The sequence below is a fragment of the Mustelus asterias genome, chromosome 5 (assembly GCF_964213995.1).
Source record: "Mustelus asterias chromosome 5, sMusAst1.hap1.1, whole genome shotgun sequence".
NCBI lineage: Eukaryota > Metazoa > Chordata > Chondrichthyes > Carcharhiniformes > Triakidae > Mustelus > Mustelus asterias.
In genome coordinates, this window is record NC_135805.1 from 15,691,788 (window position 1) to 15,835,966 (window position 144,179).

Consider the following 144,179-nt stretch of genomic DNA (forward strand, 5'->3'; position numbering starts at 1 on the left):
GGAAATGTCCAGCCCTGCAGGCAGGGCACACCCAGTAGTGATGACAGGGTAGCACAGTGGTAAATAGTTGAGAGGGAGTTGCCCTTATTGATTCCAGACTCCATGAAGACACGTGGCATCAGGTCGTACATGGACAAGGAAATCTAATGCAGCCTACCACATACCTCCACCACCATCACCCCACTACCCCACTCTGTGCACGAATCGGTACTCTTCCATGTTGAACGCCACTTAAAGTTTTTAAAGTTTAAGTTTATTTATTAGTGTCACAAGTAGGCTTACATTAACACTGCAATGAAATTACTGTGAAAATTCCCCAGTCACCACACTCCGGCACCTGTTCGGGTACACTGAGGGAGAATTTAGCACGGCCAATGCACCTACCCAGCACGTCTTTCAGACTGTGGGAGGAAACTGGAGCACCCGGAGGAAACCCACACAGACAGGGGGAGAACATGCAGACTCCGCACAGACAATGACCCAAACCGGGAATTGAACCCGGATCCCTGGCGCTGTGAGGCAGCAGTGCTGACCACTGTGCCATCGTGCCACCACTTGGAGGAAGTATTGAGGGTGGTAAGGGTGAAAAATGTCCTCTGGGTGGGGGACCTCAATGTCAACATCAAGGGTGAATTGGTCAAGTCCTAATGGGCTAGACTGGGTCTGCGGCAGACGGTGAGGGAATCAACAAGAGGGAAAAACCTACTCAACCTCATCCTCACCGACCTACCAAATTCAAAATGCAAAATCTATGATCTAGGCTGACTTCATGAAACACCTTGGCGTTTCTGGCCTGGATCATTACACTGACATCAAAGCAGCATTTGAGTAGTGTGGCATCAAAGAGTGCTGAAAAATTAGGGACTGGGGGAAATCCCTCCGTTGGCTGGAATCATACCAAGCATAAAGGAGATGGCTGTGAGTGAATGTCAGTCATCTCAGTTGCATGACATCACTGCAGGAGTCCCTCAGGGTCCAACATTCTTCAATTGCTTCATTAATGACCTTCCCTCCATCACAAGGTCAGAAGTGGGGATGTTCGCTGATGACTATACAATGTTCAGCACCATTTACAACTCCTCAGATACTGAAGCCAACTATGTCCAAATGCAGCAAGACTTGGACAATACCCAGGCTTGGGCTGACAAATGGCAAGTAACATTCGCACCACACAAGTTCCAGGCAATGACCATCTCCAGCTAGAGAGGATCCAACCATCACCTTTGATATTCAATGGCATTACCATCGCTGAAACCCCCACTATCAACATCCTGGCAACAAGAGCAGATCAGAGGCTAGGATTTCTGTGATTAGTAATTTATCTCCTGACTTCCCAAAGCCTGTCCACTATCTAGAAGGCACAAGTCAGGAGTGTGATGGAATACTCTCTACTTTCCTGAGTGAGTGCAGCTCCAACAACACTCAAGAACCTTGACCTAGGACAAAACAGCCCACTTGATTGGCATCTCATCCACAAACATTCACTACCTCCACCACTGACGCACAGTAACAGCCGTGTGTACCATCTACAAGATGCACAGCAGGAAATCACCAAGGCTCCTGAGTCAGCACCTTCCAAACCCACAACTGCTGCCATCTAGATGGACAAGATCAGCAGATGCAGATACCACCAACTGGACGTTGTCTTCCAAGTCACTCATCATCCTGACTTGGAAATATATTGCTGTTTCTTCATTGGGGCAAAATCCTGGAACTTCCACCCTAACAGCTCCTGCATGCAACACAGAGACAGCAATGGTTCAAGAAGGCAGCTCACCACCACCTTCTCAAGGGTAGTTAGGGGTCGGAAATAAGTGCTAACCTAGCCAGTGACGGCCACATTCTAAGAATTAATGAATAAAAGAAGCTCCGACAATGGCCTATAAGAGAAGTGCAGAACAAAATGCTGACTCCCCAAACTCTGATCTCAGGGCTGAGGGGAAGTAACTGAAATTGCTGATACACTCTCTATGCTCACGCACACACTTCAGAGCTACAAGGAAGTGTAACTTCTCTGAAACTAGTAACGATAGCAGAACAATAAACTGGCCCAGTAAAACACTGTATAGTAACAGAACCTGACATTCAACTCTATTAGGCACGGTGGCACAGTCGTTAGCACTGCTGCCTCACAGCGCCAGGGACCCGGGTTCGATTCCCAGCTTGGGTCACTGTCTGTGTGGAGTTTGCACATTCTCCCTGTGTGGGTTTCCCCCAGATGCTCCGGTTTCCTCCCACTGTCCGAAAGACATGCTGGTTAATTGCATTGACCCGAACAGGCGCTGGAGTGTGGTGGCTACGGGATTTTCACAGTAACTTCATTGCAGTGTTAATGTAAGCCTTACTTGTGACACTAATAAGTAAACTTATAAAATAAATTCCCCTGGTACCCTATTATTGGATCTCATATGCTTCATACATCTGCTATATCATATACCTTTCACATCCCTCTCATCATATTCGTTTGATAGGGTAATGACCTCAACGAGACCCATGAGATTGGCCTCTTGGAGTATGAGCTCCTTGATTGAGATAATGAATGCCTGTCCAATTAGAGAGTCTCACCTGTATATATATTGAGGAGTGTCAGATTTCCTGACACTCTGGAACCTGACTTTGTACCTGAAATCCTCTTAGCAGTGGAAATAAGTTTGTAAATAATGTGAATCTGGTGAAGGGACACCGGCCTCTGAGGAGTTATTTCAGGTAGATTTCAAGACGTGAATCTCATGTCTGTGGTTGGGAAAGATTCTGAAGGAGAGAATCTATCTCCATTTGGAGAGACAAGGCTGATCAGCGATAGTCAGCATGGTTTTGTCAGAGGGAGGTCATGCCTAACAAATTTGATTGAATCTTTTGAGCATGTAACCAAGTGTGTGGATGAGGGTAGTGCAGTTGATGTAGTTTACATGGATTTCAGCAAAGCCCTTGACAAAATCCCACATGGCACACTTATGAAGAAGGCTGATGCACATGGGATACAGGGTGACCTGACAAGGTGGATTCATAATTGGCTTAGCAGTAGGAAACAGAGGGTGGTGACAGACGGCTGCTTTAGTGACTGGAGGCTAGTGACCAGTGACGTACCACAGGGATCCGTGCTGGGCCCCTTATTGTTCGTCATTTATATAAATGACATAGATTTCTACGTAGGATCAGAAGGTTTGCCAATGACACACAGATTGGCCGGGTGGTTAACAGTGAGGTTGTGTGTCTTGGGTTACAGGAAGATAGAGACGAGATGGTCAAATGGGCGGATAAGTGGCAGATGGAATTTAACCCTGACAAGTGTGAGGTAATACACTTTGGAAGGAGTAATTTGACAAGGAAGTATACGATGACAGGTCTGACACTGGGAAGTTCCGAAGAACAAAGGGACCTTGGTGTGTTTATCCATAGATCGCTGAAGGTGGAAAGGCAGGTAAATAGGGTGGTGAAAAAGGCATGTGGCACATTCACCTTTATCAATCGGGGTTGATTACAAAAGCAGAGAGATCATGATGGAGTTGTATAGAACTTTGGTGAGGCCACAGCTGGAGTACCGTGTGCAGTTCTGGTCGCCACATTATAGGAAGGATGTGATCGCACTGGAAGGGGTGCAGAGGAGATTCACCAGGATGCTGCCTGGGATGGAACATTTAAGTTATGAAGGGAGGTTGGATAGGCTTGGATTGTTTTCTCTGGAGCAGAAAAGACTGAGGGGGACCTGATTGAGGTGTTAAAGATTATGAGGGGCATGGACAGGGTGGATATGGAGCAGCTGTTCCCCTTAGTTGAAGGGTCAGTTTCAAGGGGACACAAGTTAAAAGTGAGGGGTGGGGGGTTTAGGGGGGATTTGAGAAAAAACGTTTTTACCCAGAGGGTGGTGACGGTCTGGAATGCGCTGCCTGGGAGGGTGGTGGAGGTGGGATGCCTCACATCTTTTGAGAAGTATCTGATGAGTACTTGGCGCATCATAACATTCAAGGCTATGAGCCAAATGCTGGGAAGTGGGATTAGGTGGGCAGGTCAGGGCATTTCATGCATCGGTGCAGACTCGATGGGCCGAAGGGCCTCTTCTGCACTGTAGTATTCTGTGATTTTGGGATTCTGAGCATCTTAAAGGAAGAGAAAGAAAAAACGATAGAGAGAATTAGGAGGGAATTCCCAAACTTAAGACCTAAGCAGTTGAACGGCACCAATTGTTAGCAATTATTGTGGGACTGAACCCTGTAGTTTCTACCTTACCATAGCAGAAGCGAAGGGAATAATAGGCTGTACAAGACTATGGGTAGATTGATAGCTATAAATATACCTTATCAATGACAAGTCAAGCTCGTGATCGATTCAATGGCCCAATGAACAGAGGGTTGGGCAGAGTTCAGATGGTTTGGCCTCTCAAGCTATAAATAGTGGAACCAAAAAAAAGAGGGTGACAAAATGCCTGGAGGAATTGTGATCTTGATGGACAGGTAATTATTAGCTTCATTGGTCAAAACGACAATCCCGTATTTCTTAACACGGGATTGAAAGAACACCTTGCTACGTCAATGTGGCATTAAAGATATCAAGGGAAGGCATTGTTTTGACAACCAGAATTGTTTTAAGTAATCCTCTCTTTTTCTTTTAATCCAGAGTTTGGGTTGCAGGCTTCATTCAGCTTTAATAGATGTGGGAGAATAGGGATGTAGTATTTGTTGTGTAATTGTGCAGTGGCTATTTTACTCCAGTGTGTTTTGACTGGATTGGACTCATATCCCCCACCGAGAGGTCTAGCCCTCCAACAGTCGTCAACTATGCGAAATATCCATCGCACCTTGTAATTCAGTCTGGCAGGGTGACTCATCACTTTGTGACACCAGGTTTATTTCCAGAAAAGGGAGGCTTTTTTTACTCTCTCTCTGTTTTGGGTTTTTTTTTTAATTTGAAAAGTAAAGTGACATTCTTGTCTCATGGATTAAGAGTTGCTGGCATGGAAAGGTTCTCTGAGTTCACGCCATCTGGATTCCTTCCAAATTCAAGCTTTTACCGTTCCCAAGACTTTGCTTCCATTCACTGCGGAGTCACGTGCAATAAACAGCCAAGGCTCTCCATAACACATGCAGTGAAAAGAGCTACACCAGCAAGCTTAAGCTCTGGATTGCGTCAGAGTGCTTGGGACTGATTGAATGACTGCTTGCCGCACTCATTACTATCACATGTATAAAAATGTCGAGTCCTGTTCCGAGGCTGCCGTGCCCCAGACACCAGAAGCCACGTACCGTTCAGGGAGGCAAAACGACCATGTGAAGAGAGGGAAGGAAACATTATAATTTCACGGTGCTCTTTTCTGAGCCTCAGTTTTGCTCGCCTTTATAGCTGGCCTCTTGTGAATCCAGACCCTCTTTATTCATTAGACCATTTCTAATCTGCATGTCGACTCAATTTTCCAGCTTTCGCACTTTTAGATACTTTTACCTGAGGAAAATCTAACGATCGCAGTCCTGAAGGCTGCAGTTGGCTCAATGCCATCTCAAAGAGGGAGAGTTACCAAATACCCACTGCCTTTTGTGTTAAAGCTCTTGCTTTCACTGACCGAGTGCTAATTTTAAGATTATTTCCTCTTGTTCTTAATTCATAGAGTCATAGAATCCCTACAGTACAGAAGGAGGCCATTCAGCCCATCAAGTCTGCACCCACTCTCCAACAGAGCATCCTACCCAGACCCTATCCCTGTAACCCCACGTATTTACCCCACTATTTCCCCCCCCCCCCAACCTACACACCTTGAGTCAATAATGGGAAATTTAACATAGCCAATCCACCTACCCTTCACATCTTTGGACACTAATGGGCAATCTTAGCATAGCCAATCCACCTAACCTGCACATCGGAGTGTGGGAGGAAACCAGAGCAGCCGGAGGAAACCCACGCAGACATGGGGAGAATGTGCAAACTATACACAGACAGGCACCCAAGGCTGGGATCAACCCTGGGTCCCTGGCACTGTGAGGCAGCAGAGCTAACAACTGTGTCTCCGTGCCACTGCTTGGATAGTGGGATTCTTGATATTTTCACTGTACCTACATTAAAGAATGGAGTCATAGGGCCCGATTTTACGATCGTGTTGCGCCCATTTTCAGGCGTGAAAGCTTGGTAAAGTTGGGCGTGAGGTGACGAGCGCGATCCGCGCCCGCCTCTGCGCTGGTTCCCCCTTTACCAAGGCCCAAAAATGGCCGCAATCATGCATGCATTGAAATTGACTTAATGGGCTGCACGCCCAACTTTACGGGCACTTCCCCCTTTACCACCACGTTCACCCATCCGGAATCAGCGCGAAACATATATGCTCCATACAAGTCTGATTCGGGTGTTCCATTAGCGAGGAGGTAAGTGCCTCGCGTCCGGCTCTCTGCTTGAGATCGGTGGGGGGAGGGGAGGGGGAGGAGGGGGGTCTGCTGCCACTCTGCCTGAGATCAGTGAGGGGAAAAGGGGCCCGCTGCCACTCTGCCTGACATCAGTGAGGGGAAAGGGGGTCTGCTCCCGCTCTGCCTGAGATCAGTGAGGGGGAAGGGGGAGTTCGCTGCCACTCTGCCTGAGGTCAGTGAGGGGGAAGGGGAGGGGTTCGCTGCCACTTTGCTTGGGATCTGTGGGGTGAAGGGGGGGAGAGGCCCACAATCTGTCTGGGTGGGGGTGGGGGGGGGGGGGTGGAGGGATAAGGGGGTCAGTAATGTTGTGGGGGTGGGGCAATGTCTGTGGGGGCTAGGGGGAGGCATTATCCAGCCTGGGAGGGATGTGGCAGGGGAGCGTTATTCTATCATTTTGTTTTCTGCGCATGTGCAGTTGGAGGCTCCGATTGGAGCTGAAGGATTTTGGGTGCGTTAAGCCCCACCCACAGGCTTCTGCAGCGTGATTCGGAATCGCTGCTATTTTTTCAGGCAGAGTGCGTATGGGGGCGCCTGAGAACGGGTCTAAAAGTCGGATCTGAAACACTCCCAGTTTCAAGTCCGCCCAGCACTTAGAACCAAAATGGGAAAGTAGGGTCCATAGAATTACAGTGCTCAATGAGATCCCTCTGCCTATTGCGTTTGTGTCAACTTTCTGCAAGAGCAAGTCAGCTAGTCCAGTTCCTCCCTCCATGACCCCCACCCCCAGCACCCTTTGTCTAAAGCCCTGAAAATGATCTCTTTGGGTGTTTATCCAATTCCTTTTTGAAAGCGCGATTCAATGTGCACCCACAGCATCCAGACAGTGCATTCCAGATCCGAATGATTGGTGTGTAAAAACATTCTCTTCTCATGTCATCTTTTGGTCCATTTTCAATGACCTTAAATTGGTAACCTTGTATTTTTGACACAGAGGGCAGAATTTTCCCATCCCGCTCGCTACGGGAATCATAGCGGGTGGGGCATGGGCCTTAGAATCAAAGAATCCCGACAGTATAGAAGGAGGCCATTCAGCCCATCGAGTCTGCACTGACCACAATCCCACCCAGGCCCTATCCCCATAACCCCACATATTTACCCTGCTAGTCCCCCGGACACTAAAAGTCAATTTAGCATGGCCAATCAACCTAACCCGCACATCTTCAGAGAGGAAACCGGAGCACCCGGACGAAACCCACACAATCACGGGGAGGACGTGCAAACTCCACGCAAACAGTCACCCGAGGCCAGAATTGAACCCGGGTCCCTAGTGCTGTGAGATAGCAGTGCTAACCACTGTGCCACAGTGCCATCCTTGGGTGGGATTTTCCGACCTTGGGCGAGTGTGAAAATCCCAGAAAATCCCGGAAAATACCTCCCGGAGGCTTTGAAGGGACTTAGATTTAGACAGGCTCAGTGAGTGGGCAAAAAATGGGAGATTAAATAAAATGGAAAAAAGGTGAAGTTATCCCTTTTGATAGAAAAAACCCAGAAATGCAATGGTGAGAGGTTGAGAAGCGTTGAAGTCCTGTGTATAATTGCTCATGAGTCACTGGAAGTTAACATATAGGTGCAGCAAGCAGTTTAGAAGGCAAACGGTGTGTTGGCCTTTATTGCAAGAGATTTGACTGCAGGAGTGAAGCAGTCTTGTATAGAACCTTGGACTGGAGTATTGTCTGCAGTTTTGGTTTCCTTATCAAAGGAAGGATATACTTGCCAGAGAAGGAGTGTGACAAAGGCTGGGGAGGCAATGGCCTAGTGGTTTTATCATTAGACTATTAATCCAGAAACTCAGCTAATGTTCGGTGGACCTGGGTTCGAATCCCGCCAGGACAGATGGTGGAATTTGAATTCAATAAAAAAATATCTGGAATTACTGATAACCACTGTCGATTGTCGGAAAATAAAGTTGTGAACCTGTGGAATTTTCTACCACAGAAAGCTGTTGGGGCCAGTTGGTTAGATATGTTCAAGAGGGAACTGAATGTGGCCTTTGTGGCTAAAGGGATCAAGTGGTATGGAGAGAAAGTGGGAGTGCGATACTGAAAGGGCATGATCAGCCATGATCATGTTGGTGCAGGCTCGAAGGGCCGAATGGCCTACTCCTACACCTATTTTCTATATTACTGATGACCATTGTCGATTATGGGAAAAACGTATTTGGTTCGTTAATGTCCTTTAGGAAAGGAAATCTGCTGTCCTTACCTGGTCTGGCCTACATGTGACTCCAGAGCCACAGCAATGTGGTTGACTCTCAATTGCCCTCAGAAACTAGGGTTGGGCAATAAATTCTGGCCAGCCAGCGACACCCATATCCCACAAATGAATCGAAAAAACATTTGCCGGGGTGATTCCTGGGATAGTGGGATTGAGTTATGAGGAGAGATTGAAGTGATCAGGCCTGTATTCTCTGGAGTTTAGAAGATTGAGAGGTGATCCCATTGAAGTGTAAAATATCCTTACCTGCCTCGGCAGGTTAAAAGTTTCCCTTGGCTGGGGAGGGTTGATGGAGGTAGGGTGCGGGGTCAGGGTGTGGGGTGGGGGTGGTCTAGAACCAGGGAACATAATCACAGAATCAGAGGCAGGTCATAGAGTCATAGAGGTTTACAGCATGGAAATAGGTCCTTTGGCCCAACTTGTCCCAATTGCCCGTGCTTGGCCCATATCCCTCTATCCACATCTTACCCATGTAACTGTCTAAATGCTTCTTAAAAGGCAAAATTGTACCCGCCTCTACTACTAACTCTGACAGCTTGTTCCAGACTCTCACCACCTTCTGTGTGAAAATATTGCCCCTCTGGACCCTTTTGTATCTCTCCCCTCTCATCTTAAACTTATGCCCTCTAGTTTTAGACTCCCCTACCTTTGAGAAAAGATATTGACTATCTAGCTGATCTATGCCCCTCATTATTTTATAGACCTCTACAAGTTCACCCTTAAGCCTCCTACGCTTCAGGGAAAAAAGTCCCAGTCTATCCAGCCTCTCGCTAGGACTGAGATGAGGTGGAATTTCTTCACTCAGAGGGTGGTGAATCTTTGGAATCCCCTACCCCAGAGAGCTGTGAAGGCTAAATTATTGAGCATATTCAGGAAAGAGATGAATAGATTTCTAGATATTAAAGATATAAAGGGATATGGGGTAGTGCAGGAAAGTGGCATCGAGATTGAAGACCAGCCGTGATCTAATTGAATGGCAGAACAGTCTTGAGGGGCCGAATGACTTTCTCCTGTTCTTATTTCCTATGTTCCTAAGAAATGGCACCAAAATCTGACCATCAATCTGTCAAGGTCATGTGGACAATGATAGCGATGGAGAATTGGTGATGGGGACACCAATTGCCTCGGGGAGGCAAAGGCCCAGTGGTATTATCGCTAGACTATTAGTCCAGAAACTCAGCTAATGTTCTGGGGACCCGGGTTCGAATCCCATCACTGCAGATGGTGGAATTTGAATTCAATAAAAAATATCTGGAATTAAGAATCCACTGATGACCATGAAACCATTGTCAATTATCGCAAAAATCCATCTGGTTCACTAATGTCCTTTAGGAAATCTGCCGTCCTTACCTGGTTTTGCCTACATGTGACTCCAGAGCCACAGCAATGTGGTTGACTCTCAACTGCCCTCCAAGGGCAACTAGGGATGGACAATAAATGCTGGCCAGCCAGCGACACCCATGTCCCAGGACTGAATAAAAAAAAGGACTGTGAACTTGGGAGTCCTGAATCAAGTTTCTACACACAGGTAACAGATTCATGTAGGTTGTTAAACACCTACAGCTCAGCCCTAATCAATATGTCACCGTCATCTGCGTTCATGATCTGACACTTGACTTTGATGAAGATGTTAAGGAAGTTTTCCCTGACCTGGATTTGGGGCGGCACGGAGGCACAGTGGTTAGTACCAGGGACCCAGGTTCAATTCCCAGCCTCAGGTCACCGTCTGTGTGGAGTTTGCACATTCTCCCCGTGTCTGCGTGGGCTTCCTCCGGGTGCTCCGGTTTCCTCCCACAGTCCAAAGATGTGTGGGTTAGGTTGATTGGCCATGCGAAATTGCCCCTTAGTGTCAGTGTAAATAAGTGGGTTTATGGGGATAGGGCCTGGGTGGGATTGTGGTCGGTACAGACTTGATGGACCAAATGGCCTCTTTCTGCACTGTAGGGATTAAATGGATTCTATAAGTCCTCACATGCAAATGGCATGTTGGCCTTCATAGCGAGAATATTTGAATATAAGTGTAGGGATGTTTTATTCCAATTGTATAGGGCATTGGTGAGGCCACACCTGGAGTATTGTGTGCAGTTTTGGTGTACTTATCTGAGGAAGGATGTCCTTGCTATAGAGGGAGTGCAGCGAAGGTTTACCAGGCTGATTCCTGGGATGGCAGGTCTGTCATATGAGGAGACACTAAATCGGTTAGGATTATATTCACTGGAGTTTAGAAGAGTGAGAGGGGATCTCATAGAAACTAGTAAAATTCTAACAGGGTTAGACAGGGTAGATTCAGAAAGAATGTTCCCAATGGTGGGGGAATCCAGAACTAGGGGTCATAGCTTGAGGATAAGAGTAAACCCTTTAGAACTGAGGTGAGGAGAAATTTCTTCACCCAGAGGGTGACCCTAACCCTAACCCTAACCCTAACCACAGAATGTAGTTGAGGCCAAAATGTTGCCTGATTTCCCGAAGAAATTGGATACAGCTCTTGGGGCTAAAGGGATCAAGGGATATGGGGGAAGGGGTGATCAGGATTTGATGATCAGCCATGATCAAAATGAATAGCAGAGCAGGCTCAAAGGGTTGAATGGCCTTCTCCTGCTTCTAGTTTCTATGTTTCTTACTGTCATTCCAAAAGAAAAAAAAAGGCTTTAATGCCAGGGTTGACTGTGACTCCGGTGTTTGGAATAGAACCGTTGGGAAGTGTGGGGTGGGAAAAGCCAATGGAAATAGTGTCCACCTACTAACAAAGTGTGCTCAGCATGGTCACTCAACACCAAAACCCCCTTCCTCCGTACAAACAAATGCAAAACCACATGGAGACGTGTGCAGACAAGAACAATAAAATAATGCTGTTCCCCTGCCAGATCCCTCCTGGTCCGAATAATGTCTCCCCCTGGCCCCCACAGACATTGGACACCCTCCCTCAGCATTACTGATCCTCTTATCCCCCCCCGCTGCCCAGACCAATCGCGACCCCCCTACACCCCCCACTGATTTCAGGCAGAGTTGCAATGGCCCCCTCATCCCCCCACCAATCACAGGCAGAGTGGCAGTGGCCCCTCTATTCCCCACCCACAGGCCCCCCAGCAACACAGCCCCCCCCCCCCAACCACCCCCCCCTCCCATTCTCCCCCCAGTAACACACTCCCAGAACTCAGGCAGTAGTGGGCATAGACACTGCTGCTTGAACAGCCCTGAGGCTGCAGCACTGCCATTTCAAAGGGCTTCCAGCACATTCCCCCCACCTGGAAGAGCGCTGTGTGCACTAGGACCCAGCAGCATCCCCTGAGATCAGTGCTGAGACCCGGGTCTGTGCTGCAAATCGGACATCAGACACCCTGCTGAGCAACAACCCCCCTAGCCCCCCTCCCACACACTCGTAGACCCCTCCCGACCCAAAACGCAACATAAAACGACCCTCTGTCAGCAGCACAGAGCTATCCGAAAGTAGGCACTCCTTACTAACCCTCACTGATAGAGTGCCAGAATCAGACTTCTATCGAGTTTGAGCATCGTCCTCACCGGGACTGGTTCAATGACAACACACTGAAATATATGATGTCTTAGAACAAAAATGAACAGCCTCATTGGCTGGAGGAATAGTCCAAGGTTGCAAGTTAAGAAGGCAGAATTCCAACAGCTCACGGCTAACACCCAGAGACAAATCCAAAAGATAAAGCACAAAGTTCAGCAGAGCTAACAATATGTTGACCACCATGGCAGGCAGAAATCACCATGACCATCAATGGATTGAGGTCAAATGGACAAAATCCACAGAACAGTGACAATTCCACCCATTGTAGTGAATAGCACTTCCGCTCTATGTTATGACAGGACTGGGAGGAGTGTACAGTTCACCTCGCTGCAATACTCTGCAGGTTATATCATTAGCTAAAAAATAGCCAACTATTTAGCTTTGCTGCTGTAAATTTGATTTGATTTGATTTGATTTATTATTGTCACATGCACATACAGTGAAAAGTATTGTTTTTTGCGCACTATACAGACAAAGCATATCGTTCATAGAGAAGGAAAGGATAGAGTGCAGAATGTAGTATTATAATCATAGCTAGGGTGTAGAGAAATATCAGCTTAATGCAAGGTAGGTCCATTCAAAAGTCTGATGGCAGCAGGGAAGAAGCTGTTCTTGAGTCGGTTGGTACGTGACCTCAGACTTTTGTATCTTTTTCCCGCCGGAAGAAGGTGGAAGAGAGAATGTCCGGGGTGCGTGGGGGTCCTTAATTATGCTGGCTGCAGGAAGTGTAGACAGAGTCAATGGATGGGAGGTTGGTTTGCGTGGTGGATTGGGCTACGTTCACAACCTTTTGTAGTTTCTTGCGGTCTTGGGCAGAGCAGGATCCATACCAAACTGTGATACAACCAGAAAGAATGCTTTCTATGGTGCATCTGTAAAAGTTGGTGAGAGTTGTAGCAGACATGCCAAATTTCCTTAGCCTCTTGAGAAAGTAGAGGCGTTGGTGGACTTTCTATAGTGTCGGCATGGAGGGACCAGGACAGGTTGTTGGTGATCTGGACACCTAAAAACTTGAAGCTCTTGACCATTTCTACTTTGTCCCCGTTGATGCAGACAGGGGCAGGTTGTTCTCTACGCTTCCTGAAGTCGATGAAAATACAAATAAAGGAGACTTCAATCAGACTTCTTTCAATATACTCAGAATGAATGTTTAACCTTAAAATAAAACTTTTAATTAATAATTTGCAGTAACTGATACACAGCCAACTGTATTTTGGAAGTATATATAATCTTCTTAAAAATGTAATCGCACATGCCCACACACACACACACATGCATGTACACACACACACACATGCATGTACACACACACACACGTACACAAAGTCTCTGCAGTGGCAGGCGTTTGAGAATAGGCTTTATAAACGAAAGGATAAAGTTTGCAGGGTTTTGATGCTGACAATCTGGAGCTCCTTCATGTGAAATCGGGCCACTGGTCTCAGTAGATGTCTGGAGGTTCTCCCCAATGGATTTCGGCATGGAGGAGAATATAGAGAATATAGAGCTGGATTAATTCTACTTCTCTCAGCTTTGCAAGTTTCCAAATGTCGTCATGTTCTACTCAGATGAGGATTCTCTGGCTGCAGGTTCATAACCACACATGGAAATTCCGGCAAAGCAAGGAGCGAGAGATTTGGGGCAGCCTTATTTCTTGGCTTATTCCCCAAAATCTCAAAAACAATGGATTCAAAATTTATAACTCCTCTGTCAGGTGATTTCCAGTGAATCACTAGTTTTTGCCTTTAAACCAGTTTTTGTCTCAACAATTAAAATAATTGCAGTTCAGACAAACGAGCGAACTGCTCCAGTTTCCATGCTGATCAGGTTTTAAGTTTAAGTTTATTTCAAGTTTATTTATTAGTGTCACAAGTAGGCTTACATTGACACTGCAATGAAGTTACTGTGAAAATCCCTTAGTTGCCACACTCCAGCGCCTGTTCGGGTACACCGAGGGAGAATTTAGCATGTCCAAAGCACTTGGCCTGCACGTCTATCGGAGGAGACCGGAGCACCCAAAGGAAACTGGTCATCAGGTCGCTGAAATCATGTGATTTTGTAGTAAAGGCATGCTTGTTGATAATACAAGGTGAACTTATAAGAACAAAGAACAAAGAACAGTACAGCACAGGAAACAGGCCCTTCGGCCCTCCAAGCCTGTGCCGCTCCTTGGTCCAACTAGACCAATCGTTTGTATCCCTCCATTCCCAGGCTGCTCATGTGACTATCCAGGTAAGTCTTAAACGATGTCAGCGTGCCTGCCTCCACCACCCTACTTGGCAGCGCATTCCAGGCCCCCACCACCCTCCGTGTAAAAAACATCCCTCTGATGTCTGAGTTATACTTCGCCCCTCTCAGCTTGAGCCCGTGACCCCTCGTGATCGTCACCTCCAACCTGGGAAAAAGCTTCCCACTGTTCACCCTATCTATACCCTTCATAATCTTGTATACCTCTATTAGATCTCCCCTCATTCTCCGTCTTTCCAAGGAGAACAACCCCAGTCTACCCAATCTCTCCTCATAGCTAAGACCCTCCATACCAGGCAACATCCTGGTAAACCTTCTCTGCACTCTCTCCAATGCCTCCACGTCCTTCTGGTAGTGCGGCGACCAGAACTGGACGCAGTACTCCAAATGTGGCCTAACCAGCGTTCTATACAGCTGCATCATCAGACTCCAGCTTTTATACTCTATACCCCGTCCTATAAAGGCAAGCATGCCATATGCCTTCTTCACCTGTGTTGCCACCTTCAAGGATTTGTGGACTTGTACACCTAGGTCCCTCTGTGTTTCTATACTCCTGATGACTCTGCCATTTATTGTATAACTCCTCCCTACATTATTTCTTCCAAAATGCATCACTTCGCATTTATCCGGATTAAATTCCATCTGCCACCTCTCCGCCCAATTTTCCAGCCTATCTATATCCTGCTGTATTGCCCGACAATGCTCTTCGCTATCCGCAATTCCAGCCATCTTCGTGTCATCCGCAAACTTGCTGATTACACCAGTTACACCTTCTTCCAAATCATTTATATATATCACAAATAGCAGAGGTCCTAGTACAGAGCCCTGCGGAACACCACTAGTCACAGACCTCCAGCCCGAAAAAGACCCTTCGACCACTACCCTCTGTCTCCTATTGCCAAGCCAGTTCTCCACCCATCTAGCCACTTCTCCTTGTATCCCATGAGCCTTAACCTTCTTAACCAACCTGCCATGTGGGACTTTGTCAAATGCCTTACTGAAATCCATATAGACGACATCCACGGCCCTTCCTTCATCAACCGTTTTTGTCACTCCTTTTATGACCTCCTTTTAAAAAACCCAAGCGTCCAAATAATGCAATGTCCTTCAAGTTTTCAAAGCAAAACACAATTCATGAAGAAATGTTTTCCCAACTTAAGTTATTGTGCAGAAAACACTCCTTAATATGATATTGAACATCACACCCATTATATATTATAGAGAATAAACACCCAGTATATATCAGAGTGAATATCACACACCGTTTATATTGCAGAGAATAACACAGCCTCTATACATGATAAAGCATAAAGCACGCTACATGTATTATTGTGAATAACACACCTTCTATATATTATAGTGCATAACACAATAGTGAATAATACACCCTGTATACATTATACTTCATATCAACCCTGCTTGCATTATAGAGAATATCACACCTTTTATGTGTACTATAGTGTGTACCAGACGTTCTATAAATTATAGGGTGGCGCAATGGCACAGTGGTTAACACTGCTTTCTCACAGCGACAGGGACCTGGTTTCAATTCTTGCCTTGGGTGACTGCTCGGAAGTTTGCACGTTCTCCCCATGTCTGCGTGGATTTCCTTTGGTTGCTCTGGTTTCCTCCCACACTCTAAAGGTGTGCAGGTTGGGTAGATTGGCCATGCTAAAATTGTCCCTTAATGTCCCAAGATGTGGAGGTTAGGGAGATTAGTGGGGTAAATGCATGGGTTTATAAGGTGGGCCTAGGTAAGATGCTCTGTCGGAGAGTTGATGGGCCAAATGGCCTCTTTCTCCACTGTAGGGATTCTATGGCTCTATTATTCCATCGTGAATATCTCACCCTACATAGATTATAGTGAATAATTTCACCCTGTATATATTATTGTGAATATCACATGCCTGATATATGTTGAAGATGTTAACACATGCTATTTATATCATATCCTCTGTATATTATTGGGAATAACACGTGCTATATATACTACATAGAATATTATACCCCGCATATATTATAGTGAAAGTTATAGCCTGTGTATAATGTACTGAATGACCCACAATACATTCACTGTAATGAATGTTATATCTTGTATATGTTATTGTGAATAACACATTCTATCCATGTTTTCATGATTTGATTTGATTTGATTTATTATTGTCACATGTATTGTAATACAGTGAAAAGTATTGTTTCTTGCGCGGTATGCAGACAAAGCATACCGTTCATAGAGAAGGAAAAGGAGAGGGCACAGAATGTAGTGTTACAGTCAAAACTAGGATGTAGAGAAAGATCAGCTTAATATATGGTTTCTTGCACACTGTACAGAAAAAGCATGGAGAAGTACAGGAGAGAGTGCAGAATGTAGTGTTACAATCATAGCTAGGGTGTAGAGAAAGATCAACTTAATGCGAGGTAGGTCCATTCAGAAGTTTGACAGCAGCAGGGAAGAAGCTTTTCTTGAGTCGGTTGGTATGTGACCTCAGACTTTTGTATCTTTTTCCAGATGGAAGAGAGAATGTCTGGGGTACATGGGGTCCTTATTTATGCTGGCTGCTTTGCCATCGTAGCGGGAAGTGTAGACAGAGTCAATGGGTGGGAGGCTGGTTTGAGTGATGGACTGGGCTTCATTCACGACCCTTTGTAGTTTCTTGTGGTTTTGGGCAGAGCAGGAGCCATACCAAGCTGTGATGCAACCAGAAAGAATACTTTCTATGGTGCGTCTGTAAAGGTTGGTGAGAGTTGTAGCTGAATGGTTGTTGTGAAGTTGAGTTCATAAAGATATAAAGAATGTAAATGCTAAAGGGGAAACAACAGTGAGTGTCCCCTTTAAAAAACGGTTTTGTGTCAGTCCCTTTAAAAGCTGGTTTTGGTTAATGCTGAGATGTTTAAAATGCAGAGTACACACAGACTCTAAGTTGCAACATTTATTTCGAGGCCCAGACAACAGGGTTGCCTTGGTAACAGGCTCTGCAGGTTTTTGTATTTTGTCAGCCTATGAGTTTAAAGAAAGCACTCAGCTGAAGGGAACCTATCAGATTTGAATTTGCTGTTGCTGTCAGCATCAAACCAATCCTGATGTAGAAGATGCAAAGGTCATCAGGAATATAAAAGAGGAACTCAACTGCCTTCAGTTCAGTTCCATCAGGGGTTGAGCTAGAAGTTCAACAAGAAGCAGTGTCCAATCACCTGAAGCAGCCTGTTCCAAGGGAGGATGTCCTGGCAGTTTTGAATAAACTGAAGGTCGATAAGTCCCCTGGGCCTGATGAAATGTATCCTAGGATTCTTTGGGAGGCAAGGGATGAGATTGCAGAGCCTTTGGCTTTGATCTTTGGGTCCTCGCTGTCCACGGGGATGGTGCCAGAGGACTGGAGAATGGCGAATGTTTTTCCTCTGTTTAAGAAAGGGAATAGAAATGACCCTGGTAATTATAGACCGGTTAGTCTTACTTCGGTGGTTGGTAAATTGATGGAAAAGGTCCTTAGAGATGGGATTTACGACCATTTAGAAAGATGTGGATTAATCCGGGATAGTCAGCACGGATTCGTGAAGGGCAAGTCGTGCCTCACAAATTTGATTGAATTTTTTGAGGAGGTAACTAAGTGTGTTGATGAAGGTAGGGCAGTTGATGTCATATACATGGATTTTAGCAAGGCGTTTGATAAGGTCCCCCATGGTCGGCTTATGATGAAAGTGAGGAGGTGTGGGATGGAGGGAAAGTTGGCCGATTGGATAGGTAACTGGCTGTCTGATCGAAGACAGAGGGTGGTGGTGGATGGAAAATTTTCAGATTGGAGGCAGGTTGCTAGCGGAGTGCCGCAGGGATCAGTGCTTGGTCCTCTGTTCTTTGTGATTTTTATTAATGACTTAGAGGAGGGGGCTGAAGGGTGGATCAGTAAATTTGCTGATGACACCAAGATTGGTGGAGTAGTGGATGAGGTGGAGGGCTGTTGTAGGCTGCAAAGAGACATAGATAGGATGCAAAGCTGGGCTGAAAAATGGCAAATGGAGTTTAACCCTGAGAAATGTGAGGTGATTCATTTTGGTAGGACTAATTTAAATGTGGATTACAGGGTCAAAGGTAGGGTTCTGAAGACTGTGGAGGAACAGAGAGATCTTGGGGTCCATATCCACAGATCTCTAAAGGTTGCCACTCAAGTGGATAGAGCTGTGAAGAAGGCCTATAGTGTGTTAGCTTTTATTAACAGGGGGTTGGAGTTTAAGAGCCGTGGGGTTATGCTGCAACTGTACAGGACCTTGGTGAGACCACATTTGGAATATTGTGTGCAGTTCTGGTCACCTCACTATAGGAAGGATGTGGAAGCGCCGGAAAGAGTGCAGAGGAGATTTACCAGGATGCTGCCTGGTTTGGAGGGTAGGTCTTATGAGGAAAGGTTGAGGGAGCTAGGGCTGTTCTCTCTGGAGTGGAGGAGGCTGAGGGGAGACTTAATAGAGGTTTATAAAATGATGAAGGGGATAGATAGAGTGAACGTTCAAAGACTATTTCCTCGGGTGGATGGAGCTATTACAAGGGGGCATAACTATAGGGTTCGTGGTGGGAGATACAGGAAGGATATCAGAGGTAGGTTCTTTACGCAGAGAGTGGTTGGGGTGTGGAATGGACTGCCTGCAGTGATAGTGGAGTCAGACACTTTAGGAACATTTAAGCGGTTATTGGATCGGCACATGGAGCACACCAGGATGATAGGGAGTGGGATAGCTTGATCTTGGTTTCAGATAAAGCTCGGCACAACATCGTGGGCCGAAGGGCCTGTTCTGTGCTGTACTGTTCTATGTTCTATATTCACTTCAAGTGAGTGTCAGGTCTTTCTATTAATGAACCTCTAAAGGTTAATGTAGAACAGTTACCACCTTCCCAAACACTTTTACCAGATTATGGAGTGAGGTAAAGGGGATTAACTTCTTCATCGTAATATAGTGCCATGTTTCACTAATCCAGAGTTTGACCTTCAGTGTTTAACTGATGGGAACTGACATCCTGAAGTTTGGACTTTTGAATGAGGCAATAAATTTGCTTGAGATTGCTGATTGTTGGTGGACTAAATAGCCAGTGACAGCCGTGAGAGGAGTATGGCATTCTCCTGGTATCCTGAAAAACATTCAACCCTCAGCCTTACCAGAGGATGACAATCTTTTCACTTCTCACATTTTTCTCTGGAGGCTAAGGAAATTTGGCATGTCAGCTACGACTCTCACCAATATTTACAAATACATCATAGAAAGCATCCTTTCCGGATATATCACAGCTTGGCATGGCTCCTGCTCTGCCCAAGACTGCGAGGAACTACAAAGTGTTGTGAACGTAGCCCAGTCTATCACTCAAACCAGCCTCCCATCCATTGACTCTGTCTACACTTCCCGCTGCCTCAGGCTCCACGCCGATGCTATAGTTAAGAAAACCCATCAACGCCTCTACTTTCTCAGGAGGCTAAGGAAATTTGGCATGTCCGCTACGACTCTCGCCAGCTTCTACAGATGCACCATAGAAAGCTTTCTTTCTGGTTGTATCACAGCTTGATATGGCTCCTGCTCTAAGCAAGGCCACAAGAAACTAAAATAAAAAGTTTATTTATTAGTCCCAAGTATGGCTTACATTAACACTGCAATGAAGTTACTATGAAATTTCCCTAGTCACCACATTCCGGCATCTGTTTGGGCCAATGCACCTAACCAGCACGTCTTTCAGACTGTGGGAGGAAACTGGAGCACCCGGAGGAAACCCACGCAGACACGGGGAGAACGTGCAAACTTCACACAGGCAGTGATCCAAGCTGGGAATCGAACCCGGGTCTCTGGCGCTGTGAGGCAGCGGTGTGAACCACTGTGCCACTGTGCCGCCCTACAAATGTGAATATGTGAATGAAGCCCAGGCCATCACACAAACCAGCCTCTCACCCATTAACTCTGTCTACACTTCCCGCTGCCTCCAGCATAATCAAGGACCCCATGTACCCCGCCAGACTTTCTTCCACCTTCTTCTATAGGGAAAAAGATACAAAAGTCTGAGATCGCGTACCAATCGACTCAAGAACAGCTTCTTCCCTATTGCCACCAGACTTTTGAATGCACTTACCTTATATTAAGTTGATCTTTCTCTACACCCCAGCTATGACTGTAACACTACATTCTGCACCCTCTCCTTTCCTTCTCCCCTGTGTACTCTATGAACGGTATGCTTTGTCTGTATAGCGTGCAAGAAACAATACTTTTCACTGTATGTTAATACATGCGACAATAATAAATCAAATCAAATCAAATCTAATTGTATTTTGGTGGAGTCTTGTGTGTAAATTGCCTGCTAGGTTTGTCTACATTAGTGTGCTTTAAAACCCCTCCAGTGTCTGCCAAACTCTTTCAGTTGTCCTCTGGATGTGAAAGGCATCTCCTGTCTTACTCAATGAACCTGGATTTGTATGCAACAACAGAATGTAGGTTTTAATGGCAAGAGACTTTCTTTAAAAGAAGGCTTGAACATCTGTTCCTTCTTGAGATGCGATCCTACTTTGTGTTGACCTTTAGTTGGCTCCAAAATTGATCCCATCATTGACACTCTTTCGTTCAATGGACTCCTGATTTCTGTGGATAACTTCCCCCCCCACTTCGCTCCATTCCCTAACTCTCCTCTCACCCATGCCTGGACATGACCAGTAGCTGAGGATTAATCGGCCAAAGTTAGCACTTGTCAGGTTTATGCTTGCTGTTTATACAGTAGCTGCCACGACCGGGGGCTTAACATTTGATGGATGCATCCATCATGTGACCTTTAACCCTCCCTCCTGACAGGCCAGTCGAAGCCCTGGTGTAAACATGGACGGAGCCAAAACCTGGGGGGGCTGAACTCTTGAGGTTTGTTTACACAGATGGGAAACCGATGGCTCGTGCAGTGGGTGGAGGGGATGGGGGGTGGGGTGGGGGGCGGTGGGGGGGGGGGGTGGCACGGAGGGGGCTGGGGGAAGAGAAAAGGGCTTGCATGAGCAAGTTAAGTGAGCCGCACGTGGCTTTGAACAGTGTCTTGTTGAGCTTATCTTCTGAACCCTGCAGTTTGTGATCGTAATTATTTATCAGGCGTAAAGCGTGTGTGCAATTCGGAGTCACGAGCAGCCTTGTGCTGTCCTTGGGATTGTGCAGAGGTGATTAACGAAAATGACTCCAGGTGTCGGGAATTTGAGCCGAAGGAAGGAGTCAGGCTGAAGCTTGTTCTCTCTGGGAGTAGAAGGAAGAGGTTTCACAATCACAGGTTATAATATGGTGGATGTTGATGGAGGCAAATTGGGTGCAAATTGCCAGCAGATGCGAGCTAAAACTACAGGAAGTTCCGAGTCAGAGCTGAGCTGTTTAGCACCCACTTAAAAACTGGGACAACACATCATAGAAATCATAGAATCTTACAGTGCAGAAGGAGGTCATTGGGCTCATCGAGTCTGCACCGACAATAATCCCAGGCCCTATCCTCGTAACCCCACATATTTACCCTGCTAATCCCTCTAAGCGATGGGCAATTTATCATGGCCATTGCACCTAACCCAATCTTTGGATTGTGGGAGGAAACCGGAGCACCCGGAGGAAACCCACGCAGACACGGGGAGAAAGTGCAAACTCCACATAGACAGCGACCCAAGTCGGGAATCGAACCCGGGTCCCTGGAGCTGTGAGGCAGCAGTGTTAACCACTGTGCCACCCCTTTGGGAAGTAAAATTATTGACACTGCGCACATGGAATAAAGTTTATTTATCAGTCACAAGTAGGCTTACATGAGGTTACTGTGAACATCCCCTAGTCGCCACACTCCGGCGCCTGTTCGGGTACACTGAGGGAGAATTTAGCACAGCCAATGCACCTAACCAGCACATCTTTCGGACTGTGGGAGGAAACCGGAGCACCCGGAGGAAACCCATGCAGACATGGGGAGAACGTGCAGACTCTGCACTGACGGTGACCAAGGCCGGGAATTGAACCTGGGTCCCAGGCGCTGTGAGGCAGCAGTGCTAACCACTGTGCCACCGTGCTGAAATTGGGATTAAACAGACAGCACTGGAGGACAAATTACACCCAATCCAAGGCAGGTAAACATTCTGATGGTATTAGTATACTTGGGGGAATAAAGTATTACATAATAAAGTCTCAGAATCTTTGGCAATTTTTTCCACAAGAACTTTTTTTCCCGTTAATTCAAGGGATTAGGGCTGCGTTGATCAGGCCCGCAGCCCATCCCTAATTGCTCTTGAGAAGGTGGTGGCGAGCTGCCTTCTTGAACTGCTGCAGCTCATGAGGTGTAGGTACACCTACGGTGCTGGTAGGGAGGGAATTCCTTGAGAATAAGAGTTACAGTAAGCAAAGGTACAGTTTTCTTTTCAAGATATGCATGACTACATAAAATAAGGGAGTCCAGAACTCGGGGTCGCAGTCTAAGGATACGGGCTAAACCATTTAGGATGGAGAGGAAGAGGACATGGGGGGGTGGAAAGCTGGAACAGGTTATTGAGTTGGATGGTTGTGATTGAATGACGGAGCAGGCTCGAAGGGCCGAATGGCCTCCTCCTGCTCTTTTTTCTATGTTAATTTTTCCACACAGGAGTACCAGTAGACCACTTGGTTCTTTGTGTCTGCTCTGCCTATTCAGTAAGATGAAGACAGATTGTCTACCTTAGCTCCGCCATCTTACTCTATTGGGTTATCCCTTAATTCCTTTAGCATCCACAATCTATCAATCTTTGTCCTGAACACACTCAGTAATTGAATGCCAATTGCCTCTGTGGGAAAGGTTCACAACATTTCAAGTGAAGAGATTTGTTCTCATTCTCACCTCAGTCCCAAATGGCTGACCCCCTATTTTGATATTGACTGCAGATTCCCGAGCCAGGAAGCATTTCCCAGCATCTACTGTTGTGAAGTTGAGTTTGTAAAGGTGTAAAGAATGTTTATCAAGAATTGTAAAAACTGCCAGAGGGAAAGAAAACAGTGCTTGCTCCCTTTAAAAAAACTGGTTTCGTGTTCAGTGCTTGAATGTTTAAAATACATACAGGGTACACAGATTGCAACAATTGTAACAAGGACCAAGCATCAGGGTTGCCTTGGGAACAGGCTTTGCAGGCTTTTGCATTTTGATAGCCTATCGGTTTAAAGAAGACACTCAGCTATCAGGAACCTATCAAATTTGCATTTGCTGTTGTTGACAGCCTCAGACCAATCCTGGTGTAGGAAAATGGATAGTTCATCGGAGATATAAAAATAGGAACCCAACTGCCTGCCTTCAGTTCAGTTTAATTCAGTTCAGTTAGTTCACTGGAGTGGAACTGAAAAGCTGCCACCTCCCAGCACATAGAGAGGGCAAGAGCGGCTCTCTAACAGCTTAAAATATCTCTTAAGAGAACTCTCCATCTATCCAGCAGAAGGTTACCAAATCATAAAGTGTTTATAGACAGCGGCATCAACAAAAGAACTTCAAAGGTTTATTCCAAAGCCACAAAACTTGTTTGTATATTTTTTCAGAGTGACTAAGTTAGTATTATTAGTTTTTTGGTAATAAATGATCCTTGTTTTTATTTGAACAGCGTTCCAGTCGAACCTTACTTCAATTGATATATGACTTGTTTAATTAAAGTTCCTGGTTGGTTAAATAAATAACTCGTTAATTATTTACTTAAAGCGAATGTCAGGTCTTTATATTAATGAACCTTTAAACGTTAATGTAGAACAGTTAACACCTTCCCAAACCCTTAAACAGATTATGAAGCGAGGTAAAGGGATTAACCTCTGTGTTGTAACACTACCCTGTCAAACCCTTTAACAACTTGATGTATAACTTCAGTGAGATCACTTCTCGTTCTTCTAAACTGTAGGCAATGTGGATTTAGGCCCAGATTATCGCTCTGAGAGCACAGAGAGGGATATTCCCATGGACAATGTGTGGGAGAACGAGGCAAGGAAACTGGGATTTTTATTCTGGGGAGGATGGGTTTTGAGCTGGATTAGAAGTCAGACCTGCTATCCCAGGGACGAGTGTGGAGGCTGCTGCCAGGAGAGGCTGGCTGGCTGGAAGGCCTGACTCTGTGCATTGGCTTGGGTGGCCATTAGTTGGCCACCACATCCATTCCTGTGACGCACTGCCTTCCGACAATAATTGAAAATCAAAAAGACTCATGATTCAGTTGGAATGATCCATCGTGCAAACCAGCCTCCCATCCATTGACTCCGTCTACACTTCCCGCTGCCTCGGAAAAGCAGCCAGCAGAATCAAGGACCCCACGCACCCCGGATATTCTCTCTTCCATCTTCTTCTGTCGGGAAAAAGATACAAAAGTCTGAGGTCACGTACCAACCGACTCAAGAACAGCTTCTTCCCTGCTGCCATCTGATGTTTGAATGGACCTACCTCGCATTAAGTTGATCTTTCTCGACATCCTAGCTATGACTGTAACACTACATTCTGCACTCTCTCACTTCCTCCTCTATGAACGGTATGCTTTGTCTGTATAGCGTGCAAGAAACAATACTTTTCACTGTATCCCAATACATGTGACAATAATAAATCAATCAACCAATCAATTAACTGCCTGTGCCCCATTTTCAATATTTTTATATCTAATAAAGAGAAATGTTCATAGAAAATGACCAAAAAAAAGCAACCTCAGCGGGTGGTGACGATCTGGAATGCGCTGCCTGGGAGGGTGGTGGAGGCGGGATGCCTCCCATCCTTTAAAAAGTACCTGGATGAGCACTTGGCACATCATAACATTCAAGGCTATGGGCCAAGTGCTGGCAAGTGGGATTAGGTGGGTAGGTCAGGGCCTTTCATGCGTCGGTGCAGATTCGATGGGCCGAAGGGCCTCTTCTGCACTGTGGGATTCTGTGATTCTGTGAACCTCATTTTAATGTTATGATGATGTTTCTCCACTGTGCACAGCAGTGTGCTGGAGGCTGATCATCAATCCCTGGGGACTCCAGGCCGATCCTGGAGAGTTGGCAACCCTATCCATGAATGAATGAAAAGATCGTGATGTGAACATAGGTTTGAGATGCAGATATCAAGTGTGATTTGTCCTCCTGCTCCAATGGAGATGTTAAATATTCTATTTCAAATGGGTCATCACTTTCTTTAAATGGTGGACAATGAATTTCAAAGGACAAAGAACAAAGAAAATTACAGCACAGAAACAGGCCCTTCGGCCCTCCAAGCTGGCACCGACCATGCTGCCCGATTGAACTAAAACCCCCTACCCTTCCGGGGACCACATCCCTCCATTCCCATCCTATTCATGTATTTGTCCAGATGCCCCTTAACACTCACTGTTGTATCCGCTTCCACTACTTCCCCCGGCAGCGAGTTCCAGGCACCCACCATCCTCTGTGTAAAAAACTTGCCTCGTACATCTCCTTTAAATCTTGCCCCTCGCACCTTAAATCTGTGCCCCCTAGTAATTGACTCTTCCACCCTGGGAAAAAGCATCTGACTATCCACTCTGTCTATGCCCCTCATAGTCTTGTAGACTTCTATCAGGTCGCCCCTCAACCTCCGTCGTCCTAGTGAGAACCAAGTTTCTCCAACCTCTCCTCCGAGCTGATGCCCTCCATACCAGGCAACATCTTGGTAAATCTTTTCTGTATCCTCTCCAAAGCCTCACATTTTGTGTAGGTTTAGTGCCTATCGCACAGTATAATCTCTAGTCTGTAGCCCCGAGTGGGTGAATGTTCAAAGAAGGTAAGTTGCTCTAATTCTGCAAATTCATTTAGAGAAGCCAAATGAGACACAGGTAACAGGGTGAAATGTTGGCCAATGTACCCATTCGGAAATCATGTCTTTCAGGAATAGCTTGCTGGTTAAAGTGAGTGGAACCCATGCCCAGAGCTGACCGGTGCTACCCAATATCCATTGCCACAATAGTACAGAACAGGAAACAGGCCCTTCGGCCCTCCAGTGTGCGCTGTGATGGCTCCATGCCTGTAAGAAATGCATCTTAATCATGTTTCTCCACAGGATTTTGTCGGCGCTGTTTAGTCTGCAGCTGGTGTCCTCCAATTGTTAGTGAAGCAATTTAATGGACATCATGCTGATTTAATCTGAACTAATGCAGGGTCCTGAGGCTTTTAATGGTCTTTTAGGGTTTGCTGAGTGGACCTTGGTTTGGGGAGGATTGACAGGTCAGGTCATATAAAGAACAAAGAACAAAGAACAGTACAGCACAGGAACAGGCTCTTTGGCCCACCAAACCTGCGCCGATCACATTGTCCTACCTGGACCAACTGCCAGTATCCCTCTATTCCCCATCTGTTCATGTGTCTATCCAGGTAAGTCTTCAATATGGCTAACATATCTGCCTCAACCATCTCACTTAGCAGTGCATTCCAGGCCCCCACCACCCTCTGTGTAAAAACCTTCCCTCGCACATCTCTACTGAACCTTTCCCCTCTTACGTTGAACTTGTGCCCCCTTGTAATTGTCATTTTCGCCATGGGAAAAAGCTTCCAACTCTTCACCTTATCTTTGCCTCTCATAATTTTATAAACTTCTATCGGGTCGCCCCTCAGCCTCCGTCTTTCGAGGGAGAACTGTCCCAGTTTCCCCAACCTCTCCTCATGCCCCCCATACCAGGCAACATCATGGTAAACCTTTTCTGTTCCCTCTCCAAAGACTCCATGTCCTTATGTCAGGTGACAACTATTTTTTTACAGAGCATTTCAAGTTTTTAGTTTTGTTTCTTAGTTGCTGCTAGAAGCTGGTGGAAGAAGGCAGTGTCTCTCTCTGTCTCAGTCTCTCAAGAGGCTTCCAGAAAGTTCCAAGAGTGGGGAGGCTCAGGGATTAAAGAAACATTCAAAGGACAAATTCACATTTAAAAGCTGCAAAATCCAGCATCACGCGAGTATACTTGTTTTTGTGCCAAGACTGAAGAAAGGTGGATGTCTATGGGATGGTGTTTAACTTGGAACAACATAGATAGCTAGCTGTTAGGAGTTATACTGTGCTGTGTTTGATTTTTATAATTGGTAAAAATTATGCTAATTCTGTTATATTCTAACTGTGTTCTTAAATAAACTTTGTTTGATAAAAGTTCCCCAGTGGGTCACTTGAATCATACCTGGAGTGAAACATCCTCATGCTCACCAAAGCAAAAATCAAATGTAAAACTTAGGGTCCAGGCTAACTTCACAAAACACCATGGAGTTTCTGTCCTGGATCTTAACAGCACCAGTCGTGTAACAGGAGGACTGTCTGGTGCAACGATAATAATCTCTCCCTCAATGTCAACAAAACAAAGGAGATTGTCATTGACTTCAGGAAGCGTAGAGGAGAACACGCCCCTGTCTGCATCAATGGGAATGAAGTAGAAATGGTCGAAAGCTTCAAGTTCTTAGGTGTCCAAATCACCAACAACTTGTCCTGGTCCCCCCATGCTGACACTATAGTTAAGAAAGCCCACCAACCCTCTACTTTCTCAGGAGACTAAGGAAATTTGGCATGTCAGCTACGACTCTCACTACCTTTACAGATGCATCGTAGAAAGCATTCTTTCTGGTTGTATCACAGCTTGGTATGGCTCCTGCTCTGTCCAAGACCACAAGAAAATACAAAGGGTCATGAATGTAGCCCAATGCATCACGCAAACCAGCCTCCCATCCATTGACTCTGTCTACACTTCCCGCTGCCTCGACAAAGCAGCCGGCATAATCAAGGAGCCCACACAACCTGGACATTCTCTCTTCCTCCTTCTTCCACTGGGAAAAAGATACAAAAGTCTGAGGTCACGTACCAACCGACTTAAGAACAGCTTCTTTCCTGCTGCCATCAGACTTTTGAATGGACTAAGTTGATCTTTCTCTACACCCTAGCTATGACTGGAACACTACATTCTGGACTCTCTCCTTTCCTTCTCTATGAGCAGTATGCTTTGTCTGTATAGCGCGCAGAAATAATCTATTTCACTGTATGCTAATAGATGTGACAATAATAAATCAAATCAAATCAAAATCAGATCTTTTGAGTTGAGATATACATGTCTTTCTTGCATGCCCAAGCGTGACATGCTCTCACCTTTCCAAAGTTGGACAAGGAAAATACTTCTGAACATGGGAATTGTTGGATGAGAAAGTGCCATTTCGTTTGCCTCTTCCCTCCCTGCCAGTCACATATGAAATGACAGAGTTGTTGACCCATCAGTCTCAATTAGTTCACAGCAGAGTGAGGAAAACTTCACTCTGTGAGATCGGACCAAATGCGAATTGTATTTAAGTTTATTTATTAGTGTCACAAGCCGGCTTACCTTAACAATGCAATGAAGTTACTGTGAAAATCCCCCAGTCACCACACTCTGGCGCCTGTTAGGGTACACTGAGGGAGAATTTAGCATGGCCAACGCGCCTAACCAGCACGTCTTTTGTACTGCTCTTGTGGGGCATTCTGGGACGAGGGGTCACAGTCTTTGGATAAGGGGTAGCAAATTTAAAACAGAGTTGAGGAGAAACTACTTCTCCCAAAGGATTGTGAATCTGTGGAATTCGCCACCCCAAAGTGCGGTGGATGCTGGGACAGTGAGTAAATTTAAGGAGGAGTGAGACAGATTTTTAATTGGTAATGGGTTGAAGGGTTATGGGGGGAAGGCAGGAAAATGGGAATGAGGAGCATATCAGCCATGATCGAATGGCGGAGCAGACTCGATGGGCCGAATGGCCTTATTCTGCTCCTATATCTTATGAACTGAGAGAGGGAACCAGAGTACATGGAGGAAACCCACGCAGACATGGGAGAACGTGCAGACTCCACACAGACAGTGACCCAGGCCGGGAATCGAACCCAGGTTCCTGGCGCTGTGAGGCAGTCGTGCGAACCACTGTGCCACCGTATGATGAGGATTGCAGGGACCCCCGATCTGGGGAGCCAAGCCTTTGAAGCCACCTAATCCATTCAGTCCCATTCCATTGTAGCGCAGTAGATAACAGCCGTGCCTCAGAGCCGGAAACTCCAGGTTTGAGTCCCGCTCCAGGACCTGACGGTCAAGGAAGATGGGCTCAGAACACGGCCAAACAGGGTGATTATTAACCTGAAAATACTTCCAACACATGCCAATGGCAGGGGATAAGAAGCTTTCCTGGTGAGCCACGTAATGGAAAGAAAGTTGGAAGCTTTACCAACTCTATCCACAGCTCCAGGCTACAACATGCATGTAAAAGTGTACGTTGCCATAGCAAATCAGACTCCCTGAGTGAACTAAACATACCAGTGCACTTCATTTCCCATACGTAAATAATGAACTTACCACAGCGTTCAACGCGAGTGGGCTGTCTTGGTCCCGTCTCCAAAGCGACCATGCTTTCAGTATGACAGTTAGCTGCTAGGAATCTGAAACTTCGGTCTTCTGTCTTTTCCATAGTCGGCTGACAGTGTCGTCAGTTTTTAGTCAAACCTTCTGCACGATGCAGGAACCAAACTTGGCAATGACTCGTGCCAAGCTCAAATGATCAGAGCTGTTAACAGCAGCAGCGCAGGCAAAAAAACCACTGGAATGTTTTCATTGTTGTCTGAAACACGTTGATTCTGACATGCTGTCTGAATCTAAAACAGTCTCTGCCCGCGCTGCGATCTTAAGCATTTAACCATTTGAGATCCATGTTCCATTCATTAGGGATGATTTGGATAACTGGGCGGGGAATGGGTGGGCTGGGTTGGCATGCGCGTGTGCCTGCTGCCTGTCTGTTCTTTTTTTTATTCATTCATGGGACATGGACGTCGCTGGCTAGGCCAACATTTATTGCCCATCCCTCATCATCCTTGAGAAAGTGGTGGTGAGCTGCCTTCTTGAATTGCCGCAATCCATGGCTTTGTGGGACCTGAGTTACTTTGAATGCAGAGTCTCAACTACAACCTTAGTCAGTCATAAAGTCATAGATGTTTACAGCATAGGAACAGGCCCTTTGGCCCAAATTGTCCATGCTGCCCAGTTTTTTAACCACTAAGCTAGTTTCAATTGCCCACTCTATATCCATCCTACCCATGTAACTGAATAAATGCGTTTTAAAAGACAATACTGTACCCGCCTCTACTACTACCTTTGGCAGCTTGTTCCAGAGACTCATCACCCTCTGTGAAAAACTTGCCTCTCTGGACACTTTTGTATCTCTCCCCTCTCACCTTAAACCTATGCCCTTTAGTTTTAGACTCCCCTACCTTTGGGAAAAGATGTTGACTATTTAGCTGATCTGTGCCCCTCATTATTTTATAGATCTCCATAAGATCACCCCTCAGCCTTCTGAAAAAAGTCCCAGTCTATCCAGCCTCTCCTTATAACTCAAACCAGTTATAAACCAGTCGCGGGCACCATGTGAGATGGACCGGTTCCCACAGAAGCTGACAGTCCTGGGCTGGAGGAAAGTGGGGTGGGGGTGGGGGTGGGGATCCCTCATGGGCCCAGCCAAAATCAAAATGGAGGGTTTCCTAGACTGGGGAGGCGATGGCCCAGTGATATTATTGCTAGTCTATTAATCCAGAAAGTCAGCTAATGTGCTGGGGACCTGGGTTCAAAATCCGCCACGGCAGATGGTGGAATTTGAATTCAATTAAAAATAAAAGTCTGGAATTAAGAATCTAATGATGACAATTGTTGGAAAAACCTATCTGGTTCACTAATGTCCTTCAGGGAAGGAAATCTGCCGTCCTTACCTGATCTGGTCTACCTTCTTTCCGGTTGTATCACAGCTTGGTATGACTCCTGCTCTGCCCAAGATCACAAGGAACTACAAAAGGTCGTGAATGTAGCCCAATCCATCATGCAAACCAGCCTCCCATCCATTGTCTCTGTCTACATTTCCCACTGCCTCGGAAAAGCAGCCAGCATAATTAAGGGCCCCACGCACCCCGGACATTTTCTCTTCCACCTTCTTCCGTCGGGAAAAAGATACAAAAGTCTGAGGGCACGTATCATCCGACTCAAGAACAGCTTCTTCCCTGCTGCTGTCAGACTTTTGAATGGACCCTACCTCACACTAAGTTGATCTTTCTCTGCACCCGAGCTATGACTGTAACATTACGTTCTGCACCCGCTCCTTTCCTTCTCCATGAATGGTATGCTCTGTCTGTATAGCGCGCAAGAAACAATACTTTTCACTGTATCCCAATACATGTGACAATAATAAATCAAATCAAATCAAAATCAAAAGAGCCACAGCAATGTGATTGACTCTCAACTGCCCTCGGGCAACTGGGAATGGGCAATAAATGCTGACCAGCCAGTGACGCCCATGTCCCACAAAGGAATAAAATAAACAATTTAAGAACAGGTTGTCTGAGGACCATCGGTTAGGCCAGTTGCTGTCTGCAGCAGCGTGGGCAATGTGGCAGCAACTGCAGCAATAAGGTCACTACATCTGCCGCAGGATCCAAAAAACAGGCAAACACTCCAGTCAACAACAGCGGCAGCAAGCCCTCTGGTCACCATGCTCAGGACCCAATCCAAGATGGCAGCATCGTGAATGTCAAGCGATGCAGCACCATTTTCAGGCTTCTACCTCACGTTTCTATCTAGGCCCAGTGGTGTACACTTTTCTGAGAGCTGCCACATTAATCCACACCCTTCTTTAATTTTATCATCACCCTCTCCTCCATCCACCCCACCCCACCTCCCCCGCAGCCCCCCCTCCCCGCAGCCCCCCTTCCCCGCAGCCCCCCTCCCCCGCAGCCCCCCCTCCCCCGCAGCCCCCCCTCCCCCGCAGCCCCCCCTCCCCCGCAGCCCCCCTCCCCCGCAGCCCCCCCTCACCCGCAGCCCCCCTCTCCCGCAGCCCCCCCTCTCCCGCAGCCCCCCCTCTCCCGCAGCCCCCCCTCTCCCGCAGCCCCCCTCTCCCGCAGCCCCCCCTCTCCCGCAGCCCCCCTCTCCCGCAGCCCCCCCTCTCCCGCAGCCCCTCCTCTCCCGCAGCCCCCCTCTCCCGCAGCCCCCCCTCTCCCGCAGCCCCCCCTCCCCCGCAGGCCCCCTCCCCCGCAGGCCCCCTCCCCCGCAGGCCCCCTCCCCCGCAGGCCCCCTCCCCCGCAGGCCCCCTCCCCCACAGCCCCCCTCCCCCGCAGCCCCCCTCCCCCGCAGTCCCCCTCCCCCGCAGCCCCCTCACCCGCAGCCCTCCCTCACCCGCAACCCCTCTCCCCCGCAGCCCCCCTCCCCGCAGCCCCCCCTCCCCCGCAGCCCCCCCTCCCCCGCAGCCCCCCTCTCCTTCCAGTTTATCCAATTTGAAGAAAGCATGACAGAATTGCAATTAACATTTTTTTAATAAAAAAAACACTTAACATATTTTAGTTTAAAAATAAATATGTGATGCTACAGAATAATTAACTACACAAAATAATATCGTTAATATTTAAAACAGTATTTTTGAACAATTATGAACAGAGAGACAGTAGCACCAATAAATATACTTTAAGTGACAAAAAAATATACTAAAAATGTGACTATAAACATTGCGCAAAGAATCACTGGTGTGGATTTTTCTCTCGTCCGTTCCTTCTTTTCATATATAACACCGGCTGAATAAAAAGATCGATCCAACCGTTTTACTCTTTAATTCTATACAAAGTACACAGCAGTTCATAAAAATTGGTTTTTCTTTTGTCCGTCAAGCCTCAGCTTTTCAGTGAGAGGGCGGGAGGGGAGGGGGCAGGGGGTTCTTGGAAAGGAGTGGCAGCTACGGGAGAGGCGACCCCACCTGGTGCAGGCGTTCCTGCCTCGTGCTGTGAAACTTCACCCGGTGGAAGTGCCAAATGAGAGAAGGACAATCAGAATGGGGCTGGCACCGCCTTTCCCCCACCCCACTCCCCGCCCCCCCCCCCCCAACCTGTTTTGGATCCCTACCTTGGCTTTGCTAATCGATTTAAATGGTTCCGAAGTGTTGGTGACGGGGATATCTCTGGCCCGTTCAATCTTTGTCCCAGGTGTTCCGTCACCTGCTGGGGACGCACGGTGGCACAGTGGTTAGCACTGCTGCCTCACAGCGCCAGGGACTGGGGTTCGATTCCCGGCTTGGGTCACTGTCTGTGTGGAGTTTGCACGTTCTCCTTGTGTCTGCATGGGTTTCCTCCGGGTGCTCCAGTTTCCTCCCACAGTCCAAAGACGTGCGGGTTAGGTGGATTGGCCATGCTAAAATTGACGCAGAGTGTCAGGGGGACTAGCTGGGGTAAATGCGTGGGGTTAAGGAGATAGGGCCTTGATGGGATTGTGGTCGGTGCAGACTCGATGGGCCAAATGGCCTCCTTCTGCACTGCAGGGATTCAATGTATCCCCCCGACCATTCTGAGTGAGCCAACTTATTACTTGTATTCATGTACGTGCATGTTGCGTGTGCGCGTGGAGGAATGTGTTTCAATTCACATGATTGGTGGTGGTTTGGCGGAGGAGTTGTGTGTGGGAGACGATGTAGAGAGTGGCTCCTCCCAGCGGCCACCACCGTCCATCTTGCCAAGGCAGTGGGCGTCCTTCCCGTCATATTTCCTTGTCTTCAGCAACGAGCATGGTCGGGGGCGGGGGATAAGAGGGGGAGGGGTAGAGGGCGAGAGAGCTGCGTAGGTGCGTTAAAAAAGGTGGGTTGAGAGCTGGGAGTGAGGGGTGGTGTGCTGTGGGCCGGAGAGCGGTGAATGAGTCGCAACAGGGAGCGGCCACGTGAATTGTCATGACAACCGTACAACATCAACGTACACTTAACACTGCTTCACGAGATTCACTTCTGCTGCGTTGAAGACTTTTGACACAAATTTACACATTATGTTCTTACCGATTTTCGCACACTGTCCACCCCTCTTCCCCCCCCCCCCCGCACACACACACAAACAAAAAATCCCAGAGGGATATGGATTCGGGATTTATGGAGCTCCAGTGACATTATCCTCAATACATGGGTGCTGCTATCTGGTGCTGGGTCTGGCGCCAGTCTTAGTGTCCGATTGTGTTTGGGTTGCCTTCACCCACAGCGGGAGGCCCCGTTGTTACGGATGGGCCAAAATGGTGCGTCAAAGGCACATCATAAGCCCCCATCCGAATGACCACACTCTCCCCCCCAACCCTCTCCTTATTTAATGGGATCCACGCCCTTCACAAACGGTGAGAGGCCATACCGAGGGATTTTCGGTCCCCGCTCGCTTGCATTGGGCTGAAGGTTGCTTGCTATGACCTAACGGGATTCGCCCAGTTTGGAACGCCGGTGAACTCCAACGTCAAGCGACCGCAAGTTTATTGTCCCGGGTTCAGCTACGATTCACCGCCTGGTTTGACAAGCTAGGACTGGACTTGTTCTAACTTTCAGGCAGGATACTGCCTCACAGCGTGCTACTGCAACACACACAACACCCCCCCCCCCCCCAACCCCCCTCGCAACATCCTTACTGATCTCACATATCTATCATCTTGCAATGATAATGTCAATTGTCAATTGACATAGCGTGTTGAAGATCACACCCAGAGGTCACATCCTTTGGATAAGACATCAATAGGTCACAGCTGAACAAAACAAACCATTTGCTGCAGTTTAGGTGGGATGGTGAAGGGTGTTTATAATCCAGAATAAATCCAGGCAAGCGGCAACCGATTCAGGCTGGCTCCCCATACAGACAGTGTCTGGCCTCGAAAAGCGGCCTAAGTGGCCAGGCCAGCAACAAAACACACACGTACAAGTCTCCTCTCCCACAGAATCTGCCAGCCCTGCTATCTCCATTGTTGGATCATAGACCTCCACAGACATTTTTTATTTTTTGTTGCATCTCTTGCCTGCTCGCAGGCACCTGGCGCTCTCCTTCTCAAGAATATCCCCGCTCCGTCCGACGTTTCAGTGTTAGTGACCCAGATTTCTGTGACCCCCCCCCCCGCCTCGGCGACTGAGTTCGGGCAGCGGGAGGAGTCAGGATGGGGGAAAAGAATCCTCCAGCCAGCAAAGAGAAGTTTGACGAGTACATCGGTGGCACGGGTTGTCAGCAGGGTCCTGTCTCCGTGAATCTCAGCCCTTCCACATTCGGTGGCGTGGGAGCTAACAGACCGCCCGTGGCGCCAAGGGATCGACGCCATTCCAACGGTATTGTCTTCTTAAAGAAAAAGCAGAATCCTGAGGCGCATGTTAGGATTTCATGCGCACCCTTCCCTGAAGCCCAACCCTTCCAACTGGAACATCTTTGTCCTTGTTTATCATTCCCGGGAAAATCTTGGGTCCTACGACATGAAGCTCTAATGTGTCCGTATATTAATATATAACATAGATTTCCATTCTTCAAAGAAGTCTCTCGCCAGCCTTGTGTTTTTCTATATATATATAGCTTTATATTATATATATATATATATATCTTTTAAAAAATGACCCAGAAATCCCGGATTCATCATTTTGCCATCAGTTGTCCAAGCAATTTTCTCAGCTTTGTTTAGCAGCATGTCTTCTGAATAATACTAGGCCTTTTAATAATAATATCGGCACAAATCACAGAAGGCCTTCTTCCCAGGAATGACTCTTTTTGTTTATGTTTTCCTCCAGACATCTTATTGAATTCAAAGTGCTGTGCTCATTCGATCCTTCATGTCTATGTCTTCTTCTTTTGTCGAAAAAAAAACAAGACGCATTTTTTTAAAAAAAAAACAACAATTAGAAACCGACAGAAAATATATCTTGTTTCGATATTTCCACTCATCTCCTGGGTTTTTCACACCTGCGAGAGAGGAAAAAAAAGACAGGGGAGGGGTCAGTTGGATTTTGACAATAGCGAACCGCTCCCCAGTACATTGACCATTTTACTCTGTGTTACGGGAAGAAATAGGCAGGAGTTACTATAGGGTAACAAGATTAGCCATTGCCAATCACATATAAACAAGCAAAGAAAATTACAGCACAGGAACAGGCCCTTCGGCCCTCCAAGTCTGTACCGACCATGCTGCCCATCTTAACTAAAGTTACCCTATAGTAACTCCTGCCTATTTCTTCCCGTAACACACAATATTTATTTTTGATTGCGTACTCTGACAAGACTTGCCTCACGTCTACCCCATTCCTCTCCAACCAGGCTCATTCCCTTGGCTTGCGGCCTACTTCTGTAAGCGAGCCTGACCGACAAGGCCGTGTTCACCCATTGCCACCAGAAAGCAAGCCCAATGGCGCTCAAATGGGCCACTTTCGTTAGAGCGACTGGAACATCTGGTTTAACGTTCAGCCGGCTTTCTTTTAGGGTCTGGAACAAGCTGCCAGAGGTAGTAGTAGAGGTGGGTACAATTTTGTCTTTTAAAAAGCATTTAGACAGTTACATGGGTAAGATGGATATAGAGGGATATGGGCCAAATGCGGGCAATTGGGATTAACTTAGGGAGTTTTTTAAAAAAGGGTGGCATGGACAAGTTGGGCCGAAGGGCCTGTTTCAATGCTGTAAACCTCTATGACTCTGTGAGGGTAGGGCGGGGTGGCAGCGTGGCAGAGTGGTTAGCACTGCTGCCTCACAGCGCCAGGGACCCGGGTTCGATTCCCGGATTGGGTCACGGTCCTTGTGGAGTCTGCACGTTCTCCCCGTGTCTGCGTGGGTTTCCTCCGGGTGCTCCGGTTTCCTCCCACAGTCCAAAGATGTGCTGGTTGAGTGCACTGGCCACGCTAACTTCTCCCTCAGTGTACCCGAACAGGTGCCGGGGTGTGGTGACTAGGGGATTTTCACAGTAACTTCATTGCTGTGTTAATGTAAGCCTACTTACACTAATATAAATAAACTTGGTAGGTGACAAGAGGCTGAAGCTGGGAGAGATAGCGGCCGGAATTCACTGGCCGTCCATGCCAGCGAGATTCTCTGGTCCCGCCAGCCGTGCGCCCCTGCCCGCGGGTTCCCCATTGACAGCGACGGGACAGAGAATCCCAAACAACGTGCCACCTCACGCCAGTGGGAAACACCTGGATGCCTGGAACCCGCTGCCGGGGGAGGTAGTGGAAGCAGGTACGATAGTGACTTTTAAGGGACGTCTGGACAAATACATGAACAGGATGGGGATGGAGGGATATGGCCCCGGAAGGGTAGGGGGTTTTAGTTAAGATGGGCAGCATGGTCGGTACAGACTTGGAGGGCCGAAGGGCCTGTTCCTGTGCTGTAATTTTCTTTGCTTGTTTATATGTGATTGGCAATGGCTAATCTTGTTACCCTATAGTAACTCCTGCCTATTTCTTCCCGTAACACACAATATTTATTTTTGATTGCGATCTCGCAGTCTGTCAGTGCGCAGCCAAAATGGCCACCTTTTTTTCCCCCACAGACAAACCTTCACTTAAAGGGACACCATTCTCATGAAGAAACATTTGCCAAGAACTTTGTTCATGTTACTTGCAAGCAGCAATTATGTACAATAGATTCAATGATGCATTCTGTTGTGATGTGCCTTGCTGAGTTTGCACAGCTGGAATGAACTGGTTTGACATGACCTTTCCCAGAGAACGATGTCCCTTTAAATACCGTCTCATTAGTCAATCGCATCTCACTCGAATACCAGTGTTGCTATTGGCTGAAAGCAGTTTGACGCAGTCGCACTGAGGGGGGAGGGGATTTGTCTGGTATAGGATGGGAAGGTGTGACTGACTGCCAGACAGCTGCGGGCATGGTGTACACCATCTAACATGGCAAGGTTCAGATGTGAACAACCGCCCCGACCTTCCTGTCCCGTCACATCGCTCCATTGTCCCCCCGACCTTGCCCTCACATAAAGACCCACAAGAGATACTGGATGGGATTTTCCAGCCGTGTTCGTCCCAAGACCGGAAAATCCCGCCCGAGGTCAATGGACCTTTGCATGGTCCGCGTCCCGTCCGCGACAATTCCCGTGGCGGGCGGGACAGGAAATTTCTGCCCATTTTCTTAAACGCAGGATAGAGAAGGAAGGCAAAGACTAAAAACAAAATCTGGGCGGCACTAAAATTATTGGAATACATTTCAACTTAGGTTATCTCCTTTCATGAACAATTGTTGGTTAGACTGTCGCCATGGAAATGAGGGGATGCTCTGTGCCCTTCCGTGAGGGAAAATGTCTACAGCTCCAGACAGGTGAGGAGATCACCATGGAATTATCGAATGATATAGCACAGTGAGAGGCCATTTAACCCATCGCACATGTACTATCCCTTTGAAAAAGCTTTCCAATTCGTTCCACTCTTCCTGCTCTCCCTCCCTGTAACTTTTCCCCACCATTTTGAAGTATTTATCCAAATCCCTTTTGAAAGTTATGACTGAATCTGCTGCCCTTTCAGACGGTGCACTCCGGATGAGGGCGACTCTCTGCGCAGAAAATAGAAGCAATTTGAGAAGATACGGCATCTGCTCAGATCCATGGGACAACAGCAATCATTTGTCGTGTAGTTCTGGTGGTGGATAACAGGTTAACACACTTATCTAGAATGAGGGGAACCATTTTAGTTCAACACAAGTGGCAAGGGGCATTGTGGGAACAGGATCTCCTGTAGGTGACACGTTTGCTGTTTATGAGCAAACCCAATGAGGTAAAGAAAAGGTTTCAGCGATTGTACAGGTCTGCAGTGCGATATTTTTCTATTGCTTTCACTGGATGTCAAATGGATATGGACAGCACGTTGGCACAGTGGTTAGCAATGTTGCCTCACAGCGCCAGGGACCCGGGTTCGATTCAATTCCTGGCCTTGGGTGACTGTGTGGAGTCTGCACATTCTCCCCATGTTTGCGTGGATTTCCTCCGGTTTCCTCCCACAGTCCGAAAGGTGTGCTGATTAGGTGCATTGGCCACGCTAAATTCTCTCTCAATGTACCTGAACAGATGTCAGAGTGTGGCGACTAGGGGATTTTCACAGTAACTGCAATGTAAGCCTACTTTGACACGAATAAAATCAAGAAATAAGAAAAGAGAACAGCTTAGGAAGCGGAAATGAGTTTTTGAGAACGAGCTCCCCTTGTCTCTCTCACCTCAGTTCAGTCCCTCATCCCAATATCCACGGGTCTCAACTCCAGCATTGAAGAGGAACAAAAGTGACCACCCAAAGTTTTGTAGCAATGTCAGCACGTCCAAGAATCCCCAGCTACCCTGACATGTTTATGTAGAGGATCAGAAGGACCTTGGGGTCCGGGTCCATAGGACTCTAAAATCGGCCCCGCAGGTGGAGGAGGTGGTTAAGAAGGTGTGCTGGCCTTTATCAATCGAGGATTGAGTTTAGGAGTCCAGCGATAATGATACAGCTATATAAGACCCTCGTCAGACCCCACTTGGAGTACTGTGCTCAGTTCTGGACGCCTCATTACAGGAAGGATGTGGAAATGATTGAAAGGGTGCAGAGGCGATTTACAAGGATGTTGCCTGGATTGAGTGGCATGCCTTATGAGGATAGGCTGAGGGAGCTCGGTCTTTTCTCCTCGGAGAGACGTAGGATGAGAGGAGACCTAATAGAGGTATATAAGATGTTGAGAGGCATAGATCGGGTGGACTCTCAGAGGCTTTTTCCCAGGGTGGAAATGGTTGCTACGAGAGGACACAGGTTTAAGGTGCTGGGGGGTAGGTACAGGGGAAATGTTAGGGGGAAATTTTTCACACAGAGGGTGGTGGGCGAGTGAAATCGGCTGCCGTCAGTGGTGGTGGAGGCAAACTCAATAGGGTCTTTTAAGAGACTCTTGGATGAGTACATGGGACTTAATAGGATGGAGGGTTATAGGTAGGCCTAGAAGGTAGGGATATGTTCGGCACAACTTGTGGGGCCGAAGGGCCTGTTTGTGCTGTAGTTTTTCTATGTTTCTATGTTTATTCTCCTCAAACCTTCCTCAGGATGTGCAGGTTAGGTTGATTGGCCATGCTAAATTGCCCTGTAGTGTCAGGGGGGACTAGCAGGGTAAATATGTGGGGTGAGGGGGATAGGGCTTGGGTAGATTGTGGTTGGTGCAGACTCGATGGGCCGAATGGCCTCATCTGCACTGTTGGGATTCTAAGAAGATCAAAGGACTGCAATGGAAACATGGACATGTTAGGAAGGGGGAGAATTATCAAGAAAAACACAGCAGTAATTGGCTATCTAACTGGAGCTGCCCACGTGATACAGTTGGCAAGGATCATCATCTTGATTCCACATCCTCATTTTAAGCCTTTCTTTCTCCTTTCCACCTCTTCCTGTTTCCCTTGTCTCCCCCCCCCCCCCGCCCCCCGCCTTCCTTCTCCCAGTTCTCCGTTCCCTTTTGCTCAAAATTCCTCCTCTGCTCCGTATTTTGCTCTGCCCCTTGTTATTCCCACCGGAGCGGCAGGCTCCTGACATGAGGTCCGCCAGCCTGTCACAAGGTAATGTTAATGATTGAAAGACAAATAAAAAATAATTTCCACTTCCATTAAAACCGCTAATGAAGTCCTTCCAGTTCATTCCATGTGATTACTTCCAAACATTCTGCCCTTTTGTGTAAACTCTTGTCGCAAATACCTGCTACGGCTATCAAAGAGCTAATAAAACAGCTTGAAAGAATGTTCACACATTCCAGCAATGCCCGAGGCCAGTTTAATCACCCGAGGTCCAAAGGTCCCCCCGTATATTCCACTTGACAAAGTGGGACTTGCTCATTCACTTCATCGAGCCATTAACTGTGATCACCTGCACAAAAGGGAGCAGACCAAGCGCCAGTTGTTTGTGACCTCTATGACCTCTCAACCACAATTGCCTTTCAATGCATGTGGTGAACCCCTCAGGTTCGGGTGTTTTCTCTTATTCATTCGTGGGCGTTTCTGGCTTGACCAGTATTTATTGCCCATCCCTAGTTGCCCCTGTGGTGGTTGGCGTGGCGGTTGGTTTGGGGTGTTGGGAAGGGGGACCGCCATTTTGGAATGACCTTAGATTGGCTCCCCTCACTGGGGTAAAGCTTCCCTCTTCGGCTGGTCTTTCTATAGGATGTGAGCAGGGGTGCCTTGCTGCAATTACACAGGGCCTTGGTGAGGCCACACCTGGAGCATTGTGTGCAGTTTTGATCTCCTTAGCTGAGGAAGGATGTTCTTGCTCTGGAGGGAGTGCAGAGAAGGTTTTCCAGGCTGATTCCTGGAATGGCGGGACTGATTTATGAGGAGCGGTTGAATTGGTTAGGATTATATTCGCTGGAATTCAGAAGAATCGGAGAGATCACATAGAAACCTATAAAATTCTGACAGGACTTGGCAGGGTAGGTACAGGAAGGATGTTCCTGATGATGGGGGTGCCCAGAACCAGGGGTCACGGTCTGAGGATACAGGGTAGACTGTTTAAGACAGAGATGAGGAGAAATTTCTTCACCCAGAGAGTGGTAAGCTTGTGGAAGTCGCTCCCACGGAAAGTAGTTGAGATCAAAACATTGTACGTTTTCAAGAAGCAGTTAGATATAGCACTTGGGGAGAAGGGGATTGAAGGATATGGGGGTGAAGGCGGGATCAGACTATTGAGTTGGATGATCAACCATGATCACAATGAATGGCAGGGCACTCGAAGGGCCGAATGGCCTCCTCCTGCTCCTATCTCTATGATTCTATTTCAAATCACCTGTCAGGTAAAAGGTAAATCATCTTTCAGGGAATGGGGACTTGCCTGGCCCTTCCTATTGATTTAATTTATCATCTTTCAGGCAAGGTGTTCTTTAAGGAGCAAGTTTTATTTTTGCTCCCCGTACTGGCTCCAATGTTCCTTTTGGATTTCTTTCTGTCCCGGGGATTGATTTGGAGTCAGTGGGACCAGATCCACTGGATTCGAATCATAGAGAGAAGCCTTACCCTCAGTGAGGGAACACACCTGTCCTCTATCTTCACCTCATGTGGGCTCTGCTGCTTCCGGTGGCCAAGAACACAGGCCCTCCTATCAGCCCAAGGCTGCATTTTGCTTGTCCCGACCCTACAACACAAACCATTGCCCCATTAGATGTGAACGGTTGCTTCAGGCCTTGCTGGGGCACTATTTCTCTTCATTTGCATCGACTATGGGTGATCAATTCCCCAGCTGGTCCATGGATGGTGTTCCAGAGACTGCCCTTTCACGGGCGTGTGAGAACAGTATAAAGCTCGGGGCCTGACGGTGTTTCCAGCCTGCAAAACAGGGCCGCAAGACGTCACTTAGGAGCAAGAATCCCAAGACGTGAAGAGGCCTGGAGGTGACAGGGTCTGGAATTTTACCATCTCACCCTCACGGGAAACATAACGGATGGGACGCAGTCCGTTGACCTAGGATGGGATTTTCCGGTCTTGGGGTGAAGACGGCTGGAAAATCCCCAAACGGGATCTCTTCACAGAGGGAGTTCATGGATTCCGATCTCAGGATCTCCTCACAGAGAGCGTTCACGGATTCCGACCTCAATTAAACCCCACTTCAAGAGGCAGTGGTGCATCAGTCAATGTACAGGCGCTCTGATTCAAGATGGCGGAGATTCGGAACCTGCGAGGGAACGTCACTCTGCGGTCCTTCACCTGCCGGGTTCTCCATAGCGGTGGGTGCTTGGGGGTGGGGTGGGGGGGGTAGAATGCCAAACTTTTACCTGTGAGGGGGTAAAGGGAGAGAATTTCTCTGTCTTCTCCCAGATTCTAGTTTCCGAGTAACATGCTTTGCTGGCCTGGAATTAAACTGATGTTGGAAGATCCGTAGAAGGCGGGAAGGATAATATCTGAGACAGTTCCTGTTTGGACCTGGAACAAAGCTGCCACCTCAACATCAAAATCCTCCTGTCTCTAATCATCAACCTTCCCATCTAACTCCAAACACACCTTGGAATTACCACTATAACCAAATCAAGATTTCTTTTTTCTGTCTCCTTTCACCCGCTCTTTCCCAAGATATGAATTTGTGGAATATCCAGCCCTTCCAAGTCTTTCTGCTATTTAGAGAATGGTATGTACCCCAACTCCATTTTCCTAACTTCCCTCCCTCACTCTATCTTTCCTCCTGCAGCTTACGAGCTCTAAGCACTGCCTTCAGATTTCTCTGAAACCGTGGCTAAGGACATTGGCTTCTCAAAATTGATTAAAATGAGTCTCGATGACAGACCCAAAGTTTTGTCAACAGTGACTGAAAAATGGCTGCCCAACCCACACCCCCTGGCTCATCCAACACACTAACAGGGCAGCTGGAAGGACAGAGAGCAGGCTGTGCCAGGTCGAGAGGACGCCCGACTCCTGAAGAGTATCACATGCTTTATAAAATGCCAAAAGGAAAAGAAAATAGGTGTTACCCGGGGGCAGGGGGGGGGGGGGGGGGGGGCGGCGGGGGGCAACAACCAGTTAAACAAAATGGCTGCCGGGAAGCAACTTATTCACACACACTTCAGGTAAAGCAATAGAGTAATGGCGAGCATTCCCACATGCTGAATGATTGTTAACGTTGTTGTGTACAATTAGGAATCAAGGAGGTGTGTTTTATCAGTCAGTTATTACTTTTTAACTTCAGTAGAGTAGAGGCCGTCGGGTTTATGGCAATATCGTGCCAGTATGTCAGGTGATAGCTGGCACTCCTAATGGCAAGGCCTAATGAATGGCCAATTATCCAAGATAAGTAGATGCATATCTTAATTTGTACTATCTCGGCAGTGTCATTAGTTAAGGCTCTGGGCAATAGGTGCTACCTCAATTTGGAACTGAAATGGGGTGAGCAGCACAAAGGGCTCCCTGAGGAATTGGTGGGTTGTGGGTATAACCCTGGCATTGCCACATTCGCTCAGCAAGAGGTTGGGCTGGTGGAGCGGGTGCTAACTATCACTGGCCTCAGTGTCCTCAGGCACGCCAAGGGAAACATCAGCCAGGCTCCCCGCTCCTGTACTGGACCATGGACTGCAGCGGTTCAAGAAAGCCAGTTCGGGGCCAATTAGGGAGGGGCAATAAATGCTGGCCTAGCCAGGAATGCCCACATCCCGTGAAAGAATTGTAAAAAAGTGAACGCGAGACCTCCCAGAGTGGGCGGCACGGTGGTTAGCACTGCTGCCTCATAGTGTCAGGGACCCAGGTTCGATTCCCGGCTTGGGTCACTGTCTGTGCAGAGTCTGCACGTTCTCCCCGTGTCTGCGTGGGTTTCCTCCGGGTGCCCCAGTTTCCTCCCACAGTCCAAAAGACGTGCTGGTTAGGTATATTGACCATGCTAAATTCTCCCTCAGTGTTACCCAAACAGGCGATGGAGTGTGGTGACCAGGGGATTTTCACAGTAACTTCATTGTGGAGTTAATGTAAGCCTACTTGTGACACTAATAAATAAAGTTGAATTTTACGTGGATTTGAATCAAGGCCAGGTACAGGCTCAGCCACAATGACCCCAGGGTTGAGTCACTCAGGTGTAGATCATGTCCAACCGGTCACCTGAGCGAGAAAACCAGGGGTGTCCTGTACATTTAATTTTGTCAAATTTTTCTTTCCCTCCCAGCAGTAATTAATGGTCACCAAGGTGCTGGTTTCGGCAGCAATAGTTTAGCCTGGGTGCTCCGGCAAGAGGAAGCCACTCTCCCCCCCTCCACCCCACCCCCCACCGCATCCCACCCCTGACCTTACAGACCTGTTTCCTGGAATAATCGTGCTCGGAGAATCATAGAATCCCGACAGTGCAGAAGGAAGCCATTTGGCCCATCGAGTCTGCACCGATCACAACCCCACCCAGGTCCCATCCCCATAACCCCATGTATTTACGCTAGCTAGTCCCCCTACATTATGGGGCAATTTAGCATGGGCAATCCACCAAACCCACACATCTTTAGACACTACAGGACAATTTAGCATGGCCAACCCAGCTAACCTGCACATCTTTGAACTGTGGGAGGAAACCGGAGCACCCAGAGGAAACCCATGCAGACACGGGGAGAATGTTCAAACTCCGCACAGGCAGTCACTTGAGGCTGGAATTGAACCCGGGACCCTGGCTATGAGGCTTTATTTATTTGTGTCAGGAGTTACTGCAATGAAGTTACTGTGAAAATCCCCTAGTTGCCACACTCCGGTGCCTGCTCGTGGGAGGGAGAATTTAGCATGGCCAATGCACCTAACCAACACGTCTTTTGGATTGTGGGAGGAAACCGGAGTGCCCGGAGGAAACCCATGCAGACACGGGGAGAACGTGTCTCCACCCCCCGCCCCCCACCCCCGCTGACCTAACGGACCTGTCGAAGTCATTGCACCGTTTGCTAATGCTTATTAATAGTGTCTGATTAAGCAGTTGAGGAAAGAGCAAGTTACAAGGTAAAGGCTAATGAGGCTTTCGACGGGGGACTATGGCCACCTTCAGCTTTGAAGATTGTGAAAGGGGGGAAACGACAAATCTGTGTGTGCAGATTGCTGACTGGAAACAGGTTCAAACACCAAGTTAAAAATTAGCCAGTCAGCAGGAGAGAGAGAGACAGAATGCCGACAGAACCTTCTGGGCTGAGGTGCCAGGAAAGTGAACAGCAACAGTGCCCAATTCCAATGGGGAAAGGAATGCCCGAGGGGTCAGACAGAAGGTTGGGTCAGGGTCTTGCGAATCACCAAGGAATTACTGGGCTCAAAAACTCGCAAGTTCCCAAAAAAATCTTATGGGCGAACCAAAAGACCTCAAGATATAAAGGCCTGAAATTTTCACTGAACAACTTTCAGAGGCCTGGTGAATGTGAAGCTTTATGTCCTGTCTGCTTCAGAGACAGTGCAGCTGGCTAGGTCCATGCTGAACCTTACTTGTGAGTTGCAAGGTGATCTATCACCCACAAGCACTTCTAGGAGTTTGAATGGGGACAGCATGGTGGCCCCACTCGGGTGGTTTCCTCCCACAGTCCAAAGATGTGCGGGTCAGGTGGATTGGCTGTGCTAAATTGTCCCTTAGTGTCAGATGCACTGTTCAGTTTGGGTACACTGAGGGAGAATTTAGCACGGCCAATGCACCTAACCAGCACGTCTTTCAGACTGTGGGAGGAAACCGGAGCACCCGGAGGAAACCCACGCAGACACGGGGAGAACGTGCAAAACTCCACACAGACAGTGACCCAAACCAGGAATCGAACCCGGGTCCCTGGCGCTGTGAGGCAGCGGTGCTAACCACTGTGCCACCGTGCTCACGAGTGTCGCACAAGAGGGCACTTTTGTGCTACAGCCTAGCACTGTTAAATGGACTAAACCTCCCCTCGGCACCAGACACAAGACTGGGCAGCCTAATGATAAGTGAGTTATTTTGTATCGTGGGGTTAGGGGAACCTGTAATGTTGCTTTAAACATCTGGTTTTGGGTTACACTGCAAACCAGAGCTTCTATTTAAACAATGTCTTTAACCTAGGCAAGCCGGCCAGAGTGTTTCACAGGAAGGCTATCAGACACTGACGTTATGATGATGTGTTGATAGCAGGGGAGGGGGTGTAGATTGCATTCTGTTTTACTGTGTTTTTAACTCAATCACTCGTGCACACAAATCCACAAGCCTCAGCTGCCTGAGTAACCGGGTGGTCGGGCACGGAGGCAAAGGATGAGCATCTACCAATAACACACACCTCTTTGTTGCTGCTGTTAGATAATGCCCCCCCCACCCACCCCCTGGGCACCATGCCAGTTGAGGGGGAAGAAAAGGGCCAGAGATGAGTGGCGTTAAACATTGCCCATGCCAGGGATTGGACATGGTATTGTGTAACAGTTGCTATCCACCACAGAACGTCAGGCAAATAATCAAAGAACAATAATGTTAATACCTTCTAGTAAGACAGCCAGCATGCGGGTAGACATTTCACAGCAAACCCAGGCCATTGCTCTTACCAAATGGGTTTCCTCTCTCAGTGACGAAGGTTGAATTTTAATTCGGGAAACTCTTCCTCCACTGAGAAGATCCAAGCATTTCTCCCATTTGGTAAGATACTTATTACATACCCATTATTAGACAGAGTTGGGGGAAGAAGGATTCCCTCCCCTGACCTCTCCAGTGGTGACCCCTGCCCTGACCTCTCCAGTGGTGACCCCTGCCCTGACCTCTCCAGTGGTGACCCCTGCCCTGACCTCTCCAGTGGTGACCCCTCACCTGACCTCTCCAGTGGTGACCCCATCCCTGACCTCTCCAGTGATGACCCCTGCCCTGACCTCTCCAGTGGTGACCCCTGCCCTGACCTCTCCAGTGGTGACCCCTGCCCTGACCTCTCCAGTGATGAACCCTCCCAGACCTCTCCAGTGGTGACCCCTGCCCTGACCTCTCCAGTGGTGACCCCTGCCCTGACCTCTCCAGTGGTGACCCCTCCCCTGACCTCTCCAGTGGTGACCCCTGCCCTGACCTCTCCAGTGGTGACCCCTCCCCTGACCTCTCCAGTGGTGACCCCCTCACCTGACCTCTCCAGTGGTGACCCCATCCCTGACCTCTCCAGTGATGACCCCTCCCCGACCTCTGCAGTGACGACCCTGGTCCATGACCTCTCCAGTGGCGATCCCCGTCCCTGACCTCTCCAGTGGTGACCCCTCACCTGACCTCTCCAGTGGTGACCCCTCCCCGACCTCTGCAGTGGTGACCCCGGGTCCATGACCTCTCCAGTGGTGACCCCGGTCCCTGACCTCTCCAGTGGTGACCCCTCCCCGACCTCTGCAGTGGTGACCCCGGGTCCATGACCTCTCCAGTGGTGACCCCGGTCCCTGACCTCTCCAGTGATGACCCCGGTCCCTGACCTCTCCAGTGGTGACCCCGGTCCCTGACCTCTCCAGTGGTGACCCCGGTCCCTGACCTCTCCAGTGGTGACTCCTCTCTGCTCTGACTCCTCCAGTGAGCGGTGAGCCCGCTTTTCCATGATCCCTCCAGTGATTGGTGACCCTTTCCATCCTAACCCCGAGGTTAAGATTCGTGCAATTGGCTGGCATGAGGGCTCGTGAGGCCTGGCAGACAATGGGTATGTAATAAAGTTAGCGCCTGACCCACAACAGAACCGACGGTAACAGGAGCACACAGCACAGACACTGTCAAAAGTTAAAACAAAATAAAAACAAAGCATGAAGCAAGCTTTTTTTGTTTCTGACGAACCTGCAACTGCGTTCATTTAACTCAAGCCTCTTTGACTTGCAACGTAAATGTGTGAATTTACACGAACATTTACAGCTTTCTGGATCCTGTATATACAAGTGCTTTCTCTTCTCTGAGCAAGGCTCACAGTGACTGCAAAAAGGTAACAGAAAAGATCTCTAAATCTACAGCAAAGAAACATTTTGACATGCAAATCTAACAGTCAAGGTGCTCATTTATCAGCAGAGTACAAAACTTAATCTCTTTGATGCAGTAAGGGGAAGGGGAGATAGGTGGAGAGAAAAGGGGGGTACATTACTGTCTGTTAGCTTTTCTCTCCTAAGTATGCTTTCTCAAGCAACTGCAGGCTGCACCAAGTGTATACCTTTCAAGGGAAAGTCCTCATAAAGCCCAACCACTTCATCCTCATTTTCCATATCTCCTTTTTTCCCCTGTCACGTTCTATCTCTCGCTGTCTTGTAGCCCTTCTCGTTGGACCTCGAACTCTTGCCTCTCAGCCCTCTCCCACTTCCCCCTTCTCCCACTGACTCGCTCAGTCTTCCTCTTTCCCGGATTTGGTGCTGTAATCCCAAATTCTAGGATTACCCGATTTACAGCGAACAACTTGCCATCCTTATGGGTGGCACGGTGGCATAATGGTTAGCACTGCTGCCTCACAGCGCCAGGGACCTGGGCTCGATTCCCAGCTTGGGTCACTGCCTGTGAGGAGTTTGCGCATTCTCCCCGTGTCTACGTGGGTTTCCTCCGGGGGCTCCGGTTTCCTCCCACAGTCCAAAGACTGACCCCAGTGTTTGGGGGATTAGCAGAGTAAATATGTCGGGTTACGGGAATAGGGCCTAGATGGGATTGTGGTCGGTGCAGACTCGATGGGCCAAATGGCCTCCTTCTGCACAATAGAGATTCTATGAGGATTCTATCCCCAATCCCACACACAAGGAAGAAGGGTGATGTTTTACTGCTGGGGGGAGATAGCAATTTTATTGGCTTTCACTGAATTCATTAGTCACATTGGCAGTAACAGTACAAGGCAAACGCATCATCACAGTAGGACTATTAATAATTCAGGAGTTGGGACGCCTTGTTGAAGTTGTACAAGACATTGGTAAGGCCACACTTAGAATACTGTGTACAGTTCTGGTCACCCTATTATAGAAAGGGTATTATTAAACTAGAAAGAGTGCAGAAAAGATTTACTAGGATGCTACCGGGACTTGATGGTTTGAGTTATAAGGAGAGGTTGGATAGACTGGGACTTTTTTCTCTGGAGTGTAAAAGGCTGAGGGGTGATCTTATAGAGGTCTATAAAATAATGAGGGGCACAGATCAGCTAGATAGTCAATATTTTTCCCAAAGGTAGGGGAGTCTAAAACTGGAGAGCATAGGTTTAAGGTGAGAGGGGAGAGATACAAAAAGGTGCAAAGGGGCAATTTTTTCACTCAGAGGGTGGTGAGTGTCTGGAATGAACTGCCAGAGGCAGCAGTAGAGGTGGGTGCAATTTTATCTTTTAAAAAGCATTTTGACAGTTACATGGGTATAAAGGGATATGGGCCAAATGCAGGCAATTAGTGGTAAAAAGTAGGCAGCATGAATAAGTTGGGCTGAAGGGCCTGTTTCCATGCTGTAAACCTCTGTGACTCTCTCTAACAATGTTATACTTTAGGCAGCAGTGCTAACCACTGTGCCACCGTGCAACTAAATGGCCAAGGGAGGTGCATTCAGAACACAGCCAAACAAGTTGGGTTTGGAAATCCATCCAGCAAATGCCAATGGCAGGCGGTGAGAGAGAAACCTAGTTAGCCATGTGACGGAAAAATCTATGGAACCTCTACCATCACTAACCGTAGCTCCAGACTACAACATATAACCGTGCAGGTTGCCATAGCAACTTGGAAATGCGGAGTGGACTGTCACACACTGCCTCCACCATTAGTCACGTTACCATTCTATCAATCCAGAATCCTGGACTAATTGTACGCGAGTTCAAATTCCCTCATGGCAGACTGAAAAAAGTTAGCTTTGTTCTAAAAATAGATCTGAAAATTGAAGCTATCAGAATGTCAGAAAAACTCAACTCTTTACTCTTTGGAGAACATCAGCGCTCAGTCTATATGACAGAGGTGAGGAGAATACTTTTTCTTCCAGAAGATCGTCAGTGTGTGGAACTCTCTTCAGCACTAAGTAGCGGAGGTTGGGTCATTGAATTTATTCAAGGCAGAAAGAGTTGGGCAGATTTGTGGGCAAGGGATCCAAGGGTTATTGAGGGGGGGGGGCAGGCAGGAAAATAGAACTGAGACCACAGCCAGCTCCACCATGATCTTAGTGCATGATGGAGCAGGCTTGAAGGGCCAAATAGTCTTCTTCTCGTCCTACATTCTCATGATCCATACCCACAACAAATTGGTTGATTCTTAACTCCCCTTTGAGACAACCTTGCAACCAAACAACTCATTCATGCAAAGAAGAATCATAGAACCCCACAGTGCAGAAGGAGGCCATTCGGCCCATCAAGTCTGCACTGACAACCTTTCCCCACAACCCCATGCATTTACTCCAGCTAGTCCCCCTGACACTAAGGGACAATTCAGCATGGCCAATCCACCTAACCCGCATATCTTTGGACTGTGGGAGGAAACTGGAGCACCCAGAGAAAACCCACGCAGACATGGGGAGAACGTGCAAACTCCACACAGACAGTGACCCGAGCCGGGAATCGAACCCGGCTCCTTGGCGCTGAAGGGCAGCAGTGCTAACCACTGTGCCACCGTGCTGCCCACTAAAGACTCTCTAAAGTCATCCAAGGAGGGCCAATCTCTGATACCCAACAACACCCCCATTCCGAAAATGAATATTTTGTTTCAAATGAATCCCGATTCCATTTCTTGACGCAACTTCAGTTAGACGGAGGTAAACTTTGCAAACAGGAGGACTCTCGGGTCAGTGGTCTCCAAGCTTATTGAAGGAATGAAGCCGGATTGAGAGGCAAGTGGGATTACGGGGGTGGCTTGGTAAATCCAAGGCCATTCCTTCCGGATCAACTTCCTGCTCTTAAAATCGCTGCTTATGTTTGTCCATAGGGACAAGGAGTAGCTTTATACATTGGAAAACTTGAGACGGACGGGAGCACTTCCATAACTGGGAAATATCCAATGCAGTTACGAGCCAACAAAGGCAGGAGCCTTTCATAAGATGTGAGATATTTACCCAAGACCTTTCTCTTGAAAGGGACTCCTGCAACATGCCACCATTCAAACCATTCCGTGGAAACTGTGCCCGTAAGATGATCATGACATGGCCCAGGGGCATCAGTTTCCCAATGGTGGGAGTGCCACCAGAAGAATTTGATATCTTTTTGTGACGGGCATCACATGCACTCACTTGTGATCACCCGCATTCAAATGTGATCACTTAGCCATTATTTGACATCTTCAGTAACAAAATAGTGATCGACTAACATAAAATGAAATCATACAAAGCTTATTTGTGATCATTTTGTATCATTTAATTGCCTTCAATGCCCTAGAAGCATTCAACTGACATCTTTAGTGATCATCTGACATCAAATGAAATCATATAAAAATTGAACCCCATCATCTGGGTGGCACGGTGGCACAGTGGTTGGCACTGCTGCCTCACAGCGCCAGGGACTCGGGTTCGATTCCCGGCGTGGGTCACTGTCTGTGCTCCCCGTGTCTGCGTGGGTTTCCTCCGGTTTCCTCCCACAATCCGAAAGATGTGCTGGTTAGGTGCATTGGGCCGTGCTAAATTCTTCCTCAGTGTACCCGAATGGGCGCCGTGAGTGTGGCGACTAGGGGATTTTCACAGTAACTTCATTGCAGTGTTAATGTAAGCCAACTCGTGGACACTAATAAATAAAATAAAGCCACCTCATTTAATGGCCTCCAACATACTAATTTGGAGGAGGAGCGGACCATTCGGTCCTTTGAGCCTGCTCTACTGTTTGGTAAGGTCTGACGGTGGTCTCAACTCCACTTTCCTAACTCTCCCTATAACCTTTCACCTTTATTGCCAATCAAAGATCTAACCCAGCCTTAAAAATATTCAAAAACACTGCTCCCTGGGGAAAGAGAGTTCTGATGTGGAGATGCCGGTGTTGGACTGGGGTAAGCACAGTAAGAAGTCTCACAACACCAGGTTAAAGTCCAACAGGTTTATTTGGTAGCAAATACCATAAACTTTCGGAGCGCTGCCCCTTCGTCAGATGGAGTGGATATCTGTTCTCCAACAGTCTGTGTCGATGTGCGCGATCTTCTTGGGAGATCCTCTCCACTTGGAGCCGGCAGTTTGCGGTGTCGATGGTAGTCATGATGTGGAGATGCCGGCGTTGGACTGGGGTAAACACAGACTGGAGAACAGATATCCACTCCATCTGACGAAGGGGCAGCGCTCCGAAAGCTTATGGTATTTGCTACCAAATAAACCTGTTGGACTTTAACCTGGTGTTGTGAGACTTCTTACTGAAAGAGAGTCCCCCAGACTAACTACCCTCAGAGAAAAGAAATCTCTTCATCTCCATCTTAAATGGGAGTCTCCTTATTTTTTAACCCTGGTTCTAGTCTCTCCCACAAGGGGAAACATCTTCTCAGCGTCCGCCCTGTCGAGTCTCCTCAGAATCTGATTCCTCTAAATGCCAATGGCTGCAGGTCCAATCTGGCCAGCCTTTGTTAATTAGAAAACTTCTTCATTCTGGGAATCCGTCGAGCGAACTTTTTTCTGAACTGCTCCACAGCACTCCAGATGCAATCTCACTGAAGTCCTGTATAACAGTAGCAAGACTTCCTTACTTTCATTGCAAGAGTTGGGGGGAGGGGAGGGGGCGGGTAGAGTATCTAAGAATGTCAATGACTACATTCAAAGAACAAAGAACAGTACAGCACAGGAACAGGCCTTTCAGCCCACCAAGTCTGTGCCAACACTGACGTCTCTCTAATCTAATATGGTCTTGCCTCTACGTGGTCCATATCCCTCTATTCCCCGCCTATTCATGTATCTATCCAGATGCCTCTTGAACGTTGTTATAGAATCTGTGACACGGTGGCACAGTGGTTAGCACTGCTGCCTCACAGCGCCAGGGACCAGGGTCCAATTCTGGCCTCGGGTCACTGTGTGGAGTTTGCACGTTCTCCCCGTGTCTGCGTGGGTTTCCTCCGGGTGCTCCGGTTTCCTCCCACAGTCCAAAGATGTGCAGGTTAGGTTGACTGGCCATGCTAAATTGCCCCTCAGTGTCAGGGGGATTAGCGGGGTGAATATGTGGGGTTACGGGGATAGGGCCTGGATGGGCTGCTCTGTCGGAGAGTGGGTGCAGACCCAATGGGCTGACTGGCCTCCCTCTTCACTGCAGGGACTCTATGGTTCTAAGAACATGATTGAGATGTCGAATGGCCTCCTGCTGTTCCTACCTGATGTGAAACAACCTTCCCCTCCCATTCCAGGAACCCCTCAGAATGAAGTGAAAACGCATTATATCAGGCAAAGAAAATCCATGACATTAAAATTGATTTGACAGACGTGTTATTTCAGCGGAAGCAAAACAAATAGGTCAGAGCTGCTACCTTGATCCCCAACGGATGACTATGAGGTGGCTACTTTCCAAAGCTCCTTTCCGGAGCTTTTGGTTCAAAGAGAAACATTGGTTCTCCTTGGAAAGCCATTCTGGAGCAGGGCAGGACAGTTTAAGTTTCCTATGCCTGGGGGCAGTTGCGCCTGCATGAAAATAGGGATGGCGCAGTGGTTAGCACTGCTGTCCCACAGTGCCAGGGACCCGGGTTCAATTCCTGGCTTGGGTCACGGTCTGTGCGGAGTCTGCACGTTCTCCCCGTGTCTGCGTGGGTTTCCTCTGGGTGTTCCGGTTTCCTCCCACAGTCCGAAAGACGTGCTGGTTAGGCGCGTTGGCCATGCTAAATTCTCCCTCAGTGTACCCGAACAGGTGCAGGAGTGTGGCGACTCGGGGATTTTCACAGTAACTTCATTGCAGTGTTAATGTAAGCGTACTTGTGACACTAATAGACAAATAAAAAATTAAAATGAACAGAAGATTCAAGAACCGGTGGACGAATAAATAAATAAAGAGATAAATAAAGAAATAGCTGAAATAATGTTGGTGTCAAAACTCCGTTAATAAATCAGTGGTGACTGAAGCAGTATATGAGGACTAATTTCAAAATGGCAGCTTAATGCGGCCTAGACACGGTTAAAGGCCTCACCCCGGAGGAAGGATTATCACCAATTAAATGTCAGGGTTTTAAAGTTGCGGACAAACCGCTGAAACATGGCTGTTCTTGCGACACATTTCAGTGGCTCAATGTCACAGTTATCCTTGTGACAGCAATTTGGGCCATTTCCGAGGTATCTAAATGGGATGATTAGCACTAACACCCGGTCGCTGGGATGCCGTTGGAACGGTGGGATCGGAATTTCCAGCAGGCTGTCGGGACACCAAATGAAGACAGACAGCGGGTCGAAGGTGGCTACCCTGCGGAACATTACCGCCAATGTGGGTGGCACGGTGGTTAGCACTGCTGCCTCACAGCGCCAGGGACCCGGGTTCGATTCCCGGCTTGGGTCACTGTCTGTGCAGAGTCTGCGTGGGTTTCCTCTGGGTGCTCCATTTCCCTCCCACAGTCTGAAAGACGTGCTGGTTAGGTGCATTGGCCGTGCTAAATTCTCCCTCAGTGTACCCGAACAGGCGCCGGAGTGTGGCAACCAGGGGATTGTCACAGTGACTTCATTGCAGTGTTAATCATAAAATCCCTGCAGTGCAGAAGGGAATCATTGGGCCCGTCGAGTCTGCACGCACAACAATCCCACCCAGGCCCTATCCCCGTAACCTCACATATTTACCTCGCTAGTCCCTTTAACCTACGCATCCCAGGGCATGAAGAACAATTTAGCATGGCCCTATCCCCGTAACCCCATGCATGTGAGTCCCCCTGACACTAAGGGGCAATTTAGCCCGGCCAATCCACCTAACCAGCACACCTTTGGGACTGGCACCCGGAGGAAACCCACGCAGATACGGGGAGAACATGCAGACTCCGCGCAGACAGTGACCCGAGCCGGGAATCGAACCCGGGTCCCTGGAGCTGTGAGGCGGCGGTGCTAACCATTGTGCCAGCGTGCCGCCCAGTAATGTAAGCCTGCTGGTGACACAAATAAAGAACGTTAAATCTGTGACCGGATGGAAGTATCCAGCCTGACTACTCGGAACCTAAGATGGAAAAGCGGATAGGGCGGCGATTTCTTCAGCACTCGATGTTAGTGGTGGGTTAAAGCCACAGCAAACCTAGTGAAGAACGCACCGTTAAAGCGGGAGTTAGCGGTGATTTGATTGTACAAGCCAGCCATGCCTCCGAACGCGAGCAGAGATCATCTCCCCTGGCTCCTGTACAAACCCAGACTGGTGAGAATTATGAAAGTGCGGTGAATTGTCATGCTAAATTACAATGAAGCGTCATTCTCCCGGTCACCATTTCCAATTGCAGCCCCTCCCCCCCTCATTGGTAGCCCTCCCTCCCAACCTTTTAAAATTAATAATCAACTTGGGGAGAATTATTTCAGGCCAGGCATGGAACGCCGAATGGGAAACTAAAGACTGACATACGGCCTGCTTTGTTTCACTCTGTTTTTCTTTTTCCTTCGCTTTTGACCCTTTCCTTTCCCTCGTTTCGGCTTGCTGTGAAAAGAGCAGAGTTCTTCAGTTAAGCGGCAGGTCCCTCTCAGGTGGCTAGCTGGCGCAGGCGGCGGTGGGGAGGAGGGGGGAGCAAGGGGCAAGCGAGGAAGGAGCAGGAGTGGCATTGGAACGTCAACCAGTCTGGATTCTGATTTCTCGTCCCCCAACCGTCGCCAGAGGGATGCGAACGGATTGAGGGAGAAGCAAGAGTACGCTTGCCCTGGGTGCATCGCACACCTCCTGAGAAGCAGACAACATCGCCTCCTTCATTTAGCTCGGTAACGAGCTGAAGAATAAATAAACAGCGATAAGGATGTGAATTGGCAACTGAAGGAAGAACCGTCAAGAGAATTGGCGTCCAAAATGGAAGCCAGGTGAGGTCCAAAAAGTATCCCTAGGCCTACCTTGCCCAGAGTAAAATGAGAAGCCTCCCTTCTCCACGACTCAAGAAGGAAAAGGTTGAGATAACTGCCAGGAATTGATGATAGACAGAAGGACCCAACGCAGCTCGAGCCAACTTAACTCTACTTGGGCTACATCACACAGGAGAAACGGAAGCTGGATTGTCGCTCGGAATCTTATGCGTGTTTTTCTTTAGCTGGACTCTCTCTACTTTTCTTCCCCTACAGCGCAGTACTGAACTGTACTGTTCGAGGTGCTGCCTTCAGCCTGAGACTCTAAACTGAGGCCCTGTCCTCGCAGGTGGATCCCAATGGCAGCGCTAGAAAAGTGTAGCCACGAGGAGAGATCGGATCGGTTGGGATTATTTTGGGACAAAGAAGGCTGAGGGGTGACTTGATTGAGGTGTACAAGATTATGACAGGAAGAGAGAGAGTGGACAGGATAAAATTGTTTCCCTTGGCGGAGAATTCTAGAACCAGGGGACAGAGATTCAAGATAAGTGGCAGAAGGTGTAGAGGGGACATGAGGAAGAACTTTCTTACATAGAGGGTGGTGGGTGTCTGGAACTCGCTGCCTGAATTGGTGGTGGAGGCAGAGACCCTAACCTCTATTAAAAAGTACCTGGGTCTGTACCTTAAGTGCTGTTAGCTTCAGGGCTGTGTGCCGGGTGCAGGAAGGTGGGTTTAAAAAGGGTGCCTGGGTATCTTTGGGCTGGCATGGGCAAGATGGGCCAAGTGGTCTGCTTCTGTGCTGTAACGTTTCTATGGATTAAGTTGAAGAAGAGCAGGGGAGATCTTCCTGGTGTTCTGAGCTAACACTTATCCCTCAAACGACACACAAAGGCCGGAATTTTACCAGCTCGCCCGCCCTGATTCCGGGGGCAGGCGAGGCTCGGAGAACGACATTCTCCGGTGGCCTCAGGTGGGATCGTACGAACCTCGGGTGGACGCGCCGGTTAAATTCCGCCCAAAAGAGATGCTTTGGGCTTTTAATCGCATGTCTGTTTGTGAAATAGCTCCATTATGGTCTGCCATGGTGGGATTTGAACTCACGCTCTCTCAATTATTAACCTCATAACATAAGAGCTACATTAATGTCCCATACATAATTGATTTGCAAGATGACCTTTCTTGTGCTAAGTTTGGCTAAGAGATGTTAACTTTCCTGTTAAATACACCATTGAGAATTTTACTGTCTCACACACAGACTTCTAATGACTTTTTAACTCCTTCCAGGCAAGAACCAAATAAGCCAACTGATCTTGGTCAAAAAATACTCATTGAAACCAAAAGCCAAGGATTTTTTATTTTAGGGAAATGAGCAGCAAGGTCTTTTGGATTCATTTCTAAGGGCTCTGCACTGAAGTGGAGTCAATCCTCGAGTCCCTAGCTGGAAACGGGTGTGAGAGGGTACGTCCCCGGACAAGGCTGGCACCTATTTTATCCCAATTACATTGTGAGCCAACAGTGCAATGGTACTTCCCAAAATGGATGGCATGCACTACCATGTTGCATACTGTTTAACTTTTCGGGGCGGGGGGGGGGGGGGGGGTTAGGTTAGTGGGATTTAGGCTGGGTACTGGATCTTACACCTTGAAAAACACTTGTAGATATTGGTAACACTGGATTGAAAGCAGTTTTCTAACTTGCCCAATGTACCCTTGCCAAACTTAGACGATGACACCACTTTCACTGCCACACTTGAGGGCACTGCACTGTTTGGCTGAACATTGCCAACAAGTAGCAAGTAAATTGCAACGCTCTCCAGCTATAAGGTTAAATCAAAAGTCCACAAAATCCCAGCGATTCTTTGTTTTGCTTTTTCAGACTATGTTCTATTTTGTGACATTTCTTACCTTTTTTCTAGCTCTCTTCTTTCTTTCTTTGGTCTGTAGGAAGGAACAAAATAAAAAATACTAAATATTTGATTTCCTCTGGGACTGGGTGGTACAGTGAGTCACATGCTGTCCTTTCCCCCTCTGGGACTGGGTGGTACAGTGAGTCACATGCTGTCCTTTCCCCCTCTGGGACTGGGTGGTACAGTGAGTCACATGCTGTCCTTTCCCCCTCTGGGACTGGGTGGTACAGTGGGTCACACACTGTCCTTTCCCCCTCTGGGACTGGGTGGTACAGTGGGTCACACACTGTCCTTTCCCCCTCTGGGACTGGATGCTACAGTGGGTCACACACAGTCCTTTCCCCCTCTGGGACTGGGTGGTACAGTGGGTCACACATTGTCTTTTCCCCCTCTGGGACTGGGTGGTACAGTGGGTCACACACTGTCCTTTCCCCTCTGGGACTGGGTGTACGTTGAGTCACACACTGTCGTTTCACCCTCTGGGACTGTGCGGTACAAGTGTCACATACTGATCTTACCCCCTCTGGGACTGAGTGGTACAGTGGGTCACACACTGTCCTTTCCCCCTCTGGGACTGTATGGTACAGTGGGTCACACACTGTCCTTTCCCCCTCTGGGACTGAGTGGTACAGTGGGTCACACACTGTCCTTTCCCCCTCTGGGACTGTATGGTACAGTGGGTCACACACTGTCCTTTCCCCTCTGGGACTGGGTGGTACAGTGGGTCACACAGTCCTTTCCCCCTCTGGGACTGGGTGGTACAGTGAGTCACACACTGTCCTTTCCCCTCTGGGACTGGGTGTACAGTGGGTCACACACTGTCCTTTCCCCCTCTGGGACTGGGTGGTACAGTGGGTCACACACTGTCCTTTCCCCCTCTGGGACTGGGTGGTACAGTGGGTCACACACTGTCCTTTCCCCTCTGGGACTGGGTGTACGTTGAGTCACACACTGTCGTTTCACCCTCTGGGACTGTGCGGTACAATGTGTCACATACTGTCCTTACCCCCTCTGGGACTGAGTGGTACAGTGGGTCACACACTGTCCTTTCCCCCTCTGGGACTGAGTGGTACAGATGGGTCACACACTGTCCTTTCCCCCCTGTGGGACTGGGTGGTACAGTGGGTCACACATTGTCTTTTCCCCCTCTGGGACTGGGTGGTACAGTGGGTCACACACTGTCCTTTCCCCTCTGGGACTGGGTGGTACAGATGGGTCACACACTGTCCTTTCCCCCTCTGGGACTGAGTGGTACAGTGGATCACACATTGTCCTTTCCTCCTCTGGGACTGAGTGGTACAGTGGGTCACACATTGTCCTTTCCTCCTCTGGGACTGGGTGGTACAGTGGGTCACACACTGTCCTTTCCCCTCTGGGACTGAGTGGTACAGTGGGTCACACACTGTCCTTTCCCCCTCTGGGACTGGGTGGTACAGTGGGTCATGCACAATATTTGTATGAAGGCAGTATAATACCGATGTAACTCTGCTGCCAGATTACATTCACACAATAGTTGATGGGAGTGAGGCCTATGCAGAAAGGGTGGGTCGACAGCAACCGTTGCTGGGGAAGTAAACACATTTTACCCCATCCCTGCCCCACAGCACGTAGCAATGTGATCAATTCCATTGAGAAAGTTTGACAAATAGTGCCTTGGGGTCACCTGTTCGCACCTGAGCAGCGAGTCAATATTTAATATCTCAAACAAAGGACGGTCTCCCGTGTGTAACCACGAGGTAAAATGTTAAAAGAATCTCTCACCTGCAGATACATTTACTGTGCTGTACAAAGTTCAACTGAGTTAAATGGTCCCCTTGGTGGGGCTTGATTTTCATTACCTGAAGGGGGAAGAAATAAACAGGTACACATGAGTAATAGGTTTATCCCGGCAGTGACTGCTTCCCCCTTAAAATGAACACACTTCTTTACGGTCCCCTCTCAGTGATTTATTGGAACAGTGTGTTGCTGCTGGAACCTACAGGTTGGTGCTGGGTCACAATTCTCTTCCGAACATGACTGAAGGAACGGGAACACGAGGATTGCGCTGGTTCGCCACACTCCTTAGCACATTCTCGGGGTAACTAGGGATGGCTGATAGCAATGTCCACCCCTCAAGTACAGAAGTGGAATACACAGTCAGCGTACAGCAGCGTTTCGCTGTATATGACCAGGTGGCGCAGACTGTCAACCGGGATGGTGTGTTGAATGCTGGGTAAAACAATTTAGGAAGGACGTCAGGGCCTTGCAAAGGTCGTATCGGAGATTGATACCAGCAGTAAGGGGCAATGGTTTGCAGAGAGACTGGAGGAGCTAGCATTGTTCTCTTCAGAAATCCCTAGAGTGCAAGATGAAGCCATTCGGCCCATCAAGTCCTCGCCAACCCTTTGACAGGCCATCCCACCCAGGCCCTAACCCCTTAATCCCATGTATTTACTCCATTAATCTCTCTAACCTGCACATCTATGGCCTGAGAGAGGAAACCGGAGCACCCGGAGGAAACCCACACAGACATGGGGAGAACGTGCAAACCCCACACAGAGGCCGGAACTCTACCTCCTCGCCCGCCATGGAATCAGGGTGATGGAAACCTCCATTGATCTCGGGCGGGAATTTCCGGTCTCGCCCAAGTGAGACTGGAAAATCCCGCCCAATGAGTCACTCTTGGTCGGAATCGAACGCAGGTCCCTGGCGCTGTGGGTCAGTAACCGGGGCGCAGAGATTTAACGTGACTGGTGAAAGAACTGGAGGGGGGGATGGGGGGAGATCTTTCCCATGCAGCCATTCACCATATGGTGAAGGAGTGCTGGAAGCAGATTGATTCATCCTGACAGGGACTTGGAAATGGAAATCAGAGGGTCCAGTGAAAAGCTGCACAGGGCAACCAATTGGACAGCGCTTTCAAAGCACCAGCACAGAGATGAGCGGCCAAATGGCCTCCCCACTGTATTGTAAGATAGTTTGGAAGCGGGACGCTCCTTTAGAACTGAGGTGAGGGGGAAATTCTTCAGCCAGAGGGTGGTGAATCTATGGAATTCATTGCTGCAGAAGGCTGTGGAGGCCGGGTCATTGAGTGTCTTTAAGACAGAGATAGATAGGTTCTTGATCGGTAAGGGGATTAAAGGTTCCAGGGAGAAGGGGCATCTGGACAAATACATGAATAAGATGGAAATGGAGGAATGTGTTTCCTGGAAGGGTAGGGGGTTTTAGTTCAGTCTGGCAGCATAGTTGGTGCAGGCCTGGAGGGCCAAAGGGCCTGTTCCAGTGCTGTAATTTTCTTTGTTCTTTGAGAATGAGGTTGAGAAACCTATCAGCCATGATAGGACGAGGGTGCAGACACGATGGGCCGAATGGCCTCATTCTGCTCCTTCTGGGAAGCGGAGCGGATTTCCTTTCTCGTCCCTCAGCCTGAAGCAGACAAGGTCAATTGTGCCTCTTCTATTATCACTCGCTGGATGAAAGGATCGGCTTTCCGAGCCGGTTTCCAATATTACAGCACTTTGAAAGCACTTCATTGGCTGTCAAGTGCTCTGGGGCTGTCCTGAGGGTCTATAAATATAGAGAAGTTGATATATTTAGAAGGAGTGCTTCTGTCAAACTTTGATGTCTGAATGTTGTGAGGGGTAGCCATTTTGTGCTGATTTAATTGGTGTTGGCTAGGTCGCTTACACGCTGTCCTGGAGCCAGCAAGTTACAAGCAACTGGCATTTGGCAATCTTCACTTGTGAGCAGTAATTGACCTTGAGGCCTATTTAGATCACTACACCCAGGCAGAGCCTTAGCAACCGTCTTAAAGCCACATGCCAGCCCTGCAGCCCGACAATGCAGCTGCGTTCTGGACCCCCAGATCAGCCGCTGGCATCGCCACGCGCATTGCCACGGGAGGTTTTCTGGTACGTACCAAACCACGGGGCAACCATGATAGAAATTCTCCCATTGGAGGCGGCCTCCTGGATCTTCCTTCGAGAATGCATCTCCCTCCACCTCACCCCAGTCACGCTCCTTCCCACCAAGAAACACCAACACGCCTCAGATCCACTTTGCGCACAACGTAATGGCATCTCCAACAGTGCAGCATTCCCACTGCACTGAATTCTCAGCAATGGTGTTCCCCACCCTAGCAATATTTCACACTCTCCATCATCGGCACATAGTGGCGGCAGTGTGTACCATCCACAAGATGCACTGCAGCAACTCACCAAGGCTGAACAGTGGCACAGTGGTTAGCACTGCTGCCTCACAGCGCCAGGGACCCGGGTTCGATTCCCGGCTTGGGTCACTGTCTGTGCAGAGTCTGCATGTTATCCCCGTGTCTGCGTGGGTTTCCTCCGGGTGCTCCGGTTTCCTCCCACAGTCCGAAAGACGTGCTGGGTAGGTCCATTGACCTGAACAGGTGCCAGAGTGTGGTGACTAGGGGAATTTCACAGTAACTTCATTGCAGTGTTAATGTAAGTCTTACTTATGACTAATAAAATAAACTTTATAACCTTTTCCTTAAGGTTTATTTATTCGTGTCACAAGTCGGCTTACACTGCAACGAAGTTACTGTGAAAATCCCCAAGTCGCCACACTCCGGCACCTGTTATGGGCGGCACGGTGGCACAGTGGTTAGCACCGCTGCCTCACAGTGCCAGCGACCCAGGTTTGATTCCCGGCTTGGGTCACTGTGCGGAGTCTGCACGTTCTCCCCATGTCTGTGTGGGTTTCCTCCAGGTGCTCCGGTTTCCTCCCACAGTCCGAAAGACTTGCTGGTTAGGTGCATTGGCCGTGCTAAATTCTCCCTCAGTGTACCCGAACAGGCTCCGGAGTGTGGTGACTTGGGGATTTCCACAGTAACTTCATTGCAGTGTTAATGTAAGCCGACTTGTGACATTAATAAATAAACTGTTCGGGTACATTGAGGGAGAATTTAGCATGGCCAATCCACCTAACCAGCATGTCATTTTTGGCAGCACCTTCCAATCCTAGGACCCCTCCCCACCCAGTAGAAGGGCAGCAGACACGTGGCAAGACCACCTCCTTCAAGCTCCCCTCCAAGTCACTCACCATCCTGACTAGGAACCAGAATCGCCATTCCTTCACTGTTGCTGGTTCAAAATCCTGGATCTCCCTGCCTGACAGCACAGTGGGTGTACCTACACCTCTGGGACTGCCGCAGTTCAAGGAGGCAGCTCACCGCCACCTACTCAGGGGGATTAGAGATGGGAATCAAATGGCCAGCTGTCCCAGGGACACCCAAGGGCTGAAAGGACAACCCTCGTGGGGAGGTGTAACAGCACCGTCACTCAGCCAAATCAATCCCATGGGTGTAGCTTAGCCCACTTTACCTCCAAGTACCGAAGCTTGCTTTTACCTCCATCGTCACATCGTGGACTTCAGTGGGGACGCATTCTAAACCTTCGTCGCTGCAGCAACCACCACATCTCATCACAAACACACAGGAAGGCTTGAAGATGTGCTCCACCTCAGCCGGGTGTTCCTGTAAGATGTCAACTAGTGTTTCTATTGGCCGACAGTAGCTCTTGTTCCACACCTCCATGAACTTGATGACTGAAATGCAAGGAAACGGAGACCATTAATGAAATTGGGAAAACGGAAACTCTGTCCAAGATTCCCTGTCCCTCATACACACCCCCCATGGCCCAGTATCAACATGCTGAGACTTGTAGCCTTGGTATCGATCAAGGACTACCCCAATCGCTGTGTCCTCAAAGGCTGCGCAGGCCCACAAGTGGACACTGGGAAAGGAGTGAATGGTGTCATGTGGAGTGATCTTGTTCACCCTTCACCCCGTGCCCTCTGACCCTCATTGGCACCTGTTCCAGCAATGTTTCCATTTTCATATTCTCATCCCAGTTTTCAAATCCCTGCACGGCCACATCCCTCCCTATCTCTGTAATCTCCTCCAGCCCCACATCCCTCCCTATCTCTGTAACCTCCTCCAGCCCCACATCCCTCCCTATCTCTGTAACCTCCTCCAGCCCCACATCCCTCCCTATCTCTGTAACCTCCTCCAGCCCCACATCCCTCCCTATCTCTGTAACCTCCTCCAATCCCACATCCCTCCCTATCTCTGTAATCTCCTCCAATCCCACATCCCTCCCTATCTCTGTAATCTCCTCCAGCCCCACATCCCTCCCTATCTCTGTAATCTCCTCCAATCCCCACATCCATCCCTATCTCTGTAATCTCCTCCAGCCCCACATCCCTCCCTATCTCTGTAATCTCCTCCAATCCCCACATCCCTCCCTATCTCTGTAATCTCCTCCAGCCCCACATCCCTCCCTATCTCTGTAATCTCCTCCAATCCCCACATCCCTCCCTATCTCTGTAATCTCCTCCAGTCCCACATCCCTCCCTATCTCTGTAACCTCCTCCAGCCCCACATCCCTCCCTATCTCTGTAATCTCCTCCAATCCCACATCCCTCCCTATCTCTGTAATCTCCTCCAGCCCCACATCCCTCCCTATCTCTGTAATCTCCTCCAATCCCCACATCCCTCCCTATCTCTGTAATCTCCTCCAGTCCCCACATCCCTCCCTATCTCTGTAATCTCCTCCAGCTCCACATCCCTCCCTATCTCTGTAATCTCCTCCAGCTCCACATCCCTCCCTATCTCTGTAATCTCCTCCAATCCCACATCCCTCCCTATCTCTGTAATCTCCTCCAGCTCCACATCCCTCCCTATCTCTGTAACCTCCTCCAATCCCACATCCCTCCCTATCTCTGTAACCTCCTCCAATCCCACATCCCTCCCTATCTCTGTAATCTCCTCCAGTCCCCACATCCCTCAGAGTTCTCTGTGTTCCATTAATTTAGGCCTTTTGCATGTCCCTAATTGATTCACTCCTTCACTGGGGGGCTGTGCCTTCAGCTGGCTGGACCTACACATCTGGAATTCCTCCTCTGATACACGACCTGCCTTTCCCCCTCCAACACTTAATTTAAAGTTTATTACTGTCACAGATCGGCTCACATTAACACTGCAATGAAGTTACTGTGAAAATCCCCTAGTCGCCACACTCCAGCACCTGTTCGGGTACACTGAGGGAGAATTTAGCACGGCCAATGCACCGAACCAGCACATCTTTCGGACTGTGGTTGGAAACCGGAGGAAACCCACGCAGACACGGGGAGAACGTGCAGACTCCACACAGACAGTGACCCAAGCCGGGAATTGAACCCGGATCCCTGGCGCTGTGAGGCAGCAGTGCTGACCACTGTGCCGCCCCTTAGACTGAGATAACATTCCTGAGACACACCTCGGGATGTTTTAGCCTACGAGAGGCACTATAGAAGTACAAGTTGTTGTTGTTGTTGGAGGGAAAGCGTGCCCAGGCTGTAACTGGCTATTGTCATGTTGCTGTCAATGGGATAAGACAATTTACCACAAGCTGGGTGATCAGAGCTTCCCGCTTTAGAAGCCTCAGAACCATGGTTCTCCCCAAGTTGGTCAGCAAAGTGGTGGGGTGCTGATATCGAGACCACTCCCCGACACATTCCTGCCTCCGGGGAAGTTTCCCAGGAAAGGGCTAAGAACTGGATCTGTAACACACCAGAACCCATTAAGTTGGCCGATTAGCGGAGGTTGCCCCTCTGTGGAAGGCTTGGTTGGAGAGTACAATTGGAGCCAGGAGCACCATAGAAAGCATTCTTTCTGGTTGTATCACAGCTTGGTATGGGCTCCTGCTCTGCCCAAGACCACAAGAAACTACAAAGGGTCGTGAATGTAGCCCAATCCATCACACAAACCAGCCTCCCATCCATTGACTCTGTCTACACCTCCTACTGCCTCGGAAAAGTAGCCAGCATAATTAAGGACACCACGCACCCTGGACATTCTCTCTTCCACCTTCTTCCATCGGGAAAACTGTGGAAAGTCATTGGGCAACAAATCCCCGGACTAATTTGCACCATTCCCGCGGAATGCAGCCTGCTCCCAAACCGGGAACAATTTGCCAGCTGCAAACCAATTGACTCTCTGGTCTTTGATATGATTTGATTTATTATTGTCACATGTATTATCATACAGTGAAAAGTATTGTTTCTTGCGCACTATACAAACAAAGCATACCGTTCATAGAGGAGGAAAGGAGACAGTGCAGAATGTAGTGTTACAGCCATAGCTAGGGTGTAGAGAAAGATCAACTTAATGTGAGGTAGGTCCATTCAAAAGTCTGACAGCAGCAGGGAAGAAGCTGTTCTTGAGTCGGTTGGTACGTGACCTCAGACTTTTGTATCTTTTTTCCGAAGGAAGAAGGTGGAAGAGAGAATGCCCGGGGTGCGTGGGGTCCCTGATTATGCTGGCTGCTTTGCTGAGGCAGCGGGAAGTGTAGACAGAGTTAGTGGATGGGAGGCTGGTTCCAGCTTTCCGCTCTGCGCTGACAGCATCGGTCAGCAATGTTCAGCTGCCACGGGGAAAGCGGTGTATCTGTGCAGTGCCTCTGCTCGACTGGAGACAGCCACTTGGTGGCATTGGTGGAGATTAGAGTGAGTCGCGTGCATGATAAGAGTGGCGATTAACCTGATAATGAAATGGCTCGATATCGGACTGTGTCAACTCTCCAGCTGCCAGTCCTCTGGCAAAAGAATGGTTCGGTTTTCTCCCGCATTCCGAAAGACGTGCTGGTTAGGTGCATTGACCCGAACAGGCGCTGGAATGTGGCGACGAGGGGAATTTCACAGTAACTTCATTGCAGTGTTAATGTAAGCCTTACTCGTGATTAACAAGGGCATCAGGGGTTATGGGGAAAAGGCAGGAGAATGGGGATGAGAAAAATATCAGCCATGATTGAATGGCGGAGCAGACTTGATGGGCCGAGTGGCCTAATTCTGCTCCTATGTCTTATGGTCTCATGTGACAAATAAAGAAACTTGAAATTTTAAATGTGTTCTGTTTGCCGAGGTTCTGAGCAAGTCTGCCACGCTCAATCGCAAACAGCCGTATCTTTTTTTTTGAGAGAGAGGTGATGTCGGGGTCGGGGGGGGGGGGGGGGGGGGGGGGGGGGTGGGGGGGGGGGGAGTTGGGGGGGAGGGGAGGTCAAATTGCAGGGAGTTAAAACTAAACATTGTGAAAAGGGAGGTCTTCTGTTGTTTTTTTCCTGAAACTGACTTGTTTAAGTTTATTTATTAGTGTCACAAGTAGGCTTACATTAACACTGCAATGAAGTTACTGTGCAAATCCCCTAGTTGCCACACTCCAGCGCCTGTTTGGGTACACGGAGGGAGAATTTAACATGGCCGATGCACCTAACCAACACGTCTTTCAGGCTGTGGGAGGTAACCGGAGCACCCGGAGGAAACTCACACAGACACGGGGAGAACGTGCAGACTCCACGCAGACAGCGACGCAAGCTGGGAATCGAACCCGGGTCTCTGGCGCTGTGAAGCAGCAGTGCTAACCACTGTGCCACCGTGCTGCCCTCAATCCACTCCCGCCCTCGACAATGTTTCATGGTCATCCTGAGACTTTTAATTCCAGATTCTTACTGAGTTCAGTCTCACCATCTGCCACGGTGGGATTCGAACACTGGTCCCCAAAGCATTACCTTGGGTCTCTGGATTACTCGTCCAGCTGCCCTGCCCATTGTTCCCACAGTCTAGGGTCCCGGCCCAGAGGAAACAAACTCGTCCACTCGGGCAATGAGGCCCTTGTGTGGCCTGGCACGTGTCTGTCCCAAAATGAGTCCCCCTTTCGCACGGTGCGCCCGATTCTGTGCAGCCACACGGACCCCAACCCCCGCCAATCCCAACCTCAGTGACTGCACCAACGGCAGAACCAATGGGCACCTAAAGCTGGCAGCGACCTTTAACCTCTGTCACCAGGAATGCTCCACCCCAGAGGCAGGTCACTTCCTGTCTGACAATTGCGACACTTCAAATAAAAACCGGAATTGCGTTGGCCGTCAACAACTCCAGGATACCCCAATGTCGTCAAAAATAGTCTCTCTGTCTCCACGAAATATCACTTACCAAATACACCTGCAATAACTTGTCTTCGGCAGGGCATTGGGTTATAAGGGAAGCAGAAAAATATGAACTAGGAGGAGACCATTCGGCCCCTCCAGCCTGATCTGCCACTTAATAAGGTCGTGACTGACCTTTGCCCTCGACTGCACTTTCCCAGCTGCTCTCCATATCCCTTCATTCCCCCAACAGCCTAAAATTCGATCGATCTCAGCCTTAAAAATACTCAATGCCGGAGCCTCCACAACCCTCTGGAAGAGAGAATTCCAAAGATTCACAACCCTCTGAGTGAAGAAATTCCTCCTCAACTCAGTCCAGCATTACTGTTCCCGGTATCCATGGCAGCACAGTCACCATCACTTGCTGTGATGTCATCAGCAGTGGCCCACTTAGCCTGCGGATGCATGACTAAGCCCACCAAGCATTACCAACGACCCATCGTTATCCTGGCTCATACAACAACTCTTCAACTGGGACCATTGGCTACACTCAGAACGGGACTAAATGGTATCATAGACCAGCACAGTACCATTCGGCACATCGAGATTGTACCTAGTCATTGAGAGAGCAATCCTGTTAGCTCCAGTCCCCAATTTATCCCTATATCCCTCCATTTACTTTTTCTCCATCAAGTCTTTACCTAATTTCTTTCTCAATTCTACAGTTAATCCAAACACCTCTCAGGGAGTGCAATGCCGAAACTGAAGGTATTTCTTCAGTTCTTCTGCCCCCGTCACCCAACGCCTGTGCCCTCTGGGTAGCCACGAGAAATAATTGCTCTTTACAGCACAGAAGAGGTCTTTTGGCCCATCAAGTCCGCACTGACACATCAGAAACACCTGAACTCCCACCTCATCCCATCTGCCAGCACTTGGCCCATGGCCCTGAATGTTATGACGTGCCAAGTGCTCATCCAGGTACGTTTTAAAGGGCGTGAGGCAACTCGCCTCCACCACCCTCCCAGGCAGCGCATTCCAGACCGTCACCACCCACTGAGTAAAATGGTTTTTCCACAAATCCTCCTGCCCCTCACCTTGAACTAAGGGGAATCATAGAATCCCTACAGTGCCGAAGGAGGCCATTCAGCCCATCGAGTCTGCACTGACCACAATCCCACCCAGCCCCTATCCCTGTAGCCCCACATATTTACCCTGCTAATCCCCCTGAAACTAAGGGTCAATCTAGCATAGCCAATCAACCTAACCCACACATCTTTGGGGTGTGGGAGGAAACCGGAGCACCCGGAGGAAACCCACGCAGACAGGGGGAGAACATGCAAACTTCACACAGTCAGTGACCCAAGTCGGGAATTGAACCCAGGTCCCTGGCGCTGTGAGGCAACAGTGCTAACCACTGTGCCACCGTGCCACCCATATTCCTTCTCCACTTCTCCCCAAGTTAATCAAATAGTCATAGAGGTTTACAGCATGGAAGCAGGCTGTTCAGCCCAACTTGTCCATGCTCCCGTTTTATTTGAACCACTAAGCTAGTCCCAATTGCCCGCGTTTTGCCCATATCCCTCTATACCCATCTTACCCATGTAACTGTCCAAATGCTTTTCAAAAGACAAAATTGTACCCGCCTCTACTACTACCCCTGGCAGCTTGTTCCAGACACTCACCACCCTCTGAGTGAAAAAATTGCACCCCTCTGGATGCTTTTGTGTCTCTCCCCACTCACCTTAAACCTATGCCCTCTAGTTTTAGACTCCCCTACCTTTGGGAAAAGATGTTGACTATCTAGCTGATCTGTGCCCCTCATTATTTTATAGACCTCTATAAGCTTACCCCAATGCATCAGGGAAAAAAGTCCTAGTCTATCCGACCTCTCCTTATAACTCAAACCATCAAGTCCCGGTAGCATCCTAGTAAATCTTTCTAGTTTAATAATATCCTTTCTATAATAGGGTGACCAGAACTGTACACAGTATTCCAAATGTGGCCTTACCAATGTCTTGTACAACTTCAACAAGATGTCCCAACTCCTGTATTCAATGTTCTGACCAATGAAACCAAGCGTGCTGAATGCCTTCTTCACCACTCTGTCCACCTGTGACTCCACTTTCAAGGAGCTATGAACCTGTACCCCTAGATCTCTTTGTTCTATAACTCTCCCCAACACCCTACCATTAACTGAGTAAATCCTGCCCTTGTTTGATCTACCAAAATGTATCACCTCGCATTTATCTAAATTAAACTCCATCTGCCATTCGTCAGCCCACTGGCCCAATTGATCAAGATCCCTTTGCAATCCGAGATAACTTTCTTCACTGTCCACTATGCCACCAATCTTGGTGTCATCTGCAAACCTACTAACCATGTCTACTAAATTCTCATCCAAATCATTAATATAAATGACAAATAACAGTGGGCCCAGCACTGATCCCTGAGGCACACCGCTGGTCACAGGCCTCCAATTTGAAAAACAGCCCTCTACAACCACCCTCTGTCTTCTATCGTTAGAGATTGAAATCTGAAAATGTTCAATTAGCTGCAAGTGACTTGATCCCTGGGGAGCTCAGTGTTTCCGAAGAAGCTTTCTCAATTGGCAACAACCTGTCAGTGTCGGGGAGGGTCACAGCGACCGTGATCTGGGGCAAAGGCTGCTACTAGCAGCCGCTCCTGTCTAATTTTGTTAGGACGCCACACTTGTGTCACTTTGGGTGTAACATGCTGGGATATTCTGTCCCTGACTTCAGAATTTACAAGCAACCGCCAACCTACAAAGAAGCAATTAACTTCAAGATCTACCTCAGAGGGGCTATAGGCTCGAAGTGCCTTCGGGGTGTCTGCACTCACAGTAATTAGTTCTTGGGGACACGGAAAGGCACATTACCTTTGGGCAGTTACCACTAGCTCAAGGCCAGCGTCATTGGCCTGGGGACTGGAGTCACCTATAGGAAAGATTGAGAAAGGAACTATAGGTTTTCTTCCTGAATGGAAACTGTGATTGGGTGGGCACTGTCAGCACTAGCCAATATTTATCCCTCAATCACCATCACAAAAAACCCCAGATTATCTGGTCATGATCACATCACTGTTTGTGGGATCTTGCTGTGCACAAATTGGCCGCTGTGTTTCTGACAGTGTACTTGATTGGCTCTAAAGCACCTGAAGGTTGCTATAGAAACGCTATGTTAACCTGCCACACCAACACCCCTGCAGTTGGAAACCTCTACCACAGTTCAACAGGAATCACACGGTGACTGACGCTAACAGCATTACTCATAGAAATCATAGAAATCATAGAAACCCTACAGTGCAGAAGGAGGCCATTCGGCCCATCGAGTCTGCACCGACCACAATCCCACCCAAGCCCTACCCCCACATATTTTACCCGCTAATCCCTCTAACCTACACATCCCAGGACTCTAAGGGGCAATTTTTCACCTGGCCAATCAACCTAACCCGCACATCTTTGGACTGTGGGAGGAAACCGGAGCACCCGGAGGAAACCCACGCAGACACGAGGAGAATGTGCAAACTCCACACAGACAGTGACCCGAGCCGGACAGTGACCCGAGCCGGACAAGAGAACTGACAAAAACTGCACAGGGATCAGCTGTGATAGCCGATTGTGACGGGAAAACTGTCTGAACCAAATCAAGGGATTGGCCCTAACAATGATGTGTCTGACCTTCAGCATCGTCCTTCAGCTGTTCCAGTTATGGAACCACAGAATACCAACAGCTCACTCTCTCTCTCACACACAGACACACACACACAGACACACATGTACACACATGTACATACAGACACAGGCATGCACACAGACACAGGCACACAGATAGACAAATGCACACACACAGACACACATACACAAATACACAGACGCAGACACGAGCACAGACGGATACACAGACGGACACACAGAAGCAAATACACAGACACGCATACACAGACGCAAATACGCAGACGCAAATACGCAGACGCAAATACGCAGACACATGCTGATCCACTTCACTATTTAATAGAACTTGGAATCTTTTAATCTCCCTCCCTCGCTCTCTTCCAGCCCCCCACCACCAATCCCCCCACCAACCCCTCTCTTGAAGCTACTGGCTGTTGTGGGTGTGGTGGGCTGGGCTACAGCTTCACAGGCATTTCAGCATCTCATGCAGAGAGTTACCCTCCAGCTTCGAGTCTAGCCCATGAGCACATGCTTGGCTATTCAGCAGCGGGGGATTTTGTGGATGAAGCCAGTTCCAGGCTGCCCCTCTGGGTGGGGTATGTGGGTGGGGGACAGGCACGTGCAGTCTGGGCAGTGCCAATCCTGACTGTTGGTTTTTTTCCAATTCCTTAGGTTGGGAGCGCTGAAGGGAACTGTAGCACCCACTGCCCTGACTCCCTCCCCAATCTCCCCTCTCCTCTCCCTCAAGAGGAATATCCCTCACTCAGTAAGGGGTTTGGAAGCATGGACCCAGCAATCCCATCTAGCCCTCAACCAATGACAAGGGTGAGTGCCTGAAGGTGGGCAGGAATCAAGTCTAGAACCTTCCGGGACTTCAATCTGCATGAGGTGGTGGTGCAGTGGTATTGTTGCTGGACTAGTATCCCAGAAACCCAGGGTAGTGTTCTGGGGACCCGGATTCGAATCCCACCACAGCAGATGGTGAAATTTAGATCATTTGGAATGAAAAAGTATAATGATGACCATGAAACCATTGTCAATTAGTTAGCACTGTTACCTCCTAGTGCCTGGGTCACAAGTTCAATTCCGGTCTCGGGTCACTGTCTGTGTGGAGTTTGCACATTCTCCCTGTGTCTGCGTGGGTTTCCTCCGGGTGCTCCGGTTTCCTCTCACAGTCCAAAGATGTGTGGGTTAGGTGGATTGGCCATGCTAAAATGCCCCTTTGTATCCAAAGATGTGCGGGTTAAGTGGATTGGCCATGCTAAATTGCTCTTAGTATCCAAAGATGTGCGGGTTAGGTGGATTGGCCATGCTAAATTGCTCTTAGTATCCAAAGATGTGCGGGTTGGGTGGATTGGCCATGCTAAAATACCCCTTAGTGTCAGGGGAATAGCAGAAAAAAAATATGGGTTTACGGGGATAACAAGGGATTGTTGTCAATGCAGGCTCGATGGGCCAAATGGCCTCCTTCTGCACTATAAGGATCCTATGATTGTCATGAAAACCCAACTGGCTCAATAAGGTTTAAAGTTTAAAGTTTATTTATTAGTGTTGCAAGTAGCTACAAAGTTCAATAAGGGAAGGGAATGTGGTCTGGCCTACAACGGGGAGGCGATGGGCGAGTGGTATTTTCGCTGAACTATTCATCCAGAAACTCCCCGTCTGGCTCCGGAGCCACAGTAATGGGGTTGACTCTTAAAATGCCCTCTGAAAGGCCTAGGACGCCACTCACTTGTTAAAAACAAGATCACCTTCCGAAGGGCGGCTAGGGATGGGCAATAAATGCGGGCCTGGCCAATTTATACAGGGCCCTCCACTCAAACACACCGACCCCACCCATCCCCCACCTCTCCAACCCCAAAACCCAGACAAAAGGACATTTTGAAAGGGTGAGAGACAGACTTTAAAAATAATCTGGGCTAACAAACAGCAGGGTGGTGAAGGGGTTAAGCTGCACTCTGAAGCAAGACACTGTGACTACGAGTTGGCAGAAAGCAGGTCAATGAAGGACAAGCCTCTACTGTATGACCTTGTCTGATACTGTTGCCGTTCATTTGGATTATAACGATGGCCTTTACAACCAGGTCTGCTGCTATCTTATCTCGTATTTCTTTTCTAAACTGTACACCGAGCTGTTTGTTCAGTTTCCTATCTCTCGGTCTCTCAGCACCCCCACAGCTGCCCGAACCCCTTCTCCCCTCCACCCCACCACCCCGACCCCCCCCCGCCCCCCACCTCCCGCCAGCACTGAAATCAAGCCCACCATGATCTGTAACGCTGCTCTAACAGGACACTACAGACCGTCACTCAGTGTGGACCCCCCCCCCCCCTTTGTGTGGCAAGAATTAAAGGCACCCTCAAAGCCAAGCCTGATCATCGGGGATCTTCCCTCAGGAAGGGAAATTGGATCCTATGCTCGGACTGATGTGTGGGCGGCACGGTGGTTAGCGCTGCTGCCTCACGGCGCCAAGGACCAGGGCTCGATTCCCGGCTCAGGTCTGTGAGGAGTCTGCACCCTTTCCCCGTGTCTGCGTGGGTTTCCTCCGGGTGCTCCGGTTTCCTCCCACAGTCCAAAGATGTGCTAGTTAGGTGCATTGGCCATGCTAAATTCTCCCTCAGTGTACCCGAACAGGCGCCCGAGTGTGGCGACTAGGGGATTTTCACAGTAACTTCATTGCAGTGTTAATGTCAGCCTATTTGCGACACTAATAAACAAACTTTAAAAGCTGAAAGGACTCATATTCCTGTACGTCTCACATTTTGTCCACATTTGGGACCTGTTTAGTCTTAATGGTCACTGAGACCAGTGGCATCCATTTGCAGTCAGCAGCACCTCGAGTTCTTCTATGAGGCAGCAACTAGGCAATGGCCTAGTGGTATTACCGATAGACTATTAATCCAGAAACTCAGCTGATGGAACCGGGTTCAAATCCCGCCATGGCAGATGGTGGAATTTGAATTCAATAAAAACAAAAAAAATCTGGAATTAAGAATCTACTGATGACCATGAAACCATTGGCGATTGTCAGAAAAAACTATCTGGTTCACTAATGTCCTTCAGGGAAGGAAATCTGCCGTCCTTACCTGGTCTGGCCGACATGTGACTCCAGAGCCACAGCAATGTGGTTTACTCTCAACTGCCCTCCAAGGGCAATAAATGCTGGCCCAGCCAGCGAACACACATGTCCCATGAATGAATAAAAAAACCTCCCCCTCTCGGGGTCAGAGGAGAAGGGAGAACGGACACAGGACATCTCAACACACTGCAGCAGCCAACGAAGGTCCTTTGTAATGAAACATCAGTAAAGAGAGCACTGAGTACTGCCACTCCCAGAATATAACCGGTGCCATTCAATAACGGTGCTGCGCAAGTTTTCCAGACTTAAGACCTGGAGACACAAAGTGCAGTGACTACACTTGCTGACCGGCAGTCCGTATTCTGACGGATTGCTCCATGTATTGGTCCCATCATCTTCTGTGCCCTATTTCTGGGACAGCCCGTGGCGGACTGAGTCTGGGAATCTCCGCTGAGTGCTTAGAGCAGAGCTGTAAGCTGGCCAGTCAGCAGACAATAATGTTGTGGCTCGGAGATAAGTTGTACCTTTACTGTGGGAGGAAACCACAGCAGCCGGAGGAAACCCACGCAGACATGGGGAGAACGTGCAAACTCCGCACAGACAGTGACCCAAGCCGGGAATCGAACCCAGGTCCCTGGCGCTGTGAGGCAGCAGTGCTAACACTGTGCCACTGTGCCGTGCCAAAGCCTTCCTCATTTCGTTTCATAAGAGTTGGCCGCCCTGCCTACACAGCGTGATCACCTTTGCAACAGCACATGCCGCTTGCAGCTCCCACTCGATGCCACATCAAACACGAACCCGTCAAGTCTAGCTGTTCCACTTTCTCCTGTAAACACACACCACATACAATTCCCTCTCTGAAAGAGCAGCCACAGGAAATACCCCGTGGTAAGCTTTGCTCTTCAGAGCCCGAGATGCAGAGATTCACATGTCTATATATGCCTGGCACACAACGCTCACAAGCCCTTAGGACATCAGAATGTGATCTCTCTTGGTAAAGCTTGCATGCTGAAGGGAGGGGAGGGAATCAGGGCCAGAGGCCGAGGCTGTGTTGTATATGTGCAGGGACACTGCGTCTATAGATTAGCTCCATCCTCCCCACAGGGCAAAATCCGACAGGGAGTAAGAACAGAGATTATGAAGACCTTGCCGGAAGCGATGGTCACACTATATAAAGTCCATTAAAGACTGGGACCTTCATATGTGGGTTGTTATAGAATCCCTACAGTGCAGAAGAGGACATTCAGCCCACTGATCCTGCACCAATTTCATTGACAGAGAATAGAATCATAGAAGGAGGCCATTTGGCCCATCACGTCTGCACCGACCACAATCCCACCCAGGCCCTAACCCCGTAACCCTTTTTACCCTAACTGGTCCTCCTGACACTAAGGGGCAATTTAGCATGGCCAGTCAACCTAACCTGCACATCTTTGGACTGTGGGAGGAAACTGGAGCACCCGAAAGAAACCCACACAGACACGGGGAGAATGTGCAAACTCCACACAGGCAGTGACCAAGCTGGGAATCGAACCCGGGTCCCTGGCAGCTGTGAGGCAGCAGTGCTAACCACTGTGCCACCGTGCCGAGCCCCAAACTCTGGGAATGAGTGTGCGGATAGCAAAACAATCATCTAATTATTAATTTTGAGTGTAATGAAGTGCTTGGGGCACTGGTTGTGACAGTGACAGGGTCACTGTGCCCGCGCTGAATCTCAGACCCACAATCTAAACACTGAGTTAATCTTCACAGCCTTTGTCAGGACACAGCGGAGAGGCTTCACACAGACACAGGATCCGGTGGTCACAGTCTCAAAGCCGACTGAAATCAGATGGTGCCCATGTGATCTACAATCCCAGACAGACATCAGGTGCTCATATCCCTGTGCTCCAATCAATCATCCCCTCACACAGACAGTTCCACTCTATCTGCTCCAACCAAACCCTCAATCCCGAACACCTCGCTCAACCTCTCCTTAACCTTCTCTTCACAGGATCCCGACAGTACAGAAGGAGGCCATTCGGCCTATCAAATCTGTACCGACCACAACCCCACCCAGGCCCTATTCCCGTAACCCCCACGTTTACCCTGCTAAGCCCCCTGACACTAAGGGTCAATTTAGCACGGCCAATCAACCTAACCCCACACACTTTTCAGACTGTGAGAGGAAACCGGAGCACCCGGAGGAAACCCACGCAGACACGGGGAGAATGTGCAGACTCCACATAGACAGTGACCAGCGGTCCCTGGCGCTGGAAAACACAAGGGGGAGTGATGGGGCAGTGGGGGTGACACACTGGGCTAGTAATCCAGCAAGTAATGTTGCTTTAATAACAAGGATTCAAACCCCACCATGCGTGATCAGTGGAATCCATATTCCATTTATAATATGTTATTATTATTTACGTTATTTATATTCCAAATCCCTTGCAGCATTCAGCCTGTTTGGAAGTCTGGCCTACACGAGACTCCACATCCACTCTCTGCCCTTTGAAAGGAGTTCGGTCACCAACACCCACACTCCATGAAAAATAATCTTCACTGCCACTGATGCCCAATTAAAAACGGTGCTGAATTTGCACGCAGGGAAATGACAAATCACTTCTTTCGGGGCTAGGAAGAGGTAAACAGCCCCAAGTTTAAAGTTTATTTATTACAAAGAGCAAAGAACATTACAGCACAGGAACAGGGGCGGCACAGGTGGCACAGTGGGTTAGCCCCGCTGCCTCACAGCGTCAGGGACCCAGGTTCGATTCCCGGCCTCGGATCACTGTCTGTGCGGAGCCTGCACATTCTCCCCGTGTCTGCGTGGGTTTCCTCCGGGTGCTCCAGTTTCCTCCCACAGTCCAAAGACGTGTGGGTTTGGTGGATTGGTCGTACTAAATTTCCCCTGAGTGTCCGGGGCACTAGCTCGGGTAAATGTATGGGGTTATGAGGATAGGGTCTGGGTGGGATTGTGGTCGGTGCAGACTGGATGGGCTGAATGGCCTCTTTCTGCACTGTAGGATTCTATGATTCAGGCCCTTCAGCTCACCAAGTCTGTGCCAACACAGATGCCTCTCTATTCTAATATTTTCTTACCTCTATATGGTCCATAATCGTTCTTCTCCCTACCTATTCATGTATCTAACCAGATTTTTAATGTTTATTAGTGTCACAAATAAGCTTACATTAACACTGCAATGAAGTTACTGTGGAAAATCCCCTAGTCGCCACACTCTGGCGCCTGATCGGGTACACTGAGGGAGAATTTAGCATGGCCAATGCACCTAACCAGCACGTCTTTCGGACTGTCAGTTATACTGCCGCTACACACAAAAATATGGACTACGAGCAGCCACTCCACCCTTCAATAAGATCATGGCTGACCTGATTATAGCCTCAACCCACATTCCTGCCTAACCCCCGATAACCTTTCACCCCCTTGTTAGTCAAGGATCTATCTCGCTCTGCCTTGAAAGAATTCAGAGATTCTGCTTCCACTGCCTGTAGAGGAAGAGAGTTCCAAAGACTCACAACCCTCGGGGAGAAACAAATTCTCATGTGGTGGCACGGTGGCACAGTGGTTAGCACTGCTACCTCACAACTCCAGAGACCCGGGTTCGATTCCCACTGGGGTCACTATCTGTGCAGAGTCTGTACGTTCTCCCCGTGTCTGTGTGGGTTTCCTCCCACAGTCCAAGATGTGTGGGTTAGGTGGATTGGCCATACTAAATTGCCCCTTAGTGTCAGGGGGACCACATAGGATAAATGCATGGGTTTATGTGGATAGGGTCTGGGTGGGATCGTGGCCGGTGCGGACTCGATGGGCCTGTAGGATTCTATGATCTTTGTGGTAACTGAGACCTTCCATGCTTACAGCCAATTTGTCTGGAGAAAATGCATGCAAATTGTAGCTATTTTAAAATAAATCAATCACTCCAGCCACCGCCCCCCAACCATCTTCCCTCCTGGAATCCCAATTACATGGAAAAGCATTGGGGTGGAGAAAGGGTTAACATAGGCAGACAGCAGCGCTTCTGCCAGTGGCCAGCAGGTGGCAATCTAAGTCTGTGCTGAGCAACCTGCAAGCAGCCAAGTGACTTGCAACATGAAATGTGTCCAATTCCAAACAAGCAGAGGCTGGAACTATATATATAAAACCCATCTGCTTCTGAAATGATCGCAACACTTCAGCTTACCTTCGCTCCTCCGACTCTCGTTGTGGATGTGAGCCGCCTGGTACAGCCAAATAAAGGGAAAGGAAGGGGAGAGAGAGAGAGAAGGGAAAAGATTAGAAATAGTTCTTATTTTTTTCAAAAAAAATAAGACATTGGCTCTCAGCCTAAGCTGTCATTTGTTAAAACAAGCTAGCACCCAAAATAAAGCAACAACATAAAAAGGGAGGCATTGCATCACACACTTCTACAAACAGCCTGCAATGAGTTTGCAAATAAAAAGGGTAAATTATCGTGTTTTGTTTTTTAAAAATTGCTATTTTTAAACATCGAGAATAAAAGGATTGAGGGAAATCTAACAGCCTGCGGGAGGCCATTCAGCCCATCTATCGGGGGGCTGGGATGTGTGTTGATTTGATCTGATTTATTATTGTCACACGTATTAGCATACAGTGGAAAGTGTTGTTTCTTGCGCGACAAAGCATACTGTTCATAGAGAAAGAAACGAGAGCGTGTAGAATGTAGTGTTGCAGTCACAGCTAGGGTGTAGAGAAAGATCAACTTAATGCGAGGTAGGTCCATTCAAGAGTCTGACAGCAGCAGGGAAGAAGCTGTTCTTGAGTCGGTTGGTGTCCACACGATTCACTTTTTAGAAAAACTTTCCCTTCACTTCTGGGCAGGAGGGAGAGGGGATAAGGAACCCTGGGTCAAGAGGGGGTCTGTTTGTTTATTTGGAAATCTGAACCACTGCTTTACATTGCCACATCGTTTGGACTTTATACATAAATATGGATTCACTCGCGTGAATAATCGCTGGAAACAGAGAGACAGGGAGGGAAAATATTTAGTCAGGGGACACACAAGGCTAGAATGTCTCCTTAGTTTAACATTAACCTTCCCCCTACACAGCGGCACCTGCTGTACTGAGAGGGTTTGTGTCGGAATTTGGAAAAGGGACGGGAATGTTTCAAGGATTGTGTGGGAGTGGAACACTGGAAGCTTTTGCCAATAAGTGTGGAGGGAGAGAGAATGGATAGAGGGAGAAAGAGAGAGGGTTCAATAGACTGGGCAAGAGAGGGGGACATGTAGAGAGCCAGGGTTAACACATGAAGGCAAGTCCTGCAGACTCGACATGTTTGAACTCTTATTTTCTCTCTCCTGCAAGTCGCTGAGTTTATCCAGTGTTTTCTGTTTTTGTGATCAGTTCAGTGGGATTGGGGATAGAAGAATACAATGAAGCAGACCGAGCAATCGATGGAAAGAAAGATAGAGGAAGAACGCGATAGAAGAGATGGACAGAATGGGGCGAAGGAGAGGGGGATGAGTGGACGGAACACAGAAACGGTCACATTTTGTGAATGATTGCCCATCCCTCCTGAATCTATCTATCGCTTCGGTGTGTGTTTCTGAGACTGTGTGTGAGGGAGAGAGAGACAGTGTGTTGGAGGCACTGTGTGTGTGTGTGAATGTTTCTGGGACTGAGTGAGGGAGAGAGACAATATACTGGAGGCAGTCTCTCTCTCTGTCTCGGTGTGTGTGTGTTTCTGGGACTGTGTGTGTGAGGAGACCGTCTCTCTCTCTCTCCCTGTCTCGGTGTGTGTTTCTGGGACTGTGTGTGTGGGGAGACAGTCTCTCTCTCTCTCTGTCTCGGTGGGTGAGAATGTTTCTGGGACTGTGTGTGGGGAGACAGTGTGTTGGAGGCAGTCTCTCTCTCTCCCTGTCTCAGTGTGTGTGTGTTTCTGGGACTGTGTGTGTGGGGAGACAGTCTCTCTCTCTCTCTGTCTCGGTGGGTGAGAATGTTTCTGGGACTGTGTGTGGGGAGACAGTGTGTTGGAGGCAGTCTCTCTCTCTCTCCCTGTCTCGGTGTGTGTGTTTCTGGGACTGTGTGTGTGGGGAGACAGTCTCTCTCTCTCTGTCTCGGTGGGTGAGAATGTTTCTGGGACTGTGTGTGGGGAGACAGTGTGTTGGAGGCAGTCTCTCTCTCTCTCTGTCTCGGTGGGTGAGAATGTTTCTGGGACTGTGTGTGGGGAGACAGTGTGTTGGAGGCAGTCTCTCTCTCTCCCTGTCTCAGTGTGTGTGTGTGTTTCTGGGACTGTGTGTGTGGGGAGACAGTCTCTCTCTCTCTCTGTCTCGGTGGGTGAGAATGTTTCTGGGACTGTGTGTGGGGAGACAGTGTGTTGGAGGCAGTCTCTCTCTCTCCCTGTCTCGGTGTGTGTGTTTCTGGGACTGTGTGTGTGGGGAGACAGTCTCTCTCTCTGTCTCGGTGGGTGAGAATGTTTCTGGGACTGTGTGTGTGGGGAGACAGTGTGTTGGAGGCAGTCTCTCTCTCTCCCTGTCTCGGTGTGTGTGTGTGTTTCTGGGACTGTGTGTGTGGGGAGACAGTCTCTCTCTCTCTGTCTCGGTGTGTGTGCCTGGTTGGTGTGGGATTCACTCGGTCAGATAGCATGGGAGCTGACACGGCCGCTGTGTGGGGAATAAACGCATTACTGGAGGATTTGAAGGATTCACTTTCCTCTCAGTGACTGGGCTCTCACAGGAATGACAGCGATGACTGCCCTCCCGATCCTGCCTCCCAATTCCCAGCCCCCTGGGCACAGCAGGCTGAGGGAGGGAGAGAGAGATCACATCACAAATAAACTGCCATTCCTTCCATTATAACCCAATCTGTCGGCAGTGCAGAGCTGTCAGAGAGCTGCGAGTTTCTCATCCCAGATTTCTGCATTTCAATTTAGTAGTTTCTCAGGAGGCGCGAATATTGCCCTTTTAAATAGGTGGGCGTCATATAGATGTCACTTCATTTTCTTACAAGTCTGCGGGGGGGGGGGGGGGGCGGGGGGGAAGTGTGGACTCTGTAACTGCGAGCACAGAAACCCATCTCAGCCGGGCTGGAAAGCCGCAACCCGGGCTGGGAGTCAAACCGCAACTCGTCAGCCAGCTCCAGTCAAAGTCTGGTTACTGTATGTGTGTAAAGAGAGGGAGACAAGGCAGAATTAGGGAGAGAGAGGGGTTGAGGAAGGGAGAGAGAGGGATTGAGGAGGGGAGAGAGAGGGGTTGAGGAGGGGAGAGGGGTTGAGGAGGGGAAAGAGGCAGGGAAAGGATTAGAGGCAGCAAAAAGAGAAACAGAGACAGGGAAGGAGAGAGAGACAGAGAGGGAGAGACAGAGGCAAAGACATAGGCAGAGAGGGAGAACGAGAGACAGGCAGGGAGAGAGGCAGAAGGAGGGAGAGAGAGGCAGAAGGAGGGAGAGGGAGGGAGAGGGAAGGAGGGAGAGGGAGGGAGAGGGAAGGAGAGGGAGAGGGGTGCGTGAACGTAAGGTAGAGGCAGGGAGAGAGGGAGAGACAGGGGATGAGTGAACGAGAGAAAGACAGAGAGATAGACACAGAGAGAAGCAAAGACAGACGGGGTGAGCGAATGAGAGAGAGGCAGACAGAGAGAGGCAAAGACAGAGGAAGAGACAGAGGGTGAGCGAGGCAGAGAGAGGGATACAGACAGAGAAAGGAACACAGACAGAGGCAGGGAGCGAGAGAGGCAGAGAGGGACACAGACAGAGAGGCAGACAGAGAGAGGGACACAAGACAGAGAGAGGCAGGCAGAGAGGGACAGACAGACAGAGAGGCAGAGTTAAAGTTAAAATGAACAATATTATCAATTTCAGAATGACTTCCTCTTGTAACAGTGTCAGCCCGGTTCTGCAGCTAACACGTGCTGCTGTGCAGAATTATATAAAAAACACACAAAACAAGAAACACGAACAGATCCAGCGATTAACAATCAGGATGATTAATAAAACATGAAGCCTGGCAAACAGCACAGTGAGAGACACAGAGAGAGAGGTGACTTACCTTGGTCGTGTCAAAGTACAGCAAGGCGACTAGTAGGCAGTGCAGTAAACTCAGCAGTGAGTTCATGGTTGCTGCAGATTATATCCCGGCTGAAAAACTGCGAGAGAGAAAAAAATAAACCTCTGCAAATAGTTGCTTCCGAACTGAAATATTGAACGAGAGTCTCTCTCTGAAGTGTGTGTGTGTGTGTTTCGGTGCTATCTCCTTCAATCTTCAGTTCTCAATGTAACATACCTCCGGTGTACAAAATAAACCATCGATTCTCCCCTAATGTTCTGTGTGTGTGTATGTGTGTGTGTGCGTCCACCTCCTGTTCCTCTTCTTTCTGCCCCAGCGGCGAGCAGTTTGTCCGATAGACCAAAGGCAGCAGTAAAGTTGATCGCTAGACTTTCTTACACACACACAGCACCAGAGCGATTCCCTAACAGCTGCTGGCTCCCTCTCTCTCTCTCTCTGAAAGGGGAGAGAGCTGGTGGTGGTTGGGGGGGGGGAGTTTCTTTTTTTTGCTTGAAGCCCTCAAACTTTGTCTTCAACGAGAAAAAAAAAATTCAAAAGCTACATATGTCCATGTAAATTAAAAATCCAGAATCTTGCAGCAGTTTTCTCAAACCCAACAGGGAGTTAAAAAGATCCAGCAGAGAAAATTAATCGAGGGCAAAAAAATAATTAATCTGTATATGTGTATTTATAGAATTCAGCGGACGGAAAGGGGGGGAAGAGGAAAAAAAAGGTACAGGCTTGGAAGTACGAGCGCTTTGTGCTAGTTGTAATCCTCCTGACAGCACTGCACAGTTCCACTGCACTCGCTCTAACTCTCAGATTCGCTCTGTGTCAACTGAGCACGCCTGTGTTACTGATCACGCCCCCTAAATGGAGGCGTGCCGAGCTTCCCAGCGCCGTAATATACCATGTATCTGCCCACAGAACCAAGGAGGAAAGTTAGCCGGAGGAGCAGAAAAGGCGCTGGAAAATCTCAGCCACTCTGACAGCATCTGTGCGGGAGAGAATAGAACGAACGTTGGTCATCGAGACTCGAAACTGTGTCTACATCAATGGGGACCAAGTAGAAACGGAGAGTTTCGAGTTATTAGCTGTACAGATCACCAACAAACTTGTCCTGGTCCCCCCTCAAGCCAACACTATAGTTGAGAAAGCTATGCCTCTAATTTCTGATTTGATTTGATTTACTTTTGTCACATGTATTAGTGTACAGTGAAAAGTATTGTTTCTTGCGCGCTATACAGACAGAGCATACCGTTCATAGAGAAGGAAAGGAGTGCAGAACGTAGTGTTAGTCATAGAACATGGAACATAGAACAGTATAGCACAGAACAGGCCCTTCAGCCCTTGATGTTGTGCCGAGCTTTATCTGAAACCAAGATCAAGCTATCCCACTCCCTATCATCCTGGTGTGCTCCATGTGCCTATCCAATAACCGCTTGAAAGTTCCTAAAGTGTCCGACTCCACTATCCCTGCAGGCAGTCCATTCCACACCCCAACCACTCTCTATGTAAAGAACCTACCTCGGACATCCCTCCTATATCTCCCACCATGAACCTTATAGTTATGCCCCCTAGTAACATCCACCCAAGAAAATAGTCTCTGAATGTCCACTCTATCGATCCCCCTCATCAACTTATAAACCTCTATTAAGTCTCCCCTCAGCCTCCTCCGCTCTAAAGAGAAAAGCCCTAGCACCCTCAATCTTTCCTCATAAGACCTACCCTCCAAACCAGGCAGCATCCTGATAAATCTCCTTTGCACTCTCTCCAATGCTTCCACATTCTTCTTATAGTGAGGTGACCAGAACTGCACACAATATTCCAAATGTGGTCTCACCAAGGTCCTGTACAGTTGCAGCATAACCCCACGGCTCTTAAACTTAAACCCCCTGTTAATAAACGCTAAGACACTATAGGCCTTCTTCACAGCTCTATCCACTTGAGTGGCAACCTTCAGAGATCTGTGGATATGAACCCCAAGATCTCTCTGTTGCTCCACATTCCTCAGAACCCTACCTTTGACCCTGTAATCCACATTTAAATTAGTCCTATCAAAATGAATCACCTCGCACTTATCAGGGTTAAACTCCATCTGCCATTTTTCGGCCCAGCTCTGCATCCTATCAATGTCTCTTTGCAGCCTACAACAGCCCCCCACCTCATCCACTACTCCACCAATTTTGGTGTCATCAGCAAATTTATTGATCCACCCTTCAGCCCCCTCCTCCAAGTCATTGATAAAAATCACAAATAGCAGAGGACCAAGCACTGATCCCTGTGGTACACCGCTGGTAACTGGTCTCCAGTCTGAAAATTTTCCATCCACCACCATCCTCTGTCTTCTAGGAGATCGCCAGTTACTTGGCCAAATTTCCCTCTTTCCCACACCTCCTTACTTTCTTCATGAGCCGACCATGGGGGACCTCATCAAACGCCTTACTAAAATCCATGTATACGACATCAACTGCTCTACCTTCATCAACACATTTAGTTACCTCCTCAAAAAATTCAATCAAATTTGTGAGGCAAGACTTACCCTTCATGAATCCGTATTGACTATCCCGGATTAAGCTGCATCTTTCTAAATGGTCATAAATCCTATCCCTCAGGACCTTTTCCATTAACTTACCGACCACCGAAGTAAGACTAACCGGCCTATCATTACCAGGGTCATTCCTATTTCCTTTATTGAACAGAGCTAGGGTGTAGCTAGGGTGTAGAGAAAGATCAACTTAATACGAGGTAGGTCCAGTCAACAGTCTGACAGCAGCAGGGAAGAGGCTGTACTTGATTCGGTTGGTACGTGTCCTCAGACCTTTGTATCTTTTTCTCGATGGAAGAAGGTGGAGGAGTGAATGTCCGGGGTGTGTGGGGTCCTTAATTTTCTCTGCTTTTCCTAGGTGACGGGAAGTGTAGACAGTCAATGGATGGGATCAGCAACAGTCTGTCCTGGTCCCCGCTATGCCGATACTATCGTTGAGAAAGCCCACCACTTTCTCAGAAACCTAAGGAAATTTGATAATTTCAACCGCAACTCTCATCAACTTTTACAGAGCCATGATGTGGAGATGCCGGTGTTGGACTGGGCTGGGAACAGTAAGAAGTCTCACAACACCAGGTTAAAGTCAGCAGGTTTATTTGGTCACAAGCACTGCGCCTTCATCAGGTGAGTCAACTTTTACAGGTGCACCGTAGAAAGCATTCTTTCTGGTTGTATCTCGGCTCCTGCTCTGCCCAAGACCGCAAGAAACTACAAAGGGTCATGAACGCAGCCCAGTCCATCACACAAACCAGCCTCCCATCCATTGACTCTGTCTACACTTCCCAGTGCCTCGGCAAAGCAGCCAGCATAATCAAGGACCCCACACACCCCTGACATACTCTCTTCCCCCTTCTTCTATCGGAAAAAAGATACAGAAGTCTGAGGACATGTACCAACTGACTCAAGAACAGCTTCTTCCCTGCTGCTGCCATTAGGCTTTTAAATGGACCTACCTCGCATTAAGCTGATCTTTCTCTGCACCATAGCTATGACTATAACACTACATTCTGCACTCTCTCCTATGTACTCTATGAACGGTATGCTTTGTCTGTATAGCATCAAGTAACAATACTTTTCACTGTATACTAATACATGTGACAATAATAAACCAAATCAAAGCAAATCAAAAACACCGATAAAAAATACCTGTTCAATTCGTCTGCCATTTCCTTATTTTCATTATAAACTCCCTTGACTCATTTTCCATAGGACCAATGCTCACTTTGTTAACTTTTTAAATATCTGTAGAAATTTTTACTATCTGTCCTTATATTTCTAGCTATCTTTCTCTCATTCTTTAATTTTCCCTCCTTATGAATATTTCAGTCATTCTTTGCTATCTTCATATTCTGTCCAATCTTATGACCTGCGACCCATCTTTACACAATTATATGTTTTTTTCTTTAAGTTTGATACTAGCTTTAACTTTTTTAGTTCACAACAGATTGTGGGTCTTCCCCTTGGAAATGTTCTTTCTCATTGGAATATATCCATTCTACGTTTTCTGAAATATCCTCTTAAACATCTGACACAGCATCTCTATCTCTTCACCTAATTTGCTAGTCCATATTAGCCGCCTTTGTTTTCATGCCCTTACAGCTGACCTTATTTAAGTTTAAAATACTGGTCCTGGACCCACTTTTCTCACCCTCAAACTGAATGTTAAATTCAATCACTGCTGCCATGGAGTGCCTTCACTGTAAGGCATTAATTAATCATATCTTATTTCACAATGCCAGGCCTTGTATAGTATGCTCTCTAGTTGTTACCAGAACATGCTATTCTATGAAACTATCCCAAAAACATTACATTAATTCCTCATCTAGGCCACTTTTGCCCAGATGATCTTTTCAGTATAAATGTAGATTAAGACTGCATGGTTATCTTTCTTTATACTCTGTCCTACCTAGTTTTTTTTTCATTAATTTTGTAACCCCCCTAGCCTTATCAGCTGATTTACTCTTAGATTTGCACTCTGTCCTTTGCTGTCACGGTCTGCTTATCATTTCCCATATAATAATACTTTTCTCTCTTGCTTTGCTTCTACACTGATTTGCAAAATCTTCCCAAATTTGATCCCTGGTCCCACTATTTAGGACAAGTCCCTGGTTCTGATGGATCCTAGGGTCTTACAAGAGGTGAAATAGTTGATGCATTGATTTTAATTTTCTAAGATTCCCTAGATTCTGGGAAGATTCCTTTGGATTTTAAAATAGGGAATGTAACTCCGTTATTCAAAAAGGAAGGGAGACAGAAAGCTGGAAACAACAGCAAAGTTAGTTTAACATTTGCCATATGGAAAATGCTAGAAGTTATTCTTTCAGATGTTTCGGAGGGCACTTAGATAAATTCAAGGTTATCAGGCAGCGTCAACATGGTTTTGTGAAAGGGAATTCGTGTCTAACCAATTTATTGGAGTTCTCTGAAGAAGTGATATGTTCTGTGGATAAAGAGGAACTGGTGGATGTATTGTAGTTAGATTTCCAGAAGGCATTTGATAAGTTGCCTCATCAAAGGTTATTGGGGAAAATAAAAGCTCATGGTGTAGGGGGTCAGAAAGTAACATGGATAGAAGATTGGAAGCAAAGAATAGGCAATAATGCATCATTTTTGGTTGGCAATATATAATGAGTGGTGTGCTACAGGGATCAGTACAAGAGCCTCAACTTCTAACAATTTATATCCATGACTGGATTTGCTGATGACACAAAGAGAGGTAGGAAAGTAAGTTCTTCTGTCGGGAAAAAGATACAAAAGTCTGAGGTCACGTACCAACCAACTCAAGAACAGCTTCTTCCCTACTGCCAACAGACTTTTGAATGGACCTAACCTGCATTAAGTTGATCTTGCTCTACACCCTAGCTATAACTGCAACACTACATTCTGCACTCTCTCCTTTCCTTCTCTATGGAAGGTATGTTTTGTCTGTATAGCGCGCAGGAAACAATACTTTTCACTGTGCTAATACATGTGACAATAATAAATCAAATCAAAGAGGACATAAGGAAGCTACAAAGGGTTTTAGATAGGTTAAGTGAGTGGGCAAAGCTGGCAAATTGTGTACAATGTGGGCAAATGTGAAATTGTCCATTTTGGTGAGAATATGAAAGAAGCTTGACTATCTCAATGGTGAAAGATTACAGAGTTCTGAGGTGCAGAGGGATCTGGGTGTCTTAGTGCATGAATCACAAAAGGCTAGTAATTAGCAAACAGAATGCTCTGCTTATTGTGAGGGGGATTTAATATATTAATTAGCGTTATTTAACTTCATATCAGCTATATCACTTAAGGTCGCCTTCACCTGTTAGATGACTTGGTGTGGGTGAGTGTGGGAAAGGGCGGGCTGTCCCCATGCACAACTTGTACTTGGGAACAATAATTGTTTATAGCAGCTAAGAGGTATTCATATGTAGTTAGTATTGTTGCTGGCCAGTGCTAGAACTAGTGAACTGGCCATGTAGCATTGATGAAGGCCACAAGTGTTGAAAATCCTGCAACCCTGTTCAAAAAAGCATATGTTTAATGTTACAGTCGACAGAATGTCTCCATCAGAAAAGTTCAAACAGTTTGAAAACATCAGGAACTCATGGGGAATTTTTAAGTAACCCAAAAGATTTTTCAGGTTAAAAATGTACTGGTACATGTACAGGTGCATGTCAAATGTTGGAGGATGAGTGAAGGTATCAAGAAAGCAATGATGTAAATGGCTGCCAGTTGCTGGTTAGCTCAGTTGGCTGGACAGCTGGCTCGTGATGCAGAGTGATGCCAACAGGTTATTCATGAAGGCCCTGCCTTCCCAGTCTGGTCTCTCACCTGAGATGCGGTGACCCTCAGGTTAAATCACCACCAGCCAGCTCTCCCCCTCAATGTTGGAGAACAGCTTATGGTCATCTGGGACGATAGTGACTTCACTTTCACTGTGTCAATTAGAAGTTGCAAATGCTAAGGTGTAAAGTGCCCAATTTAAGCTGTTAGATTTATCAACGCTAACAAGTTGTAGGATGTTACGCCAAATCTATGGGTTTAAGTTGATTTATTATTGTCACAAGTAGGCTTATAGTAACATTGCAATGACGTTACTGTGAAAATTCCCTAGTCGCCACACTCCGGCGCCTGTTCGGGTACACTGAGGAAGAATTTAGCACAGCCAATGCACCTAACCAGCAAGTCTTTCAGACTGTGGGAGGAAACCGGAGCACCCAGAGGAAACCCACACAGACACGGGGAGAACATGCAGACTCCGCACAGACGGTGACCCAAGCCGGGAATCGAACCTGGGCCCCTGGTGCTGTGAGGCAGCTGTGCTAACCAGTTGTTGCCTTTGATTTAGCCTTGGTTTTTCTTTTTCTCTTGGGTACAGGGTAATTGACATTCTCTTTTTCCTTTCTTTTATTTTATCATCATGGAAAAACATCTTAAAATTGTAAAACTCTGAAAATCGCAGTTACGATAATGTATTTACTTGCATGTCTGTTGGGGTTTTTTTTTTCATTTATCTGTAATAAATTCTTTATTGCTATATCTGCAGTTTTTTGTCATTATGAGGTTCTTATGAAAATGACAGTAAGTCTCCAGGGCACTGAAATTCAATTTACCTGGGGCACTACCAAATCTTACGCCTGATTCACAATTCAGTGGTTAGTGCTGCTGCCTCACAGCGCCAAGGACCCGGGCTCGATTCCTGGCTTGGGTCACTGTCTGTGCGGAGTCTGCATGTTCTCCCTGTGTCTGTGTGTGTTTCCTTCGGGTGCTCCGGTTTCCTCCTACAGTCCGAAAGACACACTGGTTAGGTGCATTGGCCATGCTCTCTGAGTCCTGGTTACTTCGAAGACAGCCTGTCTAATGCCACCGCTTTTTGCCCATCCAGTGAATCTGGCAGCATGTCTTGCTTTGGTAGAATCATAGAAATCATAGAAACCCTACAGTACAGAAAGAGGCCATTCGGCCCATCGAGTCTGCACCGACCACAATCCCACCCAGGCCCTACCCCCATATCCCTACATATTTACCCACTAATCCCTCTAACCTACACATCCCACAACACTAAGGGCAATTTTTAGCATGGCCAATCAACCTAACCTGCACATCTTTGGACTGTGGGAAGAAACCGGAGCACCCGGAGGAAACCCACGCAGACACGAGGAGAATGTGCAAACTCCACACAGACAGTGACCCAAGCCGGGAATCGAACCCAGGACCCTGGAGCGGTGAAGCAGCAGTGCTAACCACTGTGCTACCATGCCGCCCACGGTAAAGACAGATGCAATAGTACCTGACCTCCACCCTGCTCCTCCATGTACTAAACCTGCCTTTTTGTCCCTAATTGACACCAGTCCTCATCTTACCTCCTTTTTACAATTTATTTGCCTACAAAAGACTTTTGCATTCTCTTTTATCTTAGCTGCTAGTCTCTTCTCATATTCAGACAATAACATTTTGAGATACAGCATGTAAGTAATTTGAGATCCGACTTGTGCGAGTGTAGCATGTTCAGGAGGAAGAGGTGAATTTGGATTTATAGTTCCCACAGCAGTCCAGCACTGGGGAATTTTCCCTGCTTCACATCTGCCTCAGTCGCTGGTAATTGATGGAGATTCTTGTCATAAACTGGACAAATCCATTGTATCATGAAATCAGCTGGATGGTAAATTAAGTGAGCCTTGCTCCACAAATCTTCATTTCCCCCCCCCCACTATTGGGTTGCTAAGAAGATGGAAGGTATCACAGGGGCCTGTCAACCTTGCCTTCTCCTGAAACTAATCCCAGCAGGTGGAAGTAAGAGTACAATTTGAAAAGTGTAAGTTGATCTGATTGCTTATTCCTGAAAGGGCAATGCTCATTTATAGGCTTTAGTGATAGACACCAACTGTGGGCCCAAGGTAGAGTCTATACAGAATTTAGTTTGATGCTGTTGGAGTTAAAAGTTTATTTATTTGTCACAAGTAGGCTTACATTAACACTGCAATGATTTTACTATGAAATTCCCCTGGCCGCCACACTCCGGTGCCTGTTCGGGTACATTTAGCATGGCCGATGCACCTAGCCTTTCAGACTGCGGGAGCAAACCGGAGCATCTGAATTACACATGGGGATCCTCCCTAACATTATCTCTTCTACAAAAGCATGGCATCAATGCATCACCACCCTGTATCGAGGGAAGATTAAGACCAAGGTCTCCACAATTTGCTTTCTTTCTGTGTCGGTGGCACAGTGGCTAGCGCTGCTACCTCACAGCGCCAGGTACCCAGGTTCGATTCCGGCCTCAGGTCACTGTCTGTGTGGAGTTTGCACATTCTCCCTGTGTCTGAGTGGGATTCCTCCGGATGCTCTGGTTTCCTCCCACAGTCCAAAATGTGCGGGTTAGGTGGATTGGGCTTGCTAAATTGCCCCTTAATGTCGAACGGTGTGCAGCTTAGGTGAATTAACCATGGTGAATGTGTGGAGTCACGGGGATAGGATGGGGGTGGGGGGGGGGGGGGCTGGGTGAGATGCTTTTCAGGGAGTTGGCGCAGACTCGATGGGCCGAATGGCCACATCCTGCACTGTAGGGATGATGCAAAATCTATGGACACTGAACTTCTCTCTGCAGCTAAGGGATCTTTCTTGCTGCCTCTATATCAGTCTGGCTGGCTGACTCTCTATCCCTCTGCATCTGCTATCTCTGTTTCTCCCTATTTCTTATCCCTGTGTCTATCTGTCTCTCTATCTAATGTCTCTATTTTTCTGTAGTCACTGTGGCTAATATAAATGTTCCACTGTGCATTTTAAGTTTAAGTTAATTTATTAGTGTCACAAGTAGGCTTACATTAACACTGCAATGAAGTTACTGTGAAAACCCCCTAGTCCCCACACTCTGTTTGGGTACACTGAGGGAGAATTTAGCATGGTCAATGCACCTAACCAGCACGTCTTTCGAACTGTGGGAGGGAACCGGAGCACCCGGAGGAAACCCACGCAGACACAGGGGAGAATGTGCACAGACAGTGACCCAAGCCGGGAATCGAACCCTGGTCCCTGGCGCTGTGAGGCAGCAGCGCTAACCGCTGTGCCACTATGCTGTCCATTTTTGGGTAAAAGGCAGGGTAGGGAAGGCATTGAGATTTGGATATTACTGACAGCAATTTATACCCTCCCCGCTTACAGCCTGTGTTAACCTCCTGGTGTTGTGTCTGAATTGGACTTGTCACATCTGCTCATCTTTCTGTGTCTCATCCCCTCTGCTCTCTGTATCTGTCTCCCTCTTATTTTACCCCCAAACCACCCACAGCTTTATAGTGCTTTTTGTCTGCCTCAATATATCCCTGCTGTGTTCATTTCTAGATTTCATGCTGTAAGAAAAAAAAAACTCTTGGATAAACTTTGGAAAGAGTCCAGCGGCGAACAATAATCCAGAGCGTCGCAGTGTATGAACATCGAGGAAGAGTGGGGGCGGGGTTGAGACGGCGACTAAAGTCCAAAAAACCCGACAGTCTTAAACATCCCATCGATAAACTTAAGCAGTTCAAAATAAAGCGAAAAAAAAGTGATACAAATCTGCAGGAAGAGAAAATAACTCTGATGGAAACTGTGGCATTTAAATGTCTGGTTTGACATTTTAAAAAAGCAGGAACATATTTCAGGTTGTGTAAATGCAACAGGGAATTCACTTGGCCTCTCCTAGTCTTTGATGTTTTGTCAACTAATGCTCTCTGATTGTTCTTTAGCCTTTTCTTCCTGTGCAACACTCACGCTTTCCCTTCTCGTCTGATGAAATGCCCTCTTCGTCTGACTCCCGTGTATATGGAGGCAGTTCCCTTATCCATTGGCCAGGTTGGCAGAGGCGGTGCCCTGGGATCTGCCCACTTGCTTGGGAAAGCTCGGGGCCCATGAGATCTCCGCCCCTCTATTTAAAACAGCCCGAGCTGTTTGATTCAGCAGATGTTCCTGGCTGGTCTAAAGGGGGGGGGGCTCGCAGACTGTGGCCCGCTCTCAATGGCCAGACAGTAGCCACGAACTCACACAACGACTGGGGCACAGGGATGAAGGTGTCCTTTGATTTTCTTTTCACTGGGAAGGGGTTGGAACAATGTGGGGGCAACTCTTCCTAAAATGGGCGTGTCCCCTTTTCTGCTGTGTCATTCTACCGTTTAGACTGGAGATTATTGATCTTGTCTGATCTCCATGGGTTTCATTTCTTGGAAGCTAACTGCTGCTTGTAACTCAATGAATTTGTAATCTTGATAGTGTGGCATGGTGGCACACTGCTGCCTCACAGTGCCAGGGACCCAGGTTCGATTCCCGACTTGGGTCACTGTCTGTGCGGAGTCTGCACATTCTACCCGTGTCTGCATGGGTTTCTTCCGGGTGCTCCGGTTTCCTCCCACAGTCCACAAATGTGCAGGGTTAGGTGGATTGGCTGTGCTAAATTTCCCCTTAGTGTCAGGGGCACTAGCTAGGATAAATGCATGGGGTTACGGTGATAGCGCCTGGGTGGGATTGTGGTTGGTGCAGATTCAATGGGCTGAATGGCCTCCTTCTGCACTGTAGGGATTCTATGATTCTACAGAGAGCGAAGAGGGACAAGAGGGACACTGAAGAGCAAAAAAAAACACAAGTAAAATTAACTTGGCAACTCAGCAGGAACTCTGATTTTTTGTTACATGAGGCACATGATTGTGGAGAGACATGGGGCATGGTATTCAGGAAGACAATAACAACTTGTAATTCAGTGAACCATTCCAAGGTACATTTACAGCAGCATTATCAAGCAAACTATGACATTGAATCACATCAGCAGAGCTGTTGACAAAAGCTGGTCAAAGGATTTGGTTTTAAGGGGTGTCTTGATGAAAGAGAGGGATGGAGAAAGGGGGTTTGGGGCCTAGGCAGCTGAAGATAAGGCTGCCAGCATGGAGTGATTAAAATCAGGAATTGGAGGTCTCAGACAGTTGTAGGAGGCTAGAGGTTGTAGGCAGCATGATGGCATAGGTGGCATGTTGGCACAGTGGTTAGCACTGCTGCCTCACAACGCCAGGGTCCCAGTTTCAATTCCGGCCTTGGGTGACTGTCTGAGTGGAGTTTGCACGTTCTCCCCATGTCTGCGTGAGTTTCCTCCGGGTGCTCTGGTTTCCTCCCACACTCCAAAGATGTGCAGTTTCCAACTTCTTCCCTGTTGCCATCAGAACTTTGAATGGACCTACCTCGCATCTCAGCATTTGCTGCCCACCTCTAATTGTCCTGGAGCAGAGTGGCTTGCTCGGCCATTTCAGAGGGTAATTAAGAGTCAACCACGCTACTGTGGGACTGGAGTCACATGTCGGCCAGACCAGGTAAGGACGGCAGATTTCCTTCCCTAAAGGACATTAGTGAACCTGGTGGGTTTTTCCGACAATCGACAATGGTTTCATGGTCATCAGTAGATTCTTAATTCCAGATTTTTATTGAACTAAAATTTCACCATCTGCTGTGTTAGGATTCGAACCAGTGTCCCCAGAGCATTACCCTGGGTCTCTGGATTACTAATCCAGTGGCAATATGGCAATACCACTGGGCCACCTAAAAGGAACCTTCAGTGCAAGTGGCGGGTTTGAGAGAGGGCTGTAGATGTCTCAATGAACCATGTGGAGGATGGTGGGGGGAGGGGGGAAATGAAGGGCGGGGTGGGGGGTATTCCTGAGATGTTGGTAGAATAAGTGCAAGAATCAGCTTCTCAAACTGATGCACCATCAATCGAGCAAAGACTAGTTTGTATGCAAGAACAAATAGGCTTTTATTAGCAAAAGACTTGGAGCACACCCATGCCGATGAACTGGTCCAGACTGAGGCAGGGGGGTGGGGAGCAGTCGCCTTTATACCTGGACCAGGGGTGGGGGAGGAGTCTCGGGTAGGGCCGGCAGGGATGTGTCCAGGCATGTCACTTATACAGGTAATAAGCTAACAGTGGTTTACCACACAAACCTGGGGGGTTACTGGAGAATTGGGGGGGGGGGGGGCGGAGGGGGGGTGCAGGGGGAGGAAGGCAGATCGATTGACTCTGCAATATATCAGAAATCATATGGTGACACGTAAGACGCGTTGCCCTTTTAATTTCATCTGTTTCCTCCACGCTGGAGTTGTGAGAGCGGCGCAGGCTGCATTGTACATGCAGTTATACACGTCCGTATCTCTGCCATTGTTAAAATATAAAGCTGGGAAGGAAATTGCTTTATGAATGGTGGGTCCCACCAAAAGAGAGAGAGGGGGGGAAAAAAACACCCTCCCAGATACAACCTGGACATAAATACCTTCCTGTTAATGCAAGTCACCCTTGTGTGAGGCGCAGAAGCATAAAAGGAAGTAAAAACTTATACAGAAAAAGGGTGTGTGTGTCTCATTGCCCCTTTGACAAGTGACATTCACAAGTCTGTGGCTAGACTAGCGCGCTTTGGAAGCATTTCTGTGACCGTCTGTAACCACACTTGGCTTGGGGATGTGGGGAGGAGGCGTTAAATTAACTCCCGGCCGCTTTCGAAACTCAGCGTTAATTTTTTAAAAATATTATTATGCCTGGTGATTATACAGTCACAGCTTCTCCAGATTGAAACAGGCCTCTCTCCCCCCTCTGTGCAGTTGGGATCAACGGGTTCATTGAACTTTGGTGAAACCGCAATCGACTTCGCACACACAAAAAAAGTGGGGGCTGGGGAGTTCTGTTTTTAAAAGGATGTTAACTTCTCCTACACACATAACCTTCATGTGATTTATTTGAACCGATTTTGTGGCAGCAATCCACAGTCGAAGATTACATTCCCCAAGCAGCTTAACTGAATGCTAGAAATTGAGATGGTAATTGTAACACACTCACAATTCGAATCTCTGTTGTGACACAGGTGGGATTTCGAGGTGTATCTCTTGTTCTCTCCCGGGTATTATTGTTGTCCCTTGTGTTGTGTCTGAGATGTGGGCGGTGGATTGAGTGTTCTGGCTGGGCTGGTCATTAAACCAGTCACTTACAATAAACCTTCTCACTGCCGGAGAACAAAACACAGGGTAGAACGATTAAGTAGGACAACTCTTTTTTTGGAGTGGTGTTGGGGAGGAGCGAAAGGGTAGCTTCTGGTCTTTAAAAAGCTAATGACCAAATGAAGATAGGTTCACAGACTGTGTGAAAGATCAGAGAATGCTGCTGCATATCCCCCTTGTTGATTTGATTTGATTTATTATTGTCACATATATGCAGTGAAAAGTATTGTTTCGCTATACAGACAAAGCATACCATTCATAAAATACATAGAGGAGAAGGGAAGGAGAGGCTGCAGAATGCAGTGTTACAGTCACAGCTCGGCTGTAGAGAAAGGTGTATGTGTACCTATAGGTCTGTTGGAATTACCAACCAGTTTAATTAAATGTCAGCGTTAGATTGTAATTGTAACACACACACAATCTCCTTTTGCTATTCAATAGAGATCAGTGACTGTCTAGGGGTTTCTATCCAGTCTGTAGCCGGGTGTCTCTGTGTCTGGGTCCTGTCTGGGACAGTGACTGAGTGCCTATAGCTTTCCATCCAGTCTGTAGCAGAGTGTCTATGCGTCTGGGTCCTGTCTGGGACAGTGACTGTGTGCCTATAGCTTTCTATCCAGTCTGTAGCAGGGCCTCTATGAGCCTGGGTCCTGTCTGGGACAGTGACTGTCTGTCTAGGGGTTTCTATCCAGTTTGTAGCAGAGTATCTTTGTGTCTGGGTCCTGCCTGGGACAGTGACTGTGTGTCTAGGGCTTTCTATCCAGTCTGCAGCAGGGTCTCTATGAGCCTGGATCCTGTCTGGGACAGTGACTGTGTGTCTAGGGCTTTCTATCCAGTTTGTAGCAGAGTATCTTTGTGTCTGGGTCCTGCCTGGGACAGTGACTGTGTGTCTAGGGCTTTCTATCCAGTCTGCAGCAGGGTCTCTATGAGCCTGGATCCTGTCTGGGACAGTGACTGTGTGTCTAGGGCTTTCTATCCAGTCTGTAGCAGGGTCTCTATGAGCCTGGATCCTGTCTGGGACAGTGACTGTGTGTCTAGTGCTTTCTATCCAGTCTGCAGCAGCACTTATCTTTGTGTGAGCCTGCGTATTTATCGTGCTGTACCCAGATTTGTGTTCCTGTTTATGTGTGCATTGGTGTATATGTGTATATACATGCATATCTTAAGTGTATGTGTACAGTAATATGAATGTCTATGTGGTTTGCTATGTATGTTTTTGCCTGCCAGTGTCTGCGTGTCCGTTTTTGAGAGTGTACTTTTATGTATTTGTGTGTCTGTACCTGCCTATCTGTGTATACCTGTCTGCATCAATGGGTGTACTTGAGTGTATGTCTGTGTGTTTCTATATGCTTCCACTGTGTGCATTTATATGTGTATATGTATATAGGTGTAGGTTTTGATTTCTGTATATCTTTCTCAGGGTATGCTTGTCTATATGCTTCTCTGTAATGGGATATGGAAAGTTTATGCATTGTTACACAAGAAAACCCTGGGGGGGATTATTTTTTTTTTAATCATACGGAAGGACTTCCTTTTTAAGCAATTCTCATGAAGGCCCCACACAATGCCTTCCCTGTTCCTGGTACAAGGGTCCGCGCCATAATCCAGCTAATGCGCCGTACCAGAGGGGAGAGACTGGTAATGAATTAATACAGGGATGAAGATTGCTCAGAAGTGGGCGAGTGCAGTGGCGATTCTGTCCCCTCAGAGGGCTGGCGCAGCACATCTGAATAAAAAGAAAAGGAAAACTGATGCAGGCAGACACAAAAAGCACATATCGAGAGTGAAAGCGGGGAGGAATACTGGGATGGCCTCCCAAAAAGAACAATTTGCTCCAAAATGTTCTTTTCAAACAATACACTAGAAGGAGACTGGAGCTCGGAGTCTGTACAGACTGGACAGACACAAAAAGAGGTTTCCATGGTTGCAATGTATTTTCCTCTCTGTCTGTCTCCTTTTCTTCAAAGTGTAATTAATTCTAATCTAATTCTTGCCATGGTAAACCGAACACTTTCACTCGTCTGTCGATTCCAGTCCTGATAATCAATTCTTCCCCAGCACCCTCCTGATTTCACTGGCTTAGGTTCACTCCCCCCCCTCTTGATCTTCCCCCAAGACTCTCCCCCCTCCTCTGCAGCCCCCAGGAAATAGTATCCCTCTTTCTATCCCATCAAAGCTCTTTACCATCTTAAGTGTCTCAAAATCTTAGGCTCAAGGGATTAAAAGGCATGTTTAGGCCACCCCATCCTTGTAATGAGCCTGTGTATTCATTCCATTTAAAGGAATAACCACAGGAGCAGGAGTCAAACCATTCGGCCCCTCAGGCCTGCTTTCCCTTCTGAGCTGGCTCGGACCCTATCTCAACCTGCCCTTGCTCCACATCCCTTCAGAGCCCTGCCCAAGGAAAGTTGATCAATCTCAGCCTGGAGTTGAGTGCCAAAGAGTGCTGCCCTCTCTCTGTGTTGCAGGCTTGGGCCCACTGCAGCCTATCTCCCGAGCCTGTTGTCCTCTGGACTGGGGGGAGGTGGGAATACCTCTTGGAAGATGTAACTCGCATCAGCTACAGTATAAGTTACAGTCAGGCAGTGTAAACAAGGCTGCAAACCGTCCCCCCTTACCCAGATGCATATGACTGTGTACCTGCCTCTTTCACAATGACCTTAAAGCTGGGTGGCGGTGCTTCTATTCTGAGCACGGTGCAATGGCGAAGCGGAATAGAAAACATATGTTGATGGGAGTTATTGATGGCTGGCGTGGAACATAAACATTTATTTGGACCTGTTGGAATGGAATGGCCTGTTTCTGTGCTGTACATTCTCTGAAATTCACTGAGAGCATTCAAAACTAAAAAGAAAATGATATGCACAGTTATTTTTTTGGAGGGGGGCGGGGAGCGGTGCCCTTGTTATATTTCTCTCTGGTTGCTCAGAGCTGTGTCTGGGAGGTTTAACCTGAACACCCCCCCCCCCCCCCCCCAGGCATTCTGAAGCCCACGTGTGACTGAATTGGGGGGAATGGAATGGGAGAGAGGGGAAGAGAGTGGGAGTGGAGGTGGATAGAGGGGCAAAATGGGACTTTTTTTTTGCAGACAGACTTGGGCGGAAAATGCAGTGACACAGAAGGCACCCTGAGGGAAACGAGTAAAAAGACCACAAGAAAACCGAGGCCAATCGAATCTCTGCCAAACATCCCACCGCCCCACAGCTAAGCACAATTGGCAAACTTTGAGATGTTGATGCTAACTGTTTATAAATAGACACGGCTGCTTATATCAAATAGTATTGACGTCAAGCAGTAGGACAGTACAAAATAATAATCTATAACCCTATTTATGAAATAATTCCAGTCAATATCCAATTAAATAAGACAACTAGCATCAATCAGACCGGATTCACAGAACGACAGGGACTTGAGGTGGGCTAGGGTATTGCGAGAAAGAACAGACTTTCTGCACTTTTGCCAAGGCTACACATGCAACATTTAACACCTTTCATTTGATTGACATATTATGCAATAGCTGGGGTTAGAATATCTTTTCATTCTCTCCTCCTAACGAGAGGTGACAAGTCGTCACCGGTTCAAATCTATGGACAGATTAAATAGATGTTAAAAGAAAATGAAGCCAGTTTGATTAAAATGTGCAAAAATTGCATTTTAAAGCATTATATGTTTGAAATCAACTTTAGGGCAACTTCGTTGCATCAGACAAGGACCTGGGCATGTGTGTGTGCAATGAGGCTTGGTGTATATATATATATATATGTATAGATATAAATCTTTCAAAGCTAACCTTGATATAAAAAGTACCAATTGCACTCCTGGACAGGGTTGGGGGTGGGGGGAAGGGGTCCTTGCATGCCTTTCTATCGGGAATAGTAAGAGGTTGGAACGAGTAAAAACTGTCCTCACGTTTTGCACTTTGACAGCAGAAGGCGCTAGACTCAAGCTCTGCGGAAACTGGGAGTTCAAATCCTTGTTGCCTGCGCCCCCATCTGTCGACTTTGAGATTCAGCCCAAGACAGCCAGTTAAAGGCATCTTTATGGTTTTAAAATTCAAAATGATAATGCGGAGGGGTCCCAGATAAACAACACTCATCATTACAACCATTAGGTGAGTTGTAATGTACTGACACGATAATTAAGAAAGCCCACCAATGCTTCTATTTTCTTTTAAAGTTTATTTATTTGGTGTCACAAGTAGGCTTACATTAACGCTGCAATGAAGTTACTGTGAAAATCCCGAGTCGCCACACTCTGGCGCCTGTTCGGATACACTGAGGGAGAATTTACCCTGGTTAATGCGCCGAGTCAGCATGTCTTTCGGACTGTGGGAGGAAACTGGAGCACCCAGAGGAAACCCACGCAGACACGGGGAGAACATGCAGACTCCGCACAGACAGTGACCCAAGCCGGGAATCGAACCCAGGTCCCTGGCGCTGTGAGGCAGCTGTGCTAAGCACTGTGTCGGCCTCTCTCTACTTTCTCAGGAGGGCGAAGGAAATTCGGTATGTCCATTACAACTTTCACCAGCTTTTTACAGATGCACCATGGAAGGCATCCTTTCCGGATGTATCGCAGCTTGGTATGGCTCCTGCTCTACCCAAGACCACAAGAAACTACAAAAAGTCGTGAATGTAGCCCAATCCATCAAACCATCCATTGACTCTGTCTACACTTCCCGCTGCCTCGGCAAAGCAGCCAGCATAATTAAGGACCCCACGCACCCCGGACATTCTCTCTTCCATCTTTTTCCATCGGGAAAAAGATACAAAAGTCTGAGAACACATACTAACTGACTCAAAAACAGCTTCTTCCTTGCTCCATCAGACTTTTGAATGGTCCTATAATATATTAAGCTGATCTTTCTCTTCACCCTACCTGTAACTACAATACTATATTCTGCACCCTCTCCTTTCCTTCTCCCTATGTATTCTATGAATGGTATGCTTTGTCTGTACGGCACGCAAGAAACAATACTTTTCACTGTATACTAATACATGTGACAATAATAAATCAAATCAAATCAAAACAAATTGTATATATATATATTATATATCTACATTTCGTGCCACAACATAAAACATCCCAAGATGTTTGGCAGGATCAATTATCAAACGAAACGTGAGACAGAGGCCACAGATATTCGGACATATGACAAAACTCTCATCAAAAAAGTAAATTTTAAGGAACATCTTAAAGGAGAAAAGAGAGTTCTTGAGGCTGAAAGGTTTACAGGGGGAATTGCAGAGCATTAACAATTTGGAAGAAGGGACTGAAGGCATTGGTGCTAAGTTTGCAGATGATACAAAGATATGTAGAGGGACAGGTAGCATTGAGGAAGCAGGGGGGGCTGCAGAAGGACTTGGACAGGTTCGGAGAGTGGGCCAAAAAGTGGCAGATGGAATACAATGTGGAAAAGTGCGAGGTTATGCACTTTGGAAGGAGGAATGGAGGCATAGGCTATTTTCTAAATGGGAAAAAGCTTAGGAAATCAGAAGCACAAAGGGACTTGGGAGTCATTGTTCAAGATTCTCTTAAGGTTAACGTGCAGGTTCAGTTGGCAGTTAGGAAGGCAAATGCAATGTTAGCATTCATGTTGAGAAGGCTAGAATACAAGAACAGTGATGTACTTCTGAGGCTGTATAAGGCTCTGGTCAGACCCCATTTGGAGTATTGTGAGCAGTTTTGGGCCCTGTATCTCAGGAAGGATGTGCTGGCCTTGGAAAGGGTCCAGAGGAGGTTCACAAGAATGATCCCTGGAATGAAGAGCTTGTCGTATGAGGAACGGTTGAGGACTCTGGGTCTGTACTCGTTGGAGTTTAGAAAGATGAGGGGGGATCTGATTGAAACTTACAGGATACTGCGAGGCCTGGATAGAGTGGATGTGGAGAGGATGTTTCCACTAGTAGGAAAAACTAGAACCAGAGGGCACAACCTCAGGCTAAAGGGACGATCCTTTAAAACAGAGATGAGGAGGAATTTCTTCAGCGAGAGAGTGGTGAACCTCTTTGCCGCAGAGGCTGTGGAGGCCAGGTCAATGAGTGTCTTTAAGACAGAGATAGATAGGTTCTTGATTAATAAGGGGATCAGGGGTTATGGGGAAAAGGCACGAGAGTGGGGATGAGAAAAATATCAGCCATGATTGAATGGCGGAGCAGACTCGATGGGCCGAGTGGCCTAATTCTGCTTCTATGTCTTATGGTCTCATGGCTGAAGGGATGGCCACCAATGTTAGAGCAATTAAAATGGTGGATACTCTAGTGGCCAGGACTGGAGGAGCCCCAGATATCTGGAGGGGTTGTGGGGTTGGAAGAGGTGACTGAGATATGGAGGGGTGGTGGCATGGAGGGATTTGAAAAAAAAACAAGGATGAGAGCTTTACAATTGAGGCTTTGTTTAACCCGGAGTCAATATGGATAAGGCAGCACAGGAACAATGGCCGCAGAGTTTTGAATGGATTTAGGTTCATGGAAAGCGGAAGATGGGAGGCCGGCCTGGATTCTCTGCATCTTAGTGCGATTGTCTTCATCTTAGAATTTTGCATCACAAGAGGCCATTCAGCCCAGCATGCCCGCGCTAGCTCTTTGAAAGCCATATCCAAGCTATCACTTTTCCCTCTGCCCTTCACCATAGTTCTGTATATTTTTTCCTCACTCAATTCCCCTTTCAAAGTTATTATCTAATCTGCTACCACCGCCTCTTTAAGCAGTACACTCCAGATCATAACAAATCAATAGGTCAAATATTTTTCTTCAACTCCCCTTTGGGTCTTTTGGCAATTATTTTAAATTTGTGTCTTCTGGTTACGGGCCTTCCTGCCAATAGAAATACTTTCTCCTTACTTATAAAGTATTGAGAGAAAAGGGGACATTTTTGTTGAAGCTTTTCATTCAGGGACCTGCCACTCAACATGACCAGATAGCCTTGCTCGCAAGTAAGTTAAAAAAAAGCACTTGCTGGACTTGTGTAAGAGTAATGGTTTTCCACGTGATATCTATGACAGGATTGGTCCTCAGGTCTCGCTGTGTCCGTCAATGTGTGGGATGGCCCAAGACACACAAAAGTGATGTTCCTTTATGCCCTCTACTTAATGCGAGGTAGGTTCATTCAAAAGGCAGCAGGGAAGAAGCTGTTCTTGAGTCGGTTGGTACGTGACCTCAGACTTTTGTATCTTTTTCCCGATGGAAGAAGGTGGAAGAGAGAATACCCGGGATGCGTGGGATCCTTGATTATGCTGGCTGCTTTTCCCAGGCAGCGGGAAGTGTAGACAGAGTCAGTGATGGGAGGCTGGTTTGTGTGATGGATTGGGCTACATTCAGGATCCTTTGTAGCTTCTTGCGGTCTTGGGCAGAGCAGGAGCCGTACCAAGCTGTGATACAACCACAAAGAATGCTTTCTATGGTGCATCTGTTGAAGTTGATGAGAGTTCCCATTTTAGGATGGGAATAGAGGGATATGGTCCCTGGAAGGGTAGGGGGTTTTAGTTCAGTCAGGCAGCATGGTCAGTGCAGGCTTGGAGGGCCGAAGGGCCTGTTCCTGTGCTGTAATTTTCTTTGTTCTTTTGTTCTTTGTTCCAGCTGTAGCTGACATGCCAAATTTCCTTAGTCTCCTGAGAAAGTAGAGGTATTCGTGGGTTTTCTTAACATAGCATCCCTTCTAACCAAGTCTACCTCAGAATACCCTGGAAGGACAAAGTATCTCAAAAATTTGGGCAACAGATGAAGCTAGCTGTTTTACGCTGCTACCATGCTGTAGCAACATGAATGCTATTTGCCACATACAGGTTGCTGTCGTCAAGCTAAAAGGCATTCTACCTATAATGAAAGTAATGTGGTATATGAATTTCAATGCCAGTGTAATGCCAGATATGTAGGCTGTATATCTCTGGCAGATTGTATCAAACAGTGTGTCCTTCCCGCTGTTTGCAATGGGCAAGGTACAGACCATATCCAACCAACCCATACATGCAAAACACAAAATACAGTGTCCAACATTAGATGTGATTCCACAATTGGACTACATGTGCTAAATAATGCTCAGTGTGCTGAGAACTATGATGACAACCAATTTATTATTGTCAGTCGGGCTTGCATTGTTGCGCATTTAAGTGTACTGGAAGCGACATACATTAATATATGTGGCCCTGTTCTTTACACTCAGAAAGAGCACGTACACACATTGAGGCTGTTTCAGCTAAACAGAATAAATAATGGCTATTTGTTGGGTTTATTACTCAGGGCAATGCCTTGGCCAATCAGAGGCAAGCTGCTTGGTTTAAATTTCAAATGATGTTTGGCAGTTAACTGTCAGTCAACATCAACTGGTGCATTCTCTATGGCACCGATTCTACCAATCATAGTCTACTTGTCAAGCAATCAATGCTGTCCTCTCATGCAGTATAAATTTGTTGATTTCCCTGACATTGATATTCTTGTGATTGTCCTGATGAGTGCAAGATGAAAAGTTTTGATGAAAAAAGTCCCTTTATTTCAGCAATACTCAAGTTCTGTACTACCAAACAACTATTTATTTAAAAATCTTCATCAGGTTATTAAATATGCCTTTAAGCTTCAGCGGAGAACAATCTCAGTATCTCTAGTCTCTCTGAAGCCTCTCACCTCTGGTACTAGAATCCTAGAATCGCTACAGTGCAGAAGGAGACCATTTGTCCCATCGAGTCTGCACCGACCACAGTCCCACCCAGGCCCTATCCCGTAACCCCACATAGTTACCCTGACAATCCCCCTGACACTAGCGTCAATTTAGCATGGCCAATCAACCTAACGTGGGATGGTTGGAGAGCTGTGCAGTTTAACCCAAAATTGTCTTGGTGTTCAAAGGCCCTAATGACCTGAATATGAACTCTGCAGTAAGGACTTTTGTTCCTTTCTTTGAAATAAAAGGATATATCATTTTATACAGCACTTCTTCCTCCGACAGCACTTTCCAAACAGGTGAATGCTACCACCTGCTACCAAGGACAAGGGCAGCAGATGTATGGGAATGTCACCAAGTTCCTCTCCAAACCACTCACCATCCTGACTTGGAAACATATCGCTGTTCTTTCACTGTCACTGAGTCAAAATCATGGATATTCCTCCCTAACAGCACTGTGGATGTACCTACATCGCATGGAGAACAGTGGTTCCAAAAGGCAGCTCACCACCACCTTCTCCAGGGCAGTTAGGGATGGGCAATAAAAATGGTGACCCGTGATGACGCATTCTAAGGGTGGGATTTTCCAGCCGTCCTCACCCCAAAACTGGAAAATCCTGCCCGAGATCAAAGGACCTTTGTATGGTCCGCCCCCCTGCCCGATCCCTGTGACAGGCAGGATGGGAAAACTCCCCCCCAGGTTTAAAAAATTTTTTTTATTTATTAGTCACAAATTGGTTTACACTAACACTGCAATGAAGTTACTGTGAAAATCCCCTAGTCGCCACACTCCGGCACCTGTTCGGGTACACTGAGGGAGAATTTAGCATGGCCAATGCACCTAACCAGCACATCTTTCGGACTGTGGGAGGAAACTGGAGCACCCGGAGGAAACCCACGCAGACATGGGGAGAATGTGCAGACTCTGCACAGACAGTGACCCAAGCCGGGAATCCAACCCAGATCCATGGCGCTGTGAGGCAGCAGTGCTAACCACTGTGCCACCGTGCACAAAACCTCAAAATTATCCAAACGTTTGTTGGCCCATAGTAATACTTTAGAAACACAATCATTGCTGCTATGGAAGGAAACACAGGCAGACATTTCTGTACTTAGCAGATCCATAACCAGCAATGAGATCAGTGACCTGTTCACCTGCTTAAAGTTTTCTGTCTGGATCATTGATCTGGAGTGAGCAGTCTTGGCCAGGGCACCGGAAAAACTCTGTGTTCTTTTTAATATCGTGCCATGGGTCTCTTTAACCTTGATATGATTTAGCGACTGCACTTCCAAAGGTTTGAGTGGGTGTGAAATGCTCAGTGATTATATGTGGCTGTGTTAAGTCAATTAACACCGGGACGGCACGATGGCACAGTGGTTAGCACCGCTGCCTCACAGCGCCAGGGACCCGGGTTCGATTCCCAGCTTGGGTCACTGTCTGTGTGGAGTTTACACATTCTCCCTGTGTCTGCATGGGTTTCCTTCGGGTGCTCCGGTTTTCTCCCACAGTCCAAAGATTTGCAGGTTAGGTGGATTGGCCAGGTTAAATTGCCCCTTAGTGTCAGGGGGACTCGCTCGAGTAAATGCATGGGGTTATGTGGATAGGGCCTGGGTGGGATTGTGGTTGGTGCAGACTCGATGGGCCGAATGGCCTCCTTCTGCACTGTAGGGAGTCTATTCTGTGTCTGCATGGGTTTCCTCCGGGTGCTCCGGTTTCCTCCCACAGTCTGAATGACGTGCTGGTTGGGTGCATTGGCCATGCTAAATTCTCCATCAGTGTACCCGAACAAGTGCTGGAGTGTGGCGACTAGGGCATTTTCACAGTAACTTCATTGCAGTGTTAATGTAAGCCTACTTGTGACACTAATTAATGAATAGATACTTGTTCAGCAAGGGTATTATGAAAGCAAGTCAGGGTAGTGGAGCTAAAATACAGATGAGCTGTGATCTGGGTTTGAGGGACTGAATGGCCTCCTCCTGTTCCTGTGCACTGACAGGAAATCAATAAAGATGCTTCATCTAAGGTGACAGCCGCCACATCTCTGTGTCGACAAGGTTTCTAACAACACCAGGTTAAAGTCCAACAGGTTTATTTGGTAGCAAACGCCACTAGCTTTCAGAGCGCTGCTCCTTCGTCAGGTGGAGTGGGAGATCTGCTCATAAACAGGACATTCCAATCATTATTCTGTAAATTGAGTTTGTGTCTCCGTATGTCCTGTTTGTGAGCAGATCTCCCACTCCACCTGACGAAGGAGCAGCGCTCCGAAAGCTAGTGGCGTTTGCTACCAGATAAACCTGTTGGACTTTAACCTGGTGTTGTGAGACTTCTTACTGTGTTTACCCCAGTCCAACGCCAACATCTCCACATTTCGACAAGGTTTACCAGGGCAATTGTAAAGGGTCTTACTCGATTACCATGAGGCAATGCCATTTGTCCTTCCCCAGTCCGGCCTACATGTGGCTCCAGATCCACAGCAATGTGATTGACTCTTAACTGCCCTGTGAAATGCCTCGCAAGTCACTCAGCTCAAGAGCAATTGGGGATGGGACAACAACTGCTGGTCCAACCATTGACGCTCACATCCAATGAATTTAAAAAATCACAGAGAAAGAGAGAGTTCTAAGTAGTATCTGTTCATAAACAGAAAATGCTGGAAAATCTCAGCAGGTCTGACAGCATCTGTGGAGAGGGAATAGAGCCAACGTTTCGAGTCTGGATGACCCTTCAGGCTCGAAATGTTGGCGGTGGCACAGTGGTTAGCACTGCTACCTCACAGTGCCAGGGACCAGGGTTCGATTCCCGGCTTGGGTCACTGTCTGTGTGGAATCTGCGCGTTCTCCCCGTGTCTGAGTGGGTTTCCTCCGGGTGCTCCGGTTTCCTTCCACAGTCCAAAAGATGTGCTAGTTAGGTACATTGGCCATGCTAAATTCTCCCTCAGTGTACCCGAACAGGAGCCGGAGTGTGGCGACCAGGGGATTTTCACAATAGCTTCATTAAAGTGTGAAAGTCAGCCTATTTGTAACTAATAAATAAAAAACTTGAACCTTAAACTGAAAACTATTCTCTCTCCACAGATGCTGTCACACCTGCTGAGATTTTACAGCATTTTGTGTTTTATCTTTCAGATTCCAGCATCCACAGTGTTTTGCTTTAATCTTTGCATCTGTTCTTGCCTGGGAACATGTTCTGCTCCTTCTAAAGGTTTTCAAAAATTAATTCTTGGGATGTTGACTTCACCGGCAAGGCCAGCATTTAAAACACGTTCCTAGTTGTTTTTGAGAAGACAGTTTTTAGTTCTTTCATGGGATATGAGCATCGCTGGAAAGGCCAGAATTGGTTGCTAATTTCTAATTATGCTTGAACTGAGTGATTTGCTTACCAATTTCAGAGGGCAGTTAGAGTCAACCACATTGCTATGGCTGTGGAATCACATGTAAGCCAGACCAGGTAAGGCCGGCAGATTTCCTTCTCTAAAGGGTATCAGAGGACAAACAAACAAGAACAAAGAACAATACAACACAGGAACAGGCCCTTCGGCCCTCCAAGCCCGCGCCGCTCCCCGGTCCAGGATTGAATCCTGAATCCAGGATCCCCGCCCAATTTTCCAGCCTATCTACATCCTAATATCCTATCCACCGAGCTGTCCCTCACAGCTACGATGCTTTGTTCATCACAACCTATTAACTCACCCCCACCCCCCCATTCCAGACCATGTGATCTCCAGGGAGAGGCGAAAACCCAGAGTGAAAACCCCAGGGCCAATATGGGGAAAAAAAAATCTGGGAAATTCCTCTCCGACCCCCTGTGGCGATCGAAACGAGTCCAGGAGATCACACTGGCCCTGATCAGAAAATGCTTCCCAACCCTATTCATTTCCACTTCTGCTTTACGAACACCATCTGAATTCCCTGCCCCCGAGACAGGTTCCCAACTATCCGCAGTCTCGCTCTGTACTGGCACCAGCAAGATGATCATAGAATGAAGCCTTGAAACGAGAAACAAGGAACAATTAGCCCGCGCCGCTCCCTGGTCCAAACTAGACCACTCTTTTGTATCCCTCCATTCCCACTCCGTTCATATAACTGTCTAGATAAGTCTTAAACGTTCCTCTCCTTCCTGGACTAATAACCCAGAGACCCAGGGTGTCGCTCTGGGGACCCGAGTTCGAATCCCACCATGGCAGATGGTGAAATTTTAATTTCATAAAAATCTACTGATGACCATGAAACCATTGTCGATTGTTGTAAAAACCCATCTGGTTCACTAATGTCCTTTAGGGAAGGAAATCTGCCGTCCTTACCTGGTCTGGCCTACATGTGACTCCAGAGCCACAGCAATGTAGTTGACTCTCAACTGCCCTCGGGCAGCGAGGGATGGGCAATAAATGCTGGCCAGCCAGCGATGCCCATGTCCCATGAATGAATAAAAAAGAGTTAGAGACACAACGTCAGGAGGTGAGGGGGTGGAAGGGTGAACGTGATATTGTGAGGAACGGTGAAACAGACTGCCGCAAGTGTTGGAACCATTAGCGCTCAGTGCTGCTGCCTCTGTTAGGATTCGTCAATAGGGACTGCGCTACATACTGAAGGTCTGGTGGCCAAAACATCACAACATCATCAAGCGGCACTCAATCTTTCATCATCGCCAAACCGGTTCAGCCTGCTTCCTTCTCCTGCCACGGCGTTCAGGGCTAGGAGATGCAGTGTTCCAGGTGATGAGCAAGTTAAAGAGGACCAGGACTGTGGCTTTAACATTATCAAAAGACCAGAAGATATAGGAGCAGAATTAGGCCATTCAGCCCTTCAAGTCTGCTCCGCCATTCAATCATGGCTGATACGTTTCTCAACCCCATTCTCCCGCCTTTTCCCTGTAACCTTTAATCCCCTTACCAATCAAGAACCTATCTATCTCTGTCTTAAATACACTCAATGACCCGGCCTCCACAACCCTCTGTGGCAATGAGTTCCACAGATTCACCACTCCCTGGCTGAAGAAATTCCTCCTCATCTTGGTTCTGAGGCTGTGCCCTCAGATCCGAGTCTCTCTTACTAATGGAAACATCTTCCCCATGTCCACTCTATCTGGGCCTTTCAGTATTCTGTAAGTTTCAATGAGATCCCCCCCTCATCCTTCTAAACTCCACCGAGTACAGAGCTACTGTTGAAGCTTTTAACCTCAAGTTCTGTCCTTCCCACTGTGGTGAACCATCGTTGGTTACCACTGTGGGGTTATTCTAATGTTGCTGTTGGGTTAGGGTATTGACACTGTGGGGTTGTTATAATGTTGTTGTTGGGCTAGGGTGTTTACACTGTGGGATTAATACACCTGTGGTGGTTGCTGTTATGGCACATCCCAGTCGGGCCCCGCCTCCTGGGAGAGGTATAAGACCCTCTGCTCAGGCGGGACCCCTCCAGTCTGGAATGGTGTACTCGTGTTTCGATAGTTCCATTGTTTGTCAATAAAAGCCTTCAATTACTGAAGCCTTGTACCTCGTGCTTGATTGTCGCGCATCACCCACCTCACTGCTGCTTCTCAGACATTGGGAGAAACCTCCTCCGATCTTTACTGCGGTGCTGGTTTTGTTTTCCATTCTTATTGCACTCATTCAAACCAATCCAAGGAAACAATATTACGGTGAGAGAGTGGTAATCTATGGAACAGGTTTTCCAGGGAGAAACAGTTAGCATTGATTCTCTCAAATGCAATTTCTATCGATTTCATTCAGGAAATAACATTTTGAGCGCTGGTAAAGCGTGATGGGTGTGAGTGCGGTACAGTCCGCAGCAACAACTGACTTTGATCTGGTCAATCAACTATTCTCAACCTTGTTTTCAAATCCCATTATGGCTCTCTTTCTCTGTAATCTCCTCCTGCTGTATGACCCTCGGAGCTCTCCCTTCTCCTCCAGTTAACCATTTTGATTCTCAGTGCTGGGCGGACTTGAAACTGGGAGTGTTTCAGATCCGACTTTTAGACTCGTTCTCAGGTGCCCCCATACACACTCTGCCTGAAAAAGTATCAGTGAGTCCGAATCGTGCTGCACAGCCTGTGGGCGGGGCTTAACGCGCCCAAAATCCTGCCGCTCCGATCGGAGCCTTCAACTGCGCATGAGAAATCTGCTGTCCTTACCCGGTCTGGCCTACATGTGACTCCAGAGCCACAGCAATGTGGTTGACTCTGAAATGACCAAACAAGCCATTCAATTCAAGCGCAACTAGGGATGGGCAATAAATGCTGGCCCAGCCAGCGATGCCCATGTCCCACGAATGAGACTGATGTGATTCCCCCGTCATTGAGCATGGGAATATCTGTGGAGCTTCCTCCACCTGTTGATTAATCTTGTATTATTATTCGTAACTCGGTGTGGCGGGATTGCAGGGCTGTCTGTGTGGAGTTGGCACATTCTCCCCGTGTCTGTGTGGGTTTCCTCCGGGTGCTCCAGTTCCCTCCCACAGTCCAAAGATGTGTGGGTTAGGTTGGATTGGCCATGCTAAATTAACCCTAGTGTCAGGAGGATTAGCAGTGTAAATGTGTGGGGTTATGGAAATGGGGCCTGGGTGGGATCGTGGTCAGTGCAGATTCGATGGGCCGAATGGCCTCCTACTGTCCTGTGGGGATTCTATGGGGATTCTATGATTTATTAGTGTCACAAGCAGGCTTACATTAACACTGCAATGAAGTTACTGTGGAAATCCCCTAGCTGCCACACTCTGGCGCCTGTTCGGGTACACTGAGGGAGAACTTAGCATGGCCAATGCACTTAACCAGCACGTCTTTCAGACTGTGGGTGGAAACCGGAGCACCCGGAGGAAACCCACGCAGACACGGGGAGAACATGCAGACTCCACACAGACAGTGACCCAAGCCGGGAATCAAACCCGTTTAGGCAGCAGTGCTAACCACTGTGCCACCCGCCAAGAACGAGTGAATCAGCACTGTTTGCTATTTTCTGCATTTTAGTGCTTTGGTTATGACTTCCAATGTTTATTCACCTTTTTTCAGGGCCTGTTTAGATAAATCGATCAAGATTGTTTGCTGTGATTAATCAAAAACTCCACTATTGTATCATCCAGGGTGGTAGAAAGTGAACTAGATAAACCCTTGGCATTCTTTCATCTGGCAATCCCTAATGCGATTTCCCATTAAGTATTGCCCCACATTTATCTACCAGAAATGAAAATTGCCAATCGATAGTAGTCGGGCAGCACCCCTGTGCCAGCAGGCTTCATCTGAATATACAAAGAACAAGGAACAGTCCAGCACAGGAACAGGCCCTTCGGCCCTCCAAGCCCACCTCGATCACGATGCCTGACTAAACTAAAAAAAAGCCTTCTTCCCTTCCTCGGTCTGTATCCCTCTATTCCCTAAGAATAAGGGGTAAGCCATTCGGGACTGAGATGAGGAAGAACTTCTTCACTCAGAGAGTTGTGAACCTGTGCAATTCTCTACCACAGAAAGCTGTTTGGGACCGGTTCGTCAGGTATGTTCAAGAGGGAGCTGGACGTGGCCCTTGTGGCTAAAGGGATCAAGGGGTATGGAGAGAAAGCGGGAGCGCGGGTACTGAAAGTGTTTGATCAACCATAATCATATTGAATGGTGGTTGCAGGCTTGAAGGGCTGAATGGCCTACTCCTGCACCTATTTTCTAGTTTCTATATTTCCTCCTATTCATGTACCCATTCAGATGCTTCTTAAATGTTGCTAATGTGCCTGCTTCCACCACCTTCTCTGGCAACATGTTCCAGGCACCCACCACTCTCTGCATGAAAAGCTTCCCCCGCACATCTCCCTTAAACTTTCCCCCTCTCACCTTGAACCTGTGTCCTCTTGTGATTGACACTTCCAGCCTGGGAAAAAGCCTCTGACTGTCCACCCTGCCTATGCCTCTCATAATTTTGTAGATCTCTATCCGGTCTCCCCTCAGCCTTTCCAGTCTTTCCCCTCAGTCTTTCCAGTGAAAACAATCCTAATTTATTCAACCTCTCCTCATGACCAACACCCTCGAGACCCGGCAACATCTTGGTGAACCTTCTTTGCACTTTCTCCAAAGATTCCATGTTCTTCCGATAGTGTGGCAACGGCACGCAATACTCCAAATGCGGCCTAACCGAGGTTTTATATTGCTGCAACATGAGGGGGCACAAATAATCTCCACTTGTCTGAGAAGAGACTTTAATTTATCAAGCAAAGGGTTAAGGTAAAACAAAAATTGTATTTATTTCAAGGAGGTTGGAGTATAAAAGGAGTAAAGTCCGTGCAGGGCATTGGTGAAGGCCACAAGCTCTGTACAGCTTTGGTCCCTTTTTTTAAGGAAGGATATATTGGGATTTAAGGCAGTTCAGAGAAGATTCACGAGGTTGAGTCCTGGGATGGAGGGGTCTTCTTTTGAGGAAAAATAAGAAGAATGAGAGGTGGCCTTGTTGAAACCCAACACATTCTGAAAAGGGGGGCTTTATCGGGTCGACCATGTGAGGAACTTTCCTCTCTTGGGGAAATCGAGAACTTTAGGGATTAAACTAAGAGGCTTTAATTTGGATTTTCATGAGGGCTCGGAAAAACTGCCCTGCACACTTTTATATCGTCCAAACTCACGTGTGAGAGTTCTTTTGTCTTAGAACGAAGAACAACGAACAAAGATAATTACATCACAGGAATAGGCCCTTTGGCCCTCCAAGCCTGCACCGTCTGAACAAAAACCCCCTACCCTTCCAGGGACCATACCCCTCTATTCCCATCCTATTCAGGTATTTGTCAAGACGCCCCTTAAAAGTCACTATCGTATCTGCTTCCACTACCTCCCCCAGCAACGAGTTCCAGGCACCCACCATCCTCTGTGTAAAAAACTTGCCTCGTACATCTCCTTTAAACTTTGCCCCTCGCACCGTAAACCTATGCCCCCTAGTAATTGACTCTTCCATCCTGGGAAAAAGCTTCTGACTATCCCTCTGTCCATGCCCCTCATAATCTTGCAGACTTCTATCAGGTCGCCCCCTCAATCTCAACTTCAATTCCAGCCTCGGGTGACTGTGTGAAGTTTGCACATTCTCCCCGTGTTAGCGTTGGTTTCTTCCCCGATTTCCTCCCACAGTCCAAAGATGTGCGGGTTAGTTGGATTGGCCATGGTAAATTGCCCCTTAGTGTCAGGGGGATTAGTAGGGTAAATACATGAGGTTATGGGGATAAGGCCTGGGTGGGATTGTTGTCAGTGCAGACTCAATGGGCCGAATGGCCTCCTTCTCACTGTAGGGATTCTGTGGATTCTCATGGTCTTGTGCATTGCTTTATATCAACTGCTGTGACAGGAGGAAGCTCCTTTCAGGGTACCATCCAAAGATTTGCATTGGAACAACAAGGGCTTCGATTAACTGTTTCCGCGGGAGATAGAATCTAAAAACATTTAGACCTTGAGTCTGCCTGAGCTTTTCCCTATCTACATATTTTTAAAAGCAGGAGGTTGAACCTTGACCCAGATATTTCGGGTCCGGTCTAGCGTTGAAACCTTCTGGACAGCCTGGTAGGATAATAAATAAGGTTAAAATGGATGGTGGGTAATCTGTTACGGACAACTACAACTCATAACTGTCAGTGTTGGGGAGGGGGTGGTGAGGAGGACCTGACATTCTGACCCCCAGTACCAGGGCCTGGGCATTTACATTAGAATCCACAACTTCATTCATGTGACTGAAGCCTCTCGTTGATGTTCTTCCTCACGGTTAACAGATTCAGTCTAGATTGCATTCGTATAGCACCTTCTGGCCATCCGAACTGATCCCGTTTACAGCCAATGGAATGCTTCTGAATTGTTGCTGTTGACATGTAGGGATTACAGGAGCCAATCTGTGCAAACGCTTTCCATAAACAGCAATATCTGAGGCCAGGTAATCTGCATCACAGGTGTTGGCTGAGGGATAAATGTTGTTAGCCAGGACACTGGGGCTATCTCTCCTGCACCTCTCTGACATAGTGCTGTGGGGTTGTTTAGGTCCACCCAAGATGGCTGCCTTAGTTTGACATGTCTCATAGAATCCTGGAGTGCAGAAGGAGGCCATTCGGCCCATTGAACCTGCACCAACCACAATCCCACCCAGATCCTATCCCCATAATCCCATGCATTTACCCGAGCTAGACCCTGACACTAAGGGGCAATTTAGCATGGCCAATCCACCTAACCCGCACATCTTTGGACTGTGGGAGGAAACTGGAGCACCCAGAGGAAACCCACACAGACACGGGGAGAATGTGTAAACTCCACACAGTCACTCAAGGTAGGAATTGAACCTGGGTCCCTGGCGCTGTGAGGCAGCAGTGCTAACCACTGTGCCACCATGCCGCCCTTGAAAAGTTTGAATTTAAAATGTCATCCCACTCTCTCAGTTCACAGGATCATAGAATCCTTACAGTAGAGAAAGAGGCCATTTGACCCATTGGGTCTGCACCGACCTTCTGAAAAGCATCCCACCCAGGCCCACCTCTCCTCCCGATCCCCGTCACCCTGCACATTTCCCATAGCTAAGCTACCTAATCTACACATTTTTGAACACTAGTGGGCAATTTAGAATGGCCAATCCACCTAACCTGTGCAGTGGCACAGTGGTTAGCACTGCTGCCTCACAGCGTCAGGGACCCGGGTTCGATTCCCAGCCTCAGGTCCCTGTCTGTGTGGAGTTTGCGCGTTCCCCCCATGTCTGCGTGGGTTCCCTCCGGGTGCTCTGTTTCCTCCCACCGTCTGAAAGACGTGCTGGTTCATGCATTGGCCATGCTAAATTGCCCCTTATTGTCAGGGGGACTGGCTAGGGTAAATGCATTGGGTAATGGGGATAGGGCTTGGGTGGGATTGTGGTCGGTGCAGACTCAATGGGCTGAATAGCCTCCTTCTGCAGTATAGGGATTCTATGCTTCAATTCCCCTAACCTGCACACCTTTGGACTGTGGGAGGAAACCTGCACAGACCCAAGGTCCCTGGAGCCATGAGGCAGCAGTGCTAACCTCGGTGCCACTGTGCTGCCCAGGCAAGTGCGGTCACTGGACTATAGGTGGAAGCAGAGATGATCAATGATTCAGAAGGAAGTGGGTGGATATTTGGGGGAAGCACATTTGTAGGGTTATAGGGATAAAGTGAGAGTTTGGGAGTGTTTGGTTTGCTCTATATAGCAGGCATGGCCTGAATGGGCTGAATGGCCTCCTTCTGTACAGCAGTGCCTCTATGAGTCAATGATTTACACACACCTCGACCCTATTTACTCATTTTATAAGGCTTAGTTGAGGAAAGTACAATCAGAGTTTGTCTTTTTGATTCTTATCCTGATGGGTGGCACTGCTGCCTCACAGCGTCAGGGACATGGGTTTGATTTCTGGCTTGGGTCACTGTCTGTGCGGAGTCTGCACATTCTCCCCGTGTCTGCGTGGGTTTCCTCCGGGTGCTCCGGTTTCCTCCCACAATCTTAAAGACGTGCTGGTTAGGTACATTTACCCGAGCAGGCGCCGGAGTGTGGCGACTAGGGGAATTTCACAGTAACTTCATTGCAGTGTTAATGTAAGCCTTACATGTGACTAAAAAATAAACTTTAACTTTAAAATTATATTGAGTGAGAATAGGATTCCGCTTCGCTCTCACACTCGACAGACATGGCTTCAAACCTCACAAGATTCCATTAATAAAATCTGGAACTGAAAGTTAGTCTCAGTTCTGGTGACCACAAAACCATTTTTGATTGTTGTAAAGTATCCATCAGTTTCACTAATGTCCTTTAGGGAAGGAAATCTGCTGTCCTTATCCATTCTGGTCTACACGTGACTCCAGAGCCACACCAATGTGGCTGGCTCTTATCTGCCCTCTGAGCTGGTCAGTTCAAGGGCAATAAAGAATGGGCATCAAATGCTGGCCTTGCCAGCGACATATGTATACCAAGAAAGACTAAAAAAAAATTACATAAAATTTACAGCATGAAAGCAGGCCATTGGACACCAAGGGACAAGGGTGGCACGGTGGCACAGTGGTTAGCACTGCTGCCTCACAGCGCCAGGGACCCGGGTTCGATTCCTGGCTTGGGTCATTGCCTGTGTGAAATCTGCATGTTCTCCCCGTGTCTGCGTGGGTTTCCTCCGGGTGCTCCGGTTTCCTCCCACAGTCTGAAAGACGTGCTGATTAGGTGCACTGGCTGTGCTAAATTCTCCCTCAGTGTACCCAAACAGACGCCCGAGTGTGGCCACGAGGGGATTTTCACAGTAACTTCATTACAGTGTTAATATAAGCCTGCTTGTGACACCAATAAATAAACTTTATTTGGGATCTGTGCAAGCCTTTTCATGTCATCTAACTGTACCAATGGATATTTATATTATGTAAACATATCGTGGTAGGGAATAACGGAGATGTGTTGGAAGGAAAGATAGATGAAAACATTGCGGAGAATGAAACAAGAGGATAAGTTGATGGGGTGGATGAAGGGGGATGTTTGGGGGGGGAGGGGGCAGGGGTGGGGGCGGTGGGGGGGGGGGGGGTGGGGGGGAGGTGGTGGCGATGTCTCGTATGGAGCATAAACACCAGGATAGGCCAGCTGGATCCAATGGCATGTTTTTGCATTTTTGCTACCCTGTGTAATATATCCTTCTATCCATTTATTTCTCATGTGTTATCCATAAAGGCTTAAACCTAAGCTTTCTCAATCACTCATTATGGCAGCAAGTTCCACATTTGAACCTCACTCAGCTGAATGACTGCAGCTCCAACACCACTCAAGAAACTCGACACCATCCAAGACAATTAGCCTGCTTGATTGACGTCCCATCCACAAACACTCACTTCCTTTACTGTTGACATACATTGGTGTGTACCATCTAAAACGTGCACCTCAGGAACTCACCAAGATTCCTCAGACAGCCCCTTCCAAACCCACTACCATCTAGAAGGACAAGGGCAGCAGATACCTGGGAACACCACCACCTGGAAGTTCCACTCCAAGTCATTCACCATGCTGACTTGGAAATCTATCACTGTTCCTTCAACAGAGATGAGGAGGAATTACTTCAGCCAGAGAGTGGTGAGTCAGTGGAACTCTTTGCTGCAGAAGGCTGTGGAGGCCAGGTCATTGAGTGTCTTTAAGACAGAGATAGGTTCTTGATTAATAAGAGGATCAGGGGTTATGGGGAAAAGTCAGGAGAATGGGGATGAGAAAAATAATCAGCCATGATCAAATGGTGGAGCGATGGGCCGAGTGGTCTAATTTTGCTCCTATGTCTTATGGTCTTATGGTCTATCTTGGAACTCCCTCCCTAACAGCACTGTGGGTGCACCTACACCACATAGACTGCAGCAGTTCAAGAAGGTGGCTCACCACCCCATTCTCAAGGGCAATTAGAGATGGGCAATAAACGCAATAAGCAATAAATGGGCAATAAACACCCATATCCTGTGAAGGAATATATAACAAAGGCAAACACCAACTAAGATCATTATTTGTGGAAAGTTAATTGGTCCAAAATGGCTGCCATATTTGCCACATGAAACTGTGATCTGCTGCTCAAAGCAATCCAGCTCAAGTGTATTTAAGACAGAGATGGATAAGTCTTTGGGAACTAAGAAATTAAGGGCTGTGGGGTATAGTGTAGGAAGGTAGAGATGAGGGAGAAGATAAGCCATGTTTTTATTGAATGATTTGAGGAATCTTAAGTTTTTTTTGTAATTAATTGCTGATCGATTACTATCCAGTCTATTGCCTAATGACTAACTTAAGTCAAGTTTGACTACGTCAATACCGATTTTATACATATTTCCTCACTGCGTCATCTTTTGATTTTTACAAATGCAATGGCAATGTTCACCAAAGATGGGAGTACAGTGTACCTGTCTTCAAAGAAGTGGCTGGTCTGTCATTATGACTACAATGAAGTTACTTTGAAAATCCCCTAGTCGCCACACTCCGGCACCTATTCGGGTACACTGAGGGAGAATTTAGCACAGCCAATGCACCTAACCAGCATGTCTTTCGGACTGTGGGAGGAAACCGGAGCACCCGGAGGAAACCTGCGCAGACGTGGGGAGAACGTGCAAATTCCGCACAGACGGTGACCTGAGTCAGGGATTGAACCCGGGTCCCTGGCACTGTGAGGCAGCAGTGCCAACCGTTGGTTATCACCTGCTTCTGTTCCTATTTCACATATTCTTCTGTTAAAGTACTTCTTGAGATGTTTCCATGAGTCACGATAAAGCAGACTGGAACCATTAGAAGACTTCCAGACAATATTGGTAAATGACACTGCAAACAATGTAACTTAATATTGGACTAAAATCAAAATGAATGCGTTCATTAAAATAAACTTCCTCCATCATTTGCAAAAGTCGGTGTATTTAATTGGCAATCGCTTACTCTCCAGTCTGTTGCCCGATGACTAAATTCAATCAAGTTTGACTATATCAATACCAATTTTAGACTTGTTTCCTCACTGCGTCATCTTTCGGCTTTTCAATTTGCCAAGTCATTTGCCAAGGCAGAAAGAGTAGGGAGGTCCTGCAAGAGCAATTTAGGGAGTTAGGTAGAAGGCTAAAAAACAGGACCTCTAGGGTAGCAATCCCTGGATTACTCCCCGTGCCGTGTGCTAGTGAGGCTAGGAACAGGGAGATTGTGCAGCTCAACACGTGGCTAAAGAACTGGTGCAGGAGGGAGGGTTTCAGATTCGTGGATCACTGGGAAGTCTTCCAGGGAGGATGGGAGCTGTACAAGAAGGACGGGTTACACCTGAACTGGAGGGGCACCAATATCCTGGCTGGGAGGTTTGCTAGTGTGGTTCGGGTGGGTTTAAACTAATGTGGCAGTGGGGTGGGAATCAGAACAATAGGTCAGCAAGCGTAGAGACTGGGGACGAGCATTGGGCCAAGACAAGGCTACCTAAGATGAAGAGCAATCTGGGGGAGGATGAACTCAGTGGGCCTGGAGGTCTGGAGTGCATCTGCTTAAATGCAAGGAGCGTAACGGGCAAGACAGATGAACTTAGAGCCTTAATGCATGCGCGGAACTTGGATGTGGTTGCAGTGACAGAGACTTGGTTAAAAGAAGGAGAGGACTGGCAGCTGAATATTCCGGGATATAAGTGTTTTAGGCGAGACGGAGGAGGGGCTAGAAGAGGTGGGGGAGTAGCAATACTGGTAAGGGAGCATATTACAACAGTACAGAGGGTGGACAATTTGGAAGGATCATGTAACGAGACACTGTGAGTCGAGCTCAGAAACAGGAAGGGCGCAGTCACTATGCTGGGGGTATACTACAGGCCTCCCAACAGCCCACGGGAAGTTGAAGAACGGATATGTAAGGTGTAGAAAAAATAGGGTTGTTGTAGTGGGAGACTTTAATTTCCCTCATATAGACTGGAAATCCCTTAGGGCTGGGGGTCCAGACGGGGAGGAATTTGTAAAATGTGTCCAGGAAGGTTCTTTAGAACAAGATCTTGATAGCCCAATGTGAGAGAGGGCTATACTAGACCTAGTACTGGGGAATGAGCCCAGTCAGGTCATCAAAGTTTCAGTGGGGGAACATGTGGCGAACAGTGACCACAATTCTGTAAACTTTCGGATAGTCATGGAAAAGGATGAGTGTTGTCCTATGGGTAAGGTGCTGAATTGGGGGAAGCCGGATTAGGCAGGATTTGGTGGCTGTTGTTTGGGAGAGGCTGTTTGAGGGTAAATCCACATCTAGCATATGGGAGTCTTTGAAAGAGCAGTTGATAGGAGTGCAGGACAGGCATGTGCCTGTAAAAAGGAAGGGCAGGAAAGGTTGGATTCGAGAGCCGTGGATAACCAGAGAAATTGTGGGTCTAATCAAAAAGAAAAAAGAGGCATACATACAGTCCAGGCAGGTAAAAACAGGTGAAGCACTGGAGGGATACAGCGAAAGTAGAAAAGAACTCAAACAGGGAGTTAGAAGGGCAAAAAGGGTCACAAAATGTCTTCGGCAGACAGGATTAGGGAGAATCCCAAGGCATTTTATACATACGTTAGGAACAAGAGGGTTGTCAGAGAAAGAGTCGGACCTCTCAAGAACAAAGGAGGGGAATTATGCTGAGAACCCAAGGAAGTAGGTGAGATCCTAAATGAATACTTTGCATCAGTATTCACAAAGGAGAGGGACACGTTGATTGGTAGTGTCTCAGAGGGATGTGTAGACCTGTTAGAACAAATCTCAATTACAAGGGAGGAAGTGTTAGGTGTTTTAGGAAGCATTAAGGTAGACAAATCCCCAGGGCCAGATGGCATCTGTCCTAGATTACTGAGAGAGACAAGAGATGAAATTGCTGGGCCTCTAACAGAAATCTTTATTTCTTCATTGGACACAGGTGAGGTCCCAGAGGATTGGAGGATAGCAAATGTGGTCCCGTTATTTAAGAAGGGTAGCAAGGATAACTCAGGTAATTATAGGCCAGTGAGCTTGACGTCCGTGGTAGGGAAATTCTTGGAGAAGATTCTTAGAGATAGGATCTATACACATTTAGAACTGAATAGTTTCATTAGTGATAGACAACATGGTTTTGTACGAGGGAGGTCATGCCTCACAAATTTGGTTGAGTTTTTTGAGGAGGTGACAAAAATGATTGATGAGGGAAGGGCCATGGATGTTGCCTACATGGATTTTAGTAAAGCATTTGACAAGGTCCCTCATGGCAGGCTGGTGCAAAAGGTTAAATCTCACGGGATTAAAGGTGAACTAGCTAGATGGGTACAGAACTGACTTGGTCATAGAAGACAGAGGGTAGCAGTGGAGGGGTCTTTTTCTGATTGGAGGTCTGTGACTAGTGATGTTCCGCAGGGCTCTGGACTGGGACCTCTGCTGTTTGTGACAGATATAAATGATTTGAAAGAAGATGTAGCTGGTCTGATTAGTAAGTTTGCGGACGACACAAAGATTGCTGGAGTTACGGATAGTGATGAACATTGTCAGAGAATACAGCAGGATATAGATAGGCTGGAACATTGGGCGGAGAAATGGCAGATGGAATTTAATCCAGATAAATGCGAAGTAATGCATTTTGGTAGATCTAATGCAGGGGGGAGCTAGCTATACAATAAATGGCAGAACCATCAGGAGTATAGACACACAGAGGGATCTGGGTGTGCAAGTCCACAGATCCTTAAAGGTGGCAGCACAGGTGGAAAAGGTGGTGAAGAAGGCATATGGCATGCTTACCTTTATTGGACGGGGCATAGAGTATAAAAGTTGGCATATGATGTTGCAGTTATATAGAACGTTGGTTTGGACACATTTGGAATACTGCGTCCAGTTCTGATCGCCACACTACCAGAAGGACGTGGAGGCTTTGGAGAGAGTGCAGAAAAGGTTTACCAGGATGTTGCCTGGTATGGAGGGTATTAGCTATGAGGTGAGATTGAGTAAACTAGGGTTGTTCTCCCTGGAAAGACGGAGGTTGAGGGGCGACCTAATAGAAGTTAATAAAATTATGAAGGGCATAGATAGGGTGAACAGTTGGAAGCTTTTTCCCAGGTCAGAAATGACAAACACAAGGGGTCACAAGTTCAAGGTAAGGGGGGCAAGGTTCAATACAGATATGCGGGGGACGTATTTTACACAGAGGGTGGTGGGGGCCTGGAATGCACTACCAAGCAAGGTGGTTGAGGCAGACACGCTAGGATCATTTAAGACTTATCTAGATAGCCACATGAACAGACTGGGAAGAGAGGGATACAAACGGATGGTCTCGTTAGGAACACATGATCGGTGCAGGCTTGGAGGGCCGAAGGGCCTGTTCCTGTGCTGTATTGTTCTTTGTTCTTTGTTCTTTGTCAAGCTGGTGTGTCATTTTAATGCCTCCTGGCCAACTTCCTTGTATTAGGCTGGAGAGTACATTCTGTAAGGCTGGGAATGGGGGGGTCGGGAGGTCATGGGTTGAGGTAGGGTGGCAAGTGCGGCAAGGTGGGGAGACAACAAGGTGACGGTCTCTCATCTGTCTTCTCTGATTTTCAATCAAGTAAAAACACTTCAGACTGAGAATCATGACTAACTTTTTCTTTCATTCAGATGACATGGGGAATTTGTCCTGATTTCCTGGTCCACATTATTCCTTGCACAACTACATGTGCAGATGCGGAATGTGGTGGTGTCATTGTGGTAAAAGTTTATTTAAAGTTCATTTATTAGTATCACAAGTAGGCTTACATTAACACCACAATGAAGTTACTGTGAAAATTCCCTCGTCGCCACACTCCAGTGTGTTTGGGTAACACTGAGGGAGTATTTAGCATGGCCAATGCACCTAATCAGCACGTCTTTTGGACTGTGGGAGGAAACCAGAGCACCCGGAGGAAACCCACGCAGACATGGGGAGAATGTGCAAACTCCACACAGTGACCCAAGCCGGGAATTCATCCTGGGTTCCTGGCGCAGTGAGGCAGCAGTGCTAACCACTGTGCCACCATAATGTTACTGGTTGCATAATCCAGGCTACCTGGGCCAATACTCTGAGGGCACAGATTCAAATCCCACCATGTCAGTTGGTGACATTTAAATTTCATAAATAAATCTGGAATATCAAGCTTGCCTGAAACCATTATTGATTGTTGTAAAGGTCCCGCGGGTTCACTAATGTCCTTTAGGGAAGGAAATCTGCCGTCCTTCCCTGGTCTAGCCGACATGTGACTCCAGAGCCACAGCAATGTGGTTTACTCTCAACTGCTCTCTGAAATGGAGCGAGCAAACCACTCAAACTGCTGCAAAATCTAAAAGTTTATTTATTTTATTCGTGTCACAAGTCGGCTTACATTAACACCACAATGAAGGGGTGGCACGGTAGCACAGTGGTTAGCACTGCTGCTTCACAGCTCCAGGGACCTGGGTTCGATTCCCGGCTTGGGTCACTGTCTGTGTGGAGTTTGCACATTCTCCTCGTGTCTGCGTGGGTTTCCTGCGGGTACTCCGGTTTCCTCCCACAGTCCAAAGATGTGCGGGTTAGGTTGATTGGCCATGCTAAAAATTGCCCTTAGTGTCCTGAGATGCGTAGGTTGGAGGGATTAGCGGGTAAATATGTAGGGATATGGGGGTAGGGCCTGGGTGGGATTGTGGTCGGTGCAGACTCAATGGGCCGAATGGCCTCTTTCTGTACTGTAGGATTTCTATGATCTATGATTAATGCTGCAATGAAGTTACTGTGAAACGCAGAGAATGTGCAGACTCCGCACAGACAGTGACCCGAGCTGAGAATCGAACCCGTGCCCCTGGTGTTGTGAGGCAGCAGTGCTAACCACTGTGCCACCGTGCAAGGAATGACACCCGATGGAACATCTAGCATCAACTGAGGGATCGGAAATGGCAATATCAAATCCAGCTCTGCAAAGTCCCCTTAATATCTGGGGCTTGTTCAAAAATTGGGAGAGCTGTCCAACAGATCCATCAAGCAACAGCCAGACATAGTCACAGTCATGCAATCATACCTGCAGATAATGTCCCAGACACCATCATCACCATTCCTGGGTATGTCCAAGTCCACTGGCATGACAGACCCAGTGGATGTGGCAGCACAGTGAGATGCAGTCGGGAGGCATTTTCCCTGGGAATCCTCAACATCGACTCTGGACTCCATTGATTCTCATGGCACCTGGTCAAACATGGGCAAGGAAATCTCCAGTCAATTGCATTGTGTCAACCTGGTGAAGCTACAACACTTGCGAGCTTAGCGATCCTCCAACAAATGGATAAGAATTAAGCTCTCTTGTTCTATTGCATCCAGTCGTGAATGGTGGTGGACAATTAAACAACTCACTGAAGGAGGAGGCCCATAAATATCATCATCCTCAATGATGGAGGAGCCCATTAGTAAGTTTGCAGATGACACCAAGATTGGTGGCATAGTGAACTGTGAAGAAGGTTATCTCTGATTGCAGCGGGATCTTCATCATTTGGGCCATTGTGCTGACGAATAGCAGATGGAGTTTAATTTAGATAAATACGAGGTGATGCATTTTGATAGACTGAACCAGGGCAGGACTTACTCAGTTAATGGAAGAGCATTGGGGAGAGGTATAGAATAGAGAGATCCAGGGGTACAGGTTCATAACTCCTTGAAAGTGGAGTCACAGGTGGACAGTGTGGTGAAGACGGCATTCAGCATGCTTGGTTTCATTAGTCAGGACATTGAATACAGGAGTTGGGACGTCTTGTTGAAATTGTACAAGACATTGGTAAGGCCACACTTGGAATACTGTGCACAGTTCTGGTCACTCTATTATAGAAAGGATATTATTGAACTAGAAAGAGTGCAAAACAGATTTACTAGGATGCTACTGGGACTTGATGGTTTGAGTTATAAAGAGAGGCTGGATAGACGGGGACTTTTTTCTCTGGAGCATAGGAGGCTTAGAGGTGATCTTATAGAGGTCTATAAAATAATGAGGAGCATAGATCAGCTCGATAGTCAACATACTTTCCCAAAGGTAGGGGAGTCTAAAACTGGAGGGCATGGGTTTAAGGTGAGAGGGGAGAGATACAGAAGTGTCCAGAGGGGCAATTATTTCACACAGATGGTGGTGAGTGTCTGGAACAAGCTGCCAGAGGTAGTAGTAGGGGTAAGCATAATTTGGTATTTTAAAAAGCATTTAGACAGATACATAGGTAAGATGGGTATAGAGGGATATGGGCCCTTCGGCCCAACTTGTTCATGCTGCCCCTTTTTTTTAACCACTAAGCTAGTCCCAATTGCCTGCGTTTGGCCCATACAATTGGGCAATTGGGACTAGCTTAGTGGTTAAAAAAAAGGGGCGGCATGAACAAGTTGGGCCGAAGGGCCTGTTTCCATGCTGTAAACCTCTATGACTCCAGTAGTACAAAAGACAAGGCTGAAGCATTCACAACTATCTTCAGCCAGAAGTGCCGAGTGGATGATCCATCTCGGCCTCCTCCTGAGGCCCCCAATTTCACAGATGCTAGTCTTCAGCCAATTCGATTCACTCCACGTGATATCAAGGAACAGCTGAAGGCACTGGATACTGCGAAGGCAATGAGCCTTGACAATATTCTGGCAATCGTGCTGAAGACTTGTGCTCCAGAACTAGCCACACCCCTAGCCAAGTTGTTCCAGGACAGCTACAACACTGGCACCCACCCAGCAATGTGAAAAATTGCCGCATCGTATACAGAAAGCAGGACAAATTCAATTCCTGATAATTACCCCATCAGTCTACTCCTGATCATCAGTAAAGTGATGGAAGGGGTAAAATGATGAGAGGCATGGATAGGGTTGACATTCAGAATCTTTTTCCCAGAGTTGAAATATCTAATACTAGGGGACATGCACTTAAGTTGAGAGGGGGAAAGTTCGAAGGAGATGTGAGGGGCAGGCTTTTTACACAGAGAGTGGTAGGTGTGTGGTAGGCGCTGCCAGGGGTGGTGGTGGAGGCAGATACGCTAGGGGCGTTTAAGGGGCTTTTGGATAAGCACATTCATACCGAGAATATTGAGTACAGTTTTGGTCTCCTTTTCTGAGGAAGGATGTTCTTGCTCTTGAGGGAGTGCAGTGAAGGTTTATCAGGCTGATTGTGGGGATGGCGGGACTGATGTATGAGGAGAGATTGACGAGGTTAGGATTGTTTTCACTGGAGCTCAGAGGACTGATGGAGGATCTCATAGAGACTTATAAAATTCTAACAGGAGTAAACAGGGTAGATGCAGGAAGGATGTTCCCGATGGTGGGGGGTCCAGAACCAAGGTCACAGTCTGAGGATTCAGGGTCAACCATTTAGGACGGAGGTGAGGAGACATTTCTTCAGCCAAAGAGTGGTGAGCCTGTGGAAATCATTACCACAGGAAGTAGTTGATGCCAAAACATTGAATGTATTGAAGAAGCGGCTGGATATAGCTCTTGGGGCGAATGGGATCAAACGTTATGGGAGAAAGCAGGATCAGGCTATTGCGTTGGACGATCAGCTGTGATCGTGATGAATGGCGGAGCAGGCTCGAAGGGCCGAATGGCCTCCTCCTGCTCCTATCTCCTACGTTTCTACGGACCAAGGACAGGCAGAAGGGATTAGTTTAATTTGGCGTCATGTTCGGCACAACATTGTGGGCCGAAGGGTCTGTTCCTGTGCTGTACTGTTCAATGTTGCATGAGACAGTTCCCGAAAGAGTGACATATTCCACAAATGACCAAACTGATCAAGTTCAGATGCTTAATTCACCACGGCAGCTTTCGAACTGGCAACCTTGGTGCTTGCTGTGTCAGCATCAGGGCTGTACCCCAACAGCAGAGAGACCTGGACTGCAGAATCAGCCCAAGACAGTGAAAGAGACAGCGAGACACCAAGAGAGAGAAAAAAAAGATAGGGAAAGAGATAGAGAGAGACTAAACAGACCTTTGCACTATGAATTGGTGCAGGTCCAACTGTTGTCTTTTTATAAACAGTACATATGAGATGCTGATTAATTGTAAGTTACAGTACAGTGCCAGAGCAGGCACAAGATAAGTTACATAAACAAGCTACAAAATGAAGATCTGTCCAAACGAAGCCTCTCAAATTAATTACAGTCAGATTAACAGCAATCTATCTCGTAACACGACCTTCCAGGAAACCGGACACCACCCCAGGAAGCAAAGATTGAAAGGGCTCGAGGAAACTCCCCTGCAGTGGTCAAGGGAGAGGCAAGCAAACATCGCTAAAGTGCCCACCATTCAGAAACGGAGCATAGGTTATATAATCTAATTGTGCAATGTTACACATTGTCCTGTGCCACAGAGTTCAGGGCAGAACGCTCTTTAATCATTAAACAAATATATGCACTCAACCTTGCACACCCATACATCTATGCACACACATGCGCACACACACACACACAAACACACACACACACACACGGACACATTTTCTCATGCACTGGTGCACTTACACACATAAGAACGGGGAGCAGGAGTAGCCAATTCATCCCCTCCAGCTTGCTCCACCATTCATTACGATCATGCCTGATCTCATTTTGTCCTCATCGCCACCTTCCTGTTCACTCCCCTTCATCCCACTACTAATTAAAAACCTGCACATCTCCTCCCTAAATTTGTTTAGTGTTGCAGCACCCACTGCACTCTGAGGTAGTGAATTCCACAGATTCCTGACCTTTTGAGTGAAGTAATTCCTCCTCATTTCTGTTTTAAATCTGCCACCCCTTTGCCTAACAATTTGGCCGCTTGTTCCAGAATGTCCAACAAGGGGAAACATCCCTCCTGCATCTACCCTGTCAATTCCCCTGAGCATCTTATATACTTCAATGATGAGACAGAGTACAGGAATGAGATAGAGAATCTGGTGAACTGGTGCGATGACAATAATCTCTCCCTCAATGTCAGCAAAACGAAGGAGATTGTCATCGACCTCAGGAAGCGTCGTGGAGAACATGCCCCTGTCTACATCAATGGGGATAAAATGGAAATGGTCTAGAGTTCACATTTCTAGGTGTCCAGAACACCAACAACCTGTCCTGGTCCCCCCATGCCGACACTATAGTTAAGAAAGCCCACCAACGCCCCTACTTTCTCAGAAGACTCAGGAAATTTGGCATGTCAGCTACGACTCTCACCAACTTTTACAGATGCACCTTAGAAAGCATTTGTTCTGGTTGTATCACAGCTTGGTATGGCTCCTGCTCTGCCCAAGACCGCAAGAAACTACAAAGGGATGTGAATGAAGACCAGTCCATCATGCAAACCAGCCTCCCATCCACTGACTCTGTCTACACTTCCCACTGCCTCGGAAAAGTTCCTTGAACAGCATGTTACGGAACCGACGAGGGAACGAGCTATTTTGGATCTGGTATTGTGTAACGAGGTAGGTAGAATTAAGGATCTTATTGTGAAGGACCCTCTTGGGTCTAGTGACCACAATATGGTCGAATTTCTGATTCAGATGGAAGAGGAGAAAGTTTGGTCCCAAACCAGTGTCCTCTGTTTGAACAGAGGGAAATATGATAGGATGAGTGATGAATTGGCTAAGGTAGACTGGGAGAGCAGGCTGGCAGGTAGGATAGCTGAGGAACAGTGGAGGATTTTTAAGGAGATCCTTTTCAGTTCTCAGCAAAAATATATTCCAGCAAAAAACAAGGATTGTAAGAAAAGGGAGAACCAGCCGTGGATAACGAAGGAAATAAAGGAGAATATTAAAATAAAAACAGCTGCGTACAGAGTGGCCAAAAATAGTGGAGAAACAAGTGATTGGGAAAAATTTAAGAAACAACAAAGAGAGACTAAGAAAGCGATAAAGAAAGGAAGGATAGACTATGAAGCTAGGCTAGCAATTAATATAAAAAATGATAGTAAAAGTTTTTATAAATATATAAAAAGGAATAGAGTGGCTAGAGTGAATGTTGGACCCTTGGAGGACGAGAGGGGTGAGTTAATAGTGGGAAATGAGGATATGGCTGAGTCTTTAAATAAGTTTTTTGTGTCGGTCTTCACGGTGGAGGACACAAATAGTTTGCCAAATATTAACGATAGAGGGTTGGCAGCAGGAGAAATACTTAATACAATTAATGTTACCAGAGAGGCAGTGCTGGGTAGACTAATGGGACTGAAGGTGGACAAGTCCCCGGGTCCGGATGGAATGCATCCCAGGGTATTGAAAGAAATGTCAGAGGTAATAGTGGATGCGTTAGTGATTATTTATCAAAACTCGTTGCATTCTGGGGTAGTGCCGGTTGATTGGAAAACGGCTAATGTTACGCCGCTGTTTAAAAAAGGAAGGAGACAAAAGGCGGGTAACTATAGGCCGGTCAGCTTAATGTCTGTAGTAGGGAAAATGCTGGAATCCATTATTAAAGAAGAGATAGCAGGGCATCTGGATAGAAATGGTTCGATCAATCAGACGCAGCATGGATTCATGAGGGGAAAGTCGTGCTTGACGAACATGTTGGATTTTTATGAAGATGTGACTAGGGCGGTTGATGGAGGAGAACCGGTGGATGCGGTGTTTTTGGATTTCCAAAAGGCGTTTGATAAGGTGCCCCATAAAAGGCTGCTGAAGAAGATTAGGGCACACGGAGTTGGGGGTAGTGTGTTAAAGTGGATTGGGGACTGGCTATCCGACAGGAAGCAAAGAGTCGGAATAAATGGGCGTTTTTCCGGTTGGAGGAAGGTAACTAGTGGCGTGCCGCAGGGATCGGTACTCGGGCCGCAACTGTTTACCATTTATATAGATGATCTGGAGGAGGGGACGGAGTGTAGGGTAACGAAGTTTGCAGATGACACAAAGATAAGTGGAAAAGTGAATCGTGTGGAGGACGGAGAAGATCTGCAGAGAGATTTGGACAGGCTGAGTGAGTGGGCGAGGATATGGCAAATGGAGTATAACGTTGATAAATGCGAGGTTATACACTTTGGAGGAAATAATAACAAATGGGATTACTATCTCAATGGAAACAAATTAAAACATGCTACCGTGCAAAGGGACCTGGGGGTCCTTGTGCATGAGACGCAAAAGCCCAGTCTGCAGGTACAACAGGTGATCAAGAAGGCAAATGGGATGTTGGCCTATATTGCGAGGGGGATAGAATATAAAAGCAGGGATGTCTTGATGCACCTGTACAGGGCATTGGTGAGGCCGCAGCTGGAATACTGTGTGCAGTATTGGTCCCCTTATATGAGGAGGGATATATTGGCATTGGAGGGAGTGCAGAGAAGGTTCACCAGGTTGATACCGGAGATGAGGGGTTTGGATTATGAGGAGAGGCTGAGGAGATTGGGTTTGTACTCGTTGGAGTTTAGAAGGATGAGGGGGGATCTTATGGAGACTTATAAGATAATGCGGGGGCTGGATAGGGTGGAGGCGGAGAGATTCTTTCCGCTTAGTGGGGAAGTTAGAACTAGAGGACACAGCCTCAAAATAAAGGGGGGTCGGTTTGGGACGGAGTTGAGAAGGAACTTCTTCTCCCAGAGGGTGGTGAATCTCTGGAATTCTCTGCCCACTGAGGTGGTGGAGGCTACCTCGCTGAATATGTTTAAAGCGCGGATGGATGGATTCCTGATCGGTAAGGGAATTAAGGGTTATGGGGATCAGGCGGGTAAGTGGTACTGATCCACGTCAGATCAGCCATGATCTTATTGAATGACGGGGCAGGCTCGAGGGGCTAGATGGCCTACTCCTGCTCCTATTTCTTATGTTCTTATGTTCTTATGTTCTTAAAAGCAGCCAGCATAATTAAGGGCCCCCTCGCACCCTAGATATACTCGCTTCCACCTTCTTCCGTCGGGAAAAAGATACAAAAGTTTGAGATCACATACCAACTGACTCAAGGACAGCTTCTTGCCTGCTGCCATCAGACTTTTGAATGGACCTACCTGACACTAAGTTGATTTTTCTCTACAGCCTAGCTATGACTGTAATGCTACATTCTGCATCCTCTTATTTTCCTTCTCTATGTACAGTATGCTTTGTCACGCAAGAAACAATACTTGTCATTGTATACTAATACATGTGACAATAATAAATCAAATCAAATCAATTAGATCTTCTCTCATTCTTCTAAATTCCTAGGCCTTAACTGCTCAATCCTTCTTCATTAGACAAGTTCCTCATTCCTGGAATCAATCTAGTGAACCTTCTCTGAAGCGCCTCGAATGCATTTACATCATTCCTCAAGTAAGTGGACCAAAACCGTGCGCTGCACTCCAGATGTGGTCTCGCCAATGCCCTATAGAGTTGCAACAGCATTTCCCTACTTCTATACTCTATTCCATTAGTCATGAATGCCAAAATTCCATTTGTCTTCCTTCTTGCCTGCTGCACCTGCATACTAACTTTCTGTTTAAAATTTATTTTTAAAGTTTATTTATTAGTGTCAAGCAGGCTTACATTAACACTGCAATAAAGTTCAAACATGTGCTGATTAGGTGCATAGGTCATGCTAAATCGCCTCTTTGTGTCAAGGGATTAGAAGGTTAAATACATGAGTTTACAGGGATAGGGCCTGGGTGAGATTGTTGTTGGTGCAGACTCAAAGGGCCATTTGGCCTCCTTCTGTACTATAGGGATTCTATGATTCTATAAAGTTACTGTGAAAATCCCTTAGTTGCCACACTCTGGTGTCTGTTTGGGTCATGATGTGGAGATGCCGGCGTTGGACTGGGGTAAACACAGTAAGAAGTCTAACAACACCAGGTTAAAGTCCAACAGGTTTATTTGGTAGCAAAAGCCACTAGCTTTCGGAACAGGCTGTTTCTTCGTCAGGTGGCTGGGTACACAGAGGGAGAATTTAACATGGCCAATGCACTGAACTCTATGATTCATGCACGGGGACACGCAGATGCCTCTGCATTGGAGCATTTTGAAGTTTCCCTTCATTTCGATAATAAGTTGCCTTTTTATTCCTTTGACTAAAATGAATAACCTCACACTTATCCACATTAAACTCCATCTGCCAAATTTTGGTCCACTCACCTAACCAATCCATATCCATTTGTAAGTTTCTTATTTCCTCATTGCAACTCACTGTCCCAACTATTTTAGTGGCATCTGCAAATGTGGCTATCATACATTCTATTCTCGTATCCAAATCATTAATATAAATTGTAAATAGTAGGGGCCCGAACCCTGTGGCACTGCACTAGCTACAGTCATCTACTAGACTCAGTCATCTCAACTCTCTTCTTTCTTTTGGTTAGCTAATCCTTTATCTAAGATAATATATTGCCCCAACCCTACGGGTTCTTACATTGTGTATCAACCTTGTGTGGCACCTTAACAAATGCCTTCTGTAGGTCCAGATACACTCCATCTGCAGGACCCCCATTATCCAGTTTGCTTGATACATCTTCAAAGAACTCTAGCAAATTGGTCAAACACAATTTATCTTTCATAAACCAACGCTGGTTCTGATGGACAGCGTTTTGACTTTCCGATTGGCCCATTACTTCCTTAATAATGGTTTCAAGCAATTTCCCAACAGCAAACATTAAACTAACTGGTCTATAGTTTCCTACTTTCTGCCTGTCTCCTTTTTTGAACAGAACCACTACGTTAGCCTTTTTCCAATCCACTGGAACCTTTCCAGAATAAGCAGTCTAACAACACCAGGTTAAAGTCCAACAGGTTTATTTGGTAGCAAACGCCACTAGCTTTCGGAGCGCTGCTCCTTCGTCAGGTGAGTGGGGAGATCTGCTAACAAACAGCAAACAGGGCATATAAAGACACAAACTCAATTTACAGAATAATGAATAATGATTGGAATGCGAGTCTTTACAGCTAATCTAGTCTTAAAGGTACAGACAATGTGAGTGGAGAGAGCATTAAGCACAGGTTAAAGAGATGTGTATTGTCTCCAGATAGGACAGCCAGTGAGATACTGCAAGTCCAGGCAAGTTGTGGGAGTTACAGACAGTGTGACATGAACCCAAGATCCCGGTTGAGGCTGTCATCATGTGTGTGAAATCTGGCTATCAGTCTCTGCTCAGCGACTCTGCGCTGTCGTGTGTTGTGAAGGCCGCCTTGGAGAACGCTTACCCGAAGATCAGAGGCTGAATGCCCGTTACCGCCAAAGTGCGCCCCAACAGGAAGAGAACAGTCTTGCCTGGTGATTGTCGAGCGGTGCTCATTCATCCATTGTCGCAGCGTCTGCATGGTCTCCCCAATGTACCATGCCTCGGGACATCCTTTCCTGCAGTGTATCAGGTAGACAATGTTGGCTGTGTTGCAAGAGTATGTACCGTATACCTGGTGGATGGTGTTCTCTCTTGAGATGATGGCATCCGTGTCGATGATCCGGCACGTCTTGCAACGGTTGCTGTGGCAGGGTTGTGTGATGTCGTGGTCACTGTTCTCCTGAAGGCTGTGTTCCCCATTATTAACTGCCCACTTTCATCCAATAAGGGACCAACATTCACTTTAGCTACTCTCTTCCCTTTAATATACTTGTAGAATCTTTTGCTATCCATTTTAATTTTTTAAATTCTTTCATAGGGCTGGTTGGCCAGCATTTAATGATTTGATTTGATTTGTAATGTACATTAATTATTATTTATTATTTACGTGCATTAGCATACAGTGAAAAGTATTGTTTCTTGCGCGCTATACAGACAAAACATACCGCCCATAGAGAAGAAAAGGAGAGGGTGCAGAATGTAGTGTTACAGTCATAGCTAGGGTGAGAGAAAGATCAACATAGCGCAAGGTAAGTCCGTTCAAAAGTCTGATGGCAGCAGGGAAGAAGCTGTTCTTGAGTCAGTTGGTACGTGATCTCAGACTTTTGTATCTTTTTACCGACGGAAAAAGGTGGAAGAGAGAATGTCCGGGGTGCGTGGGGGTCCTTAATTATGCTGGCTGCTTTGCCGAGGCAGCGGGAAGTGTAGACTTGGTCAATGGATGGGAGGCTGGATGTTGTCCATCCCTAGTTGCCAGAGTTGAGTCAACCACATTGCTGTGGCTCTGGTGTTTCATGGACGTCAGTAGATTCTTCATTCCAGATTTTTAAAAATTGAACTCAAATTCCACCATCTGCTCTGGCGGGATTCGAACCCGGGTCCCTCGAGCATTAGCTGAGTTTCTGGATTAATAGTCAAGCGAGAATACTACTAGGCCTTCCCTTAAATTTTGTTATTTCATAATTTACCTTTGCTCTTTTTATTACTTTTTTTAGTAACCCCTTGTTGATTTTTAAAAGTTTCCCAATCCTCCAGCCCGACACTGGCCTTTGCAATATGGTACGCCTTACTTGTGTGCTGTTTTTAACCTCCTTGCTTCGCCATGTAAAACATTTTATAGCAAGGAAATTCATCCAAGCATGTCTTTTTTTTAAAAGACTGCCTTCACAAGTAAAAGAAAATCCAAAATGAAAGCTTGCCGCAGCTGTGGAGGCGATGGCCTTGTGGTATTATTATTAGAATATTAATCCAGAAACTCAGCTCATGTTCCGGGGACCTGGGTTCGAATCCCGCCACGGCAGATGGTGGAATTTGAATTCAATAAAAAATATCTGGAATTAAGAATCTACTGATGACCATGAAACCATTGTCGATTGTCGGAAAAACCCATCTGGTTCACTGAAGGTAAAGTAAAGTTTATTTATTAGTCACATGTAGGCTTACATTCACACTGCAATGAAGTTATTGTGAAAATCCCCGAGTCGCCACACTCCGGCGCCTGTTCAGGTACACTGAGGGAGAATTTTGCACGGCCAATGCGCCTAACCAGCATGTCTTTGGGCTGTGGGAGGAAACCAGAGGATGTGCAAACTCCATGCATCCAATGACCCAAGCCAGGGATCGAACCCAGGTCCCTGGCAATGTGTTGCAGCAATGGTTGCCACCGTGCTACCCCTTTAGACCACTAATGTTCTTTAGGGAAGGAAATCTGCCGTCCTTACCCGGTCTGGCCTACATGTGACTCCAGAGCCACAGCAATGTGGTTGACGCTCAACTGCCCTCCAAGGGCAACTAGGGATGGGCAACAAATGCTGCCCAGGCAGCGACACCCATGTCCTATGAATGAATAAAGAGAATAAAGAAATGTTCCTGCCATCGATGAATAGCTGGAGGGATGTGGCAAGAGGTAGCTGTGAGACTGACAGCAATGTTAGGTGTGTCAAAGTGGGGTGGAGTATCTGAAGGTTAGGCCTCACGCTGCTGCTGGATGAATGCTGGAGGTGCAGTGCATTCACTGACCTTGACCACCTTGTAAGGTCATTGAACATCTTGTGGCACTGCTGTCAACTGTGTGGAATATTCCAAAAACTCTCCTCCATGGCCATCTTCCCCTTTTCCCTTAGGATAGCATTCATTCCTTTGGGGCATCATGAGATTGTAGCACAGTGGTTAGCACTGTTGCCTCACAGTGACAGCAAGCCGGGTTTGATTCCCCGATTGGGTCACTGTCTGTGCGGAGTCTGCACATTCTCCCCGTGTCTGCGTGGGTTTCCTCCAGGTGCTCCGGTTTCCTCCCACAGTCCGAAAGACGTGCTGGTTAGGTGCATTGGCCATGCTAAATTCTCCATCAGTGTACCCGAACAGGCACCGGAGTGTGGCGGACCAGGGGATTTTCACAGTAACTTCGTTGCAGTGTTAATGTAAGCCTACTTGTGACACTAATAAATAAACAAACAAATGCAAAATACCCTTCTCTCTGTTAGAAAAACAGAAAATGCTGGAAAACCTCAGGAGGCCTGGCAGCATCTGTGGAGAGAGAAACAGAGTTAATGTTTCGAGTCAGGATTAGCTCTGAAGCTCTGGCGAAGAGTCAAACGGACTCGAAACTTGGGCGGAATTTTCCCATCCTGCCTGCCGTGGGAATTGTAATGGGCGGAACAGAAAACCTGGTGCAACCTTTAAAGGTCTGTTGACCGGTTAGCACTGCTACCTCACAGCGTCAGGGAGCCGGGTTCGATTCCAGCCTCGGGTCACTGTCTGTGCGGAGTCTGCATGTTCTCCCCGTGTCTGCGTGGGTTTCCTCCGGGTGCTCCGGTTTCCTCCCACAGTCCGAAAGACGTGCGGGTTAGGTGGATTGGCCGGGCTAAATTATTCCCAAGTGTCCAAATATGTGTAGGTTCGGGGGATTAGTTGTGATGAATGTGGGGTTTTACAGGGTAGATGTGGGTAGGATACTCTTTCAGAGAGGCGGTGCAGCCTCGATGGGCTGAATGGCCTCCTTTATACTGTAGGGATTCTCTGATTTTGATGACCTTGGGCGGGGGGTTCCGGTCTTGGGACGTGCGCAGCTGGAAAATCCCATGTGTTAACTCTGTTTCTCTCTCCATAGATGCTGCCAGACCTGTTGAGTTTGTTTGGCATTTTCTGATTTGTTTTTAGATTTCCTGCAGCTGCAGTGTTCTGTTTTTTTGTCTTCCTGTTGGCCCCAGTTGCAAGTATTTCCGTTCAACATTGCTGCCCCAACAGACAGCTGCATGGAAATAAATAAAGCATATTTATTAGTGTCACAAGAAGGTTTACATTAACACTGCAATGAAGTTACTGTGAAAATCCCCTAGTCGCCACACTCCGGCGCCTGTTCGGGTACACTGAGGGAGAATTTAGCACGGCCAATGCACCTAACCAGCACGTCTTTCGGACTGTGGGAGGAAACTGGAGCACCCGGAGGAAACCCACACAGACACGGGGAGAACGTGCAGACTCCGCACAGATAATGATCCAAGCCGGGTCCCTGGCACTGTGAGGCAGCAGTGCTAACCACTGTGCCACCGTGCTGCAGGGAGGTATTATCCGAAAGACATGTAATCCCATCAGCTTGCATTGATATGATAAAGCAAGGCTGAATCTCTCGCGTGTTTCGAATATCACTTCCATTGGGAAAGTGCTGCCTCCTTTTCCGAGAAAGCGAGAGCTCGCACATGCTTTCTCGGGATAATATTTAGTCTGGCTTGTAAACTCGCAAGTCAAGACAACAAGATGTAGGCTGTAGATCAAGGCTGTGTGAAGGCGCTCATTACAGTGTCCTCGAGTTCCTCCTATCTCTGCATAGCTAGCAATCTTCCTGTATTTGCCATGGACTGCGCGCACACACGCACACACACAGACAGACACACACTCACACACACACACTCACACACAGACACACACACACTCACTCACACACACTCAGTCACACACACATTCACACACAGACACAGAACACATTCACACACACACACGCGCTCACACACTCACACATGCACACTCACACACACACTCACACACACACTCTCACACACACATACACACATATGCACTCACACACACACACACATACACTCACACACACACACACACATACACTCATAAACACACTCACACACTCAGACACACACACACTCAAACACACACTCACATACACACTCATACACGCACACACATGCTCACACTCACACACACACGTACTCACACACACATACACACACACATGCACTCACACACTCACACACATTCACACACTCACACACTCGCATACACACACTCACACACTCACACACACACGCACACACACTCAGACACTCACACACACACTCACATACACACTCACAATCACACTCACGCATACACACACACACATTCACACACTCACATGCACAAACACAGACACACACACACTCACATATTCACACCCCCACACACTCACACACATTCACACACACTTAAACACACTCACACACACGTGCACACACACACACTCTCACATACACTCAGACACATACACTCACACACACACACTCTCACACACACACTCACACACACACACTCACACACATACTTACACACAGAACACACACACACACAGAACACACTCACACAAACTCATACTCACACACAGAACACACTCACACACACACACACTCATACACACACACCCTCACACATACACTCACATACACACTCACACACACTCAGAGACACTCCCACACGCACTCACACACACACAGACTCAGAGACACACACACACTCACACACACTCAGAGACACTCACACACGCACTCACACACACACAGACTCAGAGACACTCACGCACACACTCACACACACACAGACTCACACACTCACTCACACACACACACACACATACGGACACACGCACTCACACACACACACACATTCACACACACATGCACACTCACACACACACTCAGAGACACACACACACATACTCACACACAGAACACACACACACATAACACACTCACACACACACTCAGACACACACACTCACACACACACACTCTCACAAACACACACTCACTCACACACACACTCACACACACACACTCACTCATACTCACACACAGAACACACTCACACACTCAGAGACACATACACCCTCACACATACACTCACACACCCACACGCAGAGACACACACACACACATTCACACACACACACTCACACGCACACACTCACACACTTACTCACACACACACTCACACTCACGCACACACGCACACTCACACACACACCAGACACACACTCACACACACACACACACACACACACACACACACAGACACTCACACACACACAGACACTCACACACCCCCCCGACACTCACGCACACACAAACACACACACTCACTCACACACACACTGTGCAATGTAACTGTGCAGCAGGTTATTGAAGTAAAGATGTGGGATGCAGTTATCTGGGAGATTGTTTCTCACAACCGAGGGAGGGGAGTTAATTGAAAGATAGCAATCGCACCCGGCCAAACTCCATGCCTGTCGCTGCTGATGCAATAATAAAACCATTCTGGAAGATTCTCGGGTCAGTGAAAGTTTAGCTGTGGTGGGCTTTGATGAAGAGGCTCTGTGATGGTGACTATTAAGTGACATTTGAAAGTCTTTTTCAATCATGGGCTGCGTGCAACGTACGATGAACTCACTGATAAGTTTGGATGTGTCCAATCCCATCTGTTGGATCTAATGTAGCCAGCTGTCAGATTAACACACGAACAAGTGTAAGGATGCTGCATTGTCAGAGATCCTCGGAAAATGCGATTTCATTTCAGCCAGAAATCTTTCTCAGCTTTCTGCTTTCTTTCTCTGCCTTTTCTTCCATTCTCTTTCCACTCTTTTTCATTCTTTCCCATTCTTTCTTTCACTCTCTCTCCCCCTTTTTCTTCTCTTTGTCTTGTGTTCTCTTTTCTGCTTTTGCGCCTTTTCACTCCTTTCCTACATCTTCCTGCCCATATCATTGCCGCCCTCTGCGCCTCCTGGTGCCCTTTACAACTCCATCCAGTGTGGCACGGTGGCACAGTGGTTAGCACTGCTGCCTCACAGTGCCAGGGACCTGGGTTCGATTCCCGGCTTGGGTCACTGTCTGCGTGGAGTTTGCACGTTCTCCCCGTGTCTGCGTGGGTTTCCTCCGGGTGCTCCGGTTTCCTCTCACAGTCCAAAAGACATGCTGGTTAGGGTGCATTGGCCGTGCTAAATTCTCCCTCAGTGTACCCGAACAGGCACCGGAGTGAGGCGAATAGGGGATTTTCATAGTAACTTCATTGCAGTGTTAATGTAAGCCTACTTGTGACACTAATAATAGTCATAGAGTCATAGGGGTTTACAGCATGGAAACAGGCCCGTCGGCCCAACTTGTCCATGCCGCCTTTTTTTTAAAACCCCGAAGTTCGTCCCAATTGCCCTCATTTGGCCCATATCCCTCGGTACCCATCTTACCCATGTCACTGTCTAAATGCTTTTTAAAAGACAAAATTGTACCCACCTCTACTACTACCTCTGGCAGCTTGTTCCAGACACTCACCACCATCTGTGTGTGAAAAGATTGCCCCTCTGGACACTTTTGTATCTCTCCCCTCTCACCTTAAACCTATCCCCTCTAGTTTTGACTCCCCTACCTTTGGGAAAAGATATTGACTATCTAGCTAATCTGCGCTCCTCATTATTTTATAGACCTCTATAAGATCATCCCTCAGCCTCCTACGCTCCAGGGAAAAAAGTCCCAGTCTATCCAGCCTCTCCTTACAACTCAAACCATTAAGTCCCGGTAGCATCCTAGTAAATCTTTTCTGCACTCTTTCTAGTTTAATAATATCCTTTCTATAATAGGGTGACCAGAACTGTACACAGTTTCCAAGTGTGGCCTTACCAATGTCTTGTACAACTCCAACAAGACGTTCCAACTCCTGTATTCAATGTTCTGACCAATAAATAAATAACTTTTAAAAGATAAAGAAAGGAGTTACCGCTGGGGCAATATTTACCCTAACGGGTTGGTCTGGATTCTTCGGCTGGTCACACTGCGTCACCACTTCCAGTGAGAATGGAAAATTTGGTGCTCAGCCAAGTCTTCACTCACTGCAGCAGGACTGGAGAATCCCAGCCACGGGGCGGGGGGGAGAGGGGGGGTGGAAACGCTGGAGAATCCAGCCCATATCTAACCTCATCATCTGGTTGTGTGAGGGGCCTTCCTTGCTGTCCACAAATCGGCTGCTGTGTTTCCCGTATGACAAGAACGTTAATAGCACTCCATTGGCTGTGAAGGGCTCTGGGACATCCTAAGGTTCAGAAAACACTTCATCAATTCAAATTCTTAGTATGGCAGGCAGTAAAAGCAAATTTTACTTACTAGTCACAAGTAGGCTCACATTAACACTGCAATGAAGTTACTGTGAAAATCCCCTAGTCGCCACACTTTGGCGCCTGTTCGGGTACACTGAGGGAGAATTTAGCATGGCCAATGCACCTAACCAGCACGTCTTTCAGACTGTGGAAGGAAACCGGAGCACCCGAAGGAAACCCACGCAGACACAGGGAGAACGTGCAGATTCCTCACAGACAGTGACCCAAGCCGGGAATTGAACCCAGGTCCCTGGTGATGTGAGGCAGCAGCGCTAACAACTGTGCCTTGTATGTCACCATTGTAGAACATAGAAAAAATACAGCATAAACAGGTCCTTCGGCCCACAAGTTGCGCCGGTCATGTCCCTACCTAGGCTTATATATAGGCTTACCTATAACCCTCAATCCTATTAAGTTCCATGTACTCATCCAGAAGTCTCTTAAAAGACCCTATCGAGTTTGCCTCCACCACCACTGACGGCAGCCGATTCCACTCACCACCACCCTCTGAGTGAAAAACTTACCCCTGACATCTCCTCTGTACCTACTCCCCGGCACCTTAAACCTGTGTCCTCTCGTAGCAGCCATTTCAGCCCTGGGAAAAAGCCTCCGAGAATCCACCCGATCTATACCTCTCAACATCTTGTACACCTCTATCAGGTCACCTCTCATCCTTCGTCTCTCCAAGGAGAAAAGACCGAGCTCCCTCAACCTATCCTCATAAGGCATGCCAACCAATCCAGGCAACATCCTTGTAAATCTTCTCTGCACCCTTTCAATAATTTCCACATCCCTCCTGTAATGAGGCGACCAGAACTGAGCACAGTACTCCAAGTAGGGTCTGATGAGGGTCTTATAAAGCTGCATCATTATCTCCCGACTCCTAAACTCAATCCCTCGATTGATGAAGGCCAGCACACCATACGCCTTCTTAACCACCTCCTCTACCTGCAAGGCCAATTTAAGAGTCCTATGGACCCGGACCCCAAGGTCCTTCTGATCCTCTATACTGCTAAGAGTCTTACCCTTGATATTATACTCCTTCATCCCATTTGACCTGCCAAAATGTACCACTACACATTTATCAGGGTTGAAGTCCATCTGCCACTTCTCCGCCCAGTCTTGCATCTTATCTATGTCACGCTGCAGCTTCTGACATCCCTCCAAACTATCTACAACACCACCAACCTTAGCGTCATCGGCAAACTTACCAACCCATCCCTCCACTTCCTCATCCAGGTCATTTATGAAAATGACAAACAGCAAGGGTCCCAGAACAGATCCCTGGGGCACTCCACTGGTGACCGACCTCCATTCAGAAAAAGACCCATCTACAGCCACTCTCTGCCTTCTGCAGGCAAGCCAGTTCTGGATCCACAAGACAACAGCCCCTTGGATCCCATGCCCTCTCACTTTCTTGAGAAGTCTTGCATGGGCGACCTTATCGAATGCCTTGCTGAAGTCCATGTAAACCACATCTACCGCTTGGAAGATTTTAGAAGAGTGCTGACTGTTCCCAGGGTAACAGTCCCACAAGTGGGAGCAGCCATCTTGTTCATCCTCCTGCCCTCATTGCTTAGCTTCCTGTGTGTTCAGGAGCAGTGGGATGGTTTGGAGATGGACAGTGGGGCAAGAGTGAATGGGTCAAAGGAGCAAGGAGAGGCCATTCAGTCTCAATGCTGAACCAGGCAAGGTCCAGGTCTGATCAATCAGTGACTAGAGGTGTGCCTCAGGCATCAGTGTTGAGACCGCAATTGTTTATGATTTACATGGATGATTTGGAGTTGGGGACCAAGTGTAGTGTGTCAAAATTCACAGATGACACTAAGATGAGTGGCAGAGCAAAGTGTGCAGAGGACGCTGAAAGTCTGCAAAGGGATATAGATAGTCTAAGTGAGTGTGCAAGGGTCTGGCAGATGGAGTACAGCGTTGGTAAATGTGAGGTCATCCATTTTGGTAGGAATAACAGCAAAATGGACTATTAGTTAAATGGTAAAAAATTGCAGCATGCTGCTGTGCAGAGGGACCTGGGTGTCCTTGTGCAAGAATTACAAGGAGTTGGTTTGCAGGTGTAGCAGGTAATTAAGAAGGCAAATGGAATTTTGTCCTTCATTGCGAGAGGGATGGAGTTTAAAAACAGCGAGGTTATGTTGCAGCTGTATAAGGTGCTGGTGAGGCCACACCTGGAGTTCTGTGTACAGTTTTGGTCTCCTTACTTGAGAAAGGATATACTGGCACTGGAGGGGGTGCAGAGGAGATTCACGAGGTTGATTCCGGAGTTGAGAGGGTTGGCTTATGAGGAGAGACTGAGTAGACTGGGGCTATACTCATTGGAATTCAGAAGAATGAGGGGGGATCTTATAGAAACATATAAGATTATGAAGGGAATAGATAAAATAGAAGCAGGGAAGTTGTTTCCACTGGCGGGTGAAACTAGAACTAGGGGGCATGGCCTCAACATAAGAGGGAGCAGATTTAGGACTGAGTTGAGGAGGAACTTCTTCACACAAAGGGTTGTGAATCTGTGGAATCCCCTGCCCAGTGAAGCAGTTGAGGCTACCTCATTGAATGTTTTTAAGGCAAGGATAGATAAATATTTGAACAGTAAAGGAATTAAGGGTTATGGTGAGCGGGCGGGTAAGTGGAGCTGAATCCACAAAAAGATCAGCCATGATCTTATTGAATGGCAGAGCAGGCTCGAGGGGCCAGATGGCCTACTCCTGCTCCTAGTTCTCATGTTCTTATGTTAGAAACATAGAAACATAGAAAAACTTCGGCCTCACAAGTTGTGCCGAACATATCCCTACCTTCTAGGTCTACCTATAACCCTCCATCCTATTAAGTCCCATGTACTCATCCAGGAGTCTCTTAAATGTCCCTATTGAGTTTGCCTCCACCACCACTGATGGCAGCCAAGTCTTCTCAGTTCTTACAAAGACTGCCCCCTTTCCCCATTATCTTATAAAAGTAAAGTAAAGTTTATTTATTAGCATCACAAGTAGGCTTACATTAACACTGCAATGAAGTTACTGTGAAAATCCCCTAGTCACCACACTCCGGTGCCTGTTCGGGTACACTGA

General features: G+C 47.6%; 1 protein-coding gene across 3 annotated transcripts; it reads right to left on the minus strand.

The window, feature by feature from the left end:
- Positions 1-32,629: 32,629 nt before the first annotated feature.
- LOC144493380 (vascular endothelial growth factor A-like) lies at positions 32,630-83,716 on the minus strand. 3 transcript variants are annotated; one of them, XM_078212210.1, is made up of 9 exons: positions 83,141-83,716; positions 82,907-83,003; positions 79,089-79,125; positions 63,588-63,784; positions 59,999-60,075; positions 58,236-58,268; positions 55,910-55,981; positions 48,292-48,423; positions 32,630-36,049 (listed from the first exon to the last, which is right to left on the minus strand). In XM_078212210.1, exons 2-9 carry the CDS (start codon positions 82,970-82,972, stop codon positions 36,028-36,030), a joined length of 636 nt encoding a protein of 211 aa, XP_078068336.1. In that variant the 5' UTR covers positions 82,973-83,003; positions 83,141-83,716; the 3' UTR covers positions 32,630-36,027. The 3 variants fall into 3 exon arrangements, with proteins under 3 accessions (XP_078068336.1, XP_078068335.1, XP_078068338.1); XM_078212209.1 differs by having other exon boundaries at positions 82,907-83,716; XM_078212212.1 differs by lacking the exon at positions 55,910-55,981 and having other exon boundaries at positions 82,907-83,716.
- Between the last annotated feature and the right edge of the window lie 60,463 nt (positions 83,717-144,179).

Excerpts from the sequence above, each read along its gene's own strand:
- LOC144493380 (XM_078212210.1), bottom strand. The coding sequence starts at position 82,972 with ATGAACTCACTGCTGAGTTTACTGCACTGCCTACTAGTCGCCTTGCTG. Across the intron at positions 60,076-63,587 it reads TCCACGATGTGACGATGGAG|GTAATGAAAATCAAGCCCCA; the intron begins GTAAAAGCAAGC and ends TTCCCCCTTCAG. Across the intron at positions 58,269-59,998 it reads CACAGTAAATGTATCTGCAG|ACCAAAGAAAGAAAGAAGAG; the intron begins GTGAGAGATTCT and ends TCCTTCCTACAG.